The 112,796-nt window shown below is 51.0% G+C and overlaps 2 protein-coding genes across 5 annotated transcripts; both read left to right on the top strand.

Annotated features, from left to right (window-relative positions):
* Positions 1-26,603: 26,603 nt before the first annotated feature.
* Positions 26,604-81,024, top strand: LOC139238012 (C-type lectin domain family 10 member A-like). Its single transcript, XM_070867410.1, has 10 exons — positions 26,604-26,662; positions 34,383-34,633; positions 37,064-37,156; positions 38,168-38,242; positions 42,492-42,566; positions 50,826-50,886; positions 69,304-69,329; positions 70,915-71,066; positions 77,878-77,990; positions 80,503-81,024. The coding sequence occupies exons 1-10, from the start codon at positions 26,604-26,606 to the stop codon at positions 80,639-80,641; spliced, it is 1,044 nt and encodes a 347-aa protein (XP_070723511.1). The 3' UTR covers positions 80,642-81,024.
* Positions 81,025-86,632: 5,608 nt separating this feature from the next.
* On the top strand, positions 86,633-112,557 carry LOC139237795 (hepatic lectin-like). Of its 4 annotated transcripts, none has more exons than XM_070867005.1 (8): positions 86,633-86,763; positions 90,274-90,375; positions 92,004-92,078; positions 96,551-96,622; positions 101,275-101,352; positions 103,105-103,256; positions 107,418-107,530; positions 110,748-112,557. In XM_070867005.1, the coding sequence occupies exons 1-8, from the start codon at positions 86,688-86,690 to the stop codon at positions 110,887-110,889; spliced, it is 810 nt and encodes a 269-aa protein (XP_070723106.1). In that variant the 5' UTR covers positions 86,633-86,687; the 3' UTR covers positions 110,890-112,557. The 4 variants fall into 4 exon arrangements, with proteins under 4 accessions (XP_070723106.1, XP_070723108.1, XP_070723107.1 ...); XM_070867007.1 differs by lacking the exon at positions 86,633-86,763 and adding an exon at positions 88,989-89,179; XM_070867006.1 differs by lacking the exon at positions 86,633-86,763 and adding an exon at positions 88,989-89,237.
* The last annotated feature ends 239 nt before the right edge of the window (positions 112,558-112,796 follow it).

The raw sequence follows: 112,796 nt of genomic DNA, 5'->3' as shown, positions 1-112,796 counted from the left end.
CATGTGATGAGCACTGAGTCCCTGCATAGAGTGAATAAATGCCTCTTTTACGTTGGCAATCGCGTCCGCTTGATAGCACTTGGGGGGTTTATGACTGCTCTTTTGACTCCAGATATCTTTGGTTTCTGTGTTTCCTGATTAAGAAAAAGTCTGTGTGTCAAACATATATTTTAACAATCCCCAAAGGATGTTTGTAGTCGAATTGAAGCCCCAAATGGTTGATTTAATTGGCTTGGCCACTGCCTTGCTCACCTGTCTCAGATAAGCCAACTAAGCATTGGGAACTGATTTCCGTGAGTGAAGCTGTTTTTTAAACCTGAGATCTACCGTCCCCATTAAATAAGTCATTAAGGGATGATCTAATTGAGGTGTTTAAGATGATTCAAGCAGTTGCCATGGTAGTGAGAGAGAAACCACTCCTTCGAGTCGGGGGAAGTCCAGAACAAGGGGGATTAACCTTAAAATCAGAGCCCGGCCGTTCACGGGTGATGTTAGGAAGCAATTCTTCACACAAAGGGGGCAGTGGGAATCTGGAACTCTCTACCCCAGAAAGCTGCTGATGCTGGGGGCGGCGGGTTAGGGTCAATTGAAAATTTCTAAAACTGAGATTGATCGTTGGGCATCATTATCACCGTCATAGGCAGTCCCTCGGAATCGAGGAAGGCTTGCTTCCACTCTAAAAGTGAGTCCTTAGGTGGCTCAACAGTCCAATACGAGAGTCACAGTCCCTGCCACATTTTATGTTGGGCAAGGATATTAAGGGTTACGGAATAAAGGCGGGAGGGTGGATACAGATACAGACCAGCCGCGATCTTGATTGGATGGTGGTGCAGGCTCGAGGGGCCGAATGGCCTCCTCCTGCTCCTATGTTTCAGTCAGTGAGCCACACCCTTCACTATAAGTACCTGCTACTCCGTCAGCAACCACAAGCTGAGCGGGCCTGTGATCAGATACACGGTTCCCTCCCGGAGACCTGTTAGCCCCACCTCCGCGCTGGTGTTTCTCCGCGGGTTTTAGCGAGCTCTCTACCCCGAGAGGCAGTTGTTTACAGCGGACTGCTCCCTGATAATCAGATCCTGCAATTGTATTTGTTGCCAAAAGGATCATCCTCTGAATATCACTGATCGGATAATTGCCCAGCGAAAATGCAAATTATGGGTGAGGATTACCTGCATCAGTGGCTTAATGTAATCATAGCACCAACAACTTGTGAGTATTGAGCGCCTTTAACGTAGTACAATGTCCCAGGAGCGTTATCAGACAAAATTTGACACCGAGCCACATAAGGAGATATTAGGACAGATGACCAAAAGCTCGGTCAAAGAAATAGGTTTTAAGGAGTGTCTTAACAGAAAGAAAGACTTGCATTTATATAGCACCTTTCACAACCACCGGACAGCTTAGAGCGCTTTACAGCCAATGAAGTACTTTTGGAATGCAGTCACTGTTGTAATGTGGGGAAATGCGACAGCCAATTTGCGCACAGCAAGCTCCCACACACAGCAAAGTGACACCTGTTTTTTTTAGTGGTGTTGATTGAGGGATAAATATTGGCCCCAGGACACCGGGGAGAACTGCCCTGCTCTCCTTCGAAATATTGGTCTTGGGATCTTTTATGTCCACCTGAGAGAGCAGACAGGACCTGGGTTTAACGTCTCATCCAAAAGACAGTGCAGCGCTCCCTCAGTACTGTCCCTCCGACAGTGCAGCGCTCCCTCAGTACTGCTCCTCCGACAGTGCAGCACTCCCTCAGCCCTGCCCCTCTGACAGTGCAGCACTCCCTCAGCCCTGCCCCTCTGACAGTGCAGCACTCCCTCAGTACTGCCCCTCCGACAGTGCGGCGCTCCCTCAGCACTGTCCCTCCGACAGTGCTGCGCTCCCTCAGCACTGCCCCTCCGACAGTGCGGCGCTCCCTCAGCACTGTCCCTCCGACAGTGCGGCGCTCCCTCAGCACTGGACTGGGAGTGACAGCCGAGATTTTTGAGCTCAAGTCGCTGGAGTGGGACTGCGAACCCACGAATCTTCTGTCTCAGAGGCGAGAGTGCTGCCCACTGAGCCACGGCTGACATAAGGCGATATTAGGGCAGGTGACCAAAAGCTGGATCAAAGAGGGAGGTTTTAAGGAGCGTGTTAAAGGAGGCGAGAGGGGCGGAGAGGTTTAGGGAGGGAGTTCCAGAGCTTGGGGCCCAGGCAGCTGAAGGCGGGGGAGAGGTACAGCCCAACCACCTTCCCCGGTGTTGTTGCCATGCCCCAGACCTGAGCCGGTGCTGCCGAGCTCTCCAGGCACAGCTTTACTGAGCAGATGGCTTCACAATAGCTCTGCCCCCACCAGAGGGGCCGGTGGGATCAGCGCTGGTCGCGCGCAGTGTGAGAGCAGCTCATTGACATGTGCCCCCCCCCCCCAGGCACTGATCCAATCTCATGGTCCGCGAGACAGACACAAAGCATCTGAGCCCTCTCCATGACATCACCTCAATGTCCCCAGTTACATTCCAGCCTAGGAATTAACTCACGGCCCAGATTAACCCTGCGCATGCCGCAGTCCCTCCTAACCGGCGTGCATGCCACAGCATCCATTAACCCCCACATGTCCCACAACCTCCATTAACCCCCACATGTCCCGCAGTCTCCATTAACCCCCACATGTCCCGCAGTCTCCATTAACCCCCACATGTCCCACAACCTCCATTAACCCCCACATGTCCCGCAGTCTCCATTAACCCCGACATGTCCCGCAGTCTCCATTAACCCCCACATGTCCCACAACCTCCATTAACCCCCACATGTCCCGCAGTCTCCATTAACCCCGACATGTCCCGCAGTCGCCATTAACCCCGACATATCCCGCAGTCTCCATTAACCCCGACATGTCCCGCAGTCTCCATTAACCACCACATGTCCCGCAGTCGCCATTAACCCCGACATATCCCGCAGTCTCCATTAACCCCGACATGTCCCGCAGTCTCCATTAACCCCCACATGTCCCGCAGTCGCCATTAACCCCCACATGTCCCGCAGTCGCCATTAACCCCCACATGTCCCGCAGTCTCCATTAACCCCGACATGTCCCGCAGTCTCCATTAACCCCCACATGTCCCGCAACCTCCATTAACCCCCACATGTCCCGCAGTCTCCATTAACCCCCACATGTTCCGCAGTCTCCATTAACCCCGACATGTCCCGCAGTCTCCATTAACCCCCACATGTCCCGCAGTCGCCATTAACCCCGACATATCCCGCAGTCGCCATTAACCCCAACATGTCCCGCAGTCGCCATTAACCCCGACATGTCCCGCAGTCACCATTAACCCCGACATGTCCCGCAGTCTCCATTAACCCCCACATGTCCCGCAGTCTCCATTAACCCCCACATGTCCTGCAGTCACCACTAACCCCCACATGTCCCGCAGTCGCCATTAACCACCACATGTCCCGCAGTCTCCATTAACCCCGACATGTCCCACAGTCTCCATTAACCCCGACATATCCCGCAACCTCCATTAATCCCGACATGTCCCGCAGTCTCCATTAACCCCGACATGTCCCGCAACCTCCATTAACCTCGACATGTCCCGCAGTCGCCATTAACCCCCACATATCCCGCAGTCTCCATTAACCCCGACATGTCCCGCAACCTCCATTAACCCCGACATATCCCACAGTCTCCATTAACCCCGACATATCCCGCAACCTCCATTAACCCCGACATGTCCCGCAGTCTCCATTAACCCCGACATGTCCCGCAGTCTCCATTAACCCCGACATATCCCGCAGTCTCCATTAACCCCGACATATCCCACAGTCTCCATTAACCCCCACGTGTCTCGCAGTCTCCACTCGCATGCTTAATCTTCATTCATCATTATAGGCAGTCCCTTGGAATTGAGGAAGACTTGCTTCCACTCTTAAAATGAATCCTTAGGTGACTGAACAGTCCAATACGAGAACCACAGTCCCTGTCACAGGTGGGACAGACAGTGGTTGAGGGAAAGGGAGGGTGGGACTGGTTTGACGCACGCTCCTTCTGCTGCCTGCGCTTGGTTTCTACATGCTCTCGGCGACGAGACTCGAGGCGCTCAGCGCCCTCCCGGATGCTTAGGGCAGACTGGTCTTTGGCCAGGAACTCCCAGGTGTCGGTGGGGATGTTGCACTTTATCAGGGAGGGTGTCCTTGTAACGTTTCCTCTGCCCACCTTTGGTACGTTTGCCGTGAAGGAGTTCCGAGTGGAGCGCTTGCTTTGGGAGTCTCATGTCTGGCATGTGGACAATGTGGCCTGCCCAGCAGAGCTGGTCGAGTGTGGTCAGTGCTTCGATGCTGGGGATGTTGGCCTGGTCGAGGACGCTGATGTTGGTGCGTCTGTCCTCCCAGGGGATTTGCAGGATCTTGCGGAGACATCGTTGGTGGTATTTCTCCAGTGACTTGCGGTGTCTACTGTACATGGTCCACTCGTAGTCTCCATTCACCCCCCATCGTGCATTCCCCCAATCTCTGCCAAACCCTGCTTAATCGTATCCCTCAACCATCATCACTAAAACAGATTATCCGGTCATTATCACATTGCTGTGTGTGGGAGCTTGCTGTGCGCAAATTGGATGCTGTGTTTCCCACATTACAACAGTGACCACACTCCAAAAGTACTTCATTGGCTGTAAAGCGCTTTGGGACATCCGGTGGTTGTGAAAGGCGCTATATAAATGCGAGTCTTTCTGTCTTTTCCAGCCACAGTCAGTGAGATTTATCTGCCTGACTCCAGCTGCTCTGTGCAGAAGCCGATGGCTCTGCCTCCTCACACGCTGTCCACCATCGCTGGACTGCACCAACACAGCACGAATCGAGGCACACGGACTTTCCCAGGGACGGAGGCTGCCCGCTGATGAATACAGGAGCCGCCAACTATTGATTTGTGGAGCCACTTTGTTTTCTTTGCCTTGTTCTCCAAATTAAATTGTGTTTTTGGAGATAGTGGGGCAGACCTCCAATCATAGCATGTGGGGGTCAAATGGCCACTTTGCTTCAGGCAATTCTTCCTTTATGACTGAACTCAATCAGCCCTCGCTGTGATGGAGCAGTCAGCTGGGAGCCTGGGAAACTAGGCCGGCGGCAGGGCACTGGGAGAGGGAGAGGGGCACAGAACGTGCATTTCTATAGCACCTTTCACAACCACCGGACGTCCCAAAGCGCTTTACAGCCAATGAAGTACTTTTGGAGTGTAGTCACTTTTGTAATGTGGGAAATGCAGCAGCCAACTTGTGCACAGCAAGCTCCCACACACAGCAATGTGATAATGACCCAGATAATCTGTTTTTGTGATGTTGGTTGAGGGATAAATATTGGCCCCAGGACACCGGGGAGAACTCCCCTTTTCTTCTTTGAAATAGAGCCCTGGGATCTTTTACATCCACCTGAGAGAGCAGACGGGGCCTCGGTTTAACATCTCTTCCAAAAGACGGCATCTCCGACAGTGTAACGTCCTCAGTACTACCCCTCCGACAGTGCGGCGCTCCCTCAGTACTTGCCCTCCGACAGTGCGGAGCTCCCTCAGTACTACCCCTCCGACAGTGCAGCGCTCCCTCAGTACTGCCCCTCCGACAGTGCGGCGCTACCTCAGTACTGTCCCTCCGACAGTGCGGCGCTCCCTCAGTACTACCCCTCCGACAGTACAGCACTCCCTCAGTACTGCCCCTCCGACAGTGCGGCGCTCCCTCAGTACTGCTCCTCCGACAGTGCGGCACTCCCTCAGCACTGCCCCTCCAACAGTGCGGCGCTCCCTCAGTACTGCCCCTCCGACAGTGCGGCACTCCCTCAGTACTGCCCCTCCGACAGTGCGGCGCTCCCTCAGTATTGCCCCTCCGACAGTGCGGCGCTCCCTCAGTATTGCCCCTTCGACAGTGCGGCACTCCCTCAGTACTGCCCCTCCGACAGTGCAACGCTCCCTCAGTACTGCCCCTCCGACAGTGCGGCGCTCCCTCAGTACTGCCCCTACGACAGTGCGGCACTCCCTCAGTACTGCCCCTCCAACAGTACGGCACTCCCTCAGTACTGCCCCTCCGACAGTGCGGCACTCCCTCAGTACTGCCCCTCCAACAGTACGGCACTCCCTCAGTACTGCCCCTCCGACAGTGCAGCACTCCCTCAGTACTGCCCCTCCAACAGTATGGCGCTCCCTCAGTACTGCCCGTCCGACAGTGTGGCACTCCCTCAGTACTGCCCCTCCGACAGTGCGGCACTCCCTCAGCACTGCACTGGGAGTGTCAGCCTGGATTTATGTGCTCTAGTCGCTGGAGTGGGACTTGAACCCACAAGCGTGTGACTCAGAGGCGTGTGAGCTACAGCTGACACTTAAGTCAACTACAGGGCAAGTAAAAGAGACAGAAGCTTGGAAAAGATTGTGGGTGATGTGACCATATAAAGACTTAACGTGTTTGCCTCAAATTGAACACTTTAAACCAACAACAACAACAACTTGAATTTATATAGCACCTTTAACATGATAAAACGTCCCAATACGCTTCACAGTAGCGTAATCGGACAAAATTGGACACCGAGCCACATAAGGAGATATTAGTTCAGGTTGGCCAAAGAGGTCGTTTTTAAGCAGCGTCTTAAAGGCGGAGAGAGAGGCGGGGAGGTTTAGGAAGGGGATTCCAGAGCTCGGGGCCCAGGCGTTAAGCAGAGGCATTAACCAACAGGGAAAGTAGCACGTTACGGGTTTGTGCAATGCTGGATTTTCCATGGGAAGATTTGACTTCAGCCCTTACACCTTGCAAATGAAAGGGAAACATTGCAAGGGAATTATCAGGAAAACTCTAACGGGGTTCCAGAGCCCAGAGACAACAATGCTCCATTAAAGTGCAAACATGCCCTGCTGGTTTTGGTTGGAGATGTGTGGTTTCAGCCAACGACCCAGGATGGGAGAAGAATGGACGTGGGTGGAGGGGGTTACTGGAGGGGATATGTCCACACACACAGCAGGGATGGAGCCTGAGACAGACAATAGGTGGCAATAAAGGCTGGGACAGTGACAATGGCCTGTGAGCAAGTGATTGTCTCAGGCCAATGGTTCACAAACACAAGGAAAGCCCTCCGCAAACAGCCCCATTGGGACTGGAGTAGGAAGGCAGTGGGGGAGGGGGAGGGCTGGGGATGGGCAGGGGGGCTGCAGTAGTAGTCTGTAAAGGGGACACAACCAATGTTTTTCTCTCCCCACACCCCATTTTAATCCCTCGACGCCCCCCCCCACCCCCACCCTACCCTCCAACCCCAGCCCCCGCCACACCCTCTCTCCAGGCAATGCTCACTCTCACAGACTGCAGCCTCCTCGATGCAGTACCTCACCAAAATGGGCATTTATTGGCAAGCTATTCCACCATGATAGGCATCGCGCCTGAACCCACCCAATCACCACACTTCACAGCAGTGATTCTCAAACAAGACTTGGCACACAAGGCGATATTAGGACAGGTGACCAAAAGTTTGGTTAAAGAGGTAGGTTTTAAGGAGTTTCTTAAAATAAAGAAAGACTTGCATTTATATAGCGCCTTTCACGACCACTGGACGTGCCAAAGCGCTTTACAGCCAACGAAGTACTTTTTGAAGTGTAGTCACTGTTGTAATGTGGGAAACGTGGCAGCCAATTTGTGCACAGCAAGCTCCCACACACAGCAATGTGATAATGACCAGATAATCTGTTTTAGTGATGTTGATTGAGGGATAAATACTGGCCCCAGGACACTCTGCTCTTCTATGAAGTAGTGCTTTGGGATCTTTTAAACCTACCTGAGAGAGCAGATGGAGCCTCGGTTTAATGTCTCATCCGAAAGATGGCACCTCCGACCGTGCAGCGCTCCCTCAGTACTGCCCCTCCGACAGTGCAGCACTCCCTCTGTACTGCCCCTCCGACAGTGCGGCACTCCCTCAGTACTGCCCCTCCGACAGTGCGGCACTCCCTCAGTACTACCCCTCCGACAGTGCAGCGCTCCCTCAGTACTGCCCCTCCGACAGTGCGGCACTCCCTCAGTATTGCCCCTCCGACAGTGCGGCACTCCCTCAGTACTGCCCCTCCGACAGTGCGGTGCTCCCTCAGTACTGCCCCTCCGACAGTGCAGCACTCCCTCAGTACTGCCCCTCCGACAGTGCGGCACTCCCTCAGTATTGCCCCTCCGACAGTGCGGCACTCCCTCAGTACTACCCCTCCGACAGTGCGGCACTCCCTCAGTACTGCCCCTCCGACAGTGCGGCGCTCCCTCAGTACTGCCCCTCCGACAGTGCGGCACTCCCTCAGTACTGCCCCTCCGACAGTGCGGCGCTCCCTCAGTACTGCACTGGGGAGTGTTGGCCTGGATTGCGTGGTCAAGGCTCGGGAATGGTACCTCAGTAAATGCAGCACTCTGTTTAATGGGATGGTTTTCTCTGCAATATGCACATATGCTCACTGTTTCCATTACAGTAAATTATTCAGCTCTTGAGCGCTGCTATCTGATCTTAGAACTGTGAAGAGGGTTTTTTGATTTTTTTTGAAGCAGTCATATGATTTATTCATTGCCAACATCGTCCTCGCTCTGTAAACTGCAGCTCATCCAAAACTCGGCTGCCCCGTGTCCTAACTCGCACCAAGTCCCGCTCACCTATCACCCCCTGTGCTCACTGCCCCGTGTCCTAACTCGCACCGAGTCCCACTCACCCATCACCCCCTGTGCTCGCTGCCCCGTGTCCTAACTCACACCAAGTCCCGCTCACCTATCACCCCCTGTGCTCGCTGCCCCGTGTCCTAACTCACACCGAGTCCCACTCACCCATCACCCCTTGTGCTCGCTGCCCCGTGTCCTAACTCGCACCGAGTCCCACTCACCCATCACCCCTTGTGCTCGCTGCCCCGTGTCCTAACTCGCACCGAGTCCCACTCACCCATCACCCCTTGTGCTCGCTGCCCCGTGTCCTAACTCACACCAAGTCCCGCTCACCCATCACCCCCTGTGCTCGCTGACCTACATTGGCTCCCGGTTAAACAACACCTCGATTTCAGTATTCTCATCCTTGTTTACAAATCCCTCATGGCCCTCCCTATCTCTGTAATCACCTCCAACCCCCCGAGATGTCTGCACTCCTCAAATTCTGCCCTTTTGAGCATCCCCCGATTCCCATCGCTCCACCATTGCCGGCCGTGCCTTCAGCTGCCTGGGCCCCAAGCTCTGGAACTCCCTTCCTGAACCCAGTAAGATTCCCACCCGATTTCATCTTCCAAATGTCTTCCAGCACACACCTCTGATAGAGCCATAGAATCTTCGCGTACAGGAGGAGGCCATTGGGCCCATCGTTCCTGTGCCGGCTCTGAGACAGAGCGATCCAATCAGTCCCACTCCCCCCTGCACTTTCCCCGTAGCCCTTCAAATCTTTCCCCTCCAATTCCCTTTTGAAAGTTACTCTTGAATCTGCTCCCACCGCCCTTTCAGGCAACGCGTTCCCTCGAAACATAGAAACATAGAAAATAGGTGCAGGAGTAGGCCATTCGGCCCTTCTAGCCTGCACCACCATTCAGTGAGTTCATGGCTGAACATGCAACTTCAGTACCCCATTCCTGCTTTCTCGCCATACCCCTTGATCCCCCTAGTAGTAAGGACTACACCTAACTCCTTTTTGAATATATTTAGTGAATTGGCCTCAACAACTTTCTGTGGTAGAACTCTCTATGGCAACAGCTTGCTGCGTAAAGACATTCTCCCCATCTCCCCCTCAGGTTCTTTTGCTAATTATCTTAAACCTGTGTCCCTCTGGTTACCGACCCCCACCCCCCTCCCCCCCCCCCCCCCCCCCCCCCCCAGCCATTGGATATTTATTTTCTCCGTCACAACCTCTATCAAATCTTCCCATAACCTTCTCTGCTCTGTGCTCCAACACAGCGGCACGCCACGGAGCAAGCGTGGCGATAGTGACAGAGAAGCGAACGCAGGTTGCCGTGCACTGTGCCCCAGCGCGGCCCAAACATGAGGCACGAAAGCTACATGGAGAAGGGGAGAACACTCTGCCTGCAATCGGTTTTGAGAAACATCCTTTCCCAGGAGTGCGGCTCTGGCCCCCACTGTGTGGGAATGTGCCCTTTTGTCCAGGAGATGTTAATCGGGATGACAGATGGGCAGATAATGAACAGAATAAACTTTGAGGCCTGCGCAAGGAAGGGGGACCTCGCTGGGCCTCCACTGGGGCAATCAGCGCTTTCATTGGTTCCCGCCCCTTGCAGCAGACCAGAGGTACTAGCGCCTCCGTCACCCTTTGTGTCTGAGGGAGCGGTGATTGGGGAGGGTTAACTCCCACTCAATTGGACCCCGCTTCCCGCTGGGCCTCGTCGTCAGGGCGACAGGCCTCTGCCCACAGCGATGCCGAGATTTCTGCTGACCTGCTGGCCTGCTGACTGGGGGGACTGAAGGGCTCTCTCCAGTGACTGCATGGCCAGAAAGAGGATGTGAGGCATTTCATCTTGCTGGGTCCACGCTCGTGCACCGGTTCCTCTTTCGCTTGCGTTTGTTGTCGAGGGTTTTATTGGCAAACTCCTGAAGGGGCTGAGTCAGAGTTCAGAGGTCGCCGACCCGACCCCCCCCCTCCCGGCGGTGCTCAAACGTGTGCGAGCCTAAGCAGCGAGTGTTTGTGGGCTGTCCCGCCGTGGGGGGGCCTCGCGGACAAGCACGACCCTGTCCTTCCATCCAACGGCTAGCCGCCCGCCATTCAGCACAGGTCACCAGACTGGGGCAGCGACTGACCTTTTCCCTGCCTGGTTCATGGGAGCCGAGGACACTCCCTCCACTGATGTGAATAAAAAAAGCAAGACTTGCATTTATATAGCGCCTTTCACGACCTCGGGACATCCCAAAGCGCTTTACAGCCAATTAAGTAGTTTTCTTGAAGTCTAGTCACTGTTGTAATGTGGGAAACGCGATAGCCATATTACGCACAGCAAGGTCCCACAAACAACAATGTGATAAAGGCCAGATAATCTGTTTTTGTTATGTTGATTGAGGAATAAATATTGGCCTCAGGATACCGGGGAGAACTCTCCTGCGCTTCTTCGAAATAGTGCCACGGGATCTTTTACATCCACCTGAGAGAGGGCAGATGGGGCCTCAGTTTAAAGTCTCATTTGAAAGGCAGCACTCCCTCAGTACTGCCCCTCCGACAGTGCGGCACTCCCTCAGTACTGCCCCTCCGACAGTGCGGCGCTCCCTCAGTACTGCCCCTCCGACAGTGCGGCACTCCCTCAGTACTGCCCCTCCGACAGTGCGGCGCTCCCTCAGTACTGCCCCTCCGACAGTGCGGCGCTCCCTCAGTACTGCCCCTCTGACAGCGCGGCGCTCCCTCAGTACTGCCCCTCCGACAGTGCGCCGCTCCCTCAGTACTGCCCCTCCGACGGTGCGGCACTCCCTCAGTACTGCCCCTCTGACAGTGCGGCGCTCCCTCAGTACTGCCCCTCTGACAGTGCGGCACTCCCTCAGCACTGCCCCTCCGACAGTGCGGCGCTCCCTCAGCACTGCCCCTCCGACAGTGCGGCGCTCCCTCAGCACTGCCCCTCCGACAGTGCGGCGCTCCCTCAGCACTGCCCCTCCGACAGTGCGGCGCTCCCTCAGCACTGCCCCTCCGACAGTGCGGCGCTCCCTCAGTACTGCCCCTCTGACAGCGCGGCGCTCCCTCAGTACTGCCCCCCCGACAGTGCGCCGCTCCCTCAGTACCGCCCCTCCGACAGTGCGGCGCTCCCATCGAACCATGGCTTTCCATCATGATTGCTGTGCCCGTGGTGCTGGGCCTTTGTTGCCCCGCCGATGCCCACGGCACAATTACTGCCGGCGTGTCGCGCTTCGGTCCCCGGCTTACAACCTCCACCGGGGTGGAGAAGGAGTGACCTGCGACAGACAGTCAGCTGGGGCCTCTCCTCATGGATGCGCGCCCCCCCCACCCCCTCCCCCAAGCCCCTCCCCGCCCCCCCCAGCCCCACACTCTCGACCCAAAGCACAGCGTGTGACGGGGGGCTCGGAGCCTGAACCTCCCGGAGCGAAGAGTGGGAACCTGTGCCAGTGAGAGTCTCCCCAAACGCTGGTTACAGGAGCAGAATCGGCAAAGGGTGGGAGGCTGGTGGGGGGTGGGGGGGGGCGAGTGTTTTACAATCTGTCCGAACCACGGCGGAGATTTTGCAAGAGTCATCGCCTCAAATTGGAAAGAGAACTGTAATGAAGATAAAGGTTCCGGCCGCTCCAGCGGATCAATAGCCTCATAGCTGGGCCCTTCGCCCTTTAACCTTTACCGCAGCCATTGTTTGATGAGCGATTGTTGGCTGTTTATTTTAACAGCGCAGTGATCTACGCGCAAATCTAAAGGTGTTTCCGACATCACAACAGTGACTCACCTTCAAAAAGTACTTCATTGGCTGTAAAGCGCTTTGGGATGTCTGGTGGTTGTGAAAGGTGTTATATAAATGCAAGTCTTTCCCTCTTTGAAAGCACTTTCACATAGCTTGTTGAGGTACCAGAGCCTAGGGCGGGGCCACATTGTCCGCATGCCCCAGACACGAGACTCCCCAAAGCGAGCGCTCTACTCGGAGCTCCCACACGGCAAATGAGCCAAAGGTGGGCAGAGGAAACGTTACAAGGGACCACCCTCAAAGCCTCCCTGATAAAGTGCAACATCCCCCACCGACACCTGGGAGTCCCTGGCCAAAGACCAGACCGCCCTAAGTGGAGGAAGTGCACCCGGGAGGGCGCTGAGCACCTCGAGTCTCGTCGCCGAGAGCGTGCAGAAACCAAGCGCAGGCAGCGGAAGGAGCGCGCGGCAAACCTGTCCCACCCTCCCCTTCCCTCAACGACTATCTGTCCCACCTGTGACAGAGACTGTAATTCCAGTATTGGGCTGTTCAGCCACCTGAGAACTCACTTTTAGAGTGGAAGCAAGTCTTCCTCGACCCCGAGGGACTGCCGATGATGATGATGATGACGAGAGCCTCGGATCTATGTGTTGTTGCTGTGAGTGAGGCTTAATACAACATTCCACCACCCACTCTTGCACCGGAGAGGCTAAACACCCCTCCCCCACCCCCATCATAAACAGGTTAATGTCTGCTCTCAAATAGCATCCCACCTACTGTGCACAAATTGGCTGCCGTGCTTCCTACATTACAACAGTGACTACACCACAAAGGAAAGTACTTCATTGGCTGTAAAGCGCTTTGGGACGCCTGGTGGTCATGAAAGGCGCTATAAAAATCCAAGCCTTTAATTTATTTCTCACAGTCATTTTTAGAAGGGGAAGTATCTCTTAAGGAAGGAGAATGGAATTCAAACACTAAAGCATGTTTTTGAAGGTGGAGAAGTGACCAGTCTTGGCCCCTGAGTCAGAAGGGATTATGTGTTCAATTCGCCCTCCAGAGACCTGAGCACATAAATCTAGACTGACACTCCAGTACAGTACTGAGGGAGCGCCGCACTGTCGGAGGGGCAGTACTGAGGGAGCGCCGCACTGTCGGAGGGGCAGTACTGAGGGAGTGCCGCACTGTCGGAGGGGCAGTACTGAGGGAGCGCCGCACTGTCGGAGGGGCAGTACTGAGGGAGTGCCGCACTGTCGGAGGGGCAGTACTGAGGGAGCGCCGCACTGTCGGAGGGGCAGTACTGAGGGAGTGCCGCACTGTCGGAGGGGTAGTAATGAGGGAGCGGCGCACTGTCAGAGGGGTAGTAATGAGGGAGCGCCGCACTGTCAGAGGGGCAGTGCTGAGGGAGTGCCGCACTGTCGGAGGGGCAGTACTAAGGGAGTGCCGCACTGTTGGAGGGGCAGTGCTGAGGGAATGCCGCACTGTCGGAGGGGCAGTGCTGAGGGAGTGCCGCACTGTCGGAGGGGCAGTACTAAGGGAGTGCCGCACTGTTGGAGGGGCAGTGCTGAGGGAATGCCGCACTGTCGGAGGGGCAGTACTGAGGGAGTGCCGCACTGTCGGAGGGGCAGTACTGAGGGAGCGCTGACCTGTTGGAAGGGCAGTACTGAGGGAGCGCTGACCTGTCGGAGGGGCAGTACTGAGGGAGTGCCGCACTGTCAGAGGGGTAGTAATGAGGGAGTGCCGCACTGTCGGAGGGGCAGTGCTAAGGGAGTGCCGCACTGTCGGAGGGGCAGTGCTGAGGGAATGCCGCACTGTCGGAGGGGCAGTGCTGAGGGAGTGCCGCACTGTCGGAGGGGCAGTACTGAGGGAGCGCCGCACTGTCGGAGGGGCAGTACTGAGGGAGTGCCGCACTGTCGGAGGGGCAGTACTGAGGGAGCGCTGCACTGTCGGAGGGGCAGTACTGAGGGAGTGCTGCACTGTCGGAGGGGCAGTACTGAGGGAGTGCTGCACTGTCGGAGGGGCAGTACTGAGGGAGCGCCACACTGTCGGGGGGGCAGTGCTGAGGGAGTGCTGCACTGTCGGAGGTGCTGGCTTTCGGATGAGACGTTAAACCGAGGCCCGGTCTGCCCTCTCAGGTGGATGTAAAAGATCCCATGGCAATATTGGAAGAAGAGCAGGGGAGTTCTCCCCGGTGTCCTGGGGCCAATATTTATCCCTCAACAACTTGCATTTATATAACACCTTTAACGTAATGAAATGTCACAAGGTGCTTCACAGGAGCGGTATCAGACAAAATTTAACACCGAGCCACATAAAAAGATATTAGGACAGGTCAAAGAGGTAGGTTTAAAGGAGCGTCTTAAAGAAGGAGAGAGAGGCAGAGAGGTTTAGGGAGGGAGTTCCAGAGCTTGGGGCCCAGGCAGCTGAAGGCACGGCCACCGATGGTAGAGCGATTCAAATTGGGAATGCTCTAGAGGGGAGAATTGGAGGAGTGCAGATATCTTGGGGCTGTAATGATGGAGGAGGTTGCAGCCAACACCACTGAAACAGATTGTCTGGTCATTATCACATTACTCCCTGTGGGAGCTTGCTGTGCGCACATTGGCTGCCGCGCTTCCTACAATACAACAGTGACCGCACTCAAAAAGTACTTCATTGGCTGTAAAGCACTTTGGCCCATCCAGTGGTCGTGAAAGACGCTATATAAATGCAAGTCTTTCTTTCTTTGCAGAACCCAGACCGTTCCCTTTAAACCCCACCACGGAATCACTGTGTGTGCATGTGTTAAACCTTGTTGCTTCAATGGGAGTCTGTCCAGCTGAGACCTTGAGCCTCGTTCCCCCGCTCCCATTCAGTAGACCAGCAAACACTGTTTTTATCCTCATCCACACCCACTCCAAAGCTTTGCTGCATTTTTCCGGAGCAATGGTCTTACACAAACAAATCCCCTCGGCCTCAGACTGTCTCGGAGCACAATGCGAAATCCTTGATTGGCTTGTGACAGAACCATTGATGGCACACAATCGCGCTGTCGCTGTTTCCATGGATGCCAAGGCTTTACGCAGCTCAACTGAATAAAAGAAGTTGGAGGGGAACCAAACTCATTTCAGGGCCTTGCTCATTAACCCTGTGCTGTCGTCATGGGCAAGGGAAGCCACCAATCGACAGGCCATCCCAGCAGGCTCGGATTTCTCAGCAGCCTCCAATCTCCCAGCAGCCTCGGATTTCCCAGCAGCCTCCAATCTCCCAGCAGCCTCGGATTTCCCAGCAGCCTCCAATCTCCCAGCAGCCTCGGAGTTCCCAGCGGCCTCCAATCTGTCAGCAGCCTCCAATTTCCCAGCAACCTCCAATCTCCCAGCAGCCTCCAATCTTCCAGCATCCTCCAATCTCCCAGCAGGCTCAGATTTCCCAGCAGCCTCCAGTCTCCCAGCAGGCTCAGATTTCCCAGCAGCCTTCAATCTCACAGAAGCCTCCAATCTCCCAGCAGCCTCAGATTTCCCAGCAGCCTTGGATTTCCCAGCTGTCTCCATCTCCCAGCTTTTTGTAGCTGATGCTTGGACATAGCGTGGAATAGTCCCTTTGTACAAGTGTAGCCTTTGAATCCACAATATCGTACAGTAATATTACAATGTTTCCCACTGAAATAAATTATCTGGACATGGACCCGAGAAATGATCAGGCCTTTACCTCAAGGGTTCGGACGCAGGGCCATCGACCTGAAACGTTAACTCTGTTTCTCTCTCCACAGATGCTGTCTGACCCACTGAGCATGCTCTGTTTTTATCCCCAGAGGGCTAGACTACAAAGCGGTGGTCGTGATGTTACAGTTGGCTTGACCCCATCTGGAGCAAAGCGCCCAGTCCTGGGTCTGCCCCTCGGGAGGGATATATCGGCCTCGGAGGGGCAGCAGCGCAGATTCTCCAGAATGTCACCCGGGGATAAAAGGGGTTAAATGATCGGGACAGGTTACATAGACTGGGCCTGTATTCCCTCGAGTGCAGAGGTTGAGGGATGATCTTATCGAGGTGTTTAAGATGATTAAAGGATTTGATAAGGTAGAGAAAAACTATTTGCTCTGGCAGGCGAGCGTCCAGAACAAGGGGGGCGTGACCTTAAAATTAGAGCCAGGCCGTTCAGGGTGATGTCAGGAAGCGTTTCTTCACACAAAGAGGCCGTGGGAATCTGCATCTCTCTCCCCAAAAAGCTGCTGAGGCCGCGGGTCAATGCAAAATGTCAAAACTGATAGATTTCTGTGAGGCAAGGGTTTTAAGGGTTACGGAATTAGAGTGAGTAAATGGAGGTAAGATACAGATCAGCCATGATCTAATCGAATGGCAGCACAGGCTCGAGGCGCTGCGTGACCTCCTGTCATTCCTATATTTCAATTTGAGGAAAGCAAACTGGGAATCATGGCAAACTGCGAGCAAGAATGTCGAGACAGTTTGGCGGAATGGGAAAGCAGTTGGCAGAAGCAGTTCAATGAGGGGAAACATATAACAGTAATTTATTGAAACAAGGGCATTGAAAGGGAATGTCCGCTGAACAGTAAGATTCTTAGCGTCAAGGGATAGAGACGGATAAGGTTCAGGGTATGTACATCTTTAACGGTAGGAGTACAGATGGGAAATGCTATAAAAGGCAGAGGGAATTCAGGATTTTATATCAATGACGTTGAATATAAAAGCAAGGGTGTAATGTTGAATTAGATAGATCTCTTCCAGAAAATTAAATTTTTTGCTCCTCTATCTGAGAAATTTCAGCGCAGTACTGAGGGAGCGCTGCACTGTCGGAGGGGCAGTACTGAGGGAGTGCTGCATTGTCGGAGGGGCAGTACTGAGGGAGTGCTGCACTGTCGGAGGGGCAGTACTGAGGGAGTGCTGCACTGTCGGAGGGGCAGTACTGAGGGAGCGCTGCACTGTCGGAGGGGCAGTACTGAGGGAGCGCTCCACTGTCGGAGGGGCAGTACTGAGGGAGTGCCGCACTGTCGGAGGGGCAGTACTGAGGGAGTGCTGCTCTGTCGGAGGGGCAGTACTGAGGGAGCGCTGCACTGTCGGAGCGGCAGTACTGAGGGAGTGCTGCACTGTCGGAGGGGCAGTACTGAGGGAGTGCTGCATTGTCGGAGGGGCAGTACTGAGGGAGTGTTGCACTGTCGGAGGGGCAGTACTGAGGGAGTGCCGCACTGTCGGAGGGGCAGTACTGAGGGAGTGCTGCACTGTCGGAGGGGTAGTACTGAGGGAGTGCCGTACTGTCGGAGGGGCAGTACTGAGGGAGTGCTGCAATGTCGGAGCAGCAGTACTGAGGGAGTGCCGTACTGTCGGAGGTGCTATCTTTCAGGTGAGGCGTTAAACTGAGGTCACGTCTGCCCTCTCAGGTGGATGTAAAAGATCCCATGACACTATTTCGAAGAGCAGGGGAGTTCTCCCCGGTGTCCTGGGGCCAATATTTATCCCTCAATCAACATCACTAAAACAGATTATCTGGTCATTATCACATTGCTGTGTGTGGGAGCTTGCTGTGCACAAATTGGCTGCCGCGTTTTCCACATTACAACAGTGACTACACTCCCAAAAGTACTTCATTGGCTGTAAAGCGCTTTGGGATGTCCGGTGGTCGTGAAAGGCGCTATAGAAATGCAAGTCTTTCTTTTTTTAGCTGAGAAGGTGCAAAGGAAAAGGCAGACCAGATGTCGAACTGAAAATGAATTGGCCGTGTGGTGCTGTCACTTCTGATTGGCTGGTGAGGAAGGTGTGAGTCCTGAGCAGGTGGGGGAGTGTGAACTCTTCGAGTACACAGGGTGAGCGCTGTGAACGTTCACGGTGACACATCGATCTTCCCGTGGCAAGCGATTGCATCACACCTTCAGGAAGAGACGTAGGAGTTTGCGATTCACGCGCTGCTAAAGCCGTAAATAAACCTTCGGAGCAAGTGTCCTCGATTGGCAGCTATTTAACCATGTCGGGGGCTAGCTCTATCGTCGGCTGCACATTCTCTGCCTTCGATAAATCAGCGTCAGCGGCAATCAGGGCAGGCGGGGGGGGCGGGGTGTTAATCAGTTAAAAAAATTAAAAAACAAGAAAATGCTGGAAATGCTCAGCGGGTCGGGCAGCATCTGTGGAGAGAGAAACAGAGTTAGCGTTTCAGGACGATGACCCTTGGTCACAACCGGCGGATGTTAGAGACGTAGCAGTTTTTAAGCAAGTGCAGGGGCAGGGAGGAGAGGAAAGAACGAGAGGTAAGGTCTGTGATAGGGTGGAGGGCAGGAGAGATTAGTGAGACAAAAGGGGACATTAGTGCGAGGCATAAGGAGATGATAATTCATCAGAGGCGGTCCCTCGAACGAGGGTGACTTGCTTCCACACGAGTTCACAGATGTTTCAATGAAGGACCCGATGTTCCAGGTCCCGAACTCCAATTTAAGGGTGGAAGATGCCTGTGGGTGGATTTTTTTAACGTGGGGTGACCGTTGCACTCCAGCCACCTCACGGGCTTGACAGAGCTGGGTCTTGGTCCAGTGGATTAACCAGGACGACTGGAGACCTGCTCTGCTGCACGGACCTTTAGTGCGCTCACATATCGCGCAGTGTGGGCTGGGCCCGTGCTGCCCCTGGGCCCCTCGCCTCTCCTGGGCCCCGATCACACCCTCATCTGTCGCAACCCCACGCCACGATCTCTCGCCGCTCCTCCGCCACAAACACTCGCCGCTCACCCGTCCCGACCTCCCCACTCCTCTGTACCTGGGCCCTGCCGGTGTTCCTGCCCACGCGCCAAAACGGGGTTTTGATGACGTCACCCAGTCGCCCATCTCAAAATCGGCGCACACTTGGAGCAGCTCGCTCTGCAGTGTGAAGTGGTACGCTGCTCCAACTCTTTATACTTCCCGACCTGCCGAGCTGCTCTCTCGTCCTGCCATTCACACCCTATCCAGACTCACCTTTCTCTAACTCCGGCCATTACCATCTCAACTCGGCCCATCGTCCCTTTTGTCTCTCTAATCTCTCCTGCCTTCCCCCCTGTCACAGACCTTCCCTGTTGTTCTCTCCTCCCCTCCCCCTTTCCGTGCTCCTTAACAATCTGTTCATTTCAGACACTCTCCAGTTCTGACGAAGGGTCATCGGCTCGAAACGCTAACTCTGTTTCTCTCTCCACAGATGCTGCCCGACCCGCTGAGATTTCCAGCGTTTTCCGATTCCAGCATCCGCAGTGTTTTGCCTTTTGTTCAAAGTGGGTGGTAATGGGTTATAGCCGAAGGGAACTATCACCGTTCTCACATGCTGCCCAAAGGGGCAACACCCACTTTCTAGACATAGACAGACTTGCATTTATCTAGCGCCTTTCACGACCACCAGACGTCCCAAAGCGCTTTACAGCCAATGAAGTACTTTTGGAGTGTATTCACTGTTGTAATGTGAGAAACGCGGCAGCCAATTTGCGCACAGCAAGCTCCCACACACAGCAATGTGATAATGACCAGATCATCTGTTTTAGTGATGTTGATTGAGGGATAAATATTGGCCCCAGGACACCGGGGAGAACTCCCCTGCTCTTCTTTGCAATAGTGCCGTGGGATCTTTTGCATCCACCTGAGATAGCAGATGGAACCTCGGTTTAATATCTCATTCAAAAGACGGCACTTGCGACAGTGCAGCGCTCCCTCAGTACTGCCCCTCCGACAGTGCAGCGCTCCCTCAGTACTGCCCTTCTGATCGTGCGCCGCTCCCTCAGTACTGCCCCTCCGACAGTGCGGCACTCCCTCAGTACCGCCCCTCCGACAGCGCAATGCTCCCTCAGTACCGCTCCTCCGACAGTGTGGTGCTCCTTCAGTACTGCCCCTCCGACAGTGCGGCACTCCCTCAGCACTGCCCCTCCGACAGTGCGGCACTCCCTCAGCACTGCCCCTCCGACAGTGCGGTGCTCCCTCAGTACTGCCCCTCCGACAGTGCGGCGCTCCCTCAGCACTGCCCCTCCGACAGTGCGGTGCTCCCTCAGTACTGCCCCTCCGACAGTGCGGCGCTCCCTCAGCACTGTCCCTCCGACAGTGCAGCGCTCCCTCAGTACTGCCCCTCCGACAGTGCAGCACTCCCTCAGTACTGTCCCTCCGACAGTGCAGCACTCCCTCAGTACTGCCCCTCCAACAGCGCAATGCTCCCTCAGTACCGCTCCTCCGACAGTGTGGTGCTCCTTCAGTACTGCCCCTCCAACAGTGCAGCACTCCCTCAGTACTGTCCCTCCGACAGTGCAGCGCTCCCTCAGTACTGCCCCTCCGACAGTGCAGCACTCCCTCAGTACTGTCCCTCCGACAGTGCAGCACTCCCTCAGTACTGCCCCTCCGACAGTGCGGCTCTCCCTCAGCACTGCCCCTCCGACAGTGCGGTGCTCCCTCAGTACTGCCCCTCCGACAGTGCGCGGACCTCCCTCAGTACTGCCCCTCTGACAGTGCAGCGCCCCCTCAGCACTGTCCCTCCGACAGTGCGGAGCTCCCTCAGTACTGTCCCTCTGACAGTGCGGCGCTCCCTCAGTACTGTCCCTCCGACAGTGCGGAGCTCCCTCAGTACTGTCCCTCCGACAATGCGTGGAGCTCCCTCAGCACTGCCCCTCCGACAATGCAGCACTCTGGAACATGAGAATATAAGAAATAGGAGCAGGAGTCGGCCATATGGCCCCTCGAGCCTGCTCCACCATTCAATAAGATCATGGCTGATCTGATCATGGACTCAGCTCCACTTCCCTGCCCGCTCCCCATAACCCTTCACTCCCTTATCGCTCAAAAAATCTGTCTATCTCCGCCTTAAATATATTCAATGACCCAGCCTCCACAGCTCTCTGGGGCAGAGAATTCCACAGATTCACAACCCTCTGAGGGAAGAAATTCCTCCTCATTTCAGTTTTATATGGGCGACCCCTTATTCTGAAACTATGTCCCCTAGTTCTAAATTCTCCCACAAGGGGAAACATCCTCTCTGCATCTAACCTGCCCAGCCCCCTCAGTATCTTATGTTTCAATAAGTTTACCTCTCATTCTTCTAAACTCCAGTGAGTATAGGCCTCAACCTATCTAACCTCTCTGCTCCATAACCCATCGCTTGTCGATACTTATCCATCTCCTTCGCTCCACCATCGCTGGCCGTGCCTTCTGTTGCCTGGGCCCCAAGCTCTGGAATTCCCTCCCTAAACTCTCTGCCTCTCTCCCTCTCTGTCCTCCTTTAAAACCCAGCTCTTTGACCCAGCTTTTGGTCCCCTGTCCTAATATCTCCTTTCATGGCTCAGCGTCAAATTATATCCGATGACGATCCTGTGAAGCGCCTTGGGATATTATTGCTACATTAAAGGCGCTAAATAAATGCAAGTTGTTGTTGTTTTCTTGACGATGATCTTCTCATCTCCTTGGGCCTTCCTCCTCTTTGTTAGTCTCAGGATAAAGGGGTCGGCCATTTAGGACTGAGATGAGGAGAAACTTCTTCACTCAGAGGGTGGTGAATCTTTGGAATTCTCTGCCCCAGAGGGCTGTGGAGGCTCAGTCATTGAGTGTATTCAAGGCTGAGATCGGTGGAGTTTTAAGGGAATCGAGGGATATGGGGAGTGGAGTTGAGGTCGAAGATCAGCCGTGACCTCATTGAATGGCGGAGCAGGCTCGAGGGGCCGAATGGCCGACTCCTGCTCCTAATTCTTATGTTCTTAATATACAGCTTTTCAAACCCCAAATTTGGTGTCTCCTAGTTTCTTGTCTCGTACTTCTCTCCCCGTCCCCGCTGTAGTATAGGCAAGCACTCTAATAATGACTCCATGAGGTAAGGGTATAGTACTTGAACTGTAGTGACCTTAGTCCTTTATTGCAGCTCCTAGGGTGAGGGCATCAAGAGGTGAGCTCCCTTTTATACTGGGTTACCTGCAGTGTGCAGGTGACCCTTGGGTCTCCACCAGTAACACCCTCTAGTGGTACAGGTATGGTGTGTACAGGTTGAAGGTACATTCAGTGGTCTCGTGTTACAGTACATACATTAACATGCATACATGACACCCACCACCCCCAGCCTCTCAAGCCCTGCTGGTCGATGGTTGTCCTGAGTCCTAGGCCTAGACCTTGCACACGAGTCGCTCAATCTGTGTCTGGGCTGAGCGAGCCGACGTCAGCCCAGGGGGCCGGTGGGAGGCCCCCGAGGGCAGATTGGGCCCAGGTGGAAACAAGGAAAAATCAGCCCAATGGCTTGTTCCTCATTACCATCCCCGTGCCGCCCCCTCCCCCCAACCCGGTGGAACGTTCCGGTGTGTGGACACCCGCGCGAGGACAGCAGCCGGGCTCAGCTATGCCGCTCCCCCTCCCCGTGGTCACGTGGTCTGTTGGCACACGGGATCTTGCTGTGTGCAAATCGGCGGGCGGGTTTCCTACATTACAACAACAACTTAGAAACACAGACAATAGGAGCAGTAGTCGGCCATTCGGCCCCTCGAGCCTGCACCGCCATTCAATATGATCAGGGCTGATCCTCTATCTCAACACCGTATTCCCGCTTTTTCCCCATACCCCTTGATGCCTTTTGTTTCTAGAAATCTATCTCTCTCCCTCTTAAATATATTCAGTAACTTGGCCTCCACAGCCTTCTGTGGTAGAGAATTCCACAGGTTCACCACCCTCTGAGTGAAAACATTTCTCCTCATCTCAGTCCTAAATTTCCTGCCCCCGTATCCTGAGACTGTGACCCCTGGTTCTAGACTTCCCAGCCCCGGGGAAACATCCTCCCCACATCCAGTCTGTCCAACCCAGTCAGAACTTGTATTTATATAGTGCCTTTAACGTAGTGAAACATCCGAAGGCGCTTCGCAGGAGTATTATGAGATTAAAGAATTGTCACCGAGCCGCATAAGTAGAAATTAGGGCAGGTGAGCAAAAGCTTGGTCAAAGTGTCAGGTACAGTCTACAACTGTACAGGATATTGGGTGAGGCCACACCTGGAGTACTGCGTACAGTTTTGGTCTCCGTATTTAAGGAAGGATAGGAGGGTGTTCAGAGAAGGTTCACTCGGTTGATTCCGGGGATGATGGGGTTAGAAACATAGAAACATAGAAAATAGGTGCAGGAGTAGGCCATTCGGCCCTTCTAGCCTGCACCGCCATTCAATGAGTTCATGGCTGAACATGCAACTTCAGTACCCCATTCCTGCTTTCTCACCATACCCCTTGATCCCCCTAGTAGTAAGGACTTCATCTAACTCCTTTTTGAATATATTTAGTGAATTGGCCTCAACAACTTTCTGTGGTAGAGAATTCCACAGGTTCACCACTCTCTGGGTGAAGAAATTCCTCCTCACCTTGGTCCTAAATGGCTTCCCCCTTATCCTTAGACTGTGTCCCCTGGTTCTGGACTTCCCCAACATTGGGAACATTTTCCTGCATCTAACCTGTCTAACCCCATCAGAATTTTAAACGTTTCTATGAGGTCCCCTCTCATTCTTCTGAACTCCAGTGAATACAAGCCCAGTTGATCCAGTCTTTCTTGATAGGTCAGTCCCGCCATCCCGGGAATCAGTCTGGTGAACCTTCGCTGCACTCCCTCAATAGCAAGAATGTCCTTCCTCAGGTTAGGAGACCAAAACTGTACACAATACTCCAGGTGTGGCCTCACCAAGGCTCTGTACAATTGTAGCAACACCTCCCTGCCCCTGTACTCAAATCCCCTCGCTATGAAGGCCAACATGCCATTTGCTTTCTTAACCGCCTGCTGCACCTGCATGCCCACCTTCAATGACTGATGTACCATGACACCCAGGTCTCTTTGCACCTCCCCTTTTCCTAATCTGTCACCATTCAGATAATAGTCTGTCTCTCTGTTTTTACCACCAAAGTGGATAACCTCACATTTATCCATATTATACTTCATCTGCCATGCATTTGCTCACTCACCTAACCTATCCAAGTCGCTCTGCAGCCTCATAGCATCCTCCTCGCAGCTCACACTGCCACCCAACTGAGTGTCATCCGCAAATTTGGAGATACTACATTTAATCCCCTCGTCTAAATCATTAATGTACAGTGTAAACAGCTGGGGCCCCAGCACAGAACCTTGCGGTACCCCACTAGTCACTGCCTGCCATTCTGAAAAGTACCCATTTACTCCTACTCTTTGCTTCCTGTCTGACAACCAGTTCTCAATTCATGTCAGCACACTACCCCCAATCCCATGTGCTTTAACTTTGCACATTAATCTCTTGTGTGGGACCTTGTCGAAAGCCTTCTGAAAGTCCAAATATACCACATGAAATGGTTCTCCCTTGTCCACTCTACTGGAAACATCCTCAAAAAATTCCAGAAGATTTGTCAAGCATGATTTCCCTTTCACAAATCCATGCTGACTTAGACCTATCATATTACCTCTTTCCAAATGCACTGCTATGACATCCTTAATAATTGATTCCATCATTTTACCCACTACCGATGTCAGGCTGACCAGTCTATAATTCCCTGTTTTCTCTCTCCCTCCTTTTTTAAAAAGTGGGGTTACATTGGCTACCCTCCACTCCATAGGAACTGATCCAGAGTCAATGGAATGTTGGAAAATGACTGTCAATGCATCCACTATTTTCAAGGCCACCTCCTTAAGTACTCTGGGATGCAGTCCATCAGGCCCTGGGGATTTATCGGCCTTCAATCCCATCAATTTCCCCAACACAATTTCCCGACTAATAAAGATTTCCCTCAGTTCCTCCTCCTTACTAGACCCTCCGACCCCTTTTATATCCGGAAGGTTGTTCATGTCCTCCTTAGTGAATACCGAACCAAAGTACTTGTTCAATTGGTCCGCCATTTCTTTGTTCCCCGTTATGACTTCCCCTGATTCTGACTGCAGGGGATCGACGTTTGTCTTTACTAACCTTTTTCTCTTTACATATCTATAGGAGGAAATATATATAAATCTATATCTATATTGACTTAGGAGGAAAAATTGAGCAGGTTGGGCCCCTACTCATAGGAGTTCAGAAGAATGAGAGGTGATCGTATCAAAACATATAAGATAATGAGGGGGCTTAAAAGGTGAATGCAGAGAGGATGTTTCCACTCATGGGGGAAACCAGAACTAGGGGATATAGTCTCAGAATAAGGGGCTGCCCATTTAAAACTGAGGTGAGGAGAAATTTCTTCTCTCAGAGGGTTGTGAATCTGTGGAATTCTCTACCCCAGAGAGCTGTGGAGGCTGGGACATTGAATATATTTAAGGTGGAGATAGACAAATATTTGAGCGATAAGAGAATAAAGGGTTATGGGGAGCGGACAGGGAAGTGGAGCTGAGTCCATGATCAGATCAGCCATGATCTTATTAAATGGCGGAGCAGGCTCGAGGGGCCAGGTGGCCGACTCCTGCTCCTATTTCTTATGTTTTAAGGAGCACCTTGAAGGAGAAAAGAGAGGTAGAGAGGTGGAGAGGTTTAGGGAGAGAGTTCCAGAGCTTGGGGCCCAGGCAACAGAAGGCACGGCCACCGATGGTGGAGCGATTATAATCTGGGATGCTCAAGAGGGCAGAATTAGAGGAGCGCAAACATCTCGGGAAGTTGTGGGGCTGGAGGAGATTACAGAGATAGGGAGGGGCGAGGGCCATGGAGGGATTTGAAAATAAGGACGAGAATTTTGAAATTGAGGTTTTTGCTTAACCGGGAGCCAATGTAGGTCAGCGAGCACAGGGGGTGATGGGTGAGCGGGGCTTGGTGCGAGTTAGGACACGGGGCAGCGAGCACAGGGGGTGATGGGTGAGCGGGACTCGGCACGAGTTAGGACACGGGGCAGCGAGCACAGGGGGTGATGGGTGAGCGGGACTCGGTGCGAGTTAGGACACGGGGGCAGAGAGCACAGGGGGTGATGGGTGAGTGGGACTCGGTGCGGGTTAGGACACGGGGCAGTGAGCACAGGGGGTGATGGGTGAGCGGGACTCGGTGCGAGTTAGGACACGGGGCAGAGAGCACAGGGGGTGATGGGTGAACAGGACTTGGTGCGAGTTAGGACACGGGGCAGCCAAGTTTTGGATCACCTCTAGGTTATGTAGGGTAGAATGTGGGAGGCCAGCCAGGAGTGCGTTGGAATAAGTCAAGTCGAGAGGTAACAAATTCATGGGTGAGGGCTTCAGCAGCGGATGAGCTGAGGCAAGGGCGGATACGGGCGATGTTACAACAAGTGACTGCACTTCAAAAAGTACTTCATTGCCTGTGAAGCGCCTTGGGATGTCCTGAGGGTGTAAAGGTCGATATATAAAATGCAAGTTCTTACTTTTCCACCTGGGTCGATGCAGAGCCATCGAGTGAGAAAGACTGAAATCCTCACGGAGCAGGCTCCGGTTGACTGGTGAGTCCGGAACAGGAGCTGGCAGCTGACCCGAGAGGAGAAATGTCTGATGTTCAACGTGACATTGTATCTGACAGAGGACGTCATCATGAATGTTCTACCTTCAAGGTACTGTCATAACCATTCTGTCCGCTGCAATGCACAGGGCGGAGGATGTTCTGGCTATTGACAGACACGGTAACATCCCTACTCCTTGAGTCAGGTCACCACCTCCAATTGGCCGTATTGCTGGAGGTGGCGACCTGACTCAAGGTGTCATCACATGACCTCCTGCCTGCAATGGCCCCGCCATTTAGTGTCAGCCGTGGCTCAGTGGGCAGCACTCTCGCCTCTCAGTCAGAAGGTTGTGGGTTCAAGTCCCACTCCAGGGACTTGAACACAGAAATCCAGGCCGACACTCCCAGTGCAGTACCGAGGGAGTCATCATCATCACAGGCAGTCCCTCAGAATCGAGGAAGACTTGCTTCCACTCTAAAAATGAGTTCTTCGGTGACTGAACAGGGAGTGCTGCACTGTCGGAGGGGCAGTACTGAGGGAGTGCCGCACTGTCGGAGGGGCAGTACTGAGGGAGTGCTGCACTGTCGGAGGGGCAGTACTGAGGGAGTGCCGCACTGTCGGAGGGGCAGTACTGAGGGAGTGCTGCACTGTCGGAGGGGCAGTACTGAGGGAGTGCCGCACTGTCGGAGGGGCAGTACTGAGGGAGTGCCGCACTGTCGGAGGGGCAGGACTGAGGGAGTGCCGCACTGTCGGAGGGGCAGTACTGAGGGAGTGCCGTACTGTCGGAGGGGCAGTACTGAGGGAGTGCTGCACTGTCGGAGGGGCAGTACTGAGGGAGTGCTGCACTGTCGGAGGGGCAGTACTGAGGGAGTGCTGCACTGTCGGAGTGGCAGTACTGAGGGAGTGCTGCACTGTCGGAGGGGCAGTACTGAGGGAGTGCCGCACTGTCAGAGGGGCAGTGCTGAGGGAGTGCTGCACTGTTGGAGGTGTCATCTTTCGGATGAGACATTAAACCGAGGCCCCGTCTGCTCTCTCAGGTGGACGGAAAAGATCCCACGGCACCATTTTGAAGAGCAGGGGAGTTCCCCTCGGTGTCCTGGGTCCAATATTTATTCCTAAATCAACATCACTAAAACAGATTATCTGGTCATTATCACATTGCTGTGTGTGGGAGCTTGCTGTGCGCAAATTGGCTGCTGCGTCTCCCACATTACAACAGTGACTACACTCCAAAAGTACTTCATTGGCTGTAAAGCGCTTTGGGGCATCCGGTGTTCATGAAAGACGCTATATAAATGCAAGTCTTTCTTTTTATTGGTCACTTGACACATCCATCCTCGCGGGGCCCCTCCCCCACACACCCGCCATTGGTCGCACGGCATGTCCATCTCACCTTGCCCCACCTTCCCACGGCCAATCGCAAGGTGAACAGGCTCTTTGTTGCCCCGATTGGATGTTCCTTGACTATCAGTCAAACAGCTTTGTTTCCCCCCTATTTTTAAATGAAGAAAATCAAAGAAACTGAAAAACAAAACCACACAGTTTTCTTCACGCCCCTGTGATTTTTCTCCCCGGGTGTTTGCTCGTCGCAGTGTCTCACAGATAAATCTTCGATTCCTGGAGACTCCAGGGCCAATCCCGGAGAATTGGCAACCCTAACCACCAGCGGCTCAGGAGTGACAGAGGCCCTGATCCCCCAAGCAGACCCAAGGCAGATTTCTCATTCGACCATCGACCCCGACTGCCATGGCAACGTCATTTCAGCATTGGACCCGCTAGATTTAAAAAGTATATTCCAATACATGAGAACAAAACCCCGCCAATGCCATAAAGTTGACCGACCTGGTGACATCTCAGCAAGAGTTAAAGCCAATTGCTGGACCTTCACCATTGTGACCAAGGACACTCCCCGTACAGCTCCACCCACTGGTTCGGTGAGTAAATGCAGCCGTGATCTTATTGAATGGCGGAGCAGGCTCGAGGGGCCAAATGGCCGACTCCTGCTCCTATTTCTTATAACAACTTGCATTTGTGTAGCTGCCTCTAACTTGGTAAAATGTCCCGGGGATGAGGGACTTCAGTTACGTGGATAGACTGAGAGGAGATTTGGTCGAGGTGTTCAAAACCATTAGACAGAGTAGGTCAAGAGAAACTGTTCCCATTGGTGGAAGGGTCGAGAACCAGAGGACACACAGATTTAAGGCGATTGGCAGAAGATCCAAAGGCGACACGAGGGAAAACGTTTCCCCGCAGCGAGTGGTTAGGATCTGGAATGCGCTGCCTGAGAGGGTGGTGGAGGCAGACTCAATCGTGGCTTTCAAAAGGGAGTTGGATAAGTGCCTGAAGGACAAAGAATGTGCAGGGTTACGGGGAAAGGGCGGGGGAGTGGGACTGGCTGAAGGGCTCTTGCAGAGAGCCGGCACGGGCTCGACGGGCCGAATGGCCTCCTCCCGCGCTGGAACCGTTTCTGGGATTGATTGACCAGCACAGACGAGTGGGGCCGAATGACCTGTTTCCGTGCTGTAACCATTCCGTGATTCTAAGGAGCTTCCCAGGAACGTTAAGTCACATGGACTCATCGAAGGACGCAGCAAGGAAGGGAGCCTGTGCCGGCTCTGTGAAAGAGCGATCCGATTGGTCCCATTAGTCACTGGTGACCAAAAGCTTGGTCAAAGAGGTCCACTGTGCCACCTGGCTAAGGAGAAAGGGGATTTCCCAATTCTTCTTAACCGGTGGATTCTTTTTGAAAAGAGAGCAAAAACACAGAGAGAGAGAGCAAGTCATTCAGCATCGGTGGAGGGAGCAAACCTTCCTCTGATATTTCAGGGACGCATTTGTCTTCAAGCGTGAATGAACTTGCCGATGGACGAAGGACATTATCACCGCACGACCAGACTTCAACCACCATCGCACTCGATGGCGAGGAGAAGATGTTTGGAAGGAGGGTCTCCGAATGAAGCTCACTCAATCTTCTTCTTTCGTATGGTAGCAGCAAAGCCAATCACATGCCAATATCTAAGTTAAATGTCCAACAACAACGTGTGTTTATATGGCGCCTTTATGGTTGTGAAATGTCCCAGAAGGACATTCTTGCTATTGAGGGAGTGCAGCGAAGGTTCACCAGACTGATTCCCGGGATGGTGGGACTGACATATCAAGAAAGACTGGATCAACTGGGCTTGTATTCACTGGAGTTCAGAAGAGTGAGAGGGGACCTCATAGAAACGTTTAAAATTCTGACGGGTTTGGACAGGTTGGATGCAGGAAGAATGTTCCCAATGTTGGGGGAAGTCCAGAACCAGGGGACACAGTCTAAGGATAAGGGGTAAGCCATTTAGGACCGAGATGAGGAGGAACTTCTTCACCCAGAGAGTGGTGAACCTGTGGAATTCTCTACCACAGAAAGTTGTTGAGGCCGATTCACTAAATATATTCAAAAGGGAGTTAGATGAAGTTACTACTCGGGGGATCAAGGGGTATGGCGAGAAAGCAGGAATGGGGTACTGAAGTTTCATGTTCAGCCATGAACTCATTGAATGGCGGTGCAGGCTAGAAGGGCTGAATGGCCTACTCCTGCACCTATTTTTCTATGTTATGAGATACAAATTTGACACCGAGCCACGAAAGGAGAAATTAGCGTCCGTGACCAAAAGCTTGGTCAAAGTGGTAGGTTTTACGGAGCGTCTTGAAGGAGGAAAGAGAGGTAGAGAGGCGGAGAGGTTTGGGGAGGGAGTTCCAGAGCTTGGGGCCCAGGCAACAGAAGGCACGGCCACCGATGGTGGAGCGATTATAATCAGGGATGCTCAGGGGGGCAGAATTAGAGGAGCGCAGACATCTCGGGGGCTGGTGGGGCTGGAGGCGATTACAGAGATAGGGAGGGGGCGAGGGCCATGGAGGGATTTGAAAACAAGGATGAGAATTTTGTAATCGAGGCTTTGCTTAACCCAATGCTCCCGGTGTAACAGCATGGATATCCTGTAGGCTGCCTGTGAATTCCCTCTGAGGGCAGAGCTCGATGATGTGCTCCAGGGTCTGATTAGGAGCTCCACAGTCACATGATGGGGATGCTTTAATCTCCCACCTATGGGACAGGTGGCAGCATCGACTGTGACCGTGGTCTGAGGCGCTCGATGGTTGTCCACAGTTTGCGAGGAAGGTTTGAGCCTTCATGTTGTACTGCGGGGTCCTCTGTAAGGAGTCCATTCTTTTATGTCGCAGTTCTTCCCAGCATTGTTCCAATGATCCTCACTGACCTGCTGTCTTTCCAACATTTTCTGTTGTTTCGGATTTCCAGCCTCTGCTCTACTTTGGAACTTAACACATGTTTAAAAGGAGGTAAGGTTCCATCAAAGAGCAGGAATAGCCATAGAGTCAGCATCTTGCACTGCTTCCTGCTGATTCAGACAAGTCTAATTCACCGTGTAAGCATCGCGTGCTGCTCCTGTTAATGGCTCTCCGCTGTTGTCATGAATAAATTAAAGGAGGGAAGGTTGGACTCAGTAATGACCATGAGGTTGTTGCTTCACCATTGAGCTGACTGACAATTCGTAACCTGCCAAGCCGGAACGTGGACTCTGCTCCATAAGGGTTGACTCAATGGAACGTTCCCGCCCCCTCTTCAAGCACATCAGCGACCAGATGATTTGTAACCGCACCAATTCCTTTGGAACGCCACTTTCCACCCTCCCGCCAGTCTGAGTAGCGACCTTTCACCCCTACTCGCCGTTTGCTGTCCTCGAGCCAGATCGCTCTGTGACTTGCTCCCTGACTCCACATGTTCTGACCTTAGTCATAAGTCTACTATGTGGGACCTTATCATTTGAAAGGCCACTGCAGTACCCTTTCTGTTACTCCTTCGAAGAATCCAGTAAGCCTGGTCAAACGTGACCTTGCTTTTTGAAATCCGTTCCTTATATTTTTGGGTTTCTAAATGTTTTTCTAACACGTCTCTGAGTAAAGGTTCCATTATCTTTCCTATCACTGACGTTAAGCTAACTGGTCTATAGTTCTCTGGACTTGCTCTATCTCCCTTGTTGAATATGGAAAGAAAAGACTTACGTTTATATACCGTCTTTCTCGACCACCGGACGTCTCAAAGCGCTTTACAGCCAATGAAGTACTTTTGGAGTGGAGTCACTGTTGTAATGTGGGAAACGCAGCAGCCAATTTGCGCACAGCAAGCTCCCACAAACAGCAATGTGATAATGACCAGATAATCTGTTTTAGTGATGTTGATTGTGGGATAAATATTAGCCAGGTCTAACATTGTTGTCCGCCAGTCCTTTGGAACTATTCCCTTTTCTACTGAGCTTTTATGTATATATAATAGTGCCTTTGTGATCTCATCCTTGGCTTCTTTGTGTATGCGCAGTTGCAATCCACCCGGACCTGGGGTTTTATCCTCTTTAAAATTGTCGAGATTATCAATGATCCACTGTAGTGTATTTGCTTCATGGGTTCTTTGCTTAAGAATTCACGGCAGCACATTGCTACTAAGAACTAGTTGGTTTATTAGCAAAAGGTTTAACAATCACACGACACATTACCGGTTCATCCACCAGGCTCACAACCACCTGCCCCATCGTGGATCCCCCGAACCCAACTGGCTGGGGTTTTATTGAATCTTGTGAACATCACGTGACTGACTGAGCCATTCCCCAACTCAACAGCTCTACAACTATTTTGGAGAAACCATCAATCAAGTGTCCCCTTGAGGGGCACGAAAAACGACACTTTAAACAAATTAAACTTTTGACATTAAAGGGATCAAATTAAAATTTGGTTGCCGGGGGTGATGATGCACTCCAGTCCCTCCGGTGCCCACCTCTCGCGGAAGGCCGCGAGAGTACCGGTGGACACCGCGTGCTCCATCTCCAGGGACACCCTGGCTCGGATGTACCCGCGAAAGAGAGGCAGGCAGTCGGGCTGAACGACCGCCCGCTGCCTGGACCGGCTGATGGCCCCCTTGGCCAGGCCCAGGAGCAGGCCGAGCATACTCACAGGTGCAAACGTTGCATCTCCTGTCTTTCAATCTTAAGTTACCTGTCAGGCTCTTCCTGACTGGATTCCTGAACTCGGAACACCGTCCAATGTATGTCACATGACCCTGATTAAGATGGGTCAATGAGGCTCCCTCCTGGGTTGGGTCAAACCTGCTCTGGGGCGGAAATGGAGCAGCAAATAGGGGCTCGCGAGCCAAACTCACATTCGGCAGAGTGGGTTAAACTCCCCCTTTGGTCTAAGACACAATACAGCCCGACTCCACCCCCAACACCACTCTGAGCATTAAGGGAAGCCAAAGTTGGACATCCCTTTGCAACTCTCTGTAAACATACTCCCCAATGTTCCATGCAAATTAGCAACACAGGACATCGTCCACTCGGGAATGAAAGGCTTTCCAACCAATGCAGAACAGACACTGTTGCAATGTGGGAAACACAGCAGCCAATTTGCCCACAGCAAGCTCCCACACACAGCAATGAAATCAATGACCAGATCATCTGCTTTGCATGTTGGTTGATGGATAAATATTGGCCAGGACACCTTGTTCTTCTTCGAACCAGGGGATCCTTTACATCCACCTGAGAGAGCAGACGAGGCCTCGGTTTAACGTCTCATCCGAAAGACAGCACCTCCGACAGTGCAGCGCTCCCTCAGTACTGCCCCTCCGACAGTGCAGCACTCCCTCAGCACTGCCCCTCCGACAGTGCGGCGCTCCCTCAGCACTGCCCCTCCGACAGTGCGGCGCTCCCTCAGTACTGCCCCTCCGACAGTGCGGCACTCCCTCAGTACTGCCCCTCCGACAGTGCGGCACTCCCTCAGTACTGCCCCTCCGACAGTGCGGCGCTCCCTCAGTACTGCCCCTCCGACAGTGCGGCACTCCCTCAGTACTGCCACTCCGACAGTGCGGCACTCCCTCAGTACTGCCCCTCCGACAGTGCAGCACTCCCTCAGTACTGCCCCTCCGACAGTGCGGCACTCCCTCAGTACTGCCCCTCCAACAGTGCGACCCTCCCTCAGCACTGCCCCTCCAACAGTGCGGCGCTCCCTCAGCGCTGCCCCTCCAACAGTGCGGCGCTCCCTCAGCACTGCCCCTCCGACGGTGTGGCGCTCCCTCAGTACTGCCCCTTTGACAGTGCAGCACTCCCTCAGCATTGCCCCTCCAACAGTGCAGCGCTCCCTCAGTACTGCCCCTCCGATAGTGCAGCACTCCCTCAGTATTGCCCCTCCGACAGTGCGGCGCTCCCTCAACACTGCCCCTCCGACAGTGCGGCGCTCCCTCAGCACTGCCCCTCCGACAGTGCGGCGCTCCCTCAGCACTGCCCCTCCGACAGTGCGGCGCTCCCTCAGCACTGCCCCTCCGACAGTGCGGCACTCCCTCAGTACTGCCCCTCCGACAGTGCGGTGCTCCCCTCCGAATGTTCGCCTGAATCTGGTGCTCAGGTGCCTGGAGTGGGACTTGAACCCACGACCTTATGACTCAGAGGCGAGAGTGCTGCCCACTGAGCCACGGCTGACACCTTGAAGAAGTCTCTGGACGACAAAGAGTGGGAATGCCAGCTGTGTTTATTTGCGTCCTCTCTATCTATTATAGTTTAGAATTGCTGACAGTAAGATTGAGGAACGGAAGACAATGTCAGCATCTCGCCCTCACGTGCTGACTGTGGCCAAGCTGCCTGGCATGGGAATCTCCGTGAAATTGTTCGTTTCATTTCCACAAAAGGATAAATCCAGATGGGGGCAAGAGACTCATTGGCAACTGTAAACCTGAGGTCAGGAAAACAAAGAGGAAGTGGGAGCCCGCTCAGTATCAGAGCAAGACGTTCTCTGGTTCCTCCACCCCAAATCACAGCTCGAGACACGGCATCATGGCACAGCTCGACACTCAGCCAGCGGACTATGAAAATGTGCAATCTCTTCCTATGGTGGAGCAGCAAGAAATGGAAGGGAAAGTGGAGACCCAGGGAGGTGAAGGTGCGTGCTATGTTACAAGGTGGGGAATGTGTGATGTGAGGGTGTAAGCTGTGAGGAGATGTAAGCCATCAGGAGAACACATGGAGTCTGCAAAGGGATGTAGAGAGACTGAGTGAGTGGGCAGTCTGGTGGCAGATGGAGTATAATGTGGGGAAATGTGAGGTTATTCACTTTGGTCGGAAGAATAGAAAAACAATATTTTTTAAATGGTGAGAAACGTTTAAATGTTGGTGTTCAGAGAGATCTGGGTGTCCTCGTGCAAGAGACACAGAAAGCGAGCGTGCGGGTACAGCAAGCAATGAGGAAGGCAAATGGCATGTTGGCCTTTATTGCAAGGGGGTTGGAGTATCAGAGTAAGGAAGTCTTGCTACAATTGTACAGGGCCTTGGTGAGACCACACCTGGAGTACTGTGCACAGTTTTGGTCTCCTTATCTAAGGAAGGATATACTTGCCTTGGAGACAATGCAACGAAGGTTCACTGGATTGATTCCTAGGTTGAGAGGGCTGCCCTATGAGGAGAGATTGAGTAGAATGGGCCAATACTCTCTGGAATTTAGAAGAATGAGAGGTGATCTCATTGAAACATACAAGATTCTGAGGAGGCTTGACAGGGTAGATGCAGGGAGCATGTTTCCCCCCGGGCTGGGGAGTCTCGAACCAGGGGGTCACAGTCTCAGGATAAGGGGTCGGCCATTTAGGACTGAGATGAGGAGAAACTTCTTCACTCAGAGGGTGGTGAATCTTTGGAATTCTCTGCCCCAGAGAGCTGTGGAGGCTCAGTCGTTGAGTATATTCAAGACCGAGATCGATAGATTTCTGGAGTCTTGGGGAATCGAGGGATATGGGGACCGGGCGGGAAAGTGGAGTTGAGGTCGAAGATCAGCCGTGGTCTCATTGAATGGCGGAGCAGGCTCGAAGGGCCGAATGGCCGACTCCTGCTCCTAATTCTTATGTTCTTACAGCAGGAGCCCTTGTGGACCGTAAACTCTAATGAAATATTTTCCAAATATTCTTTTGCTTTATCCACTGCCCGGGTTGCGAAGTGTAACGTTCGTTGCTCATGAGTCAGATTAGCTTATTGGGTCCAGCAATTCTTTTCTTTCATTTCATCCGTAATGCAAGCCTTTTGTTCTTTTTCATTCTTTTTTACCCCCTACCTTTCAGTTCCTTCCTTTGCCCCCTCTTTCTTACTCCTTTCCTTTAAACAAAGGCTTTGCATTCACTCCGTGCTGTGTCATCCCCTCTCGGGGCCACTTCACACCCGGGTGGTCTCGGGTTGACCCCCCCCCATCCTGGGGTTTGGAAGAATGAGAGGCGATCTCATTGATAGGTTCAAGGTTCTGAGGGGGGATTGACAGGGTTCGATACTGAGAGGCTGTTCCCCCCTGGCTGGGGTATCTAGAACCAGGGATGGGGCGGGGGCAGGGCCTCAGGATAAGGGGTCGGCAGGTGTGACAGGAGCGTGTACACAGCAAGATCCCACAAGCAGCAAAGAGGTGAATGAAGAGTCGACCTGCTCTTCCGACAGAATGAAAAGAAAGGACGGTTGGGAGTGGCAGCCCGGGATGGTTTCTTTGCCGAAACACCAACTGATGCCCTCCCCGACCCCTGCCCCCTTCCGTACATTTCACAGGACGCACATGGGGCCGGATTTTCAGCTTGGCTGATTTCGGGGCGTCAATGGTAAAGTTAGCGCCCGGGAACAGTTTGCGCCTCAGTCAGCAACATTGGTCCCGCTGGGCCCTGAGTGTGGGGCGGGGCGCTAAGGGAGGCGGTGCACACCTCTCTCTGGGCGCTAGGCCGGCTGAGCATGGGAAGATCCCGAGCTAAACACCCGGCCTGGGAGCGCCCTGAGAGAGGCCTGGCGGGGGGGGGGGGGGGGGGAAAGAAACACCGGAAACATTCCCAATACACGGCCCACGCCAACGCAACATAAATCGCAAAAAAAAAACTAAAATAAAACCCAACCACACTTGCCCGAGGCGGACATTACTGACCTCACCGTGGCCGTGACAGCTCGGGCCGCCCGCTTCCACAGGCAGTCCCACCAGGGGGCGCTGCGGTGCACTACGGGTCGGGCGGGAGTCACAAATCGAGCCGGTGTCGCTCCCTGGGGGCGTTGCACACCGGCTCGCTTCTCCCGGGCGGTAATGTTCCGCGCCCCACCCAAACCGGCCCCGAATGTCCCAGCGGGACGCTGGAAGCCGGCCGCCCGCCCGGAAGTGCTCGCGGCCACCATTGCCGCCCCCTCCAGGGCGCTAAGAGGGGCGGACAGCACTGGAAAACCCAGCCCGTGGAATGGTGGCGTTGGGATTGAGGAAGAGCGGGGAGTACAGGGTGGGGTGCTCACGTGTTGGGGGCTGTCTGTAATCTAACCCCCCCCACGGTGCTTTCCCTCATTGGGGTATCGTCCGGTTGTATTTCCGCAGGGCCTGAGGCGAAGCTGTACAGATGGAGGAATGTCCTAATGGTCACCTTCGGCCTGTTCATCCTGCTGCTCCTGGTCGTGGGGTTAGTGAAAAGTAAGTGCCGTGTTTGAAGCGCTCTGCGTGTCTGGGCAGACCCACTCCCTGGGGCCGTGCCTAGTCATTGCAGTCCCAGCTCTCAACACTTGCTCTCCAATGAGCTTGCTGATCTAAAGCAAAAACAAGACAGACTTGCATTTATATAGCGCCGTTAACGATCTCAGGACGTCCCAAAGCGCTTTAGAGCCAATGAAGTACTTTTTGGAGTGTAGTCACTGTTGTAATGTGCGGCCGCCAATTTGCGCACAGCAAGCTCCCACAAACAGCAATGTGATACTCACCAGATAATCTGTTTTTGTGATGTTGATTGAGGGATAAATATTGGCCAGAACACCGGGGATAACTCCCCTGCTCTTCTTCGAAATGGTGCCATGGGATCTTTTACATCCACCTGAGAGAAGAATGGGCCTCGGTTTAATGTCTCATCCAAAAGACGGCACCTCAGACAGTGCAACACTCCCTCAATACTGCCCCCTGATATTGAAGCACTCCCTCAGTACTGCCCCTCTAACTGTGCAGCACTCCCTCAGCACTGCCCCTCCGACAGTGCAGCGCTCCCTCAGTACTGCCCCTCCGACTGTGCAGCACTCCCTCAGCACTGCCCCTCCGACAGTGCAGCGCTCCCTCAGTACTGCCCCTCCGACAGTGCAGCGCTCCCTCAGCACTGCCCCTCCGACAGTGCAGCGCTCCCTCAGCACTGCCCCTCCGACAGTGCAGCACTCCCTCAGTACTGGCCCTCCAACAGTGCAGCACTCCCTCAGTACTGCCCCTCCGACATTGCAGCGCTCTCTCAGCACTGCACTGGGAGTGTCCGCCTGGATTTTTGTGCTGCAGCCCCTGGAGTGGGACTTGAACCCACGATCTTCTGACTCAGAGGCGAGGATGCTGCCCACTGAGCCACGGTTTTTACCCGTTGAGCGATTGTGAGTGTGTGAGACAAGTTCCCTATGGTCAGTGGTGGGAGATGGGACCACCGTACGCCACCTTGCTCAATCTGCGCTCTCTCAGTTTCAGGGATTCGGTCAGAGATGGAGGAACTGCGAGGGAATTTACTGACCCAACTTTCCCAGGTCAAAAGCAATGGTGAGTTAGATCGCCCTTCAGTCATTTTATCTTCAGTTAGGCGTTGGAGCGGACGTTCCAATCTCGTTGCAAAACCGGCAATAGACAAGGCTGGTGGGGGTGACCTCTTTATAATTACGAAGGGGTTGCAAGAGGGTGGATGTGGAGAAACTGTTTTCACTTGTGGGGGAGTCCAGAATTAAGGGGGTATAAATCACAGAACCATAGAAATTTACAGCACGGAATGAGGCCATTCGGCCCATCGTGTCCGCGCTGGCTGACCAAGACCTTCCCAGCCTAATCCCACTTTCCAGCTCTGGGTCCGTAGCCCTGTAGGTTACGGCACTTCAAGTGCACATCCAAGTACTTTTTAAATGTGGTGAGGGTTTCTGCCTCTACCACCCTTTCAGGCCGTGAGTTCCAGACCCCCACCACCCTCTGGGTGAAGAAATTTCTCCTCAAATCCACTCTAAAGCCCCCCCCCAATTACTTTAAATCTATGCCCCCTAGTTGTTGACCTCTCTGCTCAGGGAAATAGGTCCTTTCTATCCACTCTGTCTAGGCCCCTCATAATTTTATACACCTCAATAAGGTCTCCTCTCAGCCTCCTCTGTTCCAAAGAAAACAAACCCAGCCTATCCAATCTTTCCTCATAGCTTAGATTCTCCACTCCCGGCAACATCCTCGTAAATCTCCTCTGTACCCTCTCCAGTGCAATCACATCCTTCCTGTAATGCAATGACCAGAACTGCATGCTGTGGCCTAACCAGTGTTTTAAACAGTTCAAGCATAACCTCCCTGCTCTTGCAATCTATGCCTCAGTTAATGAAGGCAAGTATTCCTTGTGCCTTCTTAACCACCTTATCTACCTGACTTGCTACCTTCAGGAATCTGTGGACATGCACTCCCAGGTCCCTCTGTTCCTCTACACTTCTCGGTGTCCTACCATTTAATGTGTATTCCCTTGCCTTGTTAGTCCTCCTCAAATTCATTACTCACACTTCTCCGCATTGGAATCCCTTTGCCACTGTCCTGTTCGTGAATATTATAAAGTAGTCACCCACACATCAACTAAAGAATTTGGGAGTATTTTCCTTACACAGAGTGTGTCGGGAATGTAGAGCTCACTGCCACAGGGAGTGGTTGAATCAGAGATTATTGATGTGTTGATGGGGGGGCTTGATGAGTAAGCGAGGGAGGAGGGAATAGAGGGATATGGAGGCAGAGTCGGAAGAGGCTATTCGAGCACGAGGAGGCTCAAGTGGTGCATAAACGTCAGCACAGACCAGTTGGGCCGAATGGTCTGTTTCTGTGCAGTATTAAAAACATAGAAACACAGAAAATAGGTGCAGGTGTAGGCCATTCGGCCCTTCGAGCCTGCACCGCCATTCAATAAGATCATGGCTGATCATTCAACTTCTGTACCCCATTCCTGCTTTCTCTCCATACCCCCTGATCCCTTTAGCCATAAGGGCCATATCTAACTCCCTTTTAAATATATCTAACGAACTGGCCTCAACAACTTTCTGTGGTAGAGAATTCCACCGGTTCACAATTCTCTGAGTGAAGAAGTTTCTCCTCATCTCGGTCCTAAATGGCTTACCCCTTATCCTTAGACTGTGACCCCTGGTTCTGGACTTCCCCAACATCGGGAACATTCTTCCTGCATCTAACCTGTCCAATCCCATCAGAATTTTATATGTTTCTATGAGATCTCCTCTCATTCTTCTAAACTCCAGTGAATACAGGCCCAGTCGATCCAGTCTTTCTTCCTAGGTCAGTCCTGCCATCCCGGGAATCAGTCTGGTGAACCTTCACTGCACTCCCTCAATAGCAAGAACGTCCTTCCTCAAATTAGGAGACCAAAACTGAACACAATATTCCAGGTGAGGCCTCACCAAGGCCCTGTATAACTGTAGCAACACCTCCCTGCTCCTATACTCAAATCCTCTCGCTATGAAGGCCAACATGCCATTTGCCTTCTTCACCGCCTGCTGTACCTGCATGCTAAACTTTCAATGACTGATGTACCATGACACCCAGGTCTCGTTGCACCTCCCCTTTTCCTAATCTGCCGCCATTCAGATAATATTCTGCCTTCCTGTTTTTACCACCAAAGTGGATAACCTCACATTTATCCACATTATACTTCATCTGCCATGCATTTGCCCACTCACCTAATCTATCCAAGTCACTCTGCAGCCTCATAGCATCCTCCTCGCAGTTCACACTGCCATCCAACTTAGTGTCATCCGCAAATTTGGAGATACTACATTTAATCCCCTCGTCTAAATCATTAATGTACAATGTAAACAGCTGGGGCCCCAGCACAGAACCTTGCGGTACCCCACTAGTCACTGCCTGTCATTCTGAAAAGTACCCATTTACTCCTACTCTTTGCTTCCTGTCTGCCAACCAGTTCTCAATCCATGTCAGCACACTACCCCCAATCCCATGTGCTTTAACTTTGCACACTAATCTCTTGTGTGGGACCTTGTCAAAAGCCTTCTGGAAGTCCAAATACACCACATCAACTGGTTCTCCCTTGTCCACTCTACTGGAAACATCCTCAAAATATTCCAGAAGATTTGTCAAGCATGATTTCCCTTTCACAAATCCATGCTGACTTGGACCTATCATGTCACCTCTTTCCAAATGAGCTGCTATGACATCCTTAATAATTGATTCCATCATTTTTCCCACTACCGATCTCAGGCTGACCGGTCTATAATTCCCTGTTTTCTCTCTCCCTCCTTTTTTAAAAAGTGGGGTTACATTGGCTACCCTCCACTCCATCGGAACTGATCCAGAGTCTATGGAATGTTGGAAAATGACTGTCAATGCATCCGTTATTTCCAAGGCCACCTCCTTAAGTACTCTGGGATGCAGACCATCAGGCCCTGGGGATTTATCGGCCTTCAATCCCATCAATTTCCCCAACACAATTTCCCGACTAATATGGATTTCCCTCAGTTCCTCCTTCTCACTAGACCCTCTGACCCTGTTTATATCCGGAAGGTTGTTTGTGTCCTCCTTCGTGAATACCGAACCAAAGTACTTGTTCAATTGGTCTGCCATTTCTTTGTTCCCAGTTATGACTTCCCCTGATTCTGACTGCAGGGGACCTACATTTGTCTTAACTTTTTTCTCTTTACATATCTATAGAAGCTTTTGCAGTCCATTTTAATGTTTCCTGCAAGCTTCCTTTCATACTCTATTTTCCCTGCCCTAATCAAACCCTTTGTCCTCCTTTACTGAGTTCTAAATTTCTCCCAGTCCCCGGGTTCGCTGCTATTTCTGGCCAATTTGTATGCCACTTCCTTGGCTTTAATGCTATCCCTGATTTCCCTTGATAGCCACAGGTTGAGCCACCTCCCCTTTTTTATTTTTACGCCAGACAGGGATGTACAATTGTTGTAGTTCATCCATGCGGTTTCTAAATGTCAGCCATTGCCCATCCACTGTCAACCCCTTAAGTATCATTCGCCAATCTATCCTAGCCAATTCACGCTTCATACCTTCAAAGTTACCCTTCTTTAAGTTCTGGACCATGGTCTCTGAATTAACCGTTTCATTCTCCATCCTAATACTCAACGACTGAGCATCATCATCTTAGGCAGTCCCTCGGGGTCGAGGAAGACTTGCTTCCACTCCTGAAGTGAGTTCTCAGGTGGTTGAACAGTCCAATACGGGAATTACAGTCTCTGTCACAGGTGGGACAGACAGTGGTTGAAGGAAAGGGTGGGTGGGACTGGTTTGCCGCACGCTCCTTCCGCTGCCTGCGCTTGGTTTCTGCACGCTCTCGGCGACGAGACTCGAGGTGCTCAGCGCCCTCCCGGATGCTTTTCCTCCAATTAGGGCGGACTGGTCTTTGGCCAGGGACTCCCAGGTGTTGGTGGGGATGTCGCACTTTATCAGGGAGGCTTTGAGGGTGTCTCTGTAACGTTTCCTCTGCCCACCTTTGGCTCGTTTGCCGTGAAGGAGCTCCGAGTAGAGCACTTGCTTTGGGAGTCTCGTGTCTGGCATGCGGACTATGTGGCCTGCCCAGCGGAGCTGATCGAGTGTGGTCAGTGCTTCGACACTGGGGATGTTGGCCTGGTCGAGGACGCTGATGTTGGTGTGCCTGTCCTCCCAGGGGATTTGTTGGATCTTGCGGAGACATCGTTGGCGATATTTCTCCAGCAACTTGAGGTGTCTCCTGTACATGGTCCATGGATTACGAGTCCAGTAACAGAACCACTTAGCACCTAAACTGTTGTCAACTTTTAAGCTTCAGAGATGAACAAGGTGGTGGAGGAATTTCAGTCCCAAGTCCAGATGCAAGTCTCTCAGGCATTGGTTAACGGTGAGTTATACGCAGTCGAGTGGGGGTTTGAATCTTGACAGCAGCTCAGCGAAAAGGCAGAGCCTACAAGACGGTACAGGTACGAACTCCCAAGTCCGCAGTTCCAAACTCCAGAATGTTACGAAATCCGGACTTCCCGCTGATCCGTGGAGCGGTCGTCCGAAATCCGGGAAATGATCCGAAATCCGGAACATTTTTTTAAACTCCGCGCATGGGCTAGAGATTCGGTTTTTGGCGACAGTATTTTTCCGGCAGTTTTCGGCCAAAAATCACACTGCTATTTTTTAAAGGCCTAAGTTAGGTTATTCCTGAAAAAGAACAAAGAAATATAAATATCTTAATTACCTATTTTGCAGGTTTCATACCTATTGCTGCCTGTGGGGCTGAAACGCTAGTTTTTCTCGGGCGTTTTTTTTTAGCCCAGAATAAGACCGGCCGAAGGGTCCCGAAATTGCTACCAGTGCCACGTGCTAGTCAGAGTAGGAATCGCAGGATAGCTCAGATGAATACGTGGCTTGAGCAGTGGTGCAGCAGGGAGGGATTCAGATTCCTGGGGCATTGGAACCGGTTCTGGGGGAGGTGGGACCAGTACAAACCGGAAGGTCTGCACCTGGGCAGGACCGGAACCAATGTCCCAGGGGGAGTGTTTGCTAGTGCTGTTGGGGAGGAGTTAAACTAATATGGCAGGGGGATGGGAACCAATGCAGGGAGACAGAAGCAAAGGACAGAAAGGAGATGAGTAAAAGAGGAGGGCAGAGAAACCCATGGCAAAAAACAAAAAGGGCCAATGTACAGCAAAATTCTAAAGGGTCAAATTGTAATAAAAAGGCAAGCCTGAAAGCTCGAGCCTCAATGCGAGGAGTATTCGGAACCTAGGAGAGGGCTCTGAGCTAGTTAGAGTGGGTGTGAGCTCAGATGAACAGAACCCCAAGAAAGAATGCAAAAGGCAGGAGGCAACAGAGCAGAGTAGCACTGGGGTAAGTGTAAACCACAAGATGATAGGAAGGGACACTATGTATGAAGATAAAGGGGCTACAGGAGGGGTCAAAACTAAAAATCACGGTTTAAAAACTAGTATTAAAACACTCTACCTAAACACACGCAGCATTCAAAATAAAGTAAATGAGTTGACGGCACAAATCATTACAAATGGGTATGATTTGGTGGCCATTACAGAAACGTGGTTGCAGGGTGGCCAAGACTGGGAATTAAACATACAAGGGTATCTGACAATTCGGAAGGATAGACAAGAAGGGAAAGGAGGTGGGGTAGCTCTGTTAATAAAGGATGATATCAGGGCAGTTGTGAGAGATGATATTGGCTCTAATGAACAAAATGTTGAATCATTGTGGGTGGAAATTAGAGATACTAAGGGGAAAAAGTCACTAGTGGGCATAGTTTATAGGCCCCCAAATAATAACTTCACAGTGGGGCGGACAATAATCAAGGGAATAATAGAGGCATGTGAAAAAGGAATGGCAGTAATCATGGGGGATTTTAACCTACATATCGATTGGTCAAATCAAATCGCATGAGGTAGCCTTGAGGAGGAATTCATAGAATGCATACGGGATTGTTTCTTAGAACAGTATGTTACAGAACCTACAAGGGAGCAAGCTATCTTAGATCTGCTCCTGTGCAATGAGACAGGAATAATAAACGATCTCCTAGTAAAAGATCCTCTCGGAATGAGTGATCACAGTATGGTTGAATTTGTAATACAGATTGAGGGTGAGGAAGTAGTGTCTCAAACGAGCGTACTATGCTTAAACAAAGGGGACTACAGTGGGATAAAGGCTGAGTTAGCTAAAGTAGACTGGGAACATAGACTAAACGGTGGCACAATTGAGGAACAGTGGAGGACTTTTAAGGAGCTCTTTCATAGTGCTCAACAAAAATATATTCCAATGAGAAAGAAGGGCGGTAAGAGAAGGGATAACCAGCCGTGGATAACCAAGGAAATAAAGGAGAGTATCAAATTAAAAACCAATGTGTATAAGGTGGCCAAGGTTAGTGGGAAACTAGAAGATTGGGAAAATTTTAAACGACAGCAAAGTATGACTAAGAAAGCAATAAAGAAAGGAAAGATAGATTACGAAAGTAACCTTGCGCAAAACATAAAAACAGATAGTAAAAGCTTTTACCGATATATAAAAAGAAAAAGAGTGACTAAAGTAAATGTTGGTCCTTTAGAAGATGAGAAGGGGGATTTAGTAATGGGAAATGTGGAAATGGCTGAGACCTTAAACAATTATTTTGCTTTGGTCTTCACAGTGGAAGACACAAAACCCATGCCAAAAATTGCTGGTCACAGGAATGTGGGAAGGGAGGACCTTGAGATGATCACTATCACTAGGAGGGTAGTGCTGGACAGGCTAATGGGACTCAAGGTAGACAAGTCCCCTGGTCCTGATGAAATGCATCCCAGGGTATTAAAAGAGATGGCAGAAGTTATAGCAGATGCATTGGTTATAATCTACCAAAATTCTCTGGATTCTGGGGAGGTACCAGTGGATTGGAAAGCAGCTAATGTAACGCCTCTGTTTAAAAAAGGGGGCAGACAAAAGGCAGGTTACTATAGGCTGGTTAGTTTAACATCTGTAGTGGGGAAAATGCTTGAAGTTATCATTAAGGAAGAAATAGCGGGACATCTAGATAGGAATAGTGCAATCAAGCAGACGCAACATGGATTCATGAAGGGGAAATCATGTTTAATTAATTTATTGGAATTCTTTGAAGATCTAACGAGCATGGTGGATAGAGGTATACTGATGGATGTGGTGTATTTAGATTTTCAAAAGGCATTCGATAAGGTGCCACACAAAAGGTTACTGCAGAAGATAAAGGTACGCGGAGTCAGCGGAAATGTATTAGCATGGATCGAGAATTGGCTGGTAAACAGAAAGCAGAGAGTTGGGATAAATGGGTCCTTTTCAGGTTGGAAATCGGTGGTTAGTGGTGTGCCACAGGGATCGGTGCTGGGACCACAACTGTTTACAATATACATAGATGACCTGGAAGAGGGGACAGAGTGTAGTGTGACAAAATTTGTAGATGACACAAAGATTAGTGGGAAACGGGTTGTGTAGAGGACACAGAGAGGCTGCAAAGAGATTTAGATAGGTTTAGCGAATGGGCTAAGGTTTGGCAGATGGAATACAATGTCGGAAAATGTGAGGTCATCCACCTTGGAAAAAAAAATAGCAAAAAGGGAATATTATTTGAATGGGGAGAAATTACAACATGCTGCGGTGCAGAGGGACCTGGGGGTCCTTGTGCCTGAATCTCAAAAAGTTAGTTTGCTGGTGCAGCAGGTAATCAGGAAGGCGAATGGAATGTTAGCCTTCATTGCGAGAGGGATGGAGTACAAAAGCAGGGAGGTCCTTCTGCAACTGTACAGGGTATTGGTGAGGCCGCACCTGGAGTACTGCGTGCAGTTTTGGTCACCTTACTTAAGGAAGGATATACTAGCTTTGGAGGGGGTACAAAGACGATTCACTAGGCTGATTCCGGAGATGAGGGGGTTACCTTATGATGATAGATTGAGTAGACCGGGTCTTTACTCGTTGGAGTTCAGAAGGATGAGGGGTAATCTTATAGAAACATTTAAAATAATGAAAGTGACAGACAAGATAGAGGCAGAGAGGTTGTTTCCACTGGTCGGGGAGACTAGAACTAGGGGGCACTGCCTCAAAATACTGGGGAGCCAATTTAAAACCGAGTTGAGAAGGAATTTCTTCTCCCAGAGGGTTGTGAATCTGTGGAATTCCCTGCCCAGGGAAACAGTTGAGGCTAGCTCATTGAATGTATTCAAATCACAGATAGATAAATTTTTAACCAATAATTCTTATATTCTTATGTTCTTATGAAATGTGGAACGGCCTCAGTCCCGAGATTTCCGGATTTCGGAGGTTGTACCTGTATGAGAACATAGGTCAACAACGATAGCTAACATTTATATAGCACCTTTAACATCGTAAAATATCCCAAGGTGCTTCACAGGAGCGTTTTCAAACAAAATCTGACCCGAGCCACATAGGGAGATTTTTGGACCGGGGAGGTAGATTTTGCAATGTGTGCACCTGTGCGCATGCTCACAGGTTGGTCCAGCTGTTGAGTTGCGAGTGGCTCAGCCAATCACACGATGTCAGTAATATATTAGCATGGATAGAGGATTGGCTAACTAACAGAGAGTCGGGATAAATGGTTCATTCTCTGGTTGGCAACCAGTAACTAGTGGGGTGCCGCAGGGATCAGTGCTGGGACCCCAACTATTTACAATCTATATTAACGACTTGGAAGAAGGGACTGAGTGTAACGTAGCCAGGTTTGCTGACGATACAAAGATGGGAGGAAAAGCAATGTGTGAGGAGGACACAAAAAATCTGCAAAAGGACATGGACAGGCTAACTGAGTAGGCAAAAATTTGGCAGATGGAGTATAATGTTGGAAAGTGTGAGGTCATGTACTTTGGTAGAAAAAAATCCAAGACTAAGTTATTATTTAAATGGAGAAAGATTGCAAAGTGCTGCAGTACAGCGGGACCTGGGGGTACTGGTGCATGAAACACAAAAGGTTAGTATGCAGGTACAGCAAGTGATCAGGAAGGCCAATGGAATCTTGGCCTTTATTGCAAAGGGGATGGAGTATAAAAGCAGGGAAGTCTTGCTACAGTTATACAGGGTATTGGTGAGGCCACACCTGGAATACTGCGTTTTGGTTTCCATATTTACGAAAGGATATACTTGCTTTGGAGGCAGTTCAGAGAAGGTTCACTCGGTTGATTCCGGGGATGAGGGGGTTGACTTATGAGAAAAGGTTGATTAGGTTGGGCCTCTACTCATTGGAATTTAGAAGAATGAGAGGTGATCTTATCGAAACGTATAAGATTATGAGGGGGCTTGACAAGGTGGATGCAGAGAGGATGTTTCCACTGATGGGGGAGACTAGAACTAGGGGGCATGATCTTAGAATAAGGGGCCGCCCATTTAAAACTGAGATGAGGAGAAATTTCTTCTCTCAGAGGGTTGTAAATCTGTGGAATTCGCTGCCTCAGAGAGCTGTGGAAGCTGGGACATTGAATAAATTTAAGACAGAGATAGACAGTTTCTTAAACGATGGGATAAGGTGTTATGGAGAGCGGATAGGGAAGTGGACCTGAGTCCATGACGGATCAGCCGTGTTCGTATTAAATGGCAGAGCAGGCTCGAGGGGCCATATGGCCTACTCCTGCTCCTATTTCTTATGTTCTTATGTACACAAGACTCAATAAAACCCCAGTAATGTGTCGTGTGATTGTTAAACCTTTTGCTAATAAACCAACTAGTTCTTATTAGCAATGTGTTGCTGTGAATTCTTAAGCAAAGAACCCATGAAGCAAATACATTACATATTTTAAGGAGTGTTTTAAAGGAGGAGAGAGAGGCGAATAGGTTTAGGGAGGGAGTTCCAAAGTCAGAGCCTTGGCAACGGAACATAAGATATAGGAGCAGGAGTCGGCCATTCGGCCCCTTGAGTCTGCTCCGCCATTCAATAAATCATGGCTGATCTGAAGTCACGGCCACCGATGGTTGAGTGATTATAATCAGGGATGGGCAAGTAGCCAGAATTTGAGGAGCGCAGATATCTCGGGGGGTACTGGAGCTGGAGGAGATTACAGAGATAGGGAGGGGTGAGGTCATGGAAGGATTTGAAAACAAGGATGAGAATTTTGAAATCGAATGGTGCTGCTTAACCTGGAGCCAACGTAGGTCAACGAGCACAAGGGGTGATGGGTGAGCGGGACTTGGTGCGAGTTAGGACATGGGGCAGCGAGCACAGGGGGTGATGGGTGAGCGGGACTTGGTGCGAGTTAGGACACGGGGCAGCGAGCACAGGGGGTGATGGGTGAGCGGGACACGGTGCGAGTTAGGACACGGGGCAGCGAGCACAGGGGGTGATGGGTGAGCGGGACTCGGTGCGAGTTAGGATACGGGGCAGCGAGCACAGGGGGTGATGGGTGAGCGGGACACGGTGCGAGTTAGGACACGGGGCAGCGAGCACAGGGGGTGATGGGTGAGCGGGACTCGGTGCGAGTTAGGCACGGGGCAGCGAGCACAGGGGTGATGGGTGAGCGGGACTTGGTTGCGAGTTAGGACACGGGGCAGCGAGCACAGGGGGTGATGGGTGAGTGGGACTCGGTGCGAGTTAGGACACGGGGCAGTGAGCACAGGGGGTGATGGGTGAGCGGGACTCGGTGCGAGTTAGGACATGGGGCAGCGAGCACAGGGGGTGATGGGTGAGCGGGACTCGGTGCGAGTTAGGACACGGGGCAGCGAGCACAGGGGGTGATGGGTGAGCGGGACTGGGTGCGAGTTAGGACACGGGGAAGTGAGCACAGGGGGTGATGGGTGAGCGGGACTTGGTTGCGAGTTAGGACATGGGGCAGCCGAGTTTTGGATGGCCTCAAGTTTACGGTGGGTAGAATATGGGAGGCCAGCCAGGAGCGCGTTGGAATAGTCAAGTTTTCAGGTAACAAATTCTAACCTTGGAGGCTACATTACTTCTCACGTTTTACTTTAAGAAAAATCATAGCTGATGAAGCTCGAACGCCGTATTGTGAGTGAAGTGAAGCAGATGGCCGCAAAACGTGAGTGGGACACTGTTGGGTCTATTGAGAGGCAGCGCCGGGAACAATTTGAGCAGGAATCAGTCACTGGGGACTCGGGAGCAGATATCACCAATCTCACTCAGTATTCATCAAACTCAAACACAATGAACTGAATCGGTGCCCCGCAATGCTATATTTCAATCTAAGATCCAACCATTCCACTTTCTGATCTTCGATCATGAGAAACAGTGAAGTTCCAACTCCGAATCATCTTCAAACACAAACAGGGGGTTTACATGGAATTGCTCGTAGTGTGGTTGTACCTGTTGAGGGGCTGATATGTGCTCCTGAGGAAATCATATACCCTGTTGGGGGGGCCTTAAATCTTTCCATTGAGGGATTTACTTCCCCAGTGAAGAGGCTGATAATGGGAAACATTTGCGATGCTATGGGGAAAGAGCAGGGGGGAGTGAGACTAACTGGATCGCTCTTTCAGAGAGGCACGATGGACCAAATGGCCTCCTTCTGTGTGTGTGTGAGTGTGTATGTGTATCTGTGAGTGAGTGTGTGTGTGAGTGTGTGTGTGTATCTGTGAGTGAGTGTGTTTGTATGTGTATCTGTGAGTGAGTGTGTGTGTGTGTGTGAATGTGAGTGTAAGTGTGTGTGAGTGTGTGTGTGAGGGAGAATGTGTGTGAGTGTGAGAGAGAAGGGGCCGTGCCTAGTCATTGCAGTCCCAGCTCTCAACACTTGCTCTCCATTGAGCTTGCTGATCTAAAGCAAAAACAAGACAGACTTGCATTTATATAGCGCCGTTAATGATCTCAGGACGTCCCAAAGCTCTTTACAGCCAATGAAGTACTTTTTGGAGTGTAGTCACTGTTGTAATGTGCGGCCGCCAATTTGCGCACAGCAAGCTCCCACAAACAGCAATGTGATACTCACCAGATAATCTGTTTTTGTGACGTTGATTGAGGGATAAATATTGGCCAGAACACCGGGGATAACTCCCCTGCTCTTCTTCGAAATGGTGCCATGGGATCTTTTACATCCACCCGAGAGCAGAATGGGCCTCGGTTTAATGTCTCATCCAAAAGACGGTACCTCAGACAATGCAGCACTCCCTCAATACTGCCAGTCTGACATTGCAGCGCTCCCTCAGTACTGCCCCTCTGACAGTGCAGTGATCCCTCAGTACTGCCCCTCCGACAGTGCGGCACTCCCTCAGTACTGCCCCTCTGACAGTGCGGCACTCCCTCAGCACTGCCCCTCCGACAGTGCGGCGCTCCCTCAGTACTGTCCCTCCGACAGTGCGGCGCTCCCTCAGCACTGCCCCTCCGACAGTGCGGCGCTCCCTCAGTACTGTCCCTCCGACAGTGCGGCGCTCCCTCAGCACTGCCCCTCCGACAGTGCAGCACTCCCTCAGTACTGCCCCTCTGACATTGCAGCGCTCCCTCAGTACTGCACTGGGAGTGTCCGCCTGGATTTTTGTGCTCCAGCCCCTGGAGTGGGACCTGAACCCACGACCTTCTGACTCAGAGGCGAGGATGCTGCCCACTGAGCCACAGTCTTTACCCGTTGAGTGATTGTGAGTGTGTGAGACAAGTTCCCTATGGTCAGTGGTGGGAGATGGGACCACCGTACGCCCCCTTGCTCAATCTGCGCTCTCTCAGTTTCAGGGATTCGGTCAGAGATGGAGGAACTGCGAGGGAATTTCCCAGGTCAAAAGCAACGGTGAGTGAGTCCGCCCTTCAGGCATTTTATCTTCAGTTAGACGTTGGAGCGGACGTTCCAATCTCGTTGCAAAACCTGCAATAGACAAGACAATGCGACTTTTGAAGACCTAAATTGTAACCTAAATTTGGGGGGTAGCATGACACGCGAGATACAAAATTTGCGGGTGTGAAGTGCTGGCCAAGATTAGGCTGTTAGGCTGTTAAGCAGACCGTATCCACGCTGAATCTCGGCAGGTATCTCCTGGGCTGGATTGCAGCCTCTATTGTCACTTGTACTGTATCTTTGCTGTGGTCTAGAGATCGCCACCCACAACTCCCTCTGAAGTTTGCTGCATTATTAGAGGCTTTAACAATCAAATCTCCATCTATCTCAGCCCATGCTTCTTTTACCCGCAAACACAGTAGAGGCAAATCCAGAGCCTTCATATTCCCTCCCTTCCTAAATGATTTCTCTCCTTCCATCATCCAGTCATTCCATTTCTTTCTTATATTGTCTTTAAATGGCTTATTAATGGATACGTCAAGTGGCTGAACGACGCGAGTCAAGCCAGCTGGAATGATTGCTATATCGGTGTTCGATTCGCGAACAGCTTTCACAGCAGAATCCACTCGATGTTTCATGATTCGGTTGTTAAGGTCTGCATTCGATCGTTGTTATGTGTTAGGGTACTTGTTACGTGTTGGGTACTTGTTAAACTTGTTTGAAAGCCTAGCCTAGTGGCATCTGGTATCTCAAAAAAGTGACTCGCATGATACATGAGATCGTAGGATACGCGAGTATATACGGTACATCAATAAGGTCTCCCCTCAGCCTCCTCTGTTCCAAAGAAAACAAACCCAGCCTATCCAATCTTTCCTCATAGCTTAGATTCTCCACTCCCGGCAACATCCTCGTAAATCTCCTCTGTACCCTCTCCAGTGCAATCACATCCTTCCTGTAATGCAATGACCAGAACTGCATGCTGTGGCCTAACCAGTGTTTTAAACAGTTCAAGCATAACCTCCCTACTCTTGCAATCTATGCCTCAGTTAATGAAGGCAAGTATTCCATGTGCCTTCTTAACCACCTTATCTACCTGACCTGCTACCTTCGGGGATCTGTGGACATGCACTCCCAGGTCCCTCTGTTCCTCTACACTTCTCGGTGTCCTACCATTTAATGTGTATTCCCTTGCCTTGTTAGTCCTCCTCAAATTCATTACTCACACTTCTCCGCATTGGAATCCCTTTGCCACTGTCCTGTTCGTGAATATTATAAAGTAGTCACCCACACATCAACTAAAGAATTTGGGAGTATTTTCCTTACACAGAGTGTGTCAGGAATGTAGAGCTCACTGCCACAGGGAGTGGTTGAATCAGAGATTATTGATGTGTTGATGGGGGGGCTTGATGAGTAAGCGAGGGAGGAGGGAATAGAGGGATATGGAGGCAGAGTGGGAAGAGGCTATTCGAGCACGAGGAGACTCAAGTGGAGCATAAACGTCAGCACAGACCAGTTGGGCCGAATGGTCTGTTTCTGTGCCGTATTAAAAACATAGAAACACAGAAAATAGGTGCAGGTGTAGGCCATTCGGCCCTTCGAGCCTGCACCACCATTCAATATGATTCAACTTCTGTACCCCATTCCTGCTTTCTCTCCATACCCCCTGATCCCTTTAGCCATAAGGGCTGCATCTAACTCCCTTTTAAATATATCGAACGAACTGGCCTCAACAACTTTCCGTGGTAGAGAATTCCACAGGTTCACAATTCTCTGGGTGAAGAAGTTTCTCCTCATCTCGGTCCTAAATGGCCTATCCCTTATCCTAAGACTGTGTCCCCTGGATCTGGACTTCCCCAACATCGGGAACATTCTTCCTGCATCTAACCTGTCCAATCCCATCAGAATTTTATATGTTTCTATGAGATCTCCTCTCATTCTTCTAAACTCCAGTGAATACAGGCCTTGTCGATCCAGTCTTTCTTCCTAGGTCAGTCCTGCCATCCCGGGAATCAGTCTGGTGAACCTTCGCTGCACTCCCTCAATAGCAAGAATGTCCTTCCTCAGATTAGGAGACCAAAACTGAACACAATATTCCAGGTGTGGCCTCACCAAGGCCCTGTACAACGGCAGTAAGACCTCCCTGCTCCTATACTCAAATCCCCTCGCTATGAAGGCCAACATGCCATTTGCCTTCTTCACCGCCTGCTGTACCTGCATGCAAAACTTTCAATGACTGGTGTACCATGACACCCAGGTCTCGTTGCACCTCCCCTTTTCCTAATCTGCCACCATTCAGATAATATTCTGCCTTCCTGTTTTTGCCACCAAAGTGGATAACCTCACATTTATCTGTGTAAGATTCAAGATATTCAACCGGGAATTCAGAAGAAACATCTTTACCCAGAGAGTGGTGAGAATGTGGAACTCGCTGCCACAGGGAGTACGATAGCACAATGGTTATGTTACTGGACCCGTAATCCCGAGACATTTGTTCAAATCCCATCGCGGCAGCTGGGGAATTTAAATCAAAATCTGGAATAAAAAGCTAGTATCAGTAACGGTGACCATGAAACTACCGGATTGTCGTAAAAACCCATCTGGTTCACTGATGTCCTTCAGGGAAGGAAATCTGCCGCCCTTACCCGGTCTTGCCGATATATGACTCCAGACCCACAGCAATGTGGTTGACCCTTAACTGCCCTCCGAAATGGCTTAGAAAGCCAATCAGCTCTCCACCACCTTCTCAAGGGGCAATTAGGGATGGGCAATAACTGCCAGCCTTGCCAGCGATGCCCATATCTCGAGAATGAATAATTTTTTTAAAGTTATGGGTAATAGCGCAGATGCATTTAAGGGGACGCTCAATAAACACATGCGGGAGAAGGGACTGGAGAGATACGCTGATAGGGTGAGGTGTGGCAGCATGAGAGGAAGGTTAAACGCCAGCTTGGACAGGTTGGGCTACATAGCCTGTTGGAGATTCATTGTGGGTCTATGGAAAAAAAATTAAATAGAGGGTGCACATTATCTAGGGAATAGACTCCCGAGGGAGACATAGAAACATAGAAAATAGGTGCAGGAGTAGGCCATTCGGCCCTTCGAGCCTGCACCACCATTCAATAAGATCATGGCTGATCATTCCGTACCCCTTTCCTGCTTTCTCTCCATACCCCTTGATCCCTTTAGCCGTAAGGGCCATATCTAACTCCCTCTTGAATATATCCAATGAACTGTCTTCAACAACTCTCTGCGGTAGGGAATTCCATAGGTTAACAACTCTCTGAGTGAAGAAGTTTCTCCTCATCTCAGTCCTAAATGGCCTACCCATTATCCTAAGACTGTGTCCCCTGGTTCTGGACTTCCCCTACATCGGGAACATTCTTCCCGCATCTAACCTGTCCAGTCCCGTCAGAATCTTATATGTTTACATGAGATAGAAACATAGAAATATAGAAAATAGGTGCAGGAGCAGGCCATTCAGCCCTTCTAGCCTGCCCCGCCATTCAATGAGTTCATGGCTGAACTGAAACTTCAGTACCCCATTCCTGCTTTCTCACCATACCCCTTGATCCCCTGAGTAGTAAGAACTTCATCTAACTCCCTTTTGAATATATTTAGTGAATTGGCCCCAACCACTTTCTGTGGCAGAGAATTCCACAGGTTCACCACTCTCCGGGTGAAGAAGTCTCTCCTCATCTCGGTCCTAAATGGCTTACCCCTTATCCTTAGACTGTGACCCCTGGTTCTGGACTTCCCCAACATTGGGAACATTCTTCCTGCATCTAACCTGTCTAAACCCGTCAGAATTTTAAACGTTTCTATGAGGTCCCCTCTCATTCTTCTGAACTCCAGTGAATACAAGCCCAGTTGATCCAATCTTTCTTGATAGGTCAGTCCCACCATCCCGGGAATCAGTCTGGTGAATCTTCGCTGCACTCCCTCAATAGCAAGAACGTCCTTCCTCAAGTTAGGAGACCAAAATTGTACACAATACTCCAGGTGTGGCCTCACCAAGGCCCTGTACAATTGTAGCAACACCTCCCTGTCCCTGTACTCAAATCCCCTCGCTATGAAGGCCAACATGCCATTTGCTTTCTTAACCGCCTGCTGTACCTGCATGCCAACCTTCAATGACTGATGTACCATGACACCCAGGTCTCGTTGCACCTTCCCTTTTCCTAATCTGTCACCATTCAGATAATAGTCTGTCTCTCTGTTTTTACCACCAAAGTGGATAACCTCACATTTATCCACATTATACTTTATCTGCCATGCATTTGCCCACTCACCTAACCTATCCAAGTCACTCTGCAGCCTCATAGCATCCTCCTCGCAGCTCACACTGCCCCCCAACTTTGTGTCATCCGCAAATTTGGAGATACTACATTTAATCCCCTCGTCTAAATCATTAATGTACAGTGTAAACAGCTGGGGCCCCAGCACAGAACCTTGCGGTACCCCACTAGACACTGCCTGCCATTCTGAAAAGTACCCATTTACTCCTACTCTTTGCTTCCTGTCTGACAACCAGTTCTCAATCCACGTCAGCACACTACCCCCAATCCCATGTGCTTTAACTTTGCACATTAATCACTTGTGTGGGACCTTGTCGAAAGCCTTCTGAAAGTCCAAATACACCACATCAACTGGTTCTCCTTTGTCCACTTTACTGGAAACATCCTCAAAAAATTCCAGAAGATTTGTCAAGCATGATTTCCCCTTCACAAATCCATGCTGACTTGGACCTATCATATCACCATTTTCCAAATGCGCTGCTATGACATCCTTAATAATTGATTCCATCATTTTACCCACAACTGATGTCAGGCTGACCGGTCTATAATTCCCTGTTTTCTCTCTCCCTCCTTTTTTAAAAAGTAGGGTTACATTGGCTACCCTCCACTCGATAGGAACTGATCCAGAGTCAATGGAATGTTGGAAAATGACTGTCAATGCATCCGCTATTTCCAAGGCCACCTCCTTAAGTACTCTGGGATGCAGTCCATCAGGCCCTAGGGATTTATCGGCCTTCAATCCCATCAATTTCCCCAACACAATTTCCCGACTAATAAAGATTTCCCTCAGTTCCTCCTCCTTACTAGACCCTCTGACCCCTTTTATATCCGGAAGGTTGTTTGTGTCCTCCTTAGTGAATACCGAACCAAAGTACTTGTTCAATTGGTCTGCCATTTCTTTGTTCCCCGTTATGACTTCCCCTAAAGTTACATACCTATAGAAACTTTTGCAATCCGCCTTAATGTTCCCTGCAAGCTTCTTCTCGAACTCCATTTTCCCTGCCCTAATCAAACCCTTTGTCCTCCTCTGCTGAGTTCTAAATTTCTCCCAGTCCCCAGGTTCGCTGCTATTTCTGGCCAATTTGTATGCCACTTCCTTGGCTTTAATACATCCCTGATTCCCTTGATAGCCACGGTTGAGCCACCTTCTCTTTTTTATTTTTACGCCAGACAGGAATGTACAATTGTTGTAATTCATCCATGAGATCCCCTCTCATCCTTCTAAACTCCAGTGAATAAAGACCCAGTTGATCCAGTCTCTCTTCATATGACAGTCCAGCCATCCCTGGAATCAACCTGGTGAACCTTCGCTGCACTCCCTCAATAGCAAGAACGTCCTTCCTCAGATTAGGAGACCAAAACTGAACACAATATTCCAGGTGAGGCCTCACCAAGGCCCTGTACAACGGCAGTAAGACCTCCCTGCTCCTATACTCAAATCTTCTTGCTATGAAGGCCAACATACCATTTGCCTTCTTCACCGCCTGTTGTACCTGCATGCCAACTTTCAATGACTGATGAATCATGACACCCAGGTCTCGTTGCACCTCCCCTTTTCCTAATCTGCCGCCATTCAGATAATAATCTGCCTTTGTGTTTTTGCCCCCAAAATGGATAACCTCACATTTATCCACATTATACTGCATCTGCCATGCATTTGCCCACTCACCTAACCTGTCCAAGTCACCCTACAGCCTCTTAGCATCCTCCTCACAGCTCACACCGCCACCCAGTTTAGTGTCGTCTGCAAACTTGGAGATATCAATTCCTTCATCTAAATCGTTAATGTATATTGTAAATAGCTGGAGTCCCAGCACTGAGCCCTGCGGTACTCCACTAGTCACTGCCTGCCATTCTGAAAAACGACAATAGAAGCTGTTTGTATCGACTCATCCCAAAAGAAAATTAGATAGAATTCTTTCAGAGAATAACATTTTGGGATCCAGTATATGAGTAATGTGGGTCACGTGATAAGTTTAATATGGTTCGAAGGAACAGGTGACTTTGCTCTCCAACACTGGGAATTTAGGAACATAGGAACAGAAGGATGCCATTCAGCCCCTTGAGCCAGTTCCGCCATCCAATTAGAGCACGGCTGATCTCTGTCTTAACTCCATCTACCCGCCTTGGTTCCGGAACCCTTAATAGCCTTACCCAACAAAATTCTATCTCAGTTTTGTAATTTTCCATTGATCCCCGGTCTCAGCAGCTCTTGGGGGGGGGGGGCGCGGGGGGAGAGAGTTCCAGATTCCCACGGCCCTTTGTGTGTGAAGAACTGCTTCCTGACATCACCCCAGAACCGCCTGGCTCCAATTCTAAGGTCACGACCCCTTCTAAGGACTCTTCCCCCACTCAGAGGGAAGATTTTCTCTCTATCCGCCCTATCCAGTCCATTAATCATCTTAAACACCTCAATTTGATCAACTCGCAATCTTTTATATTCGAGGGCACACGAGCCTGGTCTGTGCAACCTGCCCTCGTGATTTAAACAGCAAAATAAAACAGGCTGTAATTCACCTCGAGACCTGCCTAAAAGCAATTAGCCCCGACTTGACCTCAGACGTACCCACCTGCAGGAATTTGCTCTTGCGGCCTTAAGGGCACAGGCCAGATTATGTAGTGCTCACCCCATTAGCAGCAGAATAATACATTGGGTGTGACAGGCATTGATGCTACTGCCTTTATCAAACGCCCCCCCATGGGGGTCCTGAAGTTCCAGATCCCAAACTTCATTTTAAATGGTGGAAGATGCCTGTGCGTGGATTTTTTTAACATGGGGTGGCCGTTGCACACCAGCCACCACACGGGCTTGACAGAGCGAGGTCTTGGTCCAGTGGCAAGGGGCGATGGGAGGCCTAGCACACACACACACGCACACACACGCATTCCTACTGACTCCCTCCCTCCCTCAGGTCCTCTCTCCCTGGGTTTCAGAGAATACACCTTCCCTGAGCCCCGACCACACCCCCCAGGCCCTGACCCTGCCCCCTGGGCCCCGACCTTGCTCCTGGGTCCCGACCCTGCCCCCGGGCCCCGACCCTGCCCCAAGGCCCCGACCCTGTCCCTAGGCCCCGACCCTGCCCCCGGGCCCCGACCTTGCTCCTGGGTCCCGACCCTGCCCCTGGGCCCCGACCCTGCCCCCAGGCCCCGACCCTGTCCCTAGGCCCCGACCCTGCCCCCGGGCCCCGACCTTGCTCCTGGGTCCCGACCCTGCCCCCGGGCCCCGACCCTGCCCCCAGGCCCCGACCCTGCCCCCGGACCCCGACCCTGTTGCTGGGCCCTGACCCTGCCCCTGGGCCCCGACCCTGCCCCAAGGCCCCGACCTGTCCCTAGGCCCCGAACCTGTCCCCGGGCCCCGACCCTGCCCCAAGGCCCCGACCCTGTCCCTAGGCCCCGACCCTGCCCCGGCCCCGACCTTGCTCCTGGGTCCCGACCCTACCCCTGGGCCCCGACCCTGCCCCCAGGCCCCGACCCTGCCCCTGGACCCCGACCTTGCTCCTGGGTCCCGACCCTGCCCCTGGGCCCCAACCCTACCCCTGGGAAATTCTGGAAATCTCAGCGGGTCAGGCAGCATCTGTGGGGAGAGAAACAGAGTTAACGTTTCAGGTCGATAACCCTTCGTCGGATCTGAAGAAAGTTAGAGATGTGACAGGTTTTTAAGCGAGTGTAGGGGCAGGGAAAGTGGGGGAGGGGAGGAAAGAACAAAAGGGAAGGTCTGTGATAGGGTGGAAGACAGGAGAGATTAGAGAGACAAAAGGGATGATAGTGCGAGGTGCAATGTATTTGCTTCATGGGTTCTTTGCTTAAGAATTCACAGCAACACATTGCTATTAAGAACTAGTTGGTTTATTAGCAAAGGTTTGACAATCACACGACACATTACCGGTTCATCCACCAGGCTCACAACCACCTGCCCCATCGTGGATCCCCCGAACCCAACTGGCCGGGGTTTTATTGAGTCTTGTGAACATCACGTGACTGGCTAAGCCACTCCCAATGCAACAGCTCGACAACTATTTTAATGAACAGATAAAGCCGAGAGCCCCCTTATAAAAAGGAGACTAGAACCCACAAATTAACAATAAACTTCAAAAGGATCCTTAACTGTTCAAATTAAAATTAGTTTTGCGGGGGGAGTGATGATGCACTCCAGTCCCTCCGTGCGCCCACCTCTCGCGGAAGGCCGCGAGCGTACCGGTGGACACCGCGTGCTCCATCTCCAGGGACACCCTGGACCGGATGTAAGAGCGGAAGAGAGGCAGGCAGTCGGGTTGAACGACCCCCTCGACCGCCCGCTGCCTGGACCGGCTGATGGCCCCCTTGGCCGTGCCCAGGAGCAGTCCTACGAGGAGGCCTTCCGACCTGCCCGCTCCCCTCCGCACAGGGTGCCCAAAGATCAGGAGAGTGGGACTGAAGTGCAGCCAGAATTTGAGGAGCAGCCCCTTTAAATAATGGAACAGGGGCTGCAACCTCACACACTCAATAAAAACGTGGAACACGGACTACTCCAGACCGCAGAAATTACAGGCGGCCTGGGAGCCCGTGAACCGACTTAAAAGCTTATTGCACGGGACTGCTCCGTGCACCACCCTCCAGGCCAAGTCCCCAATAAATAGAGGGAGGACTCCCGCATAGAGTGCACTCCATCGGGGACCCCCACCTCCTCCGGACCACAAGATGGTACGCCATGGCCGGCTCAACAACTGTACAAACCCGTGAGCATCCTCACGGGTCCATACATTACACTCGGCCAAGGAGATGGTAATGGGGCAAGTCAAGAAACAAACGGTGGGTCTGGGGGAGAATCATTGCCAACAGCTGATGTCCCGAAAAATGTGGGCAGAGGTTAGGGTCTGGAATTGTTGAACTCAATGTTGAGTCCACAAGGCTGTAAAGGGCCTAAACGAAAGATGAGGTGCTGTTCCTCGAGCTTACGTTGAAACAGTGTCGGAGGCCGAGGACGGAGAGCTCAGAGTGGGAGTGGGGCGGACTTCAGGCGCTCTGCTTTCAACATTTTTTATTTCTTTTGTAGTTTTTGAGGGAGTGGAGAGAAGCCACAACAATATAACAGGCCAGCTTGCAAAGGTGATGAAGAGTGCTGAGTTGTAAACCCTTGCAATCTCTAAAGTAATTGTGTGTCTTGGTTGCTGTTTCCGCATCTTCCCGCTTCCCCTCAGAGAAGCAGCGTGAGGCAGTGGGAGGATTCGCGGGCTGGTTAATGGCAATGGTGGGCACTCCTTCCATAGCCGTGACCATCTTTATCCCAGTTCATACAATCATAGAAAAATTACAGCACGGAAGGAGGCCATTCGGCCCATCGTGTCCATGCCGGCTGACCAAGAGCTACCCAGCCTAATCCCACTTTCCAGCTCTGGGTCCGTAGCCCTGTAGGTTACGGCACTTCAGGTGCACATCCAAGTACTTTTTAAATGTGGTGAGGGTTTCTGCCTCTACCACCCTTTCAGGCAGCGAGTTCCAGACCCCCACCACCCTCTGGGTGAAGAAATTTCCCCTCAAATCGTCTCCAAACCTCCCCCCAATTACTTTAAATCGATGCCCCCTGGTTGTTGACTCTTCTGCTAAGGGAAATAGGTCCTTCCTATCCACTTTATCCAGGCCCCTCATAATTTTATACACCTCAATAAGGTCTCCCCTCAGCCTCCTCTGTTCCAAAGAAAACAACCCCAGCCTCTCCAATCTTTCCTCATCGCTAAAATTCTCCATTCCAGACAACATCCTCCGAACCCTCTCCAGTGCAATCACGTCCTTCCTGTAATACGGTGACCAGAACTGCACGCAGTACACGAGTGGGGGTGGGGCGCACTTCAGGCGCTCCGCTGGTTCAGGTTTCAACATTTTTTATTTCTCTTGTAGTGTTTGAGGAAGCGGAGAGAAGCCACGGCAATATAACCGGCCAGCTTGCAAAGGTGATGAAGGGCGCTGAGTTGTAAAACCCTTCCCGTCTCGAAAGTAATTGTGCCTATTTCCTTTCGCAGAGGGGTCAACAACCAGTGGGCAGAGATTTAAAGTAATTGGGGGAGGGGGGGGGAGGTTTAGAGGGGATTTGAGGGGAAATGTCTTCACCCAGAGGGTGTTGGGGGTCTGGAACTCACGGCCTGAAAGGGTGGTAGAGGCAGAAACCCTCACCACATTTCATCATAGGCCGGCCCTCGGAATCGAGGAAGACTTGTTTTCACGCTTAGAATGAGTCCTTAGGTGGCTGAGCAGTCCAATACGAGAGCCACAGTCCCTGTCACTTATACTCTATGCCTCGGCACTCCGAAACACTCCGTATGCCTTTTTAACCACCTTATTGACTTATCCTGCTAACTTTCAGGGATCTGTGGACCTGCACTCCAAGGTCGCTCTGTTCCTCCACACCTCGCAGTGTCCTACCATTTAATGTGTATTCCCTTGCCTTGTTGCCCCTCCCCAAATGCATTACCTCACACTTCTCCGGATTGAATTCCAGCTGTTCCGCCCACCTGACCATTTCAGTGATAGCTTCCTGCTTCGAGTTGATGGGGGCCGGGGGGGGTGTTAGTTCGATACGGAGGGTTTCCATAATCCGTACAGTGGCGGGGGAGTGAAGGGTGTGCCCACACTCACCGGACGCTGGATGGTGACCCAGACTGCAGAGCTCAAGCTTGGGTTACCACTCACCGGGAATGTGGGCAGACAAACTCAATCTCCAATAAAGTACCCGGTGGGACAAGCCACTTATCGCTATTGGGCCATCGATCAACATTCCTGTTCCTCATGAGTGTTTTAGGTCTTTGTGTTTTTACCTTTTCCAATCGGTTATTGTCGACAATCATTATTAGTTTTTCTCCTTTCTCTAGAAAAGTGAGGGCTGAGTGGAAAGACCAGGGAGAGGTCTTTAAAGTTATGAAGGGGTTTGATGGAGTGGATATAGAGAAGATGTTCCGACTTGTGGGGAAGACCAGAACTAGGGGCCATCAATATAAGACAGTCACCCAGAAATCCAATGGGGAATTCAGGAGAAACTTCATTACCCAGAGAGCGGTGAGAATGTGGAACTGGCTGCCACAGGGAGGGGTTGAGGTGAATAGTATCGATGTATTTAAGGGGAGGCTGGACAAACACATGGGGGAGAAGGGAATAGAGGGTTATGGTGATGGGGTGAGATGAAGAGGGGTGGGAAGAGGCTGGTGTGGAGCATAAACCCCGGCATGGAGCGGTGGGCCCAATGGCCTGTTTCTGTGCCGTACGTTCTATGTAATTGTATCATGTAAAACCTTTCTCTCCAGCAACATATCCATCAAGGTACAGACACCATAACATTTACCCACACACCCGACTATGTGGCACTAAAATTAAAATGCACCGCCTGAAGGTGCTGCCACCTGCTGGCGAATAGTTGCACAGGCACCGAGCCCGACCTCTCACCCAGATGCCTACTCTTACGTAGGAAATAGGAGCAGGAGTTGCCCATTTGGCCCCTCGAGCCTGCTCCACCATTCAGTAAGATCATGGCTGATCTTCGATCTCAACTCCACTTTCCCGCCCGATCCCCAGATCCCTTGATTCCCTTAATATCCAAAAATCTATCGATCTCCACCTTGAATATATATAGAAACATAGAAAATAGGTGCAGGAGTAGGGCATTCGGCACATGCAACTTCAGTACCCCATTCCTGCTTTCTCACCATACCCCTTGATCCCCCTAGTAGTAAGGACTACATCTAACTCCTTTTTGAATATATTTAGTGAATTAGCCTCAACTACTTTCTGTGGTAGAGAATTCCACAGGTTCACCACTCTCTGGGTGAAGATGTTTCTCCTCATCTCGGTCCTAAATGGCTTATCCCTTATCCTTAGACTGTGACCCCTGCTTCTGGACTTCCCCAACATTGGGAACATTCTTCCTGCATCTAACCTGTCTGAACCCATCAGAATTTTAAACGTTTCTATAAGGTCCCCTCTCATTCTTCTGAATCCAGTGAATACAAGCCCAGTTGATTCAGTCTTTCTTGATAGGTCAGTCCCGCCATCCCGGGAATCAGTCTGGTGAACCTTCGCTGCACTCCCTCAATAGCAAGAATGTCCTTCCTCAGGTTAGGAGACCAAAACTGAACACAATATTCCAGGTGTGGCCTCACCAAGGCCCTGTACAACTGTAGCAACACCTCCCTGCCCCTGTACTCAAATCCCCTCACTATGAAGGCCAACATACCATTTGCTTTCTTAACCGCATGCTGTACCTGCATGCCAACCTTCAATGACTGATGTACCATGACACCCAGGTCTCGTTGCACCTCCCCTTTTCCTAATCTGTCACCATTCAGATAATAGTCTGTTTCTCTGTTTTTACCACCAAAGTGGACAACCTCACATTTATCCACATTATACTTCATCTGCCATGCATTTGCCCACTCACCTAACCTATCCAAGTCGCTCTGCAGCCTCATAGCATCCTCCTCGCAGCTCACACTGCCACCTAACTAAGTGTCATCCGCAAATTTGGATATACTACATTTAATCCCCTCGTCTAAATCATTAATATACAATGTAAACAGCTGGGGCCCCAGCACAGAACCTTGCGGTACCCCACTAGTCACCGCCTGCCATTCTGAAAAGTACCCATTTACTCCGACTCTTTGCTTCCAGTCTTACAACTATTTCTCAATCCATGTCAGCACACTACCCCCAATCCCATGTGCTTTAACTTTGCACATAAATCTCTTGTGTGGAACCTTGTCGAAAGCCTTCTGAAAGTCCAAATATATCACATCAAATGGTTCTCCCTTGTCCACTCTACTGGAAACATCCTCAAAAAATTCCAGAAGATTTGTCAAGCATGATTTCCCTTTCACAAATCCATGCTGACTTGGACCTATCATGTCACCTCTTTCCAAATGCACTGCTATGACATCCTTAATAATTGATTCTATCATCTTACCCACTACCGATGTCAGGCTGACCGGTCTATAATTCCCTGTTTTCTCTCTCCCTCCTTTTTTAAAAAGTGGGGTTACATTGGCTACCCTCCACACGATAGGAACTGATCCAGAGTCAATGGAATTCTGGAAAATGACTGTCAATGCATCCACTATTTCCAAGGCCACCTCCTTAAGTACTCTGGGATGCAGTCCATCAGGCCCTGGAGATTTATCGGACCTCAATCCCATCAATTTCCCCAACACAATTTCCCGACTAATAAGGATTTCCCTTAGTTCCTCCTCCTTACTAGACCCTCTGACCCTTCTTATATCCGGAATGTTGTTAGTGTCCTCCTCAGTGAATACCGAACCAAAGTACTTGTTCAATTGGTTTGTTCCCCGTTATGACTTCCCCTGATTCTGACTGCAGGGGACCTACATTTGTCTTTACTAACCTTTTTCTCTTTACATATCTATAGAAACTTTTGCAGTCCGTCTTAATGTTCCCTGCAAGCTTCCTCTCGTACTCCATTTTCCCTGCCCTAATCCAACCCTTTGACCTCCTCTGCTGAGTTCTAAATTTCTCCCAGTTTCCGGGTTCGCTGCTATTTCTGGCCAATTTGTATGCCACTTCCTTGGCTTTAATACTATCCCTGATTTCCCTTGATAGCCACGGTTGAGCCACCTTCGCTTTTTTATTTTTATGCCAGACAGGAATGTACAATTGTTGTAGTTCATCCATGCGGTCTCTAAATGTCTGCCATTGCCCATCCACAGTCAACCCCTCAAGTATCATTCGCCAATCAATCCTAGCCAATTCATGCCTCATATCTTCAAAGTTACCCTTCTTTAAGTTCTGGACCATGGTCTCTGAATTAACTGTTTCATTCTCCATCCTAATGCAGAATTCCACCATATTATGGTCACTCTTCCCCAAGGGGCCTCGCACAACGAGATTGCTAATTAATCCTCTCTCATTACACAACACCCAGTCTAAGATGGCCTCTCCCCTAGTTGGTTCCTCGACATATTGGTCGAGAAAACCATCCCTTATGCACTCCAGGAAATCCTCTTCCACCGTATTGCTTCCAGTTTAGTTAGCCCAATCTATGTGCATATTAAAGTCACCCATTATAACTGCTGCACCCTTATTGCATGCACCCATAATTTCCTGTTTGATGCCCTCCCCAACATCACTACTACTGTTTGGAGGTCTGTACACAACTCCCACTAACGTTTTTTGCCCTTTGGTGTTCTGCAGTTCTACCCATATAGATTCCACATCATTCAAGCTAATGTCATTCCTAATTATTGTATTAATCTCCTCTTTAACCAGCAATGCTATCCCACCTCCTTTTCCTTTTATTCTATCCTTCCTGAATGTTGAATACCCCTGGATGTTGAGTTCCCAACCCTGATCATCCTGGAGCCATGTCTCCGTAATCCCAATCACATCATATTTGTTAACATCTATTTGCACAGTTAATTCATCCACCTTATTACGGATACTCCTTGCATTAAGACACAAAGCCTTCAGGTTTGTTTTTTTAACACTTTTTGTCCTTTTAGAATTTTGTTGTACAGTGGCCCTTTTTGTTCTTTGTCTTGCGTTTCTCTGCCCTCCACTTTTTCTCATCTCCTTTCTGTCTTTTGCTTTTGTCTCCTTTTTGTTTCCCTCTGTCTCCCTGCATTGGTTTCCATCCCCCTTCCATATTCGTTTAACTCCTCCCCAACAGCACTAGCAAACACTCCCCCTAGGACATTGGTTCCGGTCCTGCCCAGGTGTAGACCGTCCGGTTTGTACTGGTCCCACCTCCCCCAGAACCGGTTCCAATGCCCCAGGAATTTGAATCCCTCCCTGCTGCACCACTGCTCAAGCCACGTATTCATCTGCGCTATCCTGTGATTCCTACTCTGACTAGCACGTGGCACTGGTAGCAATCCTGAGATTACTACTTTTGAGGTCCTACTTTTTAATTTACCTCCTAGCTCCTTAAATTCGTTTCGTAGGACCTCATCCCTTTTTTTACCTATGTCGTTGGTACCAATGTGCACCACGACAACTGGCTCTTCTCCCTCCCTTTTTAGAATGTCCTGCACCCGCTCCGAGACAGCCTTGACCCTTGCACCAGGGAGGCAACATACCATCCTGGAGTCTCGGTTGCTGCCGCAGAAACGTCTATCTATTCCCCTCACCATGGAAACCCCTATCACTATCGCTCTACCACTCTTTTTCCTGCCCTCCTGTGTAATAGAGCCAGCCACGGTGCCATGAACTTGGCTGCTGCTGCCCTCCCCTGATGAGTCATCTCCCTCAACAGTACTCAAAGCAGTGTATCTGTTTTGCAGGGGGATGACCACAGGGGACCCCTGCACTACCTTCCTTGCACTGCTCTTCCTGCTGGTCTTCCATTCCCTATCTGGCTGTGGACCCTTCACCTGCGGTAAGACCAACTCGCTACACGTGCTACTCACGTCATTCTCAGCATCGTGGATGCTCCAGAGTGAATCCACCCTCAGCTCCAACTCCGCAACGCGGACCGTCAGGAGCTGGAGGTGGATACACTTCCCGCACAGGTAGTCGTCAGGGACACTGGAGTCGTTCCTGAGTTCCCACATGGTACAGGAGGAGCATAACACGTGACCGAACTCTTCTGCCATGACTTAACCTTTAGATAGGCAACAACAATGCTCAAGTTTACTCACTGTTGAAGAGAAGAAGAAAATCTACTCACCAATCACCAGCCAATCACTTACCCCTTTGGCTGTGACTTCACCTTTCTGTTTCTTTTTATTTATTTTTTTGCCTTCTCCCTGTAGCTGCACAAGCCACGCCTTTTATAGGCCTCCGACCCCGGACTCGCGCCTCACCAACTGCCAATTGGGAACATTCTTCCTGCATCTAACCTGTCGAAACCCGTCAGAATTTTAAAAGTTTCTATGAGATCCCCTCTCATTCTTCTGAACTCCAGTGAATACAAGCCAAGTTGATCCAGTCTTTCTTGATATGTCAGTCCCGCCATCCCGGGAATCAGTCTGGTGAACCTTCGCTGCACTCCCTCAATAGCAAGAACGTCCTTCCTCAAGTTAGGAGACCAAAACTGTACACAATACTCCAGGTGTGGCCTCACCAAGGCCCTGTACAATTGTAGCAACACCTCCCTGCCCCTGTACTCAAATCCCCTCGCTATGAAGGCCAACATGCCATTTGCTTTCTTAACCGCCTGCTGTACCTGCATGCCAACCTTCAATGACTGATGTACCATGACACCCAGGTCTCGTTGCACCTCCCCTTTTCCTAATCTGTCACCATTCAGATAATAGTCTGTCTCTCTGTTTTTACCACCAAAGTGGATAACCTCACATTTATCCATATTATACTTCATCTGCCATGCATTTGCCCACTCACCTAACCTATCCAAGTCACTCTGCAGCCTCATAGCATCCTCCTCGCAGCTCACACTGCCATCCAACTTAGTGTCATCCGCAAATTTGGAGATACTACATTTAATCCCCTCGTCTAAATCATTAATGTACAATGTAAACAGCTGGGGCCCCAGCACAGAACCTTGTGGTACCCCACTAGTCACTGCCTGCCATTCTGAAAAGTACCCATTTACTCCTACTCTTTGCTTCCTGTCTGCCAACCAGTTCTCAATCCACGTCAGCACACTACCCCCAATCCCATGTGCTTTAACTTTGCACATTAATCTCTTGTGTGGGACCTTGTCAAAAGCCTTCTGGAAGTCCAAATACACCACATCAACTGGTTCTCCCTTGTCCACTCTACTGGAAACATCCTCAAAAAATTCCAGAACATTTGTCAAGCATGATTTCCCTTTCACAAATCCATGCTGACTTGGACCTATCATGTCACCTCTTACCAAATGCGCTGCTATGACATCCTTAATAATTGATTCCATCATTTTACCCACTACCGATCTCAGGCTGACCGGTCTATAATTCCGTTTTCTCTCTCCCTCCTTTTTTAAAAAGTGTGGTTACATTGGCTACCCTCCACTCCATAGGAACTGATCTAGAGTCTATGGAATTTTGGAAAATGACTGTCAATGCATCCGCTATTTCCAAGGCCACCTCCTTAAGTACTCTGGGATGCAGACCATCAGGCCCTGGGGATTTATCGGCCTTCAATCCCATCAATTTTTCCAACACAATTTCCCGACCAATAAGGATTTCCCTCAGTTCCTCCTTCTCACTAGACCCTCTGACCCTGTTTATATCCGGAAGGTTGTTTGTGTCCTCCTTCATGAATACCGAACCAAAGTAGTTGTACAATTGGTCTGCCATTTCTTTGTTCCCAGTTATGACTTCCCCTGATTCTGACTGCAGGGGATCTACGTTTGTCTTTACTAACCTTTTTCTCTTTACATATCTATAGAAGCTTTTGCAGTCCATTTTAATGTTCCCTGCAAGCTTCCTCTCATACTCTATTTTCCCTGCCCTAATCAAACCCTTTGACCTCCTTTGCTGAGTTCTAAATTTCTCCCAGTCTCCCAGTTCGCTGCTATTACTGGCCAATTTGTATGCCACTTCCTTGGCTTTAATACTATCCCTGATTTCCCTTGATAGCCACGGTTGAGCCACCTTCCCTTTTTTATTTTTACGCCAGACATGGATGTACAATTGTTGTAGTTCATCCATGCGGTCTCTCAATGTCTGCCATTGCCCATCCAATGTCAACCCCTTAAGTATCATTCGCCAATCAATCCTAGCCAATTCACGTCCCATACCTTCAAAGTTACCTATCTTTAAGTTCTGGACCATGGTCTCTGAATTAACTGTTTCATTCTCCATCCTAATACTCAACGACTGAGCCTCCACAGCCCTCTGGGGCAGAGAATTCCAAAGATTCACCACCCTCTGAGTGAAGAAATTTCTCCTCATCTCAGTCCTAAATGGCCGACCCCTTATCCTGAGACTGTGACCCCTGGTTCTAGACTCCCCAGCACGGGGGAAACATCCTCCCTGCATCTACCCCGTCAAGCCCTGTAAGAATTCAATGAGATCACCCCTCATTTATTGCAATAAAGGCCAACATACCATTTGCTTTCTTAATTGCTTGCTGTACCTGCAGGTTAACTTTCAGTGATTGGTGTACAAGGACACCCAGGTCCCTCTGAACACCAACATTTCCCAATATAAAACTGTTTAAAAAATACTCTGCTTTTCTATTTTTCCTACCAAATGGATAACTTCACATTTCTCCCCATTAGATTCCATTTGCCTGTGAGGCTGGATGGTGAGTTTGTTTGTGCGCCACGCAACCACATGAGGCATCATAGTCCAGCCTAATCCCGCCACTATACAGGGTCTGCGTAAAACACACAGCACCTCTCACAGCATCAGGACCTCCCAAAACGCTTTGCTTTTGAAGTGTAGTCAGTCTTGTAATGTCAGCTATGCAATAACCCCATCCTGAAGTCAGAGGTGCAATAGCACCTTTATAATCAAACACAGTTGAACAGTTATCCCAGCACAGTCCTTCACTGAAACACCTGTGAACTCATCCCTTTTTGGCGTGGAAGCAAGCCATCCTCGCTTCGAGGGACTGCCTACGATGATGATGAAGGATTACACAGAGTTTTAGGTGTCCTTGTACAGGAAACACAAAGTTAACATGCAGCTACAGCAAGCAATAAGAAAGGCCAATGTCATCTTGGTCTTTATTGCAAGGGGGTTGGAGTATAAGAGCAAGGAAGTCTTGCCACAGCTATATAAGGTATTGGTGAGGCCACACCTGGAATAGTTTTGGTTTCCATATTTACGAAAGGATAAACTTGCTTTGGAGGCAGTTCAGAGAAGGTTCACTAGATTGATTCCAGAGATGAGGGGGGTTGACTTATGAGGAAAGGTTGAGTAGGTTGGGCCTCTACTCATTGGAATTCAGAAGAATGAGAGGTGATCTTATTGAAACGTATAAGATTATGAGGGGGTTTGACAAGGTGGATGCAGAGAGGATGTTTCCACTGATAGGGGAGACTAGAACTAGGGGGCATGATTTTAGAATAAGGGGCCACCCATTTAAAAGTGAGATGAGGAGAAATTTCTTCTCTGAGGGTTGTAAATCTGTGGAATTTGCTGCCTCAGAGAGCTGTAGAAGCCGGGACATTGAATAAATTTAAGACAGAGATCGACAGTTTCTTAACCAATGAGAGATTAAGGGGTTTTGGGGAATGGGCGGGGAAGTGGAACTGAGTCCATGATCAGATCAGCCATGATCGGATTAAATGGCGGAGCAGGCTCGAGGGGCCGTATGGCCTACTCCTGGTTCTATTTCTTATGTTCTTATGTATTATAATTGTACAGGGCCTACGTGAGACCACACCTAGAGTACTGTGTACAGTTTGGGTCTCCTTATCTATGGAAGGATATACTTGCCTTGGAGACGGTGCAATGGAGGTTCACTCGATTGATTCCTGGGATGAGAGGGTTGTCCTATGAGGAGGGATTGTGTAGATTGGGCCTATACTCTCTGGAGTTCAGAAGAATGAGATGTGATCTTATTGAAACATTAATTTATAGCTGGCATTGTTTATAGCTATAACTGTTATGTCTGTAACACTCTTATGAATGATTCCACGAGCTCTAGTATTGTATTGAGCTGTTGTGACCTTAGTCCCATTTATTTATACTGGGCCCTGCACACCTATCAGGTGACCTTCAGGTCTCCCACCACAGTGCCCTCTGGTGGCACACCTTATGTGACTATACAGTTAGTATACATGGTTTACATTCATGACAATAACTGTCAAGGGAGCGTAATTCTCCAGTGCAAGAGAGTGCTTGATTTTTGCTTCATTCAATCTTCTCTTCCCTCTCTCCAGCATGCTCCTGCCCTCAGTGTCCCAGTGATTGGTTGCAGTACAATCAGGCCTGTTACTACTTTTCAACCAAAGAAGGCAGCTGGCAAAAGGCAAAACAGGATTGTGCCTTGAAGGATTCGCACATGATTGTGATCAACAGCATCGTGGAACAGGTCGGGCTGTATTCGTTGATCATTTATCTGTATGACATGTGGAAAGGCTAATGGAGGCAGGTTTCTTGTCCTGTGTCAGTGTCACTGTGGCTCAGTGCGCAGCACACTCTCACCTCTGAGTCTGTAGGTTGTAGGTTTAAGTCCCATTCCGGGGACTTGAGCACAAAAAAATCTAAGCTGACACTGCAGTACTGAGGGAGCTCCACACTATCGGAGGGACAGTACTGAGGGAGCGCCGCACTGTCGGAGGGGCAGTACTGAGGGAGTGCCGCACTGTCGGAGGGGCAGTACTGAGGGAGTGCCGAACTGTCGGAGGGACAGTACTGAGGGAGCGCCGCACTGTCGGAGGGGCAGTACTGAGGGAGCGTCGCACTGTCGGAGGGGCAGTACCGTGGGAGCGTCGCACTGTCGGAGGGGCAGTACTGAGGGAGAGCCGCACTGTCAGAGGGACAGTACTGAGGGAGCTCCGCACTGTCGGAGGGGCAGTACTGAGGGAGCTCCACACTGTCGGAGGGGCAGTACTGAGGGAGCGCCGCACTGTCGGAGGGGCAGTACTGAGGGAGCGTCACACTGTCGGAGGGGCAGTACTGAGGGAGCGCCGCACTGTCGGAGGGGCAGTACTGAGGGAGCGTCGCACTGTCGGAGGGGCAGTACTGAGGGAGCGCCGCACTGTCGGAGGGACAGTACTGAGGGAGCGCCGCACTGTCGGAGGGGCAGTACTGAGGGAGCGCCGCACTGTCGGAGAGCAGGGGAGTTCTCCCCGGTGTTCTGGGGCCAATATTTACCCCTCAACCAACATCACTAAAACAAATTACGCGGTCATCATCACATTGCTGTGTGTGGGAGCTTGCTGTGCACAAATTGGCTGCCGCGTTTCCCACATTACAACAGTGACTGCACTCCAAAAAGTACTTCATTTGCTGTAAAGCGCTTTGGGACGTCCCGAGATTGTGACCGAAGCTATCGAAATGCAAGTTCCTTGTTTCCCTCTGCACAGTTCGACCATCTGGGCGATGACACCAATCGGGCAGCTTTTGTGGTGGAGTGTTGTCATTCCCCGGTACAAGTGATCAGATGTGTTCAAATTCAATTTCACAACATCGAAACTTCAGCTGGTGACTCCTGTTGATCGCAGTGCCATTTCCAGGGTTTCCTGCGTGTACTTGTGGTGAACTGAAGTGGATGTGATGGTACATGAAGGACGGTCGATTAGCTCAAGTGCCTTTGTCAACGAGTCATTATTAAAAGAACGATAACGAACCTATTTAAGTATTTCTGAAGTCGGATTGGCAACAGCTGGCTTGACACGTCGCAACCTGGAACTGCATCTGATGCGCGAATGCCCTCTGCAGCTCCACAATTTTGGATATCTTTACTGTCGGGAAAAGCGACATTGATTGTTATCGTGGAACGATACATCACAGAGCGAGGCCATTCGGCCCATCGTTCCTGTGCCGGCTCTGTGGCAGAGCGATCCGATTAGTCCCACTCCCCCCCCTGCTCTTTCCCCACAGCCCCCGCACATTTTTCCGCCTTCAAATTGCCCTCCAATTGCCCTTTTGAAAGTTACTTATGGTAGGTTGAGTGCCAGCAGGTACACTACGGCTAAGCCATCCTGTCGATAACATACCGCGGCCCCCTCTGCAATCTCAGGTGGACTGAAAAGAAAGCAGGGAAGTGCTGTAATGTATTTGCTTCATGGGTTCTTTACTTAAGAATTCACAGCAACACATTGCTATTAAGAACTAGTTGGTTTATTAGCAAAGGTTTAACAATCACACTACACATCACCGGTTCATCCACCATCCATCATCGAACGAGGATGACTTGTTTCCACATGAGTTCACAGATGTTTCAATGAAGGACCCGATGTTCCAGGTCCTGAACTCCAGTTGAGGGGGTGGAAGATGCCTGTGGGTGGATTGTTTTAACGTGGGGTGACCGTTGCACACCAGCCACCACACGGGCTTGACAGAGCTAGGTCTTGGTCCAGTGGCGAGGGTTAACCAGAGACCAGCTCTGCTGCACGGACCCAGTGCGTGCACATATCGCACAGTGTGGGCTGGGCCCGTGCTGCCCCTGGGCCCTCGGCTCTTCTGGGCCCCGTACCCTCATTCGCCGCACCTCCGCCCACGGTGTTCCAGGGCCCGGTACTCCAGCTCTATTTACAGCCCCGACCTGCGATGGTGTTCTCACACAGCTCAGGGCGGCCCACGAAATTCATCCACCAGGCTCACAACCACCAGCCCCGTCGTGGATCCCCAGAATCCAACTGGCTGGGGTTTTATTGAGTCTTGTGAACTTCACGTGACTGGCTAAGCCACTCCCAACTCAACAGCTCTACAAACCTGTGAGCATACAAGTGTCTCAGCTAATATTTATCCCTCATCCAACATCACTAAAACATATGATCTGGTAATTTTGTTTGTGGGAGCTTGCTGTGCGCAATTTGGCTCTGCCCTCTAATGCACACCTTGACATATGGCTCATACATAATGCTGCTGCCCGTATCCTAACTCGTACCGAGTCCCGCTCACCCATCACCCAATATGCTCGCTGACCCGTGTCCTAACTCGCAATAAGTCCCGCTCACCCATCACTCCTTGTGCTCGCTGCCCCGTGTCCTAACTCGCACCGTGTCCCGCTCACCCATCATCCCCTGTGCTCGCTGCCCCGTGTCCTAACTCACACCGTGTCCCGCTCACCCATCACCCCCTGTGCTCGCTGCCCTGTGTCGTAACTCGCACCAAGTCCCGCTCACCCATCACCCAATGTGCTCGCTGCCCCCGTGTCCTAACTCGCACCGAGTCCCGCTCACCCATCACCCCTTGTGCTCGCTGCCCCGTGTCCTAACTCGCACCAAGTCCCGCTCACCCATCACCCACTGTGCTCACTGCCCCGTGTCCTAACTCGCACCGTGTCCCGCTCACCCATCACCCCCTGTGCTCGCTAACCTACATTGGCCCCCAATCCGGCAACGCTTCAATTTAAATATTCTCATCCTTGTCCGAATATGCCTCAACTCACACATTACAACTGTGACTACATTTTCAAACAGGAGCACTGTAATAACAACAGAGAATGTTGGAAACACACAGCGGGTCAGGCAGTATCTGTGGAGAGAGAAACAGCGTTAACGTTTCGGATCAATGACCCTTCGTCACAACTGGAGAAAATTAGAGAGGCAACAGGTCTTTCAGCGAGTGTCGGGGCAGGGGGGGTGGGGGAGGAAAGAACAAAAGGGAAGGTCAGTGATAGGGTGGAAGGCAGGAGAGATTAGAGAGACAAAAGGGACAATGGTGCGAGGCAAAGGGAGACGGTAATGGAACAAGTTAAGAAACCAAAGATGAGTCTAGCTAGGGTGTAAATGGAGGCGGAAGAATCGTCAACGGTTGCCGTGGGAAAGAAAGAAAGAAACAGAAAAAAATATATGGGCAGAAGTTAAGTTCTGAAGTAGTTGAACTCGATGTTGAGCCCAGAAGGCTGTAAAGCATGAAGGATGCGGTGCTGTTCCTCGAGCTTGCGTTGAGCTTCGTTGGAACAGTGTAGGAGGCCGAGGACAGAGAGATCAGAGTGGGAGTGGAGCGGGGAATTAAAGTGACAGGCGACCGGAAGCTCTGATTGTAAATTCCTTTGGGATGCGCAGAGTTTGTGTAAGTTGCTTTGTAAAACCAAAGTCTTTCTTTTTATTGATCCTGTGTATGCAATCATTCACGTTGGAAAGGTGACCATTCTGACAGAGATTTGTGGCACAGCTTTGCAGCTCTGCATGCCCACGAACACCTTGACGTATGGAACATGCTGAAGAACTTGAGTCCATCCAAAACCCTGCTGCCCTGTGTCCTAACTCGCACCGAGTCCCGCTCATCCATCACCCCCTGTGCTCACTGCCCCGTGTCCTAACTCGCACCGAGTCCCACTCACCCATCACCCCCTGTGCTCGCTGCCCTGTGTCCTAACTCACACCGAGTCCCGCTCATCCATCACCCCCTGTGCTCACTGCCCCGTGTCCTAACTCGCACCGAGTCCCGCTCACCCATCACCCCCTGTGCTCACTGACCCGTGTCCTAACTCGCACCGAGTCCCGCTCACCCATCACCCTCTGTGCTCACTGCCCCATGTCCTAACTCGCACCAAGTCCCGTTCACCCATCACCCCTTGTGCTCGCTGCCCCGTGTCCTAACTCGCACCAAGTCCCGCTCACCCATCACCCACTGTGCTCACTGCCCCGTGTCCTAACTCGCACCGTGTCCCGCTCACCCATCACCCCCTGTGCTCGCTGCCCCGTGTCCTAACTCGCACCAAGTCCCGCTCAACCATCACCCCTTGTGCTCGCTGCCCCGTGTCCTAACTCACACCGTGTCCCGCTCACCCATCACCCACTGTGCTCACTGCCCCGTGTCCTAACTCACACCGTGTCCCGCTCACCCATCACCCACTGTGCTCGCTGCCCCGTGTCCTAACTCACACCGTGTCCCGCTCACCCATCACCCCTTGTGCTCGCTAACCTACATTGGCCCCCAATCCGGCAACGCTTCAATTTAAATATTCTCATCCTTGTCCGAATATGCCTCAACTCACACATTACAACTGTGACTACATTTTCAAACAGGAGCACTGTAATAACAACAGAGAATGTTGGAAACACACAGCGGGTCAGGCAGTATCTGTGGAGAGAGAAACAGCGTTAACGTTTCGGGTCAATGACCCTTCGTCACAACTGGAGAAAATTAGAGAGGCAACAGGTCTTTCAGCGAGTGTCGGGGCAGGGGGGGTGGGGGAGGAAAGAACAAAAGGGAAGGTCAGTGATAGGGTGGAAGGCAGGAGAGATTAGAGAGACAAAAGGGGTGATGGTGCGAGGCAAAGGGAGACGGTAATGGAACAAGTTAAGAAACCAAAGATGAGTCTAGCTAGGGTGTAAATGGAGGCGGAAGAATCGTCAACGGTTGCCGTGGGAAAGAAAGAAAGAAACAGAAAAAAATATATGGGCAGAAGTTAAGTTCTGAAGTAGTTGAACTCGATGTTGAGCCCAGAAGGCTGTAAAGCATGAAGGATGAGGTGTTGTTCCTCGAGCTTGCGTTGAGCTTCGTTGGAACAGTGTAGGAGGCCGAGGACGGAGAGGTCAGAGTGGGAGTGGAGCGGGGAATTAAAGTGACAGGCGACCGGAAGCTCTGATTGTAAATTCCTTTGGGATGCGCAGAGTTTGTGTAAGTTGCTTTGTAAAACCAAAGTCTTTCTTTTTATTGATCCTGTGTATGCAATCATTCACGTTGGAAAGGTGACCATTCTGACAGAGATTTGTGGCACAGCTTTGCAGCTCTGCATGCCCACGAACACCTTGACGTATGGAACATGCTGAAGAACTTGAGTCCATCCAAAACCCTGCTGCCCTGTGTCCTAACTCGCACCGAGTCCCGCTCATCCATCACCCCCTGTGCTCACTGCCCCGTGTCCTAACTCGCACCGAGTCCCGCTCACCCATCACCCCCTGTGCTCACTGACCCGTGTCCTAACTCGCACCGAGTCCCGCTCACCCATCACCCTCTGTGCTCACTGCCCCATGTCCTAACTCGCACCAAGTCCCGCTCACCCATCACCCACTGTGGTCGCTGCCCCATGTCCTAACACGCACCAAGTCCCGCTCACCCATCACCCCCTGTGCTCACTGACCCGTGTCCTAACTCGCACCGAGTCCCGCTCACCCATCACCCTCTGTGCTCACTGCCCCATGTCCTAACTCGCACCAAGTCCCGCTCACCCATCACCCACTGTGCTCGCTGCCCCATGTCCTAACTCGCACCAAGTCCCACTCACCCATCACCCACTGTGCTCGCTGCCCCATGTCCTAACTCGCACCAAGTCCCGCTCACCCATCATCCCCTGTGCTTGCTGCCCTGTGTCCTAACTCGCACCAAGTCCCGCTCACCCATCATCCCCTGTGCTTGCTGCCCTGTGTCCTAACTCGCACCAAGTCCCGCTCACCCATCATCCCCTGTGCTCGCTGCCCCGTGTCCTAACTCGCACCAAGTCCCGCTCACCCATCACCCTCTGTGCTCGCTGCCCCGTGTCCTAATTCGCACCAAGTCCTGCTCACCCATCACCCCCTGTGCTCGCTGCCGTGTCCTAACTCGTACCGAGTCCCGCTCACCCATCACCTCCTGTGCTCGCTGATCTACATTGGCTCCCGGTTAAGCAACGCCTCAATTTCAAAAATCTCATCCTTGCTTTCAAATCCCTCCATGGCCCTCGCCCCTCCCTATCTCTGTAATCTCCTCCAGCCCCACAACCCCCCGAGATGTCTGCGCTCCTCTAATTCTGCCCTCCTGAGCATCCCTGATTATAATCGCTCCACCATCGGTGGCCGTGCCTTCTGTTGCCTGGGCCCCAAGCTCTGGAACTCCCTCCCTAAACCTCTCCGCCTCTCTACCTCTCTCTCCTCCTTCAAGACGGTCGCTAATTAAAACCGACCTCGTTGACCAAGCTTTTGGTCACCTGCCCTGATATTTCCTCAAGCAGCTCGGTGTCAAAGTTTCACTGCCTGTGAAGCACCTTGGGACATTTTACTATATTAAAGGCGCTATATAAATTCAACACCTGTTTACGCTGAAAAGCACTTTGAGTAGTGTGAACGATATTGGCTGATCATTTTGCCGAGGTTAACTCACATATTTCCCCAGCTCAAATGAAGTACTGCCCCTTTGACTAGCTTGAGCCCAGATGAAATTAAGACTTGGTATGTTTTAAACAGTCTGGGCGTGGAAGGATTGCTTCTTTAGCTTACTCTCGCTCGTGACGTTTCATCTTTTTGCAGAATTTTATGACGAGAGAAATAAAGCCTAAAATGTACTGGATCGGGCTGAGTGATATTTCCGATGAAGGAAGCTGGAAATGGGATGATGGCACTAGTTACAGTTCAACACCAAAGTGAGTAAAACAACAAGAACCACTGGCGTTTATATTGCGCAGTGCATGGTATGTACAGCACAGAAACAGCCCATTGGGCCCAACGGCTCCGTGCCGGGGTTTATGCTCCACAACAGCCCCCTCCCACCCCTCTTCATCTCACCCCATCAACACATCCTTCTATTCCCTTCTCTCTCATGGTAGATGCAGTATAATGTGGATAAATGTGAGGTTATCCACTTTGGTGGCAAAAACAGGAAGGCAGAATATTATCTGAATGGCGGCAGATTAGGAAAAGGGGAGGTGCAACGAGACCTGGGGGCTCATGGTACATCAGTCATTGAAAGTTGGCATGCAGGTACAGCAGGCGGTGAAGAAGGCAAATGGCATGTTGGCCTTCATAGCGAGAGGATTTGAGTATAGGAGCAGGGAGGTCTTACTGCAGTTGTACAGGGCCTTGGTGAGGCCACACCTTGAATACTGTGTACAGTTTTGGTCTCCTAATCTGAGGAAGGACCTTCTTGCTATTGAGGGAGTGCAGTGAAGGTTCACCAGACTGATTCCCGGGATGGCAGGACTGACATATGAAGAAAGACTGGATCGACTAGGCTTATATTCACTGGACTTTAGAAGAATGAGAGGGGATCTAATAGAAATATATCAAATTCTGACGGGATTGGACAGGTTAGATGCAGGAAGAATGTTCCCGATGTTGGGGAAGTCCAGAACCAGGGGTCACAGTCTAAGGATAAGGGGTAAGCCATTTAGGACCGAGATGAGGAGAAACTTCTTCACTCAGAGAATTGTGAACCTGTGGAATTCTCTACCACAGAAAGTTGTTGAGGCCAGTTCGTTAGATATATTCAAAAGGGAGTTAGATGTGGCCCTTACGGCTAAAGGGATCAAGGGGTATGGAGAGAAAGCAGGAAATGGGTACTGAGGTTAAATGATCAGCCATGATCATATTGAATGGTGGTGCAGGCTCGAAGGGCTGAATGGCCTACTCCTGCACCTATTTTCTATGTTTCTATGTGTTTATCCAGCTTCCCCTTTAAATGCATTGATACTATTCGCTTCAACCACTCCCTGTGGCAGCGAGCTCCACATTCCACCACTCTCGGGGGAAAAGAAATTTCTCCTGAATTCCCGATTGGATTTATGAGTGACTATCTGATATTTAGTTCTGATGTCTCCCACAAATGGAAGCATCTCCTCTCTACCCTGTCAAACCCTTTCATAATCTTAAAGATAACCTCTTAACTCTTCTGTTCAATCTTCCCTGATGGTTATAACCTCTCAGTTCTGGTGTCGCCCTAGTAAATCCTGTTTACACCTTCTCCAGTGCCTCTATATTTTTTTATAATGTGCACAGTGCTCTCTGTGGTCTAAGGTTCAATACGTTTAACATAGCTTCTCTGCTTTTCAATTCTATCCCTCTAGAAATGAATCTCAGTGTTTGGTTTGCTTTTTTATGGCCTTATTAATCTGTGTCGTTTCTGTTAGTGATGCGTACATCTGTACCCACAGATCCTGCTGCTCCTTTGCCCCATTTAAACATTTATTTTCCAGGGAGTATGAGGCCTTCTTATTCTTCGTACCAAGCTGAACCACCTCACACTTATCTATATTGAAGTTGATTTGCCAATTACATGCCTGTAATGTATTTGCTTCATGGGTTCTTTGCTTAAGAATTCACAGCAACACATTGCTATTAAGAACCAGTTGGTTTATTAGCAAAGGTTTAACAATCACACTACACATTACCGGTTCATCCATCATCATAATCATCATAGGCAGTCCCTCGGAATCGAGGAAGACTTGCTTCCACTCTTAAAATGAGTCCTTAGGTGGCTGAACAGTCCAATACGAGAGTCACAGTCCCTGTCACAGGTGGGGCAGATAGTCGTTGAGGGAAGGGGAGGGTGGGACTGGTTTGCCGCACGCTCCTTCCGCTGCCTGCGCTTGATTTCTGCACGCTCTCGGCGATGAGACTCGAGGTGCTCATCGCCCTCCCGGATGCACTTCCTCCACTTAGAGCGAACTGGTCTTTGGGCCCAGGGACTCCCAGGTGTCGGTGGGGGATGTTGCACTTTATCAGGGAGGCTTTGAGGGTGTCCTTGTAACGTTTCCTCTGCCCACCTTTGGCTCGTCCTGCAAACCCCCTGGGAGGACAGACGCACCAACATTAGCGTCCTCGACCAGGCCAACACCCCCAGCATTGAAGCACTGACCACACTTGATCAGCCCCGCTGGGCAGGGCCACATTGTCCGCATGCCGGACACGAGACTCCCAAAGCAAGCGCTCCAGTTCATCCACCAGGCTCACAACTGCATACCTCATCGTGGATCCCCCGAACCCAACAGGCCGGGGTTTTATTGAGTCTTGTGAACATCACGTGACTGGTTAAGCCACTCCCAACTCAACATTACAGTGATTCTTATGATTCAAGCTGCTTCCAAAATTCCAATGACCTTACGGGGCAATCTGCCGTGTCACGCTTAGTGTCACCACTGTGGGCTTTTATGTTTGAAGGTTTTGGGCTGCCGGAGAACCCAACAACGCTGGCAATCGTGAGGACTGCGCCCACACCAATGACAAAGGACAATGGAATGACAACTTGTGCACTGCAAAACTCCCCTGGATCTGCGAGCGACGCAATTTATCAGCATGAAATTCTTGCCGCGCGTCTCGAGAATGCAAAGGAACTCACATTTCCCCCATGGTATCTATATTGAAGTTGATTTGCCAGTTACACGCATGTAATGTATTTGCTTCATGGGTTCTTTGCTTAAGAAGTCATGGCAACACATAGCTATGTACGAGGTGCCAGGATGAAGGGCATTGCATTCAACTCATCTCAACTCACCCGTGCCAAGCAGAACAGACACCCAGGCTGGCATGAGCTTCCCTACGTTTCAGCAGTGACTACACTTCAAAAGTACTTCATTGGCTGCAAAGCCCATTGGGACGTCCGGTGGTCGTGAAAGGCGCTATATAAATGCAAGTCTTTCTTTCTTTGCGTTCCATGCGACCAACTTCACTCTGTACTTTAACACGCCACACTATTATTAGCCGCAGAGGTGCTCCCTACATCGAGATTGTTTGCAGGCCGTGCCTGCTTTTGCTCTGTGTTTCTCTGACTGAACAGAGACAATGATGTTATATTTCTTTTATTTTCATTTCTGTTCTGCTCTCGCTGCCTGTTGTGTGTCCGTCCAGCCGGTTTTGTCAGTTCATTAGATTTGAGAGATCGTAATAAAACCGCTCGACTTTAATTCCGTTTGTGTGTGTGTGTCGGTTTTTATGGTGCAGCAGATTAGTCGAGGTAATTTTACCCTAACTCTGTGGGTGGGAATCCCATGGGATCAGGAACATCCCGCCAATATTGACCTCAACGGGAAGTGAAATCGGGCCGGGGGGAGGGGGGTAAAACCCAGTGATCCTCCCCAATCCCGTCAACTTCCCGATGAGACTGGAAGGTTAAAATCGCCCTGAGTTTTTCCAAGCTTCCCCTGCCTGATCATTAGGACAATCCCTCTTCTAAGATATCTCCTCTCTGCATCGAAACTTGAACTTTTAAGCACAAATTCTCTCTGATTTAGGATTTCCCATGCTTCTTAAAAGGACTGTTCACAAATGAAATGTATTTGCTTCAAGGGTTGTTTGCTTAAGAATTCACAGCAACACATTTGCTATTAAGAACTAGTTGGTTTATTAGCAAAAGGTTTAACAATCACACGACACATTACCGGTTCATCCACCAGGCTCACAACCACCTGCCCCATCGTGGATCTCCCGAACCCAACTGGCCGGGGTTTTATTGAGTCTCGTGACTTCCAACTCAACAGCTCAACCAATCTGTGAGCATCCTCACAGGTGTATACGTTACACCAAACAGCGCAATGGTCACATGCGAGACCTTATTCACCAATTGCAGGGTCTAAGTGGGTACATGTGACAGGAAAATGTTGCCTACACTACAACAACAAAGTAGACAAAATACAATCTTCCACCAAAGTTGCCACAGATGATTGGCTATTCACCCCATCGCCCTGGATTCCAAACGGAAGATGTGAAAATCATCTCAAAATACTTCACAGTACAACAGCAACTACACTTCAAAAAGTACATCATTGTAACAGAAGCACTTTGGGGTATCCTGAGGTTGTGAAAGGCGCTATAGAAATGCAAGTTATTTCTGTTGCTCCTGATGAAGGGTGCCGGTTTGTCATAAAAACCCAACTGAGTCACTAATGTCCTTCAGTGAGTGATCTGGCATCCCTATCCGGTCTGGCCGACTTCTGACTCCAGATGACTCCTTGAATTGAAAAGTTGGGGCTTTTTTTCTCTCGGATTGAGATGACTGAGTGATGACCTGAGAGCGGTCTTTAAAATGGGGCTACGGTACCATAGTGGTTGTTATCTTTGACCCAGAAATGAGCTTTCGACCACATATCCGCAGCATAACTAAGACCGCCTATCTCCACCTCCGTAACATCGCCCGTCTCCGCCCCTGCCTCAGCTCATCCTCTGCTGAAACCTTCGTCTGTGCCTTTGTTACCTCTAGACTTCACTATTCCAACGCATCCCTGGCTGGCCTCCCATATTCTACCCTACATAAACTAGAGGTGATCCAAAACTTGGCCGCCCCGTGTCCTAACTCGCATCAAGTCCCGCTCACCCATCACCCCCTGTGCTCGCTGCCTCGTGTCCTAACTCGCACCGAGTCCCGCTCATCCATCACCCCCTGTGCTCGCTGACCCGTGTCCTAACTCACACCAAGTCCCGCTCACCCATCACCCCCTGTGCTCGCTGACCCGTGTCCTAACTCGCACCGAGTCCCGCTCACCCATCACCCACTGTGCTCGCTGACCCGTGTCCTAACTCGCACCGAGTCCCGCTCACCCATCACCCCCTGTGCTCGCTGACCCGTGTCCTAACTCACACCAAGTCCCGCTCACCCATCACCCTCTGTGCTCGCTGACCTACATTGACTCCCGGTTAAGCAATACCTCAATTTCAAAATTCTCATCCTGGTTTACAAATCCCTCCATGGCCCTCGCCCCTCCCTATCTCTGTAATCTCCTCCAGCCCCACAACCCCCCGAGATGTCTGCGCTCCTCTAATTCTGCCCTCCTGAGCATCCCTGATAATAATCGCTCTACCATCGGTGGCCGTGCCTTCTGTTGCCTGGGCCCCAAGCTCTGGAACTCCCTCCATAAACCTCTCTGCCTCTCTACCTCTCTTTCCTCCTTTAAGACACGCCTTAAAACCTCCCTCTGTGAACCTTTTATCACATAACACTCCTGTGATGCGCCTTGGGACGTTTCACCACGTTAAAGGCGCTATATAAATACAAGCTATTGTTGTTAATGGACCAATAATCCAGACCCTGGGCTAATGATCCAGAGACACGAGTTAAAATCCCGCCAGGGCAGCTGGGGAATTTAAATTCAGTTAATTAAATAAATCTAGAATTAAAAAGCCAGTGTCAGTAACGGTGACCATGAAACTACTGGATTGTCGTTAAAAACCCAACTGGTTCACTAATGTCCTTTAGGGAAGGAAATCTGCCGCCCTTACCCGGTCTGGCTGATATGTGACTCCAGCCCCCATAGCAATGTGGTCGACTCTTAACTGACCCTCCGAAATGGCCCAGCGAATCGCTCCGTTGTACCAAAACTGTCACAAAGAAATATCGTGGAAAGAAATAGCGGTTCAAGGCGGCTCACCACCACCTTCTCAAGGGGCAATTAGGGATGGGCAATAAATGCCGGCCTTGCCAGCGATGCCCACATCCCAGGAACGAATAAAACAAAATTATGAAGTGGTTTGATAGGGTAGAGGTAGAGAAGATGTTTCCTCTTGTTGGGGAGACCAGAACTAGAGGCCATCAATATAAGATAATCACTGATAAATCCATATTTGACCAGAGAATATGTGGAATACACTCCACAGGGAGTGATTGAGGTGAACAGCTTAGATGTACTTAAGGGGATACTGGATGTGCACCTGAGGGAGAGAGGAATATGCTGATAAGGTTATAGAATAATAGAACCACACAGCACATAAGGGGACCATTCGGCCCATCGTGCCTGTGCCGGCTCTGTGAAGGAGCTGTCTAATGTAGTCCCACTCCCCCCCTGCTCTTTTCCCATAACCCTGTAAATTAATCCTCTTCAAACACATGTCCCATCGCCTTTTGAAAGCTCACACAGGATCTGCTTCCTCCATCCTTTCAGGCCGTGCGTTCCAGATCATAACAACCCTCTGTGGTCTCCTCGTTTCCCCTCTGGTTCTTTCGCCAATTATTTCGGTTCAATGACCTCTGGCTCCCGACCCGCCTTCCAGAGGGAAGAGTTTCTCCCAGCCTGCTCTGTCAAAACCCCTGATCAGTTTGAACACCTCTATTGGGTGGTCACCAGGCAGACTAGGAGGACCAGGCAGTGCAGGAGTCCTCTCGGAGTGTGTCCCCCACTGGTATTCAGCAATCGGTGTTGAATACCAGTGAAGGTGATGACACCTTGGAGAAGTGCGGTCAGAAGATCTGATTATATTGCATTCTACTCTCACGACTGCACCGCAGTGTCAGCCAGTGGCTCAGTGGGCAGCACCCTCGGCTCTGGGTCAGAAAGTTGTGGGTGCCCACTTGAGTCCCACTCCAGAGACTTAAGCTCAAAAATCTAGGCTGACACTCCAGTGCAGTACTGAGGGAGCACCGCAATGTTGGAGGGGCAGTATGAGGGAGCTCCACACTGTCGGAGGGGCAGTACTGAGGGAGCGCCGCACTGTCGGAGGGGCAGTACTGAGGGAGCGCCGCACTGTCGGAGGGGCAGTACTGAGGGAGCGCCGCACTGTCGGAGGGGCGGTGCTGAGGGAGCGCCGCACTGTCGGAGGGGCAGTACTGAGGGAGCACCGCACTGTCGGAGGGGCAGTACTGAGGGAGTGCCGCACTGTCGGAGGGGCAGTACTGAGGGAGAGCCGCACTGCCGGAGGGGCAGTACTGAGGGAGAGCTGCACTGTCGGAGGGGCAGTACTGAGGGAGTGATGCACTGTCGGAGGGGCAGTACTGAGGGAGCGCCGCACTGTCGGAGGGGCAGTACTGAGGGAGCGCCGCACTGTCGGAGGGGGCAGTACTGAGGGAGAGCTGCACTGTCGGAGGGGCAGTACTGAGGGAGTGATGCACTGTCGGAGGGGCAGTACTGATGGAGTGCTGCACTATCGGAGGGGCAGTACTGAGGGAGCGCTGCACTGTCAGAGGGCAGTACTGAGGGAGCGCTGCACTGTCGGAGGGACAGTACTGAGGGAGCGCTGCACTGTTGGAGGGGCAGTACTAAGGGAGTGCCATACTTTTGGAGAGGCAGTACTGAGGGAGTGCCGCACTGTCGGAGGGACAGTACTGAGGGAGTGCTGCACTGTTGGAGGGGCAGTACTGAGGGAGTGCTGCACTGTCGGAGAGACAGTACTGAGGGAGCGCTGCACTGTCGGAGGAGCAGTACTGAGGAAACGCCACACTGTCGGAGGGGTAGTACTGAGGGAGTGCTGCACTGTCGGAGGGGCAGTACTGAGGGAGCACCGCACTGTCGGAGGGGCAGTACTGACGGAGCACCGCACTGTCGGAGGGGCAGTACTGAGGGAGCACCGCACTGTCGGAGGGGCAGTACTGAGGGAGCACCGCACTGTCGGAGGGGCAGGACTGAGGGAGCACCGCACTGTCGGAGGGGCAGTACTGAGGGAGCGCCGCACTGTCGGAGGGGCAGTACTGAGGGAGCGCCGCACTGTCGGAGGGGCTAGAGAAATACCACCAACGATGTCTCCGCAAGATCCTACAAATCCCCTGGGAGGACAGACGCACCAACATCAGTGTCCTCGACCAGGCCAACATCTCCAGCATCGAAGCACTGACCACACTCGACCAGCTCCGCTGGGCAGGGCCACATTGTCCACATGCCAGACACGAGACTTCCAAAGCAAGCGCTCTACTCGGAACTCCTTCACGGCAAACGAGCCAAAGGTGGGCAGAGGAAACGTTACGGGGACACCCTCAAAGCCTCCCTGATAAAGAGCAACATTCCCACTGACACCTGGGAGTCCCTGGGTAAAGACCAGACCGCCCCAAGTGGAGGAAGAGCATCCGGGAGGGCGCTGAGCTCCTCGAGTCTCGTCGCCGAGAGCGTGCAGAAACCAAGCGCAGGCAGCGGAAGGAGCGTGCGGCAAACCAGTCCCACCCTCCCCTTCCCTCAACCACTGTCTGTCCCACCTGTGACAGGGACTGTGGCTCTCGTATTGGACTGTTCAGTTACCTAAGGGCTCATGCTAAGAGTGGAAGCAAGTCTTCCTCGATTCCGAGGGACTGCCTATGATGATGATGAGGGATGGGATTCTGACCTCCATAAGTTGAAAACACAAGAGGACACTCGGTCCTCTTTCTGAACTGGGTGCCTTAATAATGCTGAGGGTTGCAGTTTGGAAAGTTTGGATCGTTTGACTCCTTCCGTAATATTTATATAATTCATAAACATCTGTGTCAGCTTTACTCGAAGTGGTTTCAATTCTGCAAAATGGGTGCACCGGATGTTGGCAGGAGGCGGGAGGGATCACACTGGAATCTGCCCTTGGGTTTTAGGAAGTGCTCGCGGGCTTGGCGATATAACGTTGCCCATTCCTTCAGCAGATCATTGTGAAGCTCAGCGCTGGTTCCTGCATCGTCGTACAGGATGGCTGGAGAAGAAGGCTTTGAGAGGTTTGCTGTGGACAGTCAGCAGAATGAGCATCGTTCAAAGTGGATTCCAGGTACATTAAAGTGAAGTGAGGATGGGAGTGAGCGGGCCAGTGGTCCCCACAGCATTTTGACGCATAAATATTCATGAGAGCTACACATCTGATTTTGGTTTTGACTGGGGGTGTGGGGGGGAGGCGGGGAATGTTGGTCAGGACAACATCTTACTGGTCAGAATCTTCTTCAATTATGTCTTCCTGTGGCCTGAGCAATGTCCAAATAAAACCGACACTGCTCGGGGGGTGCGGGGGACCTGTTCCTTTCAGTTGGGACCTTGTTGTTTAAAAGAAATAAAGACTTGCATTTATATAGCACCTTTCACGACCACCGGACGTCTCAAAGCGCTTTGCAGCCAATGAAGTACGTTTTGAAGCATAGTCACTGTTGTAATGTTGTATGGTACCTTGCAGTTTTTGCTAAATCTCTTCGCAAATCACAATTTGCTCACTTATCGCTAACTGTTTGTACAGCAACAGAAAAATAACTTGCATTTATTTATATAGTGCCTTTGGCATAGTAAAACGTCCCAAGGTACTTCACAGGAGCGTGAATCCATCAACCGAGCCACATAAGGAGGTACGAGGGCGGGTGACCTCAAGCTCGGTCAAAGAGGGAGGTTTGAAGGAGCGTCTTAAAGGAGGAGAGAGAGGTGGAGAGGTTTAGGGAGGGAGTTCCAGAGCTTGGGGCCCAGGCAGCTGAAGGCACGGCCACCGATGGTGGAGCGATTATAATCGGGGATGCTCAACATAGAAACATAGAAACATAGAAAATAGGTGCAGGAGTAGGCCATTCGGCCCTTCGAGCCTGCACCACCATTCGCTAAGATCGTGACTGAACATTCCCTCAGTACAGGGCAGAATTGGAGGAGCGCAGACATCTCGGGGGGGGGGGGGGGGTTGTGGGGCTGGAGGAGATTACAGAGATAGGGAGGGGCGAGGGCCATGGAGGGATTTTCAAAAGAAAATGAATAAAAGAAAAACTTGCATTTATATAGCGCCTTTCACAACCACCGGACGTTCCAAAGCGCTTTACAGCCAATGAAGTAGTTTTGGAGTGTAGTCATTGTTGTAATGTGGGAAATGCGGCAGCCAATTTGTGCACAGCAAGCTCCCACAAACATCAATCTGATAATGATCAGATAATTTTTTTTTTGCAATGTTGATTGAGGGATAAATATTGGCCCAAGGACACCGGGGATAACTCCCCTGCTCCTCTTCAAAATAGTGCCGTGGGATCTGTTACATCCACTAGAGAGCTTTAACGTCTCACCCGAAAGATGGCACCTCCAACAGTGCGGCGCTCCCTCAGTACTGCCCCTCCGACAGTGCAGCATTCCCTCACTACTGCCCCTCCGACAGTGCAGCGTTCCCTCAGTACTGTCCCTCCGACAGTGCAGCACTCCCTTACTACTGCCCCTCCGACAGTGCAGCGCTCCCTCAATACTGCCCCTCCGACAGTGCGGCACTCCCTCAGTACTGCCCCTCCGACAGTGCAGCGCTCCCTCAATACTGCCCCTCCGACAGTGCAGCGCTCCCTCAGTACCGCCCCTCCGACAGTGCAGCGCTCCCTCGGTACTGCCCCTCCGACAGTGCGGCGCTCCCTCAGTACTGCCCCTCCGACAGTGCATCACTCCATCATTACTGTCCCTCCGACAATATGGCGCTCCCTCAGTACTGCCCCTCCCTCAGTGCAGTTTTCCCTCAGTACTGCCCCTCCGACAGTGTGACACTCCCTCAGTACTGCCCCTCCAACAGTGCAGCTTTCCCTCAGTACTGCCCCTCCGACAGTGCAGCACTCCCTCAGTACTGCCCCTCCGACAGTGCGGCGCTCCCTCAGTACTGCCCCTCCGACAGTGCGGCGCTCCCTCAGTACTGCCCCTCCGACAGTGCGGCGCTCCCTCAGTACTGGCCCTCCGACAGTGCGGCGCTCCCTCAGTACTGCCCCTCCGACAGTGCGGCGCTCCCTCAGTACTGCCCCTCCGACAGTGCGGCACTCCCTCAGTACTGCCCCTCCGACAGTGCGGCGCTCCCTCAGTACTGCCCCTCCGACAGTGCAGCACTCCCTCAGTACTGCCCCTCCGACAGTGCGGCGCTCCCTCAGTACTGCCCCTCCGACAGTGCGGCACTCCCTCAGTACTGCAGTGAGAGCGGCAGCCTGGAGTAAGTGCTCAGAACCTTCTGACTCGGAGGCGCTGGTGCTACCACGGAGTCAAAGCTGAGCTTTCAAAGAGCTCGAGAGCTCCATCAACTGCTGAAGCCAGGAACTTGTTCCTCACAGGACGTGTCTTTAAATGTAACACAAAGGTGGAAAGACACAGCAAGTGTTATTGCTGCTGAATAGACTGCGGTGGGGTGGCCCAACTGGCGAGAGGCAGCTTACTTTGTCACATCTTTCAAGTGGAGATTATTTTTCTTGCTGACTGAGCTTCAGGTGTATAACCCTTGATTCTAATCCTTTTTGTGGGCTGTGGATTCAAATGCCACTTCAGGTACTTGAGCACCAAATAAAATCCAGGCTGACACTCCAGTGCTGAGGGAGCGCCGCACTGTCGGAGGGGCAGTGCTGAGGGAGTGCCACACTGTCGGAGGGGCAGTGCTGAGGGAGCGCCGCACTGTCGGAGGGGCAGTACTGAGGGAGTGCCGCACTGTCGGAGGGGCAGTGCTGAGGGAGCGCCGCACTGTCGGAGGGGCAGTACTGAGGGAGTGCCGCACTGTCGGAGAGGCAGTACTGAGGGAGTGCCACACTGTCGGAGGGGCAGTGCTGAGGGAGCGCCGCACTGTCGGAGGGGCAGTACTGAGGGAGTGCCGCACTGTCGGAGGGGCAGTGCTGAGGGAGTGCCGCACTGTCGGAGGGGCAGTACTGAGGGAGCGGCGCACTGTCGGAGGGGCAGTACTGAGGGAGCGCCGCACTGTCGGAGGGGCAGTACTGAGGGAGCGCTGCACTGTCGGAGGGGCAGTACTGAGGGAGCGCCGCACTGTCGGAGGGGCAGTACTGAGGGAGCGCTGCACTGTTGGAGGTGCCGTCTTTTCGATGAGACGTTAAACCGAGGCCACGTCTGCTCTCTCAGGTGGATGTAAAAGATCCCACGGCACTATTTTGAAGAAGAGCAGGGGAGTTCTCTCCGGTATCCTGGGGCCAATATTTATCCCTCAATCAACATCACAACAAAAACAGATTATCCGGTCATTATCACATTGCTGTGTGTGGGAGCTTGCTGTGCGCAAATTGGCTGCTGCGTTTCCCACATTACAACAGTGACCACACTCCAAAATACTTAATTGGCCACTAGCGATTTGGGATGCCCTGAGGTTGTGAAAGGCGCTATATAAATGCAATGTTTCCTTTACTTGCATCACAACGTGTTCATGGTATTTTTGGCATTAGCTTTTTAAAGGCTTATTGCTTTCGAGAATAAATGATAAAAGTGAGCTCATTTGGCAGCGATTACATTTGCCCATTATTTTGACGATTTTAATGCTCTATAATATGATATTCTAACTGGTGCCATGTTTTTAATATCCCAGCTAGCCGATTCAAGTCATTTTTCTGTGGGCCGGGGCTAATGCTCCTACTCTTCATCCTTCTGGGCATCGTCCTCATTCTTCTGATCACTGGAGTCAATAAATGTGAGTAACTTCACACTTCATGTCCATGTTGTTTTTTTATAATACATTCTTGGGATGTGGGCATCGCTGGCAAGGCCAGCATTTATTGCCCGTCCCTAATTGCCCCTTGAGAAGGTGGTGGTGAGCCGCCTTCTTGAACCGCTGCAGTCCGTGTGGTGAAGGTGCTCCCACACCAGATTTAGACTTGTTAAAGACTGGCTTGCGTTGGTCAATCGGGCTTTCACGATGGATCATTTTAATGGCACATTTTGAAGGGTATGTGGCTGGTAATTCGGGTTTGGAGAATTTACTTTCAAACCTCTCGGGTTTTTTTTTTGTTATTCATTGACGGGATGTGGGCATTGCCGGCAAGGCCGGTATTTATTGCCCCATCCCTACTCGCCCTCGAGAAGGTGGTGGTGAGCTGCCTTCTTGACTACAATTGAGTGGCTCGCTGGGCCTTTCCAGAGGGTCGTTAAGAGTCAATCACATTGCTGTGGGTCTGGTCCCAGCCCACACTGTGCGATATGTGAGCGCACTGGGTCCGTGCAGCAGAGCTGGTCTCCAGTCGTCCTGGTTAACCCTTGCCACTGGACCAAGCCCTAGCTCTGTCAAGCCCATGTGGTGGCTGGTGTGCAACGGTCACCCCACGTTAAAAAAATCCACGCACAGGCATCTTCCACCCTTCAGGATGTAGTTCGGGATCTCGAATATTAGGTCCTTCATTGAAACACCTGTGAACTCATCCCTTTTTGGTGTGGAAGCAAGTCACCCTCGATACGAGGGACCGCCTATGATGATGATGATGTTGATGGGTCTGGAGTCACATTTAGACCAGGCCGGGTAAGTGCGGCAGATTTCCTTCCCTAAAGGACATCAGTGAAGCAGATGAATTTAAATTCCCCAGCTGCCGTGGTGGGATTGGAACTCATGTTTCTGGATCATCAGCCTCAGTCTCTGGATTACTCATCATCATCATAGGCAGTCCCTCGGAATCGAGGAAGACTTGCTTCCACTCCTGAAGTGAGTTCTCAGGTGGTTGAACAGTCCCAATACAAGAACCACAGTCCCTGTCACACGTGGGACAGATAGTCGTTGAGGGAAGGGGAGGGTGGGACTGGTTTGCCGCACGCTCCTTCCGCTGCCTGCGCTTGGTTTCTGCGCGCTCTCGGCGACGAGACTCGAGGTGCTCAGCGCCCTCCCGGATGCACTTTCTCCACTTAGGGCGGACTGGTCTTTGGCCCAGGGACTCCCAGGTGTCAGTGGGGATGTCACACTTTATCAGGGAGGCTTTGAGGGTGTCTCTGTAACGTTTCCACTGCCCACCTTTGGCTTCTTTGCCGTGAAGGAGCTCCGAGTAGAGCACTTGCTTTGGGAGTCTCGTGTCTGGCATGCGGACAATGTGGCCCGCCCAGCGGAGCTGATCGAGTGTGGTCAGTGCTTCGACACTGGGGATGTTGGCCTGGTCGAGGACGCTGATGTTGGTGTGCCTGTCCTCCCAGGGGATTGTAGGATCTTGCGGAGACATCGTTGGCGATATTTCTCCAGCAACTTGAGGTGTCTACTGTACATAGTCCATGGATTACGAGTCCAGTAACAGAAACACTATGCTACCGAACTTAGCACCTAAACTGTTGTCAACTTTTAAGCTTCAGAGACGAACAAGGTGGTGGAGGAATTTCAGTCCCAAGTCCAGATGCAAGTCTCTCAGGCATTGGTTAACGGTGAGTTATACGCGGTCAAGTGGGGGTTTGAATCTTGACTGCAGCTCAGCGAAAAGGTAGAGCCTACAAGACGGTACAGGTACGAACTCTCAAGTCCGCAGTTCCAAACTCCAGAACGTTACGAAATCCGGACTTCCCGCTGATCCGTGGAGCGGTCGTCCGAAATCCGGGAAATGATCCGAAATCCGGAACATTTTTTTTTTTAAACTCCGCGCATGGGCTAGAGATTCGGTTTTTGGTGACAGTATTTTTCCGGCAGTTTTCGGCAAAAAAATCACACTGCTATTTTTTAAAGGCCTAATTTAGGTTATTCCTGAAAAAGAACAAAGAAATATAAATATTTGAATTACCTTTTTTTGCAGGTCTTCATACCTACCGTTCTCCCAATGGACGGCAACACAGGTTATTCCCGGGCGGGGTGTTTTTCGAACTAACTACGGGTCACAGCTGGGCCAAATAGTTTTTTTTACTACAGTAAATAATTCCCCCCCCCACACACACACACAGGCACACACACCAATAAATTGCAAAAAATAAGAAAATTAAAAAAATCACAAAACATTCACAAAACACTTAATTATTAGAAACATAGAAATTTACAGGGCAGAAGGAGGCCATTTCGGTCCATCGTGTCCTCGCCGGCCGACAAAGAGCCACACGGCCCTCGGTCAGCAGCCCTGAAGGTTACATATAAACCGATGAACAATGAGGGAAAGGCAAAGAGCACCCGGCCCAACCAGTCCGCCCCACACCACTGTGACACCCCTTACACTGAAACATTCCACACTCCACCCCGACCGGAGCCATGTGATCTCCTGGGAGAGGCAAAAACCAGATAAAAACCCAGGCCAATTTAGGGAGAAAAAAAATCTGGGAAAATCCCTCTCCGACCCATCCCGGCGATCGACACTAGTCCAGGAGATCACCCTGGCCGTATTCGATTCCCTGCAGTACTTACCATTATATCTGCACCGGCCAACAAAAGGTCATCCAGTCCAATCCCAATTACCAGCTCTAGGTCCGTAACCCTTCAATGGGAGGGGGGTGGGGGGGAACCTATTGAATCATTGAGAATGAAAACTATTCAAAAATAAAAACTGTAACTCACCTTTTTTGCAGGTCTTCATACCTACTGCTGTCTGTGGGGCTGAAACGCTAGTTTTTCTCGAGCGTTTTTTTTTAGCCCAGAATACGACCGGGCGAAGTGTCCCGAAATGCGGAACGGCCTCAGTCCCGAGATTTCCGAATTTCGGAGGTTGTACCTGTATGAGAACATAGGTCAACAACAATAGCTAACATTTATATAGCACCCTTAACATAGTAAAATATCCCAAGGTGCTTCACAGGAGCGTTTTCAAACAAAATCTGACCCGAGCCACATAAGGAGATTTTTGGACCGGGGTGGTAGATTTTGCAATGTGTGCGCCTGTGCGCATGCTCACAGGTTGGTGTAGCTGTTGAGTTGCGAGTGGCTCAGCCAATCACACGATGTCAGTAATATATTAGCATGGATAGAGGATTGGCTAACTAACAGAGAGTCGGGATAAATGGTTCATTCTCTGGTTGGTAATCAGTAGCTAGTGGGGTGCCGCAGGGATCAGTGCTGGGACCCCAACTATTTACAATCTATATGAACGACTTGGAAGAAGGGACTGAGTGTAACGTAGCCAAGTTTTCTGACAATACAAAGATGGGAGGAAAAGCAATGTGTGAGGAGGACACAAAAAATCTGCAAAAGGACATGGACAGGCTAAGTGAGTGGGAAAAAATGTGACAGATGAAGTATAATGTTGGAAAGTGTGAGGTCATGCATTTTGGTAGAAAAATAATCAAAGAGGAAGTTATTATTTAAATGGAGAAAAATTACAAAGTGCCGCAGTACAGCGGGACCTGGGGGTACTTGGTTCATGAAACACAAAAGGTTAGTATGCAGGTACAGCAAGTGATCAGGAAGGCCAATGGTATCTTGGCCTTTATTGCAAAGGGGATGGAGTATAAAAGCAGGGAAGTCTTGCTATAGCTATACAGGGTATTGGTGAGGCCACACCTGGAGTACTGCGTGCAGTTTTGGTTTCCATATTTACGAAAGGATATACTTGCTTTGGAGGCAGTTCAGAGAAGGTTCACTCGGTTGATTCCGGGGATGAGGGGGTTGACTTATGAGGAAAGGTTGAGTAGATTGGGCCTCTACTCATTGGAATTCAGAAGAATGAGAGGTGATCTTATCGAAACGTATAAGATTATGAGGGGGTTTGACAAGGTGAATGTAGAGAGGATGTTTCCACTGATGGGGGAGACTAGAACCAGAGGGCATGATCTTAGAATAAGGGGCTGCCCATTTAAAACTGAGATGAGGAGAAATTTCTTCTCTCAGAGGGTTGTAAATCTGTGGAATTCGCTGCCTCAGAGAGCTGTGGAAGCTGGGACATTGAATAAATTTAAGACAGAGATAGACAGTTTCTTAAACGATGGGATAAGGTGTTATGGAGAGCGGATAGGGAAGTGGACCTGAGTCCATGACGGATCAGCCATGATCGTATTAAATGGCAGAGCAGGCTCGAGGGGCCATATGGCCTACACCTGCTCCTATTTCTTTTGCTCTTATGTACACAAGACTCAATAAAACCCCGGCCAGTTGGGGTCGGGGGATCCACGATGGGGCAGGTGGTTGTGAGCCATGTGGATGAACTGGTAATGTGTCGTGTGATTGTTAAACCTTTTGCTAATAAACCAACTAGTTCTTATTAGCAATGTGTTGCTGTGAATTCTTAAGCAAAGAACCCATGAAGCAAATACATTACATATTTTAAGGAGTGTTTTAAAGGAGGAAGGAGAGGCGAAGAGGTTTAGGGAGGGAGTTCCAAAGTCAGAGCCTTGGCAACGGAACATAAGATATAGGAGCAGGAGTCGGCCATTCGGCCCCTTGAGCCTGCTCCGTGTTCAATAAATCATGGCTGATCTGAAGTCACGGCCACCGATGGTTGAGTGATTATAATCAGGGATGGGCAAGTAGCCAGAATTTGAGGAGTGCAGATATCTCGGGGGTTTGTGGAGCTGGAGGAGATTACAGAGATAGGGAGGGGTGAGGGCCATGGAGGGATTTGAAAACAAGGATGAGAATTTTGAAATCGAATGGCGCTGCTTAACCTGGAGCCAACGTAGGTCAGCGAGCACAAGGGGTGATGGGTGAGCGGGACTTGGTGCGAGTTAGGACACGGGGCAGTGAGCACAGGGGGTGATGGGTGAGTGGGACTCGGTGCGAGTTAGGACACGGGGCAGTGAGCACAGGGGGTAATGGGTGAGCGGGACTCGGTGCGAGTTAGGACACGGGGCAGTGAGCACAGGGGGTAATGGGTGAGCGGGACACGGTGCGAGTTAGGACACGGGGCAGCGAGCACAGGGGGTGATGGGTGAGCGGGATTTGGTGCGAGTTAGGACACGGGGCAGCGAGCACAGGGGGTGATGGGTGAGCGGGACTCGGTGCGAGTTAGGACACGGGGCAGCGAGCACAGGGGGTGATGGGTGAGCGGGACTCGGTGCGAGTTAGGACACGGGGCAGCGAGCACAGGGGGTGATGGGTGAACGGGACTCGGTGCGAGTTAGGACACGGGGCAGCGAGCACAGGGGGTGATGGGTGAGCGGGACTCAGTGCGAGTTAGGACACGGGGCAGCGAGCACAGGGGGTGATGGGTGAGCGGGACTTGGTGCGAGTTAGGACACGGGGCAGCGAGCACAGGGGGTGATGGGTGAGCGGGACTTGGTGCGAGTTAGGACACGGGGCAGTGAGCACAGTGGGTGATGGGTGAGCGGGACTTGGTGCGAGTTAGGACACAGGGCAGCGAGCACAGGGGGTGATGGGTGAGCGGGACACGGTGCGAGTTAGGACACGGGGCAGTGAGCACAGGGGGTGATGGGTGAGCGGGGCACGGTGCAAGTTAGGACACGGGGCAGCGAGCACAGGGGGTGATGGGTGAGCGGGACTTGGTGCGAGTTAGGACACGGGGCAGTGAGCACAGGGGGTGATGGGTGAGCGGGGCACGGTGCAAGTTAGGACACGGGGCAGCGAGCACAGGGGGTGATGGGTGAGCGGGACTCGGTGCGAGTTAGGACACGGGGCAGTGAGCACAGGGGGTGATGGGTGAGCGGGGCACGGTGCAAGTTAGGACACGGGGCAGCGAGCACAGGGGGTGATGGGTGAGCGGGACTTGGTGCGAGTTAGGACACGGGGCAGTGAGCACAGGGGGTGATGGGTGAGCGGGGCACGGTGCAAGTTAGGACACGGGGCAGCGAGCACAGGGGGTGATGGGTGAGCGGGACTTGGTGTGAGTTAGGACACGGGGCAGCCAAGTTTTGGATGGCCTCAAGTTTACGGTGGGTAGAATATGGGAGGCCAGCCAGGAGCGCGTTGGAATAGTCAAGTTTTCAGGTAACAAATTCTAACCTTGGAGGCTACATTACTTCTCACGTTTTAGTTTCAGAAAAATCGGAGCTGATGAATCTCGAACGCCGTATTGTGAGTGAAGTGAAGCAGATGGCCACAAAACGTGAGTGGGACACTGTTGGGTCTATTGAGAGGCAGCGCCGGGAACAATTTGAGCAGGAATCAGTCACTGGGGACTCGGGAGCAGATATCACCAATCTCACTCAGTATTCATCAAATTCAAACACAATGAACTGAATCGGTGCCCCGCAATGCTATATTTCAATCTAAGATCCAACCATTCCACTTTCTGATCTTCGATCATGAGAAACAGTGAAGTTCCAACTCCGAATCATCTTCAAACACAAACAGGGGGTTTACATGGAATTGCTCGTAGTGTGGTTGTACCTGTTGAGGGGCTGATATGTGCTCCTGAATAAATCATATTCCCTTTTGGGGGGCCTTAAATCTTTCCATTGAGGGATTTACTTCCCCAGTGAAGAGGCTGATAATGGGAAACATTTGCGATGCTATGGGGAAAGAGCAGGGGGGAGTGAGACTAACTGGATCGCTCTTTCAGAGAGGCACGATGGGCCAAATGGCCTCCTTCTGTGTGTGTGTGAGTGTGTATGTGTATCTGTGAGTGAGTGTGTGTGTGAGTGTGTGAATGTGAGAGAGTGTGTGTGTGTGTGTGAGTGTGTGAATGTGAGTGAGTGTGTGTGTGTGTGTGTGTGTGATTGTGAGAATGTGAGTGAGTGTGTGTGTGTGTGTGAATGTGAGTGTAATTGTGAGTGTGTGTGAATGTGAGTGTAAGTGTGAGTGTGTGTGTGTGTGTGAGAAATAATGTGTGTGTGAGTGTGTGTGTGAGTGTGTGAATGAGAGAGAATGTGTGTGTGAGTGTGTGTGAGTGTATGTGTGAGAGAGAGTGTGTGTGTCTGAGTGTGTGTGTGTGAGAGAAAATGTGTGTGTGTGTGTGTGAGTGTGTGTGTGAGAGAGAGTGTGTGTGTGTGAATGTGTGTGTGAGAGTGTGTGTGAGAGTGTGTGTGTGTGAGTGTGTGTGAGTGTGTCTGTGAGAGAGAATGTGTGTGTGTGAGAGTGTGTGTGAGTGTGTGTGTGAGGGAGAATGTGTGTGTGTGTGAGTGTGTGTGTGAGAGAGAATGTGTGTGTGTGAGTGTGTGTGTGAGTGTGTGTGAGAGTGTGTGTGAGAGAGAATGTGTGTGTGTGAGAGTGTGTGTGAGTGTGTGTGTGAGAGAGAATGTGTGTGTGTGTGAGTGTGTGTGTGAGAGAGAATGTGTGTGTGTGTGAGTGTGTGTGTGAGTGTGTGTGAGTGTGTGTGAGAGAGAATGTGTGTGTGTGAGAGTGTGTGTAAGTGTATGTGTGAGAGAGAATGTGTGTGTGTGAGAGTGTGTGTGTGTGAGTGTGTGTGTGTGTGAGAGATAGAAACATAGAAACATAGAAAATAGGTGCAGGAGTAGGCCATTCGGCCCTTCTAGCCTGCACCGCCATTCAATGAGTTCATGGCTGAACATTCAACTTCAGTACCCCATTCCTGCTTTCTCGCCATACCCCTTGATCCCCCTAGTAGTAAGGACCTCATCTAACTCCTTTTTGAATATATTTAGTGAATTGGCCTCAACAACTTTCTGTGGTAGGGAATTCCACAGGTTCACCACTCTCTGGGTGAAGAAGTTCCTCCGCATCTCGGTCCTAAATGGCTTACCCCTTATCCTTAGACTGTGACCTCTGGTTCTGGACTTCCCCAACATTGGGAACATTCTTCCTGCATCTAACCTGTCTAACCCCGTCAGAATTTTATATGTTTCTATGAGGTCCCCTCTCATTCTTCTGAACTCCAGTGAATACAAGCCCAGTTGATCCAGTCTTTCTTGATAGGTCAGTCCCGCCATCCCGGGAATCAGTCTGGTGAACCTTCGCTGCACTCCCTCAATAGCAAGAATGTCCTTCCTCAGGTTAGGAGACCAAAACTGTACACAATACTCCAGGTGTGGCCTCACCAATGCCCTGTACAACTGTAGCAACACCTCCCTGCCCCTGTACTCAAATCCCCTTGCTATGAAGGCCAACATGCCATTTGCTTTCTTAACCGCCTGCTGCACCTGCATGCCAACCTTCAATGACTGATGTACCATGACACCCAGGTCTCTTTGCACCTCCCCTTTTCCTAATCTGTCACCATTCAGATAATAGTCTGTCTCTCTGTTTTTACCACCAAAGTGGATAACCTCACATTTATCCACATTATACTTCATCTGCCATGCATTTGCCCACTCACCTAACCTATCCAAGTCGCTCTGCAGCCTCACAGCATCCTCCTCGCAGCTCACACTGCCACCCAACTTAGTGTCATCTGCAAATTTGGAGATACTACATTTAATCCCCTCATCTAAATCATTAATGTACAGTGTAAACAGCTGGGGCCCCAGCACAGAACCTTGCGGTACCCCACTAGTCACTGCCTGCCATTCTGAAAAGTACCCATTTACTCCTACTCTTTGCTTCCTGTCTGACAACCAGTTCTCAATCCATGTCAGTACACTACCCCCAATCCCATGTGCTCTAACTTTGCACATCAATCTCTTGTGTGGGACCTTGTCGAATGCCTTCTGAAAGTCCAAATATACCACATCAACTGGTTCTCCCTTATCCACTCTACTGGAAACATCCTCAAAAAATTCCAGAAGATTTGTCAAGCATGATTTCCCTTTCACAAATCCATGCTGACTTGGACCTATCATGTCACCTCTTTCCAAATGCACTGCTATGACATCCTTAATAATTGATTCCATCATTTTACCCACTACCGATGTCAGGCTGACCGGTCTATAATTCCCTGTTTTCTCTCTCCCTCCTTTTTTAAAAAGTGGGGTTACATTGGCTACCCTCCACTCCATAGGAACTGATCCAGAGTCAATGGAATGTTGGAAAATGACTGTCAACGCATCCACTATTTCCAAGGCCACCTCCTTAAGTACTCTGGGATGCAGTCCATCAGGCCCTGGGGATTTATCGGCCTTCAATCCCATCAATTTCCCCAACACAATTTCCCGGCTAATAAGGATTTCCCTCAGTTCCTCCTCCTTACTAGACCCCCCGACCCCTTTTATAACCGGAAGGTTGTTCGTGTCCTCCTTCGTGAATACCAAACCAAAGTACTTGTTCAATTGGTCCGCCATTTCTTTGTTCCCCGTTATGACTTCCCCTGATTCTGACTGCAGAGGACCTACGTTTGTCTTTACTAACTTTTTCTCTTTACATATCTATAGAAACTTTTGCAATCCGTCTTAATGTTCCCTGCAAGCTTCTTCTCATACTCCATTTTCCCTGCCCTAATCAAACCCTTTGTCCTCCTCTGCTGAGTTCTAAATTTCTCCCAGTCCCCAGGTTCGCTGCTATTTCTGGCCAATTTGTATGCCACTTCCTTGGCTTTAATACTATCCCTGATTTCCCTTGATAGCCACGGTTGAGCCACCTTCCCTTTTTTATTTTTATGCCAGACAGGAATGTACAATTGTTGTAGTTCATCCATGCGGTCTCTAAATGTCTGCCATTGCCCATCCACAGTCAACCCCTTAAGTATCATTTGCCAATCCATCCCAGCCAATTCACGCCTCATACCTTCAAAGTTAGCCTTCTTTAAGTTCTGGACCATGGTCTCTGAATTAACTGTTTCATTCTCCATCCCAATGCAGAATTCCACCATATTATGGTCACTCTTCCCCAAGGGGCCTCGCACAACGAGATTGCTAATTAATCCTCTCTCATTACACAACACCCAGTCTAAGATGGCCTCCCCCCTAGTTGGTTCCTCGACATATTGGTTTAAAAAACCATCCCTTATGCACTCCAGAAAATCCTCCTCCACCGTATTGCTTCCAGTTTGGTTAGCCCAATCTATGTGCATATTAAAGTCACCCATTATAACTGCTGCACCTTTATTGCACGCACCCCTAATTTCCTGTTTGATGCCCTCCCCAACATCACTACTACTGTTTGGAGGTCTGTACACAACTCCCACTAACGTTTTTTGCCCTTTGGTGTTCTGCAGCTCTACCCATATAGATTCCACATCATCCAAGCTAATGTCCTTCCTAACTATTGCCTTAATCTCCTCCTTAACCAGCAATGCTACCCCACCTCCTTTTCCTTTTATTCTATCCTTCCTGAATGTTGAATACCCCTGGATGTTGAGTTCCCAGCCCTGATCATCCTGGAGCCACGTCTCCGTAATCCCAATCACATCATATTTGTTAACATCTATTTGCACAGTTAATTCATCCACCTTATTGCGGATACTCCTTGCATTAAGACACAAAGCCTTTAGGCTTGTTTTTTTAACACCCTCTGTCCTTTTAGAATTTTGCTGTACAATGGCCCTTTTTGTTCTTTGCCTTGGGTTTCTCTGCCCTCCACTTTTCCTCATCTCCTTTCTGTCTTTTGTTTTTGCCTCCTTTTTGTTTCCCTCTATCTCCCTGCATTGGTTCCCATCCCCCTGCCATATTAGTTTAACTCCTCCCCAACAGCACTAGCAAACACTCCCCCGAGGACATTGGTTCCGATTCTGCCCAGGTGCGTGTGTGAGTGTGAGAGTGTGTGAGTGTGTGTGAGTGTGTGTGTGTGTGTGTGTGTGTGTGAGTGTGTGTGTGTGTGTGTGAGTGTGTGTGCGTGTGTGTGTGTGTGTGTGTGAGTGTGTGTGTGTGTGTGTGAGTGTGTGTGAGTGTGTGTTATTTTCTCTCCTGATTCCTATTTGCTGTCTAGTTTTGGCAGTGTTGTCGAAGAAGACTATTGAAATAATAGCCAAGATCTCCAGAAAAGTGGAAATGCTGCCGGAACCTGGTGAGTTATCTGAAGATAATCGACTGAACTGAAGTACTGAGAGGGGCAGGTTGTGCAGGCAGGGGAACAGAGTTTTGGAGGGTTCTCCGCCCAAAGGTCAGCCCGATCGACAGTCAGGCGGGGAGCGGTTAAGGAGCCCACCACTGGTAGTGGGAGCACTGCTGGGGGGGGCAGTCCGATCCCCGAAAGGGGTCTGTGTATGGAGGGGGATCCGTACGACAAAGGACACACCTGTTGATGGAGTTCAGAGCTGAGTCAACTCTGGGTGGTACTCTCAGTAATCCACTGAGACTGTCGATGCTTGGCCAGACGGACTTAGTGACGTTCGGAGGGTGCGGCCACCATGGAGGGTTGGGCTGCTTTGCCGTAGTGGCGGGATTTGCGTTCCTCTTCTTGGAAAGCTAGAATGCTTTGCCATGTGGGGACATCAGATATAGAAAGCATCTTTCTTCCATGGCTCGCGCCCCTCCCTGCCTCTGTAATCTTCTCCAGCCCCACAACCCACCCCCTACTCCCCCGAGATATCTGCGCTCCTCTAATTCTGGCCTGGTTATAATCGCTCCACCATCGGTGGCCGTGCCTTCTGTTGCCTGGGCCCTAAGCTCTGGAACTCCCTCCCTAAACCCCTCAACTCTCTTTCATCCTTGGAGTCGCTCCTTAAAATCTACCTCTTTGACCAAGCTTTTGGTCACCTGCCCTAATTTCTGCTGTGGATTGGTGTCAAATTGATTTGTTTTGACTTATCATCATCAGCGGTCCCTCGTATCGAAGATGACTTGCTTCCACGCCAAAAAGGGATGAGCTCACAGATGTTTCAGTGAAGGACCTAATATTCCAGATCCCGAACTACATCCTGAAGGGTTGGAAGATGCCTGTGCGTGGATTTTTTTAACGTGGGGTGACCGTTGCACACCAGCCACCACACGGGGCTTGACAGAGCTAGGTCTTGGTCCAGTGGCAAGGGTTAACCAGGACGACTGGAGACCTGCTCTGCTGCACGGACCCAGTGCGCGCACACATATCGCACAGTGTGGGCTGGGCCCGTGCTGCCCCTGGGCCCCTGGCCCAGAACTCAAGCCTCCCCTGGGCCCCGATCACGTCCCCCTACAATCTCTCGCCGCTCCTTCGCCCCGACCTCGCCGCTCCTGCTGTACCTGCCCACGCTCCAATCACCGACCTGCACCTTGATGACGTCACTCTTCGCTGCCGTTGCCCTTGACTTATAACACTGCTGTGAAGTGCCCTGGGACATTTTACTTTGTTAAAGGTGCTATATAAAGATGCTATACAAATCAGGGTTATTGTTAAACACCAGGAGCTTGTACTTAATTGCACCATTAACGCCCAAGGTGCTTCACAAGGGCCATATCAAACCAGAATTGATACCAAGCCACATGAGATACTAGGGACAGGTGACCAAAAGCTTGGTCAAAGAGGTAGGTTTTAAAGACCGTCTTAAAGGACGAAAGAGAGGTGGAGAGGTTTAGGGAGGTAGTTCCAGAGCTTGGGGGCCCAGGCAGCTGAAGGCACGGCCACCGATGGTGGGCCGATGGAAACCGGGGGATGCCCATGAGGCCAGAATTGGAGGGAAATCATTACTTTGGAGGTTTTTCGGGGTAAGTACACCATGGGACCCCTCTTGAACCCGACAACCGTGTTTGACGGCAGGTCCTGCCTGCTGGGCGGTGTTGATTTAGTGAAATGTCGGCTGTTTTGCGGAGGTGGCCTCTCTGAATGTTGACTGTTTTTCAGCGTGCCAAAACCTTCAATGCCCTCGCTACTGGCAACACTTCAACGGGAGCTGCTACTACTTTTCAAATAAGGAGGTCACTTGGAACTCGAGCAACCTGTACTGTTCCCTCCGTGGGTCCCACCTCGTGGTCATTAACGACCGTAACGAGCAGGTAAAGCTAAGCTGTCACAACGAGCCCTGTTCCATCTCTCTATTCCACATGGGGTTGACAATATTTTCCAGATCCAAACCAGAGTCATTTTTGTTGGCTGAGGGTATTGAGGTTTATGAAACTAAGACGGGTAGATGGAGTTAAGATACAGATCAGCCATGAAGGAGAGAATAAAAGGAAAAGGAGGTGGGGTAGCATTGCTGGTTAAGGAGGAGATTAAGGCAATAGTTAGGAAGGACATTGGCTTGGATGATGTGGAATCTATATGGGTAGAGCTGCAGAACACCAAAGGGCAAAAAACATTAGTGGGAGTTGTGTACAGACCTCCAAACAGTAGTAGTGATGTTGGGGAGGGCATCAAACATGAAATTAGGGGTGCATGCAATAAAGGTGCAGCAGTTATAATGGGTGACTTTAATATGCACATAGATTGGGCTAACCAAACTGGAAGCAATACGGTGGAGGAGGATTTCCTGGAGTGCATAAGGGATGGTTTTTTAGACCAATATGTCGAGGAACCAACTAGGGGGGAGGCCATCTTAGACTGGGTGTTATGTAATGACAGAGGATTAATTAGCAATCTCGTTGTGCGAGGCCCCTTGGGGAAGAGTGACCATAATATGGTGGAATTCTGCATTGGGATGGAGAATGAAACAGTTAATTCAGAGATCATGGTCCAGAACTTAAAGAAGGCTAACTTTGAAGGTATGAGGCGTGAATTGGCTGGGATGGATTGGCGAATGATACTTAAGGGGTTGACTGTGGATGGGCAATGGCAGACATTTAGAGACCGCATGGATGAACTACAACAATTGTACATTCCTGTCTGGCATAAAAATACAAAAGGGAAGGTGGCTCAACCGTGGCTATCAAGGGAAATCAGGGATAGTATTAAAGCCAAGGAAGTGGCATACAAATTGGCCAGAAATAGAAGCGAACCTGGGGACTGGGAGAAATTTAGAACTCAGCAGAGGAGGATAAAGGGTTTGATTAGGGCAGGGAAAATGGAGTATGAGAAGAAGCTTGCAGGGAACATTAAGACGGATTGCAAAAGTTTCTATAGATATGTAAAGAGAAAAAGGTTAGTAAAGACAAACGTAGGTCCCCTGCAGTCAGAATCAGGGGAAGTCATAACGGGGAACAAAGAAATGGCGGACCAATTGAACAAGTACTTTGGTTCGGTATTCACGAAGGAGGACACGAACAACCTTCCGGTTATAAAAGGGGTCGGGGGGTCTAGTAAGGAGGAGGAACTGAGGGAAATCCTTATTAGCCGGGAAATTGTGTTGGGGAAATTGATGGGATTGAAGGCCGATAAATCCCCAGGGCCTGATGGACTGCATCCCAGAGTACTTAAGGAGGTGGCTTTGGAAATAGTGGATGCGTTGACAGTCATTTTCCAACATTCCATTGACTCTAGATCAGTTCCTATGGAGTGGAGGGTAGCCAATGTAACCCCACTTTTTAAAAAAGGAGGGAGAGAGAAAACAGGGAATTATAGACCGGTCAGCCTGACATCGGTAGTGGGTAAAATGATGGAATCAATTATTAAGGATGTCATAGCAGTGCATTTGGAAAGAGGTGACATGATAGGTCCAAGTCAGCATGGATTTGTGAAAGGGAAATCATGCTTGACAAATCTTCTGGAATTTTTTGAGGATGTTTCCAGTAGAGTGGATAAGGGAGAACCAGTTGATGTGGTATATTTGGACTTTCAGAAGGCGTTCAACAAGGTCCCACACAAGAGATTGATGTGCAAAGTTAGAGCACATGGGATTGGGGGTAGTGTACTGACATGGATTGAGAACTGGTTGTCAGACAGGAAGCAAAGAGTAGGAGTAAATGGGTACTTTTCAGAATGGCAGGCAGTGACTAGTGGGGTACCGCAAGGTTCTGTGCTGGGGCCCCAGCTGTTTACACTGTACATTAATGATTTAGATGAGGGGATTAAATGTAGTATCTCCAAATTTGCGGATGACACTAAGTTGGGTGGCAGTGTGAGCTGCGAGGAGGATGCTGTGAGGCTGCAGAGCGACTTGGATAGGTTAGGTGAGTGGGCAAATGCATGGCAGATGAAGTATAATGTGGATAAATGTGAGGTTATCCACTTTGGTGGTAAAAACAGAGAGACAGACTATTATCTGAATGGTGACAGATTAGGAAAAGGGGAGGTGCAAAGAGACCTGGGTGTCATGGTACATCAGTCATTGAAGGTTGGCATGCAGGTACAGCAGGCGGTTAAGAAAGCAAATGGCATGTTGGCCTTCATAGCGAGGGGATTTGAGTACAGGGGCAGGGAGGTGTTGCTACAGTTGTACAGGGCATTGGTGAGGCCACACCTGGAGTATTGTGTACAGTTTTGGTCTCCTAACCTGAGGAAGGACATTCTTGCTATTGAGGGAGTGCAGCGAAGGTTCACCAGACTGATTCCCGGGATGGCGGGACTGACCTATCAAGAAAGACTGGATCAACTGGGCTTGTATTCACTGGAGTTCAGAAGAATGAGAGGGGACCTCATAGAAACATTTAAAATTCTGACGGGGTTAGACAGGTTAGATGCAGGAAGAATGTTCCCAATGTTGGGGAAGTCCAGAACCAGAGGTCACAGTCTAAGGATAAGGGGTAAGCCATTTAGGACCGAGATGCGGAGGAACTTCTTCACCCAGAGAGTGGTGAACCTGTGGAATTCTCTACCACAGAAAGTTGTTGAGGCCAATTCACTAAATATATTCAAAAAGGAGTTAGATGAGGTCCTTACTACTAGGGGGATCAAGGGGTATGGCGAGAAAGCAGGAATGGGGTACTGAAGTTGAATGTTCAGCCATGAACTCATTGAATGGCGGTGCAGGCTAGAAGGGCCGAATGGCCTCCTTCTGTTCCTATAAGTGTGGCAGCTTAGGAGGAGACATAAAGTGACAGGGGTGGGGGGAAAGGGGCCTCGGTTCAACGTATCATCTGAAAGACGGCACCTCTGCCAGTGCAGCACTCCCTCAGTACTGCCCCTTCGACAGTGCGGCGCTCCCTCAGTACTGCCCCTCCGACAGTGCGGCACTCCCTCAGTACTGCCCCTCCGACAGTGCAGCACTCCCTCAGTACTGCCCCTCCGACAGTGCGGCGCTCCCTCACTACTGCCCCTCCGACAGTGCGGCTCTCCCTCAGTACTGCCCCTCCGACAGTGCAGCGCTCCCTCAGTACTGCCCCTCCGACAGTGCGGCGCTCCCTCAGTACTGCCCCTCCGACAGTGCGGCGCTCCCTCAGTACTGCGCCTCCGACAGTGCGGCGCTCCCTCAGTACTGCCCCTCCGACAGTGCGGCGCTCCCTCAGTACTGCCCCTCCGACAATGCAGCACTCCCTCAGTACTGCCCCTCCGACAGTGCAGCACTCCCTCGGTACTGCCCCTCCGACAGTGCAGCACTCCCTCAGTACTGCCCCTTCAACAGCGCGGCACCCCCTCGGTACTGCCCCTCCGACAGTGCGGCACTCCCTCAGTACTGCCCCTCCAACAATGCAGCACTCCCTCAGTACTGCCCCTCTGACAGTGCAGCACTCCCTCAGTACTGCCCCTCCGACAGTGCGGCACTCCCTCAGTACTGCCCTTCTGACACTGTGGCACTATCTCAGTACTGCTCCTCCGACAGTGCCTGGGATGGGGGGATTGTCCTATGAGGAGAGATTGAGTAGACTGGGCCTATATTCTCTGGAGTTTAGAAGAATGAGAGGTGATCTCATTTGAAACATACAAAATTCTTACAGGGTTTGACAGGGTAGATACAGGGAGGATGTTTCCCCCGGGCTGGGGAGTCTAGAACCAGGGGTCACAGTCTCAGGATAAGGGGTCGGCCATTTAGGACTGAGATGAGGAGAAACTTCTTCACTCAGAGGGTGGTGAATCTTTGGAATTCTCTGCCCCAGAGGATTGTGGAGGCTCAGTCTTTGAGTATATTCAAGGCTGAGATCGATAGAGTTTTAGACTCTCGGGGTATCAAGGGATATGGGGATCGGGCGGGAAAGTGGAGTTGAGGTCGAAGATCAGCCGTGATCTCATTGAATGGCGGAGCAGGCTCGAGGGGCCGAATGGCCGACTCCTGCTCCTATTCCTTAAGTTCTTATTAAATATTTTCCCTTTTCTTAACTACTAATTCTATTTCTATCCTTGCACAGTATTTTCTTACGATTGAAAGCAATACCAAGAGATACTGGATTGGTCTGACTGATCATGTGAATGAGGACAACTGGCAATGGGTGGACGGCACTGCTTATGAAACAACACCAACGTGAGTTTGTTTAACAATTACACCATACCAGGGCCAAGCGCTGGCCATCGGAGCGACTTACGGAACAGTCAGCGCGGCTGACTTTACTCCATCAAAAATAGATGTCAAAACGCAGGCTCCAATATCGTCATTTTCAATAACGCCGCAAAGCCCCACAGCTGGATACTGTGAGAAACTATGACACAGAACCTGTCATAGCTGTAATGTATTTGCTTCATGGGTTCTTTGCTTCAGAATTCACAGCAACACATTTGCTATTAAGAACTAGTTGGTTTATTAGCAAAAGGTTTAACGATCACACGACACATTACCGGTTCATCCACCAGGCTCACAACCACCTGCCCCATCATGGATCCCCCGAACCCAACTGGCCGGGGTTTTATTGAGTCTTGTGAACGTCACGTGACTGGCTAAGCCACTCCCACCTCAACAGCTCTACAACTCTTTTTAAGGAGACAAAATAAAGTTAGATCAAGTGCCCCCCCGATCTGGGGGACACTCCAAACATTTCCCAAGGCCCTTTTTTTTGTGTTTTTTTTTGTATTTTTGTAGTTTTTTTTGTGGGTTTTTTGGGCCCTAAAACCATAATTTACAAGTGCCCCCTATAAAAGGGGAGGGGGACACTAAAACCAGCATTTAAAACAAATTAAACTTTAAAACATATAAAATCAAATTAAAATTTGGTTGCCGGAGGTAATAATGCACTCCAGTCCCTCCGGCGCCCACCTCTCGCAGAAGGCCGCGAGCGTACCGGTGGGAACAGCTCTACAAACCCGTGAGCATGCGCACAGGTGTATACATTAAATAGTGGTGAGCATAATGTATGCCCTGTGAGTACGGTGGTTGTGAGCCTGGTGGATGAACCGGTAATGTGTCGTGTGATTGTTAAACCTTTTGCTAATAAACCAACTGGTTCTTAATAGCAATGTGTTGCTGTGAATTCTTAAGCAAAGATCATTATCATAGGCGGGCCCTCGAACGAGGATGACTTGCTTCCACGAATTCACAGATGTTTCAATGAGGGACCCGATGTTCCAGTCCTGAACTCCAATCGAGGGAGTGGAAGATGTCTGTGCGTGGATTTTTTTAATGTGGGGTGACCGTTGGACATCAGCCACCACACGGGCTTGACAGAGCGAGGCCTTTATCCAGTGGCAAGGGTTAACCAGGACGACTGGAGTAAGCAAAGAACCCATGAAGCAAATACATTACAGTAAGCAACATCTGTCTGATATGTTGTGCCTTCCTGATAAGTGTAATTCCTGGTTCGACACAAGGAGTCCTGATGGAGATCCTCTCTTCAAATGGTTTTTCAAATAAACAAACTTCTGAGAAAGGGAAAAAAAATGATCAGAGAGGAACTCGTGCTCCTGATTGCTGGGCTGGGCCTCCCACTGTGGGACGCGCGAGCCTGGACCTCTGTACAGGGTCTCTCATTGCAGAGTGCAGGCCTGGCCCTCTGTGCTGGGCTGGGCCTCCCACTGTGGGACGCGCGAGCCTGGACCTCTGTACAGGGTCTCTCATTGCAGAGTGCGGGCCTGGCCCTCTGTGCTGGGCTGGGCCTCCCATTGCAGAGTGCGGGCCTGGCCCTCTGTGCTGGGCTGGGCCTCCCACTGTGGGACGCGCGAGCCTGGACCTCTGTACAGGGTCTCTCATTGCAGAGTGTAGGCCTGGCCCTCTGGGCTGGGCTGGGCCTCCCATTGCAGGGCGCAGGCCTGGCCCTCTGTGCTGGGCTGGGCCTCCCATTGCAGAGTGCGGGCCTGGCCCTCTGTGCTGGGCTGGGCCTCCCATTGCAGGGCGCAGGCCTGGCCCTCTGTGCTGGGCTGGGCCTCCCATTGCAGAGTGCGGGCCTGGCCCTCTGTGCTGGGCTGGGCCTCCCATTGCAGGGCGCAGGCCTGGCCCTCTGTGCTGGGCTGGGCCTCCCATTGCAGAGTGCGGGCCTGGCCCTCTGTGCTGGGCTGGGCCTCCCATTGCAGGGTGCGGGCCTGGCCCTCTGTGCTGGGCTGGGCCTCCCATTGCAGGGCGCAGGCCTGGCCCTCTGTGCTGGGCTGGGCCTCCCATTGCAGAGTGCGGGCCTGGCCCTCTGTGCTGGGCTGGGCCTCCCATTGCAGGGCGCAGGCCTGGCCCTCTGTGCTGGGCTGGGCCTCCCATTGCAGGGCGCAGGCCTGGCCCTCTGTGCTGGGCTGTTGCCCATGGCCCGAATCGTGCAGCAACGCTAATGCCTCAGATCAAAGCAACGTGGCAGACGGAGGTCTCAAGCAGATGTTAGACCGCTCATCGCCACATGCAGAGGGCCTAATGCTTGTTTCCGGCGTGGGTAAAGGACACGTCCTTGTTTGTCCTTGCCCAATATGGTGGGTGGCGCGTTTCCCGCCCGCCATTTTGGGGACTTGCAAGCACGCTTAGCGGAGGATTTTCGCTCCGGAGCGGCAGCGATGGCGGGGGGGGGGGGGGGGTGAGGTGTTCTGGGCGGGCGGTCAGCCCCCAGCGCCCCGCGGCGATCCTCGGGGTCGGGTTTAGCGGCAGCGCGGAGCAGCACCGCCGGGGAGAGCTGCGCCCGGTGTGTACAACGCCCCCTGGTCTCGACACCGGCGCGAGTTTGGGCCGTTGCCCGACCCGTCCGCCCCGCAGCGCGCCCCGCACTGACCGCCCGGGAAATCGGGGCGGACCAACGATACCGACAGCGGAGAGGTGAGTAATGTCGTCCCAAGGTAAGGTGATTGTTTGTCCTTTTCATTTGTTTAGCGATTTGTGTTGTGGTGCCGTGGGCAATGTTTTGGGAATGTTTTTGTGGGTGTTTTAGGTTCCCCCCACCCCCCGCCCGCCCCCAGGCGTCTCTGGGAGCGCTCCCGGCCCGGCTCTTTAGCTCGGGAGTTTCCCATCCTAACGCCCCAGGAGAGAGGTGTACAACACCTCCCTTAGCGCTGCGCCCCCTGACCCAGGGCCCAGCCGCCCAATGTTACTGACTGAGGCGCAAACTGTTCCCGGGCGCTAACTTTACCGCCCCCGCCGCCATTACCGCCCCCGAAATCAGCCAAGCCGAAAACCCAGCAACAAGTGCCTGTAAAATGGGCGCTACATGACCCAGTGGAGCACCTCAGCACGTATCGCTGCGCTATATAAATGCGAGTTGTTGCTCCTACGATCCTCGAGAGTAACCTGCCGTCCCGGACAATTCGCTATGTCACGCTAGCTCTCTGGCCTTTTGTGTTTGAAGGTTCTGGGCTGATGGAGAACCCAACAATATCGGGAACCAGGGCGAGGACTGTGTCCACACCGATGACAAGGGACAATGGAACGACAACGTGTGCACCATGAAATACCCCTGGATTTGCGAGCAACAGGCAAAGTCCGCGTGAAATTCCTGCCGTGCCTCTCGAAAATACAAACGGACTCACATTTTCCCCGCTGGTATCTGAGATAAGTACAAGGTGTCAGGGTGAGGGGGCACTGCACTCAACTCAACTCAACCCAGCCGTGCCAAGCAGAGGCCAGACACCCAGGTTGGCACGATGTCCCCATGTTACACCACTGATTACACGTCATTGGCTGTAAAGCGCTTTGGGACACCCTGAGGTTGGGAAAGGTGCTGTAAGAGTGCAAGAAAGCGAAAGACTTGCATTTATATAGCGCCTTTGACCTGTCCTCAAATCCCCGTTAATCCTCACACCAATTACTTTAAGCCTATGGCCCCCTCTGCCCACTATAGGGCATCGATCCTTGTTAAGATGAAAGAAAGACTTGCATTTATATAGTACGGCAGCCAATTTGCGCACAGCAAGCTCCCACAAACAGCAATGTGATAATGACTCAGATAATCTGTTTTGTGTTATGTTGGTTGAGGGGCAAATATTGGCCCCCAGGACAAATGCAAGTCTTTCTTTCGGTGATTCCTCCGGTCACCAGCATCACGCTGTACATTAACCCGTCACAGTATTTACCGCAGAGGTGCTTTCTATGAGATCATAATAAGAAATAGGAGCAGGAGTCGGCCATTCGGCCCCTCGAGCCTGCTCCGCCATTCAACGAGATCATGGCTGATCTTTGACCTCAACTCCACTGTCCCACCCGATCCCCATATCCCTCGATTCCCCTAGAGTCCAAAAATCTATCGACCTCAGCCTTGAATATACTCAAAGACTGAGCCTCCACAGCCCTCTGGGGCAGAGAATTCCAAAGATTCACCACCCTCTGAGTGGAAATTTCTCCTCATCTCAGTCCTAAATGGCCGACCCCTTATCCTGAGACTGTGACCCCCCTGGTTCTAGACTCCCCAGCCCGGGGGGAAACATCCTCCCTGCATCTACCCTGTCAAGCCCTGTAAGAATGTTGTATGTTTCAATGAGATCACCTCTCATTCTTCTAAACTCTAGAGAATAACGGCCCATTCTACTCAATCTCTCCTCATAGGACAATCCCCCCATCCCAGGAATCAGTCTGGTGAACCTTTGTTGCACTCCCTCTATGGCAAGTATATTCTTCCTTGGGTAAGGAGACCAAAACTGTGCTCAGTACTCCAGGTGTGGTCTCACCAGGGCCCGATATAATCGCAGTAAGACGTCTTTACTCTTATACTCAAGTCCTCCTGTAATAAAGGCCAACATACCATTTGCTTTCTTAATTGCTTGCTGTACCTGCAGGTTAACTTTCAGTGATTGGTGCACAAGGTCACCCAGGTCCCCCTGAACACCAACATTTCCCAATCTCTCAGCGTTTAAACAATACTCTGCTTTTCTAATTTTCCTACCACAGTGGGTAACGTCACATTTCTCCATGTTATATTGAGATTGTTTGAAGTCTGCGCCAATGTTCCCTCTAATTGTTTTTGCCCTGCGCAGTCTCTCTAACTGGCTGTGCGCCTGTTGAAATTTCTGCGTCTGCGCGGTTTCTGCCGCGTCAATGGCAGTGAGCGGCCAGCGCAGATCTCCAGTCCGAAGCACGGCCGGCAGTGGGAACGTTGGTCTCTGCCTGTCTTCACGCTCTATTCCTCTTACAGCTGACTGAATAAAGACGAATATGTTAGCTTACTTTGATTTTCAATTCTTTCCCGCTCTCCCTACCCGGACCGATTTAAGCCTGTTGTACTTTCAGTTGGTCTGTCACTGCATTAGATTTGAGAGGTGGTAATGAAACCGCTCGGCATTCATTCCCTGTATGTGTGTCTGTGTGAGTGTGTGTCTGTGGGAGTGTATGTGTGTGTGTGAGTGTGTGTCTGTGTGAGTGTGTGAGTATGTCTGTGTGAGTGTGTGTCTGTGGGAGTGTATGT

This window comes from Pristiophorus japonicus, chromosome 24, assembly GCF_044704955.1.
Source record: "Pristiophorus japonicus isolate sPriJap1 chromosome 24, sPriJap1.hap1, whole genome shotgun sequence".
Lineage (NCBI taxonomy): Eukaryota > Metazoa > Chordata > Chondrichthyes > Pristiophoridae > Pristiophorus > Pristiophorus japonicus.
Note: the sequence above shows the minus strand (reverse complement) of the source record. Positions and strands in the feature narration are given on the sequence as shown.

Excerpts from the sequence above, each read along its gene's own strand:
- LOC139238012 (XM_070867410.1), top strand. The coding sequence starts at position 26,604 with ATGCAGAGCCATCGAGTGAGAAAGACTGAAATCCTCACGGAGCAGGCT. Across the intron at positions 38,243-42,491 it reads TTCCCAGGTCAAAAGCAATG|CTTCAGAGATGAACAAGGTG; the intron begins GTGAGTTAGATC and ends TCAACTTTTAAG. Across the intron at positions 77,991-80,502 it reads AGTTACAGTTCAACACCAAA|GTTTTGGGCTGCCGGAGAAC; the intron begins GTGAGTAAAACA and ends TTATGTTTGAAG.
- LOC139237795 (XM_070867005.1), top strand. The coding sequence starts at position 86,688 with ATGGCTGGAGAAGAAGGCTTTGAGAGGTTTGCTGTGGACAGTCAGCAG. Across the intron at positions 86,764-90,273 it reads TCGTTCAAAGTGGATTCCAG|CTAGCCGATTCAAGTCATTT; the intron begins GTACATTAAAGT and ends TTAATATCCCAG. Across the intron at positions 107,531-110,747 it reads GCTTATGAAACAACACCAAC|GTTCTGGGCTGATGGAGAAC; the intron begins GTGAGTTTGTTT and ends TTGTGTTTGAAG.